The 121,896-nt window shown below is 45.6% G+C and overlaps 1 protein-coding gene across 3 annotated transcripts; it reads left to right on the top strand.

Moving 5' to 3' along the window:
- Positions 1-8,798: 8,798 nt before the first annotated feature.
- ENAH (ENAH actin regulator) lies at positions 8,799-111,037 on the top strand (the record flags this gene model as incomplete). Of its 3 annotated transcripts, none has more annotated exons than XM_081114355.1 (14): positions 8,799-8,920; positions 57,239-57,404; positions 60,618-60,795; positions 79,139-79,223; positions 90,003-90,292; positions 91,497-92,255; positions 95,301-95,602; positions 96,817-96,962; positions 97,128-97,185; positions 98,409-98,457; positions 99,809-99,875; positions 106,820-106,898; positions 108,434-108,491; positions 109,043-111,037. In XM_081114355.1, 14 exons carry the CDS (start codon positions 8,916-8,918, stop codon positions 109,078-109,080), a joined length of 2,280 nt encoding a protein of 759 aa, XP_080970481.1. In that variant the 3' UTR covers positions 109,081-111,037. The 3 variants fall into 3 exon arrangements, with proteins under 3 accessions (XP_080970481.1, XP_080970483.1, XP_080970482.1); XM_081114357.1 differs by having other exon boundaries at positions 92,145-92,255; XM_081114356.1 differs by lacking the exon at positions 8,799-8,920 and adding an exon at positions 25,002-25,045 and having other exon boundaries at positions 92,145-92,255.
- Positions 111,038-121,896: the final 10,859 nt, after the last annotated feature.

Consider the following 121,896-nt stretch of genomic DNA (forward strand, 5'->3'; position numbering starts at 1 on the left):
GAAAAGAGTTATTCTGGAACGCACCTATTGAGTCGACCTCGACATAAACTGTGAACTTAGCTAGTTACATCAACTCTCAAAATTTAAACAGACTGTCCCGTGCTGGGGATACCAAGAGAGTATGAAGAACCACAGACCAGCTTTCTTACAAATTGTTCCTTCACTTAATTTGGGCATCATTCAATAGGGAAAGAATGCCAAACCCGACTTGATATTCAACAGAGGCCTGAAGATATAAATAACTCAAAGCCCATCAGCATCACCATCTTATTAGTAACAGGAGAGAAAAGAAAGAAAAAGAAGGAAAAGACCAGACGGAAGTTTTGAAAGGAAATGTCATTCCCCGGTGAGAGACACTGAATAAAATCAAGTACAATGAGATGCTGAGTGCAGGCAACATTACAAAAGACACGCACACACAACAGGACGTATTTAAAGAGAAATTAATGATCAGATACTTAACATATAAAATGCCACCTGAGTTATACAAGAAAGTCTGGATGAGAAGCTAAGATAAGATGGTTTTATTCAGGTCTTTCCCTGAAATATTATAGTTATATGCATCGGTGAGAAAAATTTCAATGAGTACTTAAATCCTAAAATAATCTTTCACGATACCGTAAATCAAAAAGTAGATGACTCTTTTCCAAAGACTTTGGTAAGTTTCATCCTAGACCAAGACTTAATTAAAAATATTTTAAAAATCGATTTATTGATTTTAGAGAGAGAGGGAGGGAGGGGGGAAATGCGAGAGAGAAAGAGAAAGAGAGAGAGAGAGAGGAACATTGACTTATTGTTCCACTTATGCTTTCATTGGTTGAGTCTTATATATGCCCTACCACAGCGGTTCTCAACCTGTGGGTCGCGACCCCTTTGGGGGTCGAACGACCCTGTCACAGGGGTCGCCTAAGACCATCGGAAAACACATCTATAATGACATATTGTTTTTGTGACTCGTCACTCTGCTGTAATGATGTTCCATTTGTAACAATGACATTGGGGGTCACCACCACATGAGGAACGGTATGAAAGGGTCGCGGCATGAGGAAGGTTGAGAACCACTGCAGGAGATGAAACCAGCAAACCTAGTGTAGCAGGCCAATGCCCTACCAAACTGAGCTGCCTGGCCAGGGCCCTAGACGAAGACTTTTATGCTCCAAGGTTTTGCAAACAACCAAAGCTCAAGATAACGATGGAGTCACCTGGGGGTGGGACATTATCTAGTCTCTCCGATACTCCCTAGAATGTTAAGAAAGGAATGTCACACGTCTCTAGAACACCAGTTAAAAACAGGCCTGAAGTCATTTATTGAGTCCCCACACAGCACGAGGGATGTTGGCCCTGGAGATACCCATCTCTGCCTGAGGGAGGGTGTATTTATTCAGCTCTCCTGGGGCCACCTGTGCAGACTCTGGGGTTAAGTGACTTGAGAGCTTTCTGTTTATTTTGTTTCTAACTATGCTAGTTCCATTTCCCAAGTGGACCTTGAGTCTTTTACCTCTTGCTTCTTTTCTTTTCTTCTTTTCTTTTCTTTTTTCTTTTCTTTTCTTTTCTCTTTCTTTCTTTCTTTCTTTCTTTCTTTCTTTCTTTCTTTCTTTCTTTCTCTTTCTTTCTTTCTTTCTTTCTTTCTTTCTTTCTTTCTTTCTTTCTCTCTCTCTCTCTCTCTCTTTCCTTTCTTTATAAAAGCTTTTTAAAAATTGATTTTAGAGAGAGGAAGGGAGGAAAAGAAGCAGGGAGGGAGGGGAGAGAGAGAGAGAGAGAGAGAGAGAGAGAGAGAGAGATCAACCTCCCTGACTGGGAATGGGACCCACACCATTTTGGTGATGTTCCAACTAACCGAGCCACATCGGCCAGGACGTTTCTCTCTCTCTCTCTCTCTCTCTCTCTCTCTCTCTCTCTCTCTCTCTCTTTTTAACCAGAGGAAGTAAAGTGAAATAAAAGAGGCCACCTGGTGCAGAGGGTGAGTGTGACTTGTGGAACTGGTCTTGCTGCCTTTCTTGTTGATTCGCTGTGTGGCTCTGAGCAAGTGTCTGAACCTTTCTGTGCCTCACCTTCATGAGCTCCATGTACAGCAAGGGTGACTGACCACGATGGTACCCACTTCTAGAATCGTGGTGAGGATTAACAGTTAATGTAGGTATGTGCTTAGCAGGTTAGCGATATCAGTATTGGCTAGCTGGTCAGCTACATTCGTCTCTTACATCCCTGTAACTCAAAGGACACAATTTTCTCAAATGCCAAGCCTGTGTATGCCGGTTTCCATCGAAGGAGGTATGAGTATTGTACAGAGAGGAGTTGGGAATGAGATTAAATTCTGCCCTTAATTGCCTTAACTTTTGATTTTCATTTCAATTCATTTACGACTAATTAGCATATTTAGCCACTCAATATCATCATTTCTACTTCGCCATAAATTGGTCTGAATGATAAATGAGTCAAGGTTATTACAATGGAGGCCGAATGAAAGTGTTGACACATAAGGAGATTAATTTTTCTGGTAACTGCTACTTTCCCTTCAACTTTACTAAGACTTGACTAGAGATTGAATTTTGACATTAAACCCAGAGAATGAAGATTCAAAGGTACTTGTTCAAACGAGAAGTTGGTCATGTCAGCACGCTTAGCAAGAGTTTCAAAGAGAAAGATAATTGGGATGTTTAATGAGCTTTGGAATTTACCTGGAAGGTGGGGTAAAAGCGACAAAAGGTACAGTGCTGAGCAGTATGAATTAATTTCAGACAGCTTGTTCAGGATACGTCCTAGTGATAAATCTTTCTTCTCTACTGTGATTACCTGGAAAAAATTACCTTTAAAAATATTTTTATTGCCGAAACCGGTTTGGCTCAGTGGATGGAGAGTCGGCCTGCGGACTGAGGGGTCCTGGGTTGAATTCCGGTCGGGGGCCTGTGCCTGGATTGCGGGCACATCCCCGGTGGGAGGTGTGCGGGGGGCGGCTGGTCTATGTTTCTCTCCTATCGATGTTTCTGACTCTCTATCTCTCTCTCCCTTCCTCTCTGTAAAAAATCAATAAAATATAAAAAAAAATATTTTTATTGATTTCATAAGGGAAGGGGGGAGAGAGAGAGAGAGAAAGAGAAAGAGAGAAAGATCAATGATGAAAGAGAATCATTGATTGGCTGCCTCCTGCAGACCCCACACTGGGGATCAAGCCTGCAACCAGGTCCTATGCCCTGACCAGGAATTGAACCATGACCTTCTGGTTCATAGGTCGACACTCAACCACTGAGCCATACGCGCTGGGCGAAAAAATCATCTTTAACTAAAAATTAACTTTTCTCCTGACCTTCCTTGAGGAAATACTCCAAGGTCAGCTGTCACCTGAATCATAATGTCCATAAGGTAATTGACTGGTATTTTCAGTAAATGGGACCAATAAATCAATTCAATGCAAGAAAGAGTGCAACCACCAATTATGCTTCCCAGGCTACCAGCTAGATTGTATAAGAGATACGAGTTCAGCATCAGATGATGGCAATTCTTCTTTTCAATCTAATTTCTCAAGCAGCACCTGCCATATTCTTCCTATTCTCTATCTGGCAGCCCTAGCTGAGTCTTGTGCAAACAGCGCATCGCATTTTAGAGAATGCAGCCTCTATCAATTCATGTTACTCCAATCCTGTGCAAGCCTTGGGGATCTTCTGCAATATTTAAGCAGAGTAGCACGAAGACAAGGGTCTCTGGGGAAGAGGAAATGAAATTAACTGGATAAATCCTAATGTGGAAGGGAGAAAAATGACAAAGGAAAGAAAAAAGGAAATGGCAGAGAAGCAAACCGTTTCCGCTATTGTCTCTGTCTCCTGATAATATTCTAGAACAGAGATTGTAGACGGGCCGCTAACGCTGGGCGATGAAGAATAAAAATATCTTGAATCCTACTGGAATATCATGTTTGCATTTTTTTCCCCCATTCTTTTTTAAAAAAATATATTTTATTGATTTTTTACAGAGAGGAAGGGAGAGGGATAGAGAGTTAGAAACATCGATGAGAGAGAAACATCGATCAGCTGCCTCCTGCACACCCCCTACTGGGGAGGTGCCCGCAACCAAGGTACCTGCCCTTGACCGGAATCGAACCTGGGACCCTTGAGTCCGCAGGCTGATGCTCTATCCACTGAGCCAAACCGGTTAGGGCTTTTTTTCCCATTCTTGAGAGACAAAATTATACTCATGGCCAACAAAGAAAACAGACTACGGTTACATATATGTAGGACGTGTACAGTCACATTCACTCCAAACTATCTTCTCTCTCCCTCCCCCATCCTAAGGCAACTCCTACTTTTTCAAGGGGGAACCCTTTTTCTGGGTGATGGGAGACTGTGTCTACATCTACAATCCTTTGCAATGATGTTCTGGCTGCTGAGTACCATTAGTCATCCATCCTCCTCATGCCCATAAATGGAGGCCAAGCCAAGGCTGAGGCTCTCAGACGAATTTAAACAAGGCATGTTCTGAGAGAACCCTCAGAGCCAGACTGACAACACTCCTGAAGCAAAACCCTCTTCAACACAGGCATGTTTTGTTTCATCCTACGCCGGGGTGCACGCTGCTAAAGGACGTGTAGACCAATGGCTGTGTACATCTAGGGTAGCGGTTCTCAACCTGTGGGTCGCGACCCCTTTGGCGGTCGAATGACCCTTTCACAGGGGTCGCCTAAGACCATCCTGCGTATCAGGTATTTACATGACGATTCATCACAGTAGCAACATGACAGGTATGAAGTAGCAACAAAAATAATTTTATGGTTGGGTCACAACATGAGGAACTGTATTTAAAGGGCCAGAAGGTTGAGAACCACTGATCTAGGGCATGGTGCAGTCCTCCTGCTGGGATGTTAAGTTGGGTATTGTTCTATGGGGGAAAATTGAGGCCCATATACTTAAGTGTTAAGAAGAGAGTTTATTTCCTTTTTTTTAAAATGTATTTTTTTAAAATTGATTTCAGAGAGGAAGGGAGAGAGAGAGAAACATCAATGATGAGAATCATGGATCAACTGCCTCCTGCACGCCCCACACTGGGGATCGAGCCCACAACCCAGGCAGGTGCCCTGACCGGGAATCAAACTGTGACCTCCTGGTTCCTAGGTCAATACTCAACTACTAAGCCACGCTGACCTGGGTGAGAGTCTATTATTTTTAATGGATAGTTTCCTGTTCATCTTAGATTAGAGCAGTCATTCATTCACTCATGTATTTATTCATTTCTCCCCCTTTCAAACATCCGGGTGCCTACAGGAGGGCTCCAGACTGGGCCAGTTTTATGAGACGACAATTCAAATGATTTTCACCAAGCCAACACAATCCCAGCTCATTATGAAACAGGGTTTATGAGAAGAGAATCCGCTTCCATTTTTTACTGCCTTCATCCACTCTCACGTATGCCATAGGAGGGTAGTATGAATGAGGTGGCAGAAAGAGCAATGGACCAATAATTGGAAATTCTGGTTCAAGTTCCAGTTCTGCCACAGAGGCCCTGCGTGACTGTGGGTCATTTACTTAACCGCCCTGGCCCTCACTTTCCTGAACAATGAGTGGGCTGGACTTCAGGTTCCTTCCATCTCTAACATTCTTTTATTCTATATGGGTAACACATTCCACAACGTTTCGTTTGTGACCGGAATAAGTCTGTCATTTCTTTAGCCCCAGCTCCCCTCTTGACCACATTGATTGTTAAATCAAATATGAACGAGGAGCGGTAACATTTTGTCACAGGCGCACACATACTGCCCTTCTACAGAAGGCACCGTTGGAGGTCAGGCCACCCGTGGCAATATCTAAATCCAAGGGCAATGGTATGACCAACTTGTGAGCTGGCGGGCGGCCACGCAGAAGGATGGAAATGGCTGGAGGCAGCCAACATTCTTGGCCGGCACCTTTTTTAATAAACATAGAAAGGAAGAGCAGCATTTTCCACGTGGATTGCTTAATTTGGTACCCGGACTGCTGGAACATGTGCTGTTTAGGGTAAAGATGATGTGATAGATCACTTATTTAGCGCAGGATGGATTAACTTTCACAAATGAGAAGTAGGTTATGGAGTCATCTGTTAGGAATTTTTATCCTCTTGTCTCTGGCTGGAGATCGCTGGAGTCATTACAGCAAAATCTCCACCCCTTTTGGCCCCTTCTAAGACTTTTCCCTGAAACATAAGCTTTGCTGGATTCACTGTATTGCTATGAATGGACTAAGGCAAATGGGTGAGAATTCTTTGTGGTCGGCTATGTCTTCGGAATACTTTTCCAAGATGGTTCCTTATGTCTTATTATTACTTTTCTAAGAACAAAAACAACAAAAAGCCTCCGCAGCAAATGTTCTTTGGTTCATGTGGAGAAGAACATTTGAGGTGTGTGTTTTAATTATAGTGTTTATGCGAAGACAATGAACCTTATGCTAGTTACTAGAGGCCCGGTGCACGGAATTCATGCAAGAGTAGGCCTTCCTTCCCCCGGCTGCTAGCACTGGCTTCCCTCTGGCACCCGGGACCTGGGCTTCCCTGCCCTGGCTTAGTCTGGAAGGTCGTCTGGAAGGACATCCGGTCTAATCAGCATATTACGCTTTTATTATTATAGATGATGTTTCATCATGCCTTGCACTAACTCACCCAGTTCTGGACTCTATTTCCCTGCCTCTGCTTGTAAGATGGCAACAAGGGCATTTGCTTGGCAAGGGTGTTTTCTCCCCAGTGCTTGGAGCTCCTGGAATAAAAAAACACTTGGTGATGGTGAGCGGTAATTAGCTATGTGGGCGGAAATTAGCGTTCTTTAAGCACACCCTGTGTAAGCAGAGGCCACCCTGGTTCCGTGCCATGGCTCCAGGTCACGGCTTCTATGGGGCTGTTGGTTGCAGGCTGCGGGTTGGTTCCAAAAAGAGAATAACTCACCATTGAGTCTGAAAAAGCAGGAAAAGCTTTTTATAGTTAAAACTGGGCCACACGTTCTATTATAGACAAGTCAGGCAGTGACCACGTATGACTGTCACTTGCTCATTCTCCTTTTGCAAGTATTCATGATCTCATCTGTCATAACTATAATTTGACCTGTACCTACCTCCATCTTAAAATAAAGCACCGAGCCCTGACCGGTTTGGCTCAGTGGATAGATAGAGCGCCGGCCTGCGGACTGAAGGGTCCCAGGTTCGATTCCGGTCAAGGGCATGTCCCTTGGTCGCGGGCTCCTCCCCAGTGGGGAGATGTGCAGGCGGCAGCTGATCGATGTTTCTCTCTCATTGATGTTTCTAACTCTCTATCCCTCTCCCTTCCTCTCTGTAAAAATCAATACAATATATTAAAATAAATAAATAAAGCACCGAAACTTGTGCATGGATCTGCTGGAGTCCTGGTAGCTCCTCCATTTTGGATGAGATCCTCCAGGAATAGGAACCCAGCCGTTTTCCATCCTAAGTCATCTATTTTTTTTTTTTTTTTTAAATAGAAAACGCAGTCTCTTCCTTTCTCGGAATCACGAGAGAGGCCTGCCGTCCGTCCGTCCGTCCGTCCAGTGGGCATTTTAATTTGATGATTATATTTGCTTTTGGACATTGGAAACCACCCACAACGGAGCCTCCTGGCTTCCTGGACGACCCCCTCCACCCGCGCCATTGGACCTGAGATGAATTGGCTTGGCCAGCACTTGCCATCTCCTTACAGCTTTTCAAGGAGGTGATTGCAAGAGAGAATGTGAATGGCGGGGAAGGGAACACTGTCGTAGGTTCACCTCCCTCCCCGCCCCCGGCAGGAATTCCCTTTTCGCTCGTGACGAGGGAAGGGGGTTTCGCGGGCTGCGTCTCCCCCGCGCTCCCCGGCGCCGGTGCGGGGATGAAGTCATCCCTCTCCATAGCGCGCCTCCCGGCTCGTTCCCGCGGCGAGCGCAGGGATTCCTCGGGCAGAACCGCAGCGGAGCGAACAATGATGACCCCAGTTTCCATGTGCACCCCCTCCCCACCCCGGAGGAGTGGCGGGGAACCGCGGCGCGGCGGGGCTGGCCGGGATGCCCCGGCCCCCGGAGCTGGCGCCAGGGCGAGCTGAGCACCGGGCCCCGCGCGAGGGCCCCGGCCGCCCCAGCCCCGGAGTCCCCGGCCGGGTGCCCAGTCACGCATCCCGGCCCCCCACGCGGGTGCCCAGGGGTCCTGGCGCCCCGATCTCTGCGCCCCGGCCACCGGGAGGGGGGCCCGGGACCTCCCCCAGCTGAAGGGGAGCGCGAGGCGGCGGGGAGGGGGCCCACGGCCAAGGACAACCCCGGGCGAGGAACCCTCGGCGGAGGGAGGGGGGGACAGCCCCAATCCCGGGGGGCCGGGTGGGGAAGCAACAAAGAGCCTGACCGCCCGACGGGGCCCGGCCCGCTCCCGCCCCTCCCGCCCTCCGCAGCCCGCGGGGGCCCGGCCGCCGGAGGGGTGGGGGGGGAGCGCCCGGCCCCCTCCCCGCCCCCCGCGCCGCCCCCTCGCCCCGGGAAGGAGGGGGAGGGCGGCGCCTGCGTGCTCCTCCGCGCGCCCCGCCTCCCCGGGCTCCCGGCGACGGCGATCCCGACGCTCCCCCCGCGGCGGCCGCAGCTGCCGGTGCTCACGGCCTGGGCGGCGGGCGCGGGCCTGGGGAGCGGCGGCCCCGGCGGGCACCCCTGCGAGGGCGGCCGAGGAAGCTCCCGGCGGCGGCGGCGGCGGAGGAGGAGGAGGAGGAGGAGGAGGGCGCTGCGGCGGCCGCGGGACCGCGGGGCGCTCGGCCTCCCGCCCCCTCGCCGCGTCCCTCGCCCGCGCCTCCCTGCGCTCCGGCCGGCGCCGCGCTTTGTGCGCGGAGATGGTGTAGCCCCGCGGCCGCTCGGCCCCGTCTCTCCGCTGCGTCCCGCCCCTGGAGGCCGGACCCCGGGCTCGGCGTGTCCCGGCGGCTGGGGAAGCCCGGGCGCCGGCACCATGAGGTGAGGGGCGCGGGGCGCGGGCGGGGGGGCCATTGTGCCGCGGAGCCGCCGTCCTCGGACCCGCCTTCCCTCCCCTCCCCGCGCGGCTCCCGGCTCTCGGGGCTGCGCTCCCTCCTCCTTTGTCCCTTCTCGTTTCCCTTTCTCCCTCCTAACCCTCCCCAGCCCCTCATGGGGGGCGGGGGGCGGTGCGGGGAGACGGACGGACGGGAGGGTCTCTGTGCGGCGGTCCCCCTGTCCCCTCGAGGGTCCCCCCATTCCCCCTCGATGCTTCCCCGGCGCCAGGGCTCCCCAGCCTGCGTTCAGTTTGCGCCCCGCTCCCTCCCCCGCCCGGGCCGCCCCACCTGGGCGCCGGGGAGGGTCCTGGGCGCAGGGGTTCCCCCGCCGAGCTGCCCCCACCCCGCGCGCTCTCAGGACGCGACTCCGGGGTGCAATGGCAAAAGGAGGAAAAGTTGCAGGGACCTGAAATCGCTGCGGGTAGGAAGCGCTCCGAGAGCGGGAGGGGACGGCGGGCTGAGAGGGGGCATCTCCCGATGGGGAGGGGAGGGGAGGGGAGGGAGGGGGAGAATGTCTGAGGTTTAGAAGGGGGGACCGTGGAAGACCGGGAGAAGTTACTTGGTTGGGGGGGGCGTGAGTGGGGGCGGGGAGGGGTTGGTTTGCAAAAGCCCTCTCCTCTCCGGCCTCCGTGGCCGCCCTTGTTGCAATGCAGCAGCTGCGCTCCCCCCCCCCCCCCCCCCCCCCGTAATCAATACAACAGGCTCAATGTGCTCATCCCCAGACCAGGGCTGAACGCACCGTCGTAATCGACCTGTTTAATGGCTACGAGGAAACCTATGGTGTGACATTTTTCTTTTCTTTTTTTTGTTTCTCCGATTGTGTATTAGGGAATAAACCGTGGGGTGGGGTGTCATTCATTGGAGGGGCTGGCCCCCCCCCACCCCCCCGGCCATTCCTAAGCCTGGTGTGTGCCCATAACCTTCCCTTATCGGATTGGTGCTCGACTTGGTGAGCAGTGGGACTGGGTGGGTAGCCCGGAGGCCGATCCATTCTGCGTTATCATTCCTGCCCTGTAGGCCCTCCCTTGGGGCTCAACAATTGTGGATCAAGTCAGTTTCTCCATTTCTGTGTCCTGGGAGAGATAGTCTTACCAGTTCCACTTGGATTTGAGTCTCCTTTGTGTTAAAGATTCATGGCCAACAGTCGCCAAGACCTTTATAATGTAATGCAAGGAAATTTGAATGATAGACCCTACCAGTTCCTGTGCTCCGGCGAGAAAATGTCATGTCATTGGAATTCTTTCGCAAATTAAGTAGCTTCCCCGTTAACTTTAGTTTTTTGTTGTTGGTGTTTTTTTTTTTTTATCACGGTTGAACACTGTCCCATTTTTTTAAATACATTTTTTTTGTGTGTGTGATATAGCCGTGTATTTCAGTTTACTGTCGATTTGAATTAATGTTTTCCCCTGGTTCCAAGTTATAGGTCTTGATTGCATGGCCTTAAAAATGGTTAAATTCTGTGTGTCTCTAAGTGACTCCCTTCTCCTCCGGGATTCCACACGAGTTATTTTCAAATGTAATGGATCAGCTTAAAATGTGAATATGACATACAAACCAAAAAAAAAAATAAAATAAATAATAATCTTTGTAAAATGCAGCTTGGAAAACTTGAGCCATTAGTTGTTTTTTTTTAAATCAAGTGACGAATGCCATTGAAAACTCAAACTACAGTAAAACAGATGCAATGTTATGCCTTTCTCCACATTGTTCATTTCTCCTTTAAAAATATAATGCTCTCAGGGTCTTGTAGATCAGAAGCCACTGTTTTTCCCCCCCACATTTTGGGTAAACTTATCTCAACACTGAGCAGCTTGAAACAGTGAAACAGGGATATTTGTAAAGAAAATGATTGTCAAGTTTTCTGATTCAAAAAAAAAAAAAAGTCACCGTGTAGAGTGGTCCGTGAAGTGTACGATCTCTATCATATATATCCTTGTCAGTCCGTCACGGGCTAATGATGTCTTCACTTAAAAGTGCCTTTTCTCATAAAAAAGTAACTTGTACTTTTTAAGCTCTTTTTCTGCTCTCGTCCTGATGGAATGTAGAGAGGGAGGGTTCGCGCTGATGCTTGCCAGTAGCATACATGTGGCCAGAACACGGTCCCCAGGCCTGAGAAGTTGGCTCACGCAGCCCACAGTAATTCTTTGTAGGCTCATTCTGAATAATTTACAAGCAGGCGAGGGGATCGGCTTCTCACTCTGGAAGGCATTGGGTTAATCGGTAGGTGGCTGTGTGACGCGTGTACACCTTTTCTCTGGTATCTGGGAAGGTAGGCTGGTCTGATTCGGGGGTTAAAAGGCTTTGGTGCTGGTTGCCAGAAAGCTTTGGGATATTTTGGAGCCGTGGGCTTTTCGGGCGATATTAATATTTGACTTAGTCTCCAGGATGCTGTAGGACATAACTGCTATACGGTTAAATCGGGTCTATTTTAGTTATATTAAGGAGTCGTTCTGATGTTTTAAAGGCCACCCAGAAATAGGAATGCCTAGGCAGGAATTTCCACTCGGGCTGGTCAGGATTCGGAAGAGAGGAGATGATGACTGTGTTACTGTTTAAGTATTTGGGATCAGATCTCTGAGATGATTTTAATTTTAGGAATAGCATGCCTATTGCCATACAATGTCATTGATTAATCCCTGTACAGAAGGGAAGTGAATAACAAACACTCTCCGTTCCTGAAACAGTCTTCAAGGCGTTCTACACGCGTTAAAAGCAGCGCGTAGAATTACTTCTCAGTGCTTTGCTTAAAGATAGATGAGAATTTGAAAAATGAGACGGCGCATTTTGTATACAAGACGGTGAAAGGGTTGAGATCCTCCAAACTGGCATTTTTAGGGTAACATCCCACTTTTTGGTATATGCCTTTTAAATAATTGCTTTTTTTTTTTTTTACTAAGTGGTTAGTGACTCAAGTTTTTTTGTTTGCTTGTGTGTTTTTTTTTTTAAATAAAAGAGGAGCTTGTCTGATCTAACGTAGTTGTGTGTGGCTGAGAGGAGCTCAGGTGATTCTGGTTTGACGTTATTCTTGGGTCCATATTAAATAGTCTAGTCCCATAGTCGGCAAACTGCGGCTCTCGAGCCACATGCGGCTCTTTGGCCCCTTTAAGTGTGGCTCTTCCTAAGCCTTAGGAGTGCCCTCATTAAGTGAATAACAATGTACCTACCTATATAGTTTAAGTTTAAAAAAATTCGGCTCTCAAAAGAAATTTCAGTCGTCGTACTGTTGGTATTTGGCTCTGTGGACTAATGAGTTTGCCGACCACTGGTGGTATTTCACTCCCTGCTCGGTGAGGGTCTCACGTCCAAAGGCGTAGGGTTGTGAGGATTCATCCAGGCCACTTGCTTGCTGCCTGACCTTGAGCTCATCACATCATTTCACCGATTCATCGTTTAAAATATGTGAAAACGGGGATAATTCCTTACTGGGTAGCGAGAGTCAGATGGTAATATTAGAAGAGAAGGTGCTTTGGATTCTTGGGTTCTACCATTGTGTTACTCTTCTTATTTTGAGGCTGAATTATCTAAACTTTGTGGGTAGTTGGCTTCACCTTTCCGGCCTTCATGTAGTTCAAGAACGGCGGTAGGTGACATTTTGCTTCCTGACTCCAGTTGGTAGTGGCTGCCTCGTTGGCGCAGACCTCCTGGTAGACGCATTTCTGGGCTTGGTGGGGAAGCCGGCCATGATGAGTGAGTAATGTTTGATGGGACGTGGGTCCCAGGGGCACTGGAGAATGTTCCCTCGAATGCTGCTTAATTACCTGTCATCTAGTCCAGCTTTCTTATTTTATTTTATTATAGATGTATTTATTGATTTCAGAGAGGAAGGGTGAGAGAAAGAGAGAAACATCCATGATGGGAGAGAATCAGAGATCGGCTGCCTCCTGCACGCCCCCTACTGGGGATCGAGCCCGCAACTGGAGCATGTGCCCTGACCGGGAATCAACCGTGACCTCCTGGTTCCTAGGTCGACGCTCAACCACTGAGCCAGGCCGGCCGGCTCAGCCTTCTTATTTTATAGTCGAGGAAATAGATCATTACCGTTTCCTTCCTTGGGTATTTTTAGTCTTTGAGATTCTTCTTGGGATTTTGTTACCTTCGTTTATGGTGGTGACGAATGTCGTAAACACTTCAGAGAGTGGTTGGTACAAGCCAGGCCCGGAAGACCCAGGTTTCCTTATGCTGACTCGTTGCTTGAGCAAACTGGTAGACATGGAGGTGATTCTAATATTTTGCAGGATAGTTGAGTCCAGTGAGCTGGCCGGGAGAGGATGCCTGTCTTCCCGTGCGTCTTCACTTGTCCTTGTAGCTGCTGGGTGTGTGACTTGCCCACACAGGTTTATTTTAGGGACTGCAGCCCAATGGGTATTAAAATGGAGACCCTCATTGCCTTGTAGGTAGGCATTGTTTAGCATTGTAGGCCTTCAGTAAGTGAGTACATCTCGAACGCGTGTGGATTAGTGGAGAAAATGGACCGAAGGCCATTCATTATTCAAGGCTTTGGAGACCTCGTTAGTCTGTTTCAGCGGTTCTCAACCTGTGGGTCGCGGCCCCTTTGGGGGTTGAACGACCCTTTCACAGGGGTCGCCTAAGACCATCGGAAAAACACATCTATAATTACATATTGTGTTTGTGATTCATCACTATGCTTTAATGATGTTCCATTTGTAACAATGAAATTGGGGGTAACCCCAACCTGAGGAACTGTATGCAAGGGTCGCGGCATTAGGAAGGTTGAGAACCACTCTATTTGGAATTAGCAAACTCCCCAGACAGGCCCCATTTGGCTGGTATGGCTGATGGTTTTGGGTCCTTATCCTGTACCCAGCTTAAATCTGAGGGGATTGCAGAACTTGTAGGGCACCCAGTATTTATCATGAGTGTAGGAAGTATTTGGAAAAAATGTGATCTCAATTTTTATGTGGTTGTGGGGAGAGAAGTGATACTTAAATTCTTTGAAATTGACAGATGGAATGGAGTGGAAGGGAAAGTTAAGGAGAGAGAATCTGAGTTGAGGCTGTCTGTACACACTCAGTGGGTGCTTCCCCAAAGAAGGGTTTAAGAAGAATAGAAAGCAAGAAGGGAAGTCCTTGTCAGACTTCGGAAGTCACCCCTGGTTCATCTCCCTCCCAGCTATGGCTGGGTGTTCGTTCCTCTATGCTCTGTATCATATTTATTACATCGTTTTACAATTCCCTGCACCTGTCTGTCCCTCTTCATCGTAAGCTCTTGGAGGGTGCGGACTGCATTTTTAAATATTTTTTTTTTAAAATATATTTTATTGATTTTTTACAGAGAGGAAGGGAGAGACAGAGAGAGAGCTAGAAACATCGATGGGAGAGAAACATCGATCAGCCGCCTCCTGCACATCTCCCACTGGGGATGTGCCCGAAACCCAGGTACCTGCCCTTGACCGGAATCGAACCTGGGACCTTTCAGTCCGCAGGCCGACGCTCTATCCACTGAGCTAAACCGGTTTCGGCCGGACTGCATTTTTATATTCACGGTCCCAGCAAAATATTTGGCAAGTAGTGGGTGCTCACGTAAACTTTTGACGTTGACTGGCATGTTCTTTTCCAGAATCGGTCCCCCGACGATAGTAACCATCATTTCGGAGGCACCTGCAATGTCCTACAGCTCTTCTGGGTGCTATACGCCGGGGTGTAAGATCGTGTGGGGCATTTAGTGCATGCTGAAGTGACTTAGTTCAGACAGACGCACAGAACAGCCCCCGGGCCACAAGGAATAGATGCAGAGTTTGTTTCTCGCTCCAACACCAAGCTCCGGAGTGGCCAGAAAGAGTGCCATTCGGGTTTGTGTCCCTCCAAAGCCCCTGCGAGGGGATTCTATGTTTCCTTGACTTTTCTCATGAAACCCCGAAGGAATAGAAGGGCCATCGCTCTGTGTTTTTTGGTCTTTTGAATCTTGGGACTTGGAAATATTTTTGAGCAGGAAGTTTTATGTGCGTCTGTTGGTTTAGCTTATTTCTACTCCACGTCATGCCTGCTTTGTTTGGAATCTTATCAAGTCCTTCAAATATCAACCCCCCCTCCCCCCCATTTTCTTGTTTTTTTTTGCAATTATAAAGAAAGCTGCTCTGATTGTTAAATTGATTGGTGTGCGATACTCAGGAAGGGAGCTGTATGAATGAGTCAGCTTGGGGCGCATATGATAGACTGGGGGGCTTACACCACAGAAACTTAGGTTTTCAAAGGTATGGGGGCTGGAAGTCTGAGTTGACAGTGCCAGAACGATTGTGGGGGGGGGGTGGTGGGAGAGAGAGAGAGAGAGAGAGAGAGAGAGAGAGAGAGAGAGGAAACAGACACAGACTTCCTTTTCTTACAAGGTCAGCAGTCCTACCAGATTAACATCCCACCCTTATGACCTCATTTAACCTTAATTACCTCCTCAAAGCCCTATCTCCAGATGAAGTCATTTGGGGCATTTGGGGGAATAGGGCTTTAACATATGAACGAGGGTGGGGGGCACATTTCAGTCCATAGCGGAAGATACCCAGATTTTTTTGTGTGTGTGTGTGTGTCAGCGTAGACAGCTTTGCTGGAAGAAGCTAATCTGGATAATGCTTAGGTGATCTGTAGATAAATGCGGGGGCGGATCACGCTAGAGCGCTCCTGTATTTTCTAGAAAGAGCTGTAGGTTGGGACGCTTCTATTTTAGAACGGCCCTAATAGGTTTCATTAGCGTGTCGCTTTTCCAAGAGGATGTTGTCGGCGTGGAGCAGTGCGCGGAGAGCTCGGCGTAGTAGAGGCTGCGTGATGGAGGGGAAAGAGTTCAGGCTTTGAAGGCAACCTGCGTTTGAACCCTCTTCTGACATCTCCTAGTGAATTGACGTTTTGAGTAGGCTATAGTTTTTTGAGATCGGAATTTCTTCTCTAAAAATGGTTACAACTTTTGCGGTACGGAGTTGTTGGGAAAATTAAATCAGAAATTATATTCAACCCTGGCATAACACTTGGCACATAAAAATGGGATTGATAAGAATAATCCCCTATTTCTATGAAAGTCTGACATCTCTTAAAGTTTATGTTAGGAATGTAAAGAACATCGTAAATGGTACAGCAGCTTTAGAAGCAGCTTGGCAGTTCCTCAGACACGTAAGCCTATAGCCCTGGCCGGTTTGGCTCAGGGGATAAAGTGTCAGGCCTGCGGACTGAAGGGTCCCAGGTTCGATTCCTGCCAAGGGCACATGCCCAGATTGCGGCCTCTATTCCCAGTGTGAAGCGTGCAGGAGGCAGCCAGTCAATGATTCTCTCTCATCGTTGATGTTTCTATCACTCTCTCCCTCTCCCTTTCTCTCTGACATCAATAAAAATATATTAACACACACACACACACACATAGAAACGTAAACATAGTTACTACATGACTCAGCAGTCCTACTTGCAGGTATGGATCCAGAAGAAATACAAATACATGTCCACACAATCATTTGTTCACAGATGCGATGGCAGCATTACTCAGAATAGCCCCAAAGTGGCAGTGACCCCGATGTCTATTGACCCATCCATGGAGAATCAACTTGTGGTCTCTTCCGAGTAGAATACTTGTTGGACCATCAAAGGAATCAAGTACTGATTCATGCTAAGTGGAGGAAGTCAGACACAAAAGGCCCCGTGTTGTATGATTCCATTGATAGGAAATGCCTAGAATGGGCAAATTTGTCAAGACAGAAAAGTGGTTTAGTGGTTGCCAGGGGCCGGGGAGAGTGAAGGAGGGATGGGAAGTGAATGTTAGGGATACGTATGGAGTTTCTTTCTGGGGTGACAAAAATGTTCTGGAATTTCACAGTGGTGATGTTGCCCAACCTTTTGAATATACTAAAAGCCACTGAATTTTATACTTTGCAAGAGTGAATGTTATGGCCTGGGGATTATATCACAGCGCCCACTCACCCTATCCTTGGACTATTATTTTCACTTACAAACTAGACTGTAGACTAGTGGTTCTCAACCTGTGGGTTGCGACCCCTTTGGGGGTCGAACGACCCTTTCACGGGGGTCGCCTAAGACCCTCGGAAAACACATATATAATTACAAATTGTTTTTGTGATCAGTCACTATGCTTTAATGATGTTCAATTTTTAACAATGAAATTGGGGGTCACCACAACACGAGGATCTATATTAAAGGGTCGTGGCATTAGGAAGGTTGAGAACCACTGCTGTAGAGGATCAGAAGAGGGTGTCATATGCTTTGCATGGTTTCTGACGTTTTTCTTACTTTGGATTCACATTTGAAATGAACATCTTCACGTTTCCTAAAGAAGAGAGACGGAAGGCAGAAGCACTGGGGTGTTCTGTGGGGGGAGCCAGGCAGGGGGGAGTGAGTGTGGCGTGGAGACCTTGGTCCTACTGCCCTTGAGACGCCTGAACATTTGGAGCCTTATCTTCATGTGAAGGTGGCAGACGTCTCTCTCTCTCTGGGAGGCCCTGTTCTGAGTAAAAGATGCCTAAAGTCACGGATAAACGTCCACGAGGCGCATCCGGCAGAATCTTCTGGAGACTTGAGTCTGGGCGGCGAGAGCCAGTCATCTCAAACACCAAGGAAGTTTTGTCTTTGGGGAGTGAAGTCTCCTATGGGGAGGGAAGCAGGCCATTTGCACATGGTCTGAGCCACGTGCTCCGTGGTTCAGGGCCTTCTGGAACGTTCCGTCTGGGCAAATAGCACATCTGATGAGATGAAGGCAACCTCTCACTGAGCTTCCCAGGCCCTCAGCCTCCTCCTGCCTTTTTTGGTATCTGCATTTTTTTTGTGTCAACCTGGTAGGGCACCGGCTTCATAAAGAAGCCCGGGACACAAGGGACATAAAATGAATGGCTCTTTAGGTCAAATCTCCACGGAGTCCAGGTTGCTTGTTTTGCGGCGGAGGGATCTTTCGGAGCAGGTTTTTAAATAAGGATGAACTGTGGGTTGCCTTTGAGAGTCTCCTTTATTCTGCAATCCTGAGCTGTCCCTTTCTCTCTGTTCCCAAAGCCTCGCCTCCTGTGAGCCTAGAATGGCAAGCAAGCACTGTCCAGTTTTCAGTAATTGAAGATCTATGAATTCCAGGTTGCCACTTAACACTCGAAGTTATGTGTATTTCTTTGTGGTCTCTTTCATCGTTGTATTTGCAGTATTTTGAGAAAACCAATTACTGTTGTCCAAGTGTCTGATAAGTGTTGTTTTGATTTTATTGTTTTATTTTTCCCTTCCACTATACAGCAGTACAGGTTTTGCATAGATTTTAGAAAGTATGGAAAGTATAAAGATCTTAAATCAAACCATCTAGAATTTTGATGTTTTGATGTGTAGCTTTCTACATTTTTATAATGCTTCTATGCAGCCATAAAAGTGCTTGTATGGGTGTATGAGTGTGTTTTCAATAAAACTGAGATCATACTATGTAAAGGTGAAATTTTACTATATTATATTGTCACTGGCCCCTTTCCTTGCAGATCTTACCACTACGTACAGATCTGCAGAGTATTTACTATAAGTAACTGCACAGTATTTTCACCATGCTTTGGGTATTGTAGCCATAGACTTGGAGATTTCCCCCATTATTTTTGTTATAAAAAACACTACTATGAACATCTTTGGATACATGTCTTTGTATATATCGGACATTTTACATCTGCACACGTACTTAGTTTTAGGACCAGTTCCCAGGAGGAAAGATCAAGTAGTATTTCTGTTTTCCTTTCTCGTACTTATCTACAGATTCAGGCAGGACAGCCTCCATTTGCTTCTCGGTCTCAAGTCCAGGCCGCTGTTACTCTCACCTGACCAGTCAGTGTCTCCTCTTTGCCATTCTTGTCCTCCATCTGCCATGCGTCAGCTAGGACAGTGGTTCTCAACCTTCCTAATGCAGCAACCCTTTAATACAGTTCCTCATGTTGTGGTGACCCCCAATTTCATTGTTACAAATGGAACGTCATTAAAGCATAGTGATGAACCACAAAAACAATATGCCATTATAGATGTGTTTTCCGATGGTCTTAGGCAACCCCTGTGAAAGGGTCGTTCGTCCCCAAAGGGGCCGCGACCCACAGGTTGAGAACCGCTGAGCTAGGATGCCCTTCAGGCGGAAATCAGATATAGTTACTCCCTTGCGAAAGCCTTCAATGGCATTGAGGTGCTCTTCGAATAAAGCCCCAAATAACATCAAACCAAAATGATTGAGGTCCTGCCTGCTCGGGCTGAATTCCTAGTTCCCAGCACAGGCCCCGGTGAGTCCATAATAAGTAGCTGAGTGACTAATAAGGGACACGACCAGACCGAAGCGAATTCTATCCGTTTTCGATACACATTACCGAATTAGCAGCAAGAGGTGAGAGGGCGCCAGCGCCCCCACATTCTGCCCAGCCCAGGGCACGATCATCAGCCTTTTTAATCTTTGCCAATCTGATAGCCCCAAGGTGTTATCTCCTTGCTTTAATTGGCATTTCTTTGGTTACGAGTGGAGTCGAACGTTTCTTCACGTTGTTATTGGCCATCGCTGTTTGCGTGTCCATCACCTGTTCCCGTGTTTGGCCTGTTTTCTCACTCTGGGATGTTAGTTTTTCTTGTCATGATTTTTAATCTATTTAAGGAGGGAATGCAGATCTGCTGTCTCAGTTATCCATTGTGGTCTGACAAACCACCTCAAAGCCTAGTTAACACATGTATGAGTTGGTTGGGCAGTTCTTCTGCTGGTCTTACCTGGACTCACATATTTTTATTCCTTGGGTGGGTACATGTGGTATGTCTGTCTGTCTGTCTGTCACGTAGTGATAGCAGCCTACCATGATGAGATCATGTCCCACTGCAGAAGCTCTTATCAAGCCTCTGTCTGCGCCCTGTCCCTTGAAAGCGAGTCACATGGTCAGTGTGGGGAGGAGACCACACAAGGACGTATCAAGAGGTGTGATTCATTGGGGGCATGATGTAAAATCTGCCACCTTCCCTTCTAAATGTGTCACTTGTTTTTGGGCTGTTTGTTTTGGCATAGAAATTAAAAAATTTCCTATCAGATCTGTCCGTCTTTATCTGTCTTTGTCATGCTTTTTCCAACCTAAAATTATATATGTGTTCACTTACATTTTCTTCTGTTACTTTTATGGTCTCATTGATGTTTATTTAAACTTAAGCCATTTGACATTTATCTATAATAATAAAAGCGTAATATGCTAATTAGGCCGGACAGCTGAACGACCTTCCGGACATCCTTCTGGTCGACCTTCTGTATGAAGCCGAGGCTGCGAGGGCCAAGCTCCTTGCAATAATTTTGTGCATCGGGCCTCTAGTTTTAATATAAGATGGGAGGTTAGTATTTAAATGTTCAATGGTCACGTGTCGGCATTATTTGTTCAGTAATCCATCCCTTCCCATTGACCGGAAATGCAACATTCACTGTATCCTGAATTCCCACACTTAGTTCTGGTACTGGACTCATCCGTTATCTAATTCTATGCTAGGACCTCACTCTTTTAATTACTCTTTGTCATTTTTTTAAAATATCTAGTAAGGGAAATGACTGTTGGTAACTTTTTTCCCCAAAACTTTATTTGCTGTTTCATTTAGTATATTCTTTTTAAAAAAAATATACTTTATTGATTTTTTACAGAGAGGAAGGGAGAAGGTTAGAGAGTTAGAAACATCGATGAGAGAGAAACATTGATCAGCTGCCTCCTGCACACCCCCTACTGGGGATGTGCCCGCAACCAAGGTACATGCCCTTGACCGGAATCGAACCTGGGACCCTTCAGTCCGCAGGCCGACGCTCTATCCACTGAGCCAAACCGGTTAGGGCTCATTTAGTATATTCTTTTAGGTTAGTTTTAGAGTCATTTTTATAAGTTAAAACAAAAAAGATGAAAGAAAAAAGAAATTACATTCCCAACCTGTTGGAGTTTTAATTAGAATTGTGTTAAAGTAATGGATTAACATGGGGAAAAAGAATTAACCCTATTATAATACGGAGTTTTCCATTATTTTTTCTCACTAATATTCATATTTTTTTATTTCCTCTTTAGTAAAGTGCAGTAACATGTCAGGTTCTATGTTCGATAGGGCACTTTTTAAAAAGTTCTTATAGCTTTAGAAATTAAAGTTTTTCATTCATTTTTATTGTAAGTTCATCTGTTCTCACTTTTCTGTGTGTTAATTTTACTTGTGCTTGTGTTTTTAAAAGATTTTCCTTCATTAATTAACTTAATTCCAACATTGGCATTTATATTCCTCAGTTTTTGTAGATTTTGAAATATAATAGGTAAATATAATAAGTATTGAATACTTATTGCCTAAAGTACTTCACATATTAACCATTTATTTTTTAAAAAATATATTTATTGGTTTTTTACAGAGAGGAAGGGAGAGGGATAGAGAGTTAGAAACATTGATTAGGGAGAAACATCAATCAGCTGCCTCCTGCACGCCCCCTACTGGGGGTGTGCCTGCAACCAAGGTACATGCCCTTGACCGGAATTGAACCCGGGACCTTCAGTCCGCAGGCCGGTGCTCTATCCACTGAGCGACACCGGCTCTGGCCCTGAGCCCATGCTTTTAACCAGTAGGCTCCAGGGCCTCTCTAATGGTTAACTGTTAGGAACTGAGGTGTGTATTTGGATTTTCTCAACGTGGATGTATGAGCAAATGATTTATTTTTCTTTATGATTTCACCTAGAAAGTTTCTTTATTTTCTTAAAATAATTAGTTTCCAGAACAAAGCCCGTGTAGAATGAACTGACCTAGAATAGGAGCAACATTTCAAAGATAGCAGGGGCAAGGAGAAAAGGCTTTATTTGGGGGGAAAAAAATGGTTTAATCTTGGAAAAAAGAAACAAAATTATGAAAACATTCATGTGAGGGTTGCAACTATGTGTTCAGTTCTTGGGATGGCAGAAGAATGAGTCAAGTGTTGGTTGCTTTTTCCCCCCAATATTTTTTTTTAAAATATATTTTATTGATTTTTTACAGAGAGGAAGGGAGAGGGATAGAGAGTTAGAAACATCGATGAGAGAGAAACATTAATCAGCTGCCTCCTGCACACCCCACTGGGGATGTGCCCGCAACCAAGGTACATGCCCCTGACTGGAATCGAACCCGGGACCCTTCAGTCCGCAAGCCAACGCTCTATCCACTGAGCCAAACCGGTTAGGGCCCAATATTTTTCTTAAAAAATTGCCAGATGGCATGAGACGATATCTCTCCTGGTGCGATGGACTTTTCCAGTATGATCCCCTAGAAAGGCATTTTTTTGCACAAAGGGTCAGGGCTTCCTTAGTAAAGCCCGGGGCCTTTATGTAGATATTCAGATTATTTTCTTTTGACTTCCTGTTATCTCCTCTTCGTTACCTTCTCCAAGTATTGACTGATTGTTATGCGTTAGGATGTTTTCAGCTGCAAGTAACAGACGTGTGTGTAAACACAAGCATATTTTCTTTCTCTTACATTTTACTGATTTTGAGGGAGAGAGAGAGAGAGAGAGAGATAAACATCGATGTGAGAAAAATTGATCGATTGCCTCCTGCATGCTCCTCAACCAGGGAGGGAACCCATATCCTGGGTATGTGTCCTGACCAGGAATCGAACCTGCCACCTTTCGGTGTATGGGACGATGTTCCAACCAGCTGAGCCATACTTGCCAGGGCAAGAACAATTTTTTCATATATATATATATATATATATATATATATATATATTTAAATATATTTTCATTGATTTCAGAGGGAGAGAGAGAGGGAAACATCAATGATGACAGAGAATCACTGATCAGCTGCCTCCTGCACGCCCCCTACTGGGGATCGAGCCTGCAACCCGGGCATGTGCCCTTGACCAGGAATCGAACCTGGGACCCTCCTGGCTAGGGCTGGTCACTTGGTTTTTGAGAAGGGTACCACGACCATTCATTCATTCAGTAGGGGGAAGGATCATATTTTTAACAAATGGTGCTGGGAGAGCTGGGTATCTCTAGTTCTTTTGAAAGAGAGTTTACAGTAGTGTATTTTTTCCCTGGGATATGAATGCCTGCCTCTACATCAGGGTTTCTCAACCTTGGCACTGTTGAAACTTGGGGCCAGGTAATTCTATATTGGGGGGTTGGTCCTGGGCCTTGTGGGATGTCTAGTATCTCTGGCCTCTGAACGCTAGATGCTAGAAGCTCACCCTTCGCCTTTTCCCCTAATAGTGATACTAGGGTGCATGGTCAGTGCATTTAAAACATTTAAATGTTTTATGTTTAAATGAAAAAAATATATAGTGCTATTTCCTGCTTTTATTACAAAAGACTTTTATACCTGTTTGTTTCCTTAGATGTTAACCTGGTAACCCAGCTGCAGTTTGTAAACAGTGTTTCAGAAAAGAAAATGTACCCTGAAAAGTCAGTTGATAAAAGCTCAGTGTTGAGTTACTTGAAGATAAAAAACAACAATTTGTGAATTTTAACATAAGTGAAATGAAAAAGAAACAACTTTAGAAGAAATTGTATTTCATTGTTTTTAAAGATATTTTCATGATGAACTTTTGTGTCCCAAAGGGCTGATCAGTTTTTCTCACTGATCCGAAGGGCCCAGTCCCCGTGAAGGGCCAACATATGCCTGGCACAGGGCACGAGTCCCTGGCTATAGATTGCAGCATCTTTGAGACTCATCTTTGAGTAACTAACCTTTGCTCACACTGGGTACATACCGAGTGGGCTAGCCAATTACATAGGACAACTTTTTTTAAATATATATATTGATTTTTTACAGAGAGGAAGGGAGAGGGATAGAGAGTTAGAAACATCCATGAGAGAGAAACATTGATCAGCCGCCTCCTGCACACCCCCTACTGGGGATGTGCCCGCAACCAAGGTACATGCCCTTGACCGGAATCGAACCTGGGACCCTTGAGTCCGCAGGCCGACGCTCTATCCACTGAGCCAAACCGGCTAGGGCTAGGACAACTTTTAATATTCTCTACTTAGGTAAATAAAGTAAGTAGGTAATTTGATAAATGATAGCGATTGCTTGTTGCTCATGTAAAGACAGGCCAGGCAAATTGCTAAGGGCTTCATGTGAGTCATTTAATTTCGTGAATTAGAACAAGCCCTGAGGGTGGGTGCCCCCATTGCTATGTTACGGCGGGGGGAGGCGATGCTTGGAATGCTTACGCGACTCGGCTGATCGCACGGTTGGTAAATGACAGCTGAGGTTCAAATCAAGTCCTGTGTCACCCCGCAGACCTTGCTCTGATGACTTTATATGGCCTCTAATTGTTCTACCTTTCAATTCCCGCTTCGCACATTTCATTTTTCGTCCTCGAGATGATATCCAATACTGTCTCGGACTTGGTACACAAAGTAATGGGAAATGCAGATTTGGGCTGGATTGTATAGGGCAGGGGTGGGCAACCTTTTTGTGAGTGCGTGCCAAAACCAGCAAAATCTCTGGCTCAAAATTCTTCTGCGTGCCAACCCTGATTGTTTGAGAACATGTGACGCCTACTTGATATCTCTTAAGGTGTACGTATGTGAGGAACTTTGAAGAAATAATAAAATCCATTCGAGCGACACAAACAGAGTATACGATGATGAAAAATACATTTATTTTTTAATGTATACATGTACACTGATGGTCCGACAGAAAACTTTATGACTCCGTTTGATACTATCAGTGGGACTTTTGCTGCCGTATCACCAGAGGTTTCACATCAGGTTTCTATTTCGTGACCTTCAGAGATATGCACGAGCTACTACTTTCATCTGTCAGGCTACTCTCCTCTTACGAGACTTAACAAAATTCATCCCTGAGAACAAAGATTCACCGTTGTAAATGGGAGATTATAAGAGAGGGTTTCGCGTGCCAGCCAAAGGTGACTGGCGTGCCATGTTTGGCACGCGTGCCAGGGGTTGCCCACCCCTGGTATCGGGCTTGGAATGACAGGTGCATGCATGAGACTTCATGTGCTACATACTTCTACACATTATTCTTCTAACCCTTACAGCTACTCTGCAGGGTAGGTATCCTCATTAATGAATGCCCTCGCTGCTGGAGAATACGAGGCTAGTGAGTGATGGAACGCGGACCTGACCCCAGCGTGGTCTCACTTGCATACCTGTAAGTGCTCTCCTGTGTCTTTCCGTCATGTGAACTTTCCTGGTGGACTCACGTCCCGTGTGTGGGCTCTGGGGTCAGCTGTGGGACTGGCTTATTCACGAGCACTCGAACCCTGATGTTCACCACCCTTTGTCTTTAATCCAAAGATGCCAGCCTTCCTATGGTTTATACGTCAAGTACATAGGGAGCTGCGGTTATGGTGACGTCCAGGTTAATTGAAAAGCCAGTAAATTCGAAGTGCACTTGAATCACATTTTCTCCGACAACGTATGTTAAAAGGAGAAATGAATGAATTTAAAGGGGCCTTCTCGCCTTCCAAAGGGTTGAGAACCACCCTTGCAAATGGATTAGTTAATCTGTTACGTAGGTGGGGCTGGGCAGCCATTTCACTGGAAGGAAGGAGGAAACCCTCAAACAATAAAAGTATTTAAAGCTATTCAAGAATCACTGCAAATGTGTGTGTGTTGTTTTTGTTGTTGTTGTTCTTTAGATGAAGTAGATGTTTATTAAAGAAAAAAAAATGTTTTGTGAAATGTTACTAGCTACCTATATAGGCAGTCCGTAAAAATAGTTCAAATAAATTTAAGTGGGAGAAGATTTTAATTGTTAGGAAATTATAGTGCTTGATTTTCAGAAAGGATCAGGTTACGTCTTTTTGAAATTAGGAAACGAAAGATGGGTTATGCTATGACGTAGGATTGTTTAAAAAAAACCCACACAACTCTTGGAGATGATGCTTTTGAAAGAAATGTGTCCAAAAATCGCATAGCAGTTTGTTGTTTGGTTTTTTTTTTTGCTAGTACATAAAAGGAACATTGAGAGGGAAGGCATCATGGATAATTCAAGTTGTAAATAGGCTGGAATTTGTGCTTTAGATTTTATAGTTTTTGGAATTTATATCATTTAGGCTTCTGAGGTCGGGAGTTGTCGATGCAAATGTGTTTTTGCATACTTTTCCAGCCTTGATGGGGTTAATTGTGGCCTGGCACATCAAGAAAAGTTGTTCTGTGCTGTTTCAGACTGCAGACTCCTGTTGCTAGGCAACCAACATTGTCAGTCAGTATAGGGTATAGTAAATTGGTATTCTCCGGCCCTTTTCACCACATGCTCATTTTGTAATCCGAGAGAAGTGGTTTCGAGCTATTTTGCAAGGTTTTATTTTAAAATAGGCATTTAAAGATTTTTTTTGTGTGTTGCTTTTTATAATTGGTTACACTTTTAAGGGCTGGGAAGCCTTTCTGTTCTGTGGTAGAAGGTACGCCAAAATGCGTGTGTTCAAAGAAAGGGTTTTATAGATCTGTTTCCAAGTTGTTTCAGGTTTAGAGCACTAATTTTATTTTGTTATCGGAAGAAGGGTACCATTGCCAACTTCCAACAAGGAAAGTTTTGTTTGGGAATTCAAGTTCATCTGAACATCAGAGCTCGACCATAGCAGCCACAAATTATTTTGAAATTTATTTGGAAAAGTGCGGACCCAGTATCCCTTAATGGATTACAATGATTTTTTTTAAAATATATTTTATTGATTTTTTTACAGAGAGGAAGGGAGAGAGATAGAGAGTTGGAAACATCGATGAGAGAGAAACATCGATCAGCTGCCTCCCGCACATCTCCCACTGGGGATGTGCCCGCAACCCAGGTACATGCCCTTGACCGGAATCGAACCTGGGACCTTTCAGTCCGCAGGCCGACGCTCTATCCGCTGAACCAAACCGGTTTCGGCGATTTTTAAAAATATATATTTTATTGATTTTTTTTACAGAGAGGAAGAGAGAGGAATAGAGAGTTAGAAACATCGATGAGAGAGAAACTTCGATCAGCTGCCTCCTGCACACCCCCTACAACCGAGGTACATGCCCTTGACTGGATTCGAACCCGGGACCCTTCAGTCCGCAGGCCGGCGCTCTATCCACTGAGCCAAACCGGTCAGGGCGATGACGATGATTTTTATAGGAATCCTAAACCTGTGTAGAGTTTTCTGTTGAAGCTGATAGTTTACTTTCTTGCAGGAGAACTTAAAATGTTCTCACAGAGAATGGGTAATGTAGAGAACATAAAACTTACCATTTTAACGTGGTTAAGTGTCCAGTTCCGTGGCCTTAAGGTCTTTAACATTGTTGTGCAACCATCGTCATCTCTGTCCATCTCCAGAACTGAAGAAGTGGCCTGTAGCAGCTAGCTAGTGATGTAGTCCAGGCCGTCTTCGAAACGCTTTAGGTAAATTAACTCCTTTCATCCTCATAACAACCCTATAAGGTAAGTGGTTATGTTCCAAGTGAGAAGAGAGGGGCGCCCATGAGAGGAACCAGAATTCTCAGCCACTGTTCCGTTGCCCTTTTTTGGAATTCGCTTTTTCTGTTTAGTGGGTAAGAATGGTTTAAACACTATATTTTTGTAGCTTTACCAAGTGAAGTGAACACGTGTAAGCTGGGTTTTGAATTTCGGATGAATTTCGTTTGGCCTGTCATAGTTTAGACATTTTTTTTTTTCCCCTAAATATTTGAAAAGGATACGGTTTGTATTTTATGTTATGGTTAATGGTGTATGAAACGATAGACATTATGGCTCATCATATAGAAGGGATTTAACTCCTCCTTTTCAAGTTTGTTTCTGGGCCATTTTCCCTGTGGGTCCTTCCATTAGAGCAGCGGTTCTCAACCTGTGGGTCGCGACCCCTTTGGCGGTCGAACGACCCTTTCACAGGAGGTCGCCTAAGACCATCCTGCAGATCAGATGTTTACATGACGATTCATCACAGTAGCAACATGACAGTGATGACGTAGCCACGAAAATAATTTTATGGTTGGGTCACCACATGAGGAACTGTATTTAAAGGGCCTGAAGGTTGAGAACCACTGCATTAGAGTGTATGGAGAAGGCGAATTATTTTCTGGTGGTTTAATAACAAATATATAGGGAGGCACGTTGCCATTAGGGAATTGCAACAGGACACCATCAGCAGTCTAAAGCCAATTGGCATTGATCGTCTGTTCCGTGTTTTCTAAATTCATGCTCTTGAGCCCTGGCCGGTGTGGCTCAGTTGGTCGGAGTGTCATTCCGTACACCAGAAGGTGGCAGGAATGACAGGGATAAAAGAACAGTATAAGGTGGCATTTGAACTTGCAGTCGATGGCTTTTTGCTAACTCTGCTTGACAGTATATCTCTATCCCCGTTTTTTAACAAAATATATTTTTATTGATTTTTCACAGAGAGGGATAGAGAGTTAGAAACATCGATGAGAGAGAAACATCGATCAGCTGCCTCCTGCACACCCCCTACTGGGGATGTGCCCACAACCCAGGTACATGCCCTTGACCGGAATCAAACCCGGGACCCTTGAGTCTGCAGGCCGACGACGCTCTATCCACTGAGCCAAACCGGTTAGGGCTCTATCCCCATTTTTAACTAAAGAACTTCCCCCAGCCCACAGTATTCTGGTAGATCTTCTACCTTGAGAACCTTGAACCTTGATCTTTCCTGAATTTATACCTTCCCATCTTGCTCAGTCAGACTAACTCTATAGTCAATTTGCTTTTCATTTCTCTTCACAGTTTGCATCGTCTTTAAAAAAATGTTTCCTTTTATTTTCATGTATTTATATATGCATTTGATGATACTCTGTGCATTTTTTGCCGTGTTCACATGATATGTTTTGCATTTTCTGTGCTTTTAAAAAACGGCTCAGAATTTTATTAGTTGCATATTTCACTGTAATTTACCTATTTTCTTTTAAATGGCTATTTACATGGTGTAAAGTGATTTTGTATAATGAGTAATGCTTTCATGAACCCAAAGGGTTTTTTTTTTCTTTTCCTCCTAATTAGAGACTAATTCCTTTAGATTTCCAGAAATAGTATTAGATCTCTGAAGAAACAGAAACAATTTTAAAAGCTCTTAAATCGCCCTAGCCGGTTTGGCTTGGTGGGTAAAGCGTCGGCCTGCGGACCGAAGGGTCCCAGGTTCGATTCCAGTCAAGGGCACATGCCCGGGTTGCGGGCTCGATCCCCAGTTGGGGGGCGTGCAGGAGGCAGCCCATCAATGATTCTCTCTCATCATTGATGTTTCTGTCTCTCTCTCTCCCTCTTCCTTCCTCTCTGAAATGAATTTTAAAAAAATAAAAATAAATAAATAAAAGCTCTTGAGTCATGTTGCCAAATGCTTTCCAAAAGTGTGGTACCCGCTTTCATGCCTGCTAGCAAATACACGGAGTATCTATTTCACTACAACCGGTAGCAGCAGAGAATGCCTTGGTGTTGACCTTCCCATCCGGGAAGAAGTGACTTACGGTCCTGCTGGACTTGTAGCCTGAATTTCACCTGGAGCAGCGGTTCTCAACCTTCCTAACGCCACGATCCTTGAATACAGTTCCTCATGTTGGGGTGACCCCCGATTTCATGGTTACAAATTGAACCTCATTAAAGCATAGTGATGAATCACAAAAACAATATGTCATTATAGATGTGTTTCCCGATGGTCTTAGGCGACCCCTGTGACAGGGTCGTTCGACCCCCAAAGGGCCCACAGGTTGAGAACCGCTGCCCTAGAGTGATGGTTGTGTTTGGGGTCGGGTTTTCTACTTCTTAAACTGCTTCTGAAGTTCCCTGTTGATGCAGTCGCTGCCCAGGTAAGGTTTCATTTCACGTATTTTGGATGCATGCTGCTGTAGGGGACAAAGTAGTATGTGTGTTAAATGCCATTCCCCTTGACCGCCAGGGCGGGAATAGGCGTGGCTCTCTCCTTCCCCCGGCTCCTGGGCTCTGTGTGTGGGTGGAGGCCACTGAGATCAGATTCCATAGCTGCCTTGTCCAGGGGCTGCTGCCTTAATGTGGTCTCAGTCATCGTTACGTCTTTACTTAGGAAATCATCAGCAGCTCTGGAGATGAAGTGTCTTTTCTCTAAAAGCTGGTTATAGAATTCAGGAGTGTCACGTTCTGATGGAATTCTGCGCCCCCCCCCCCCGCCCCCCTCCCCTCCAATGGAAGACAGGTCCAGGGAAAGCATTCCTGAAAGCTGGCCATTGGGAAGTCTTACCTGGTTGCCTCTGGCCTCATACTACCCTTCAGGGCAGTTGACCATCCTGGCCTTGAACCACTTTGAGGTGAAGTTCTCATGGTTCTTCTTATCTCATTGGCTGCATCTCTTGACCCTTTTCTCCTCCCCGACCTTATTCAGCCCTGGGTTTACCCTGCCGCTGTGTGCTACCGATTCCCAGATTTAAATTTCTGGCTAGCTTTCTCTTGTGAGCGCCAGAGAATGAGCTGACAACTTAATTGACTTGGTTTAGCGAATAGACACCTTAAATATCATGTTTCCAAACCAGGGTGTGTAATATGTTCATACAAATTTATACTTACCGATAAATAGGAATTTCAGCGAGAATGCTTCCTTGGATTTTCAACTATAAAAATAAATAAGGGTATCATGAACACTTTCCCATGTTGCTCCGTGGTCTTCATCACAGGCCGGACTTTTTCAAGAGTTGACCAGTGACCTGTTAAAACGCCCTCTTTACACACCTAACATGAGAGCACACAGAACGGTTTCACGTTGGGGGCAGAAGCCGATTTCCAGTTGCTTTTGAAGTAAGAGATTTGAAGAGGGAGATAAGGGGAGACTCCAAGCAAGCTTGAGTGTCTCCCACAGCAAATACTTCAGACTCCAGAACACTCCAGGCTCCAAGGGCTGTGAGGGTAGAGCTCGGAGAGGGAGGGCAGGCCTGTGGCGTGGAGGTAGCACGTACACTTTCAGTGCAGCTGGAGCTGTGGGCTGGGGTACATGGTCCATGAGAGGGCCTGGGTGGGACATGTGCAGTCGGTAAAGGCCCAGGTAGCACAGGAGGACAGGTTGGATTTTTGGAAGGTCCCGATGGTCGATATCTAAAATAATCTCCATGGTTCCTTAAGAGGTAGGTTCACTTATTTTTATTTTTCCATGTGCTTTTTTTCTGGCTTCATTGAGATTGTTGACATGTAAGTTTGTATGCAGTGCGATGGTCTGATAGGTGGCTCTATTGTGAGAGGACCATATAAGGTTAGGTAACACCTCCACTCCCACGTAATTATCTTTTGCGTGGGTGGTGAGAATATTTAAGATCTACCCTGCGAACTGCTTTCAAGTAGGTGAGACAATGCTGTTCATTTACTCACCATGCTGAAGGTCAGATTCCCAGAACTCATTCATCTTCACTGAACTTCGTACCCTTTGATAAACATTTCCCCATTCCCCCCCCCTCTCCAGCTCCGGGCAACCACCATGCTGTTCTCTGTTTCTATGCGTGTGGCTTTTTTTCAGATTCTGTAGTATTTGTCATTTTCTGTCTGACTTATTTCACTTAGCGTGATGCCGGGAGGTAGGTTGAGGGAGGGTTCTCCAGGCCACAGTAAGTGGGTCAGGAGAGTGATGAGTGTAATGAGAATGGTTGCTGGGACAAGTTCCAGTTATTGGTAGGAATACGAAGGAATGTTTGGGAAGATTTTGTGTGCGGGTTAACCAGTGCTGATACAGTAATGACTCCATCCCAGTCAGATGAAAGACGATGAGGTGGGAAAGGCTGCCCCAGCGTTCTGGGATCTGGGAATAGGTAGGATGATCGCTCTGTCACTCTTCAAAAGAAGATTTTAGGCAGCCTTGAAATGGGGCAAGGATTTACTGGAGAAGATTTGTTTATTTTATTATTATTATTTTTTTTAATTTTTTTATTGATTTCAGAGAGGGCGAGGGAGAGAGAGAGAAACATCAGTGATGAGAGAGAATTGTGGATCTGCTGCCTCCTACATGCCCCCTACTAGGGATCGAGCCAGCAACCTGGGCATGTGCCCTTGACCGGTAATCGAACCATGACCTCCTGGCCCATGGGTTGATGCTCAACTGCTGAACCACACTGGCTGGCGGATTTGTTTTAATTTAGGACACATTTTATTGTTCGATAGTACAAGACTTTGCAAAGCAGTGGATTTTTAGAAGATTAAAAAGGATTGTCTCCGCCATTAAGGCGCTCATGATCTGTTGGTTCGAACTGAATATGCTTTTAGGAAATTAGGGCTGATAAAAGCAATGGGCAGAGGTCGAGGCTCCAGATTTGATGGTTTCTGTGGAAACGAGAATGAACCACGCACCCCGAGTCGCATGGTAAGGAAGTAGGCTTTTGATAGAGCCTGGGACTCTGCCGGTGGTGAAGAGGAGACCCAGTGATGATCACACTGAAAAAGCATCCAGAGATTCCAGAACACGTCAGAGCTTAAGTTCAGATGGTCCCCAGTTGCTTGGTAGGAGTTTAGCACATGTCTTTTGCGTGGAAACTGTGTTCTTATGAGGGCTGAGGCCATTTCATAGATCTTTGTTTTTGAAGTATGTATTGCACTGTTAAGTTAAATTATGTGAAATACGCTGTTATTTTTAGGCAAAAAAACACACACAAACAAAAACCCATCAGATAGTGGCAATTTAGTAGGGTTCAACTCGGTACATTTAGTTGTCACTAGACATGTTTGATGCCTGTAGTTTATCTGTTTCCCTGACAAACACTGAAACTACCAAATAGATCTGATAGATGTGTCTTAAGAAAGCTTTTTTGGGGGGCCATCTGTTGACAGTTTCAAAGTGGGGCACCCAAGATGGAAGATTCCCCTGGATGATGCTCCCTCGTCCTCTTTGGGAACAGGAATCCTCCGTAGTGTCGAGGTTGTGGTGGGTCTTCTTTCTAGTAGGCGTCCTCTCTTCCTCTGGCCCCAAAATAAGGCCAAGGAGTGGGCAGGGGAGAGGGCAAAGGGGAGTGTTCTGGGGGTGATACTGTTCAAACCGTGGGTCTTTGTCAGCAATTTTTTAAAATCGGAAGGAGAGAATGGGACGTACCAGCATGCACTGCCCATGGTAATACCAAGTGTTATTCCAGGAAACTGCTTCCGGTCTCCGCGTAGGTGTCTCGCTGAGCACTGGGTTGTAGGATGTCCAGTATGGTTATCACTGCCTCAGCAATTGGACAAGGGCTGTTCTGGGAGATGAATTGATGCTGGGCATCTTAGAGATTTAAGGTGTGCCATTGTGGGGGTCGTGGGGCTTCCCTAAGCTTCTATCTTTCTCCCGAGGGCAGGGATAAATCATAGGCCTTCTCTCCTTTCACTGGTCCACCAAGCTCCTCCACGTCGACTCATTTTTTCCCATTTACCAGCTCTGTAATGAGATATAGTTTAGCACAAGGGCAGACTCCTTTGGGAGTCTTTCTCTTTTTTATTTTTTATTTATTTTTCTAAAATATGTTTATTGATTTCGGAGAGGAAGGGAGAGGGAGAGAGAGAGATAGAAATATCAATGATGAGAGAGAATCATTGATCAGTAGCCTCCTGCATGCCCCACGCTGGGGATCAAACCCACAACCCAGGCACGTGCCCTTGACCGGAATTGAACCTGGGACCCTTCAGTCTGCAGGCCGATGCTCTAGCTTTGGCTTGATCAGTGATAATTTGTCCTTTGAAGTTTTTTTTTTATATTTATTCAAAATATAAAAATAGTATGTGCTTACCATAGATCAGCGGTTCTCAACCTGTGGGTCGCGCGCGACCCCTTTGGCAGTCAAACGACCCTTTCACAGGGGTCGCCTAAGACCATCCTGCATATCAGATATTTACACGACGATTCATAACAGTAGCAACATGACAGTGATGAAGTAGCAACGAAAATAATTTTATGGTTGGGTCACAACATGAGGAACCGTATTTAAAGGGCCAGAAGATTGAGAACCACTGCTATAGAACATTGACAAAGTATGGGAAAGTACAAGGAACAAGTGAATCAGTCAACTCATATATTTATTGATTACCTTCAAAATATTTATTACTGCCAGTCCAGTTCTCCAGCTTGAGGATATGTAGAGAAGCAAGGTAAGGGTTCCTCTACTCAGGGTAGAGGAGAAAGACGGACCAGTTAATGACTCAGTTATTCTCAGGTGGTGGTGCTAAGTGCCCAGAAGATGATAAGACGTGTGGTGGGAATGGGAGGGAGAAGGTGCCCAAGGCCTGACTTGATTTGAGTGGTTAAGGAAGGTCCTTCTGGGAGGGTGACGTTGAGTTGGCCTGAAAGATGAGGAGACGGTCATGGTGACATCAGGAGAAAACATTCCAAACAGAAGACGCAGAAGGTCCAGGGTCTGGCACGCAAAGGAGCTGGATTTGTTCAAGGGCCAGGAAGCAGAGAGAAAAGAAAGTGTGTACCGTCAACCCATAATAAACCTAATTTGAGTCCTTTTTGTTGCCTGGTTTGGTTTCTGTGTATAGAATTGATATTCTGCTCGTATCACATTTGCTTCATAATACAGCCATTTCTCCATTTCATCGCGAACGCCTTTAGTAAACATTTTTAGTGTCAGCGTAATTTATTTTGTAAATATGTCATGTTTACTCAAACGCATTCTCTGGTAGTTTGCCATTTAGATTCCTTCCGTCCTTCCTTCCTTTTATGAATGTGGCAGTGAGCACTTTTGGATCTAAAGCTTTTTTTGTTTCTTAGGGTTGGTTCTCAGAAGGAGAAATATGAACTGGGGCAAAGATATGAATTATTTATTAACTATTACCAAAGTGCTTTGCATAATGGATTGTTTTTAGTTTATTTTCCAATTACCAGTGTTTGGAGAGTGCTGCTTGTCTCCTGACTTGCATTTAAGTATTACAGTATCTTTTCTGGGAAAAAACAAATTTATTGTGGGTAAAATACATATAACATAAAAGTTAAAGCGCACAATTCAGTGACATTAAGTCCATTCACCATGTTGTGTGGCTGTTACCACTGGTAGGATTCTGGGCTCAGTTGCTCAAGTCTGAACCCTATAGTTTTATGGCTTAATACCTTTATAACCTTAGGCAAGCTCTTTAAATTCTCACTTTCGTCACCTGCAAAATATAACAGAGGTGCCTACTTTGTATGATTATTACAAGAATTCAGCCCTAACTGGTTTGGCTCAGTGGATAGAGCGTCGGCCTGCAGATTGAAGGGTCCCAGGTTCGATTCCGGTCAAGGGCATGTACCTTGGTTGCGGGCACATCCCCAGTAGGGAGTGTACAGGAGGCGGCTGATCGATGTTTCTCTCTCATCGATGTTTCTCTCTATCCTTCTCCCTTCCTCTCTGTAAAAAATCAATAAAATATATTTTAAAAATAAAGAATTCAGTGAGACAGTGGTCCTAAAGCTGCTATCCAGTGTACATCACATAGCAAGTACCCTAGAAGCTTATCTTTCAGTGATGATAAGATCAGTTAATAGCTGTGGGAGTAGAATCTTTGATTCAGTGTCCTTGGTTTTGTCTTTTTTTTTTTTGGCATTCCTAATCTTTTCACTAGAAGTCTTCTAAGCACTTAATAGTAAGTATTCATTTTAAATAGTCTTTATTATTTTTCATTTTAAGACAGAGTGTAGGTTTCCAGCAAATCGTCATTAGTGTTGAAACAAATTCGTGAATACATCTCTTTAGTTGGTTTTGCTTTTCTAAAATTATGTGATAACTGGAGGCCCGGTGCACGAAATTTGTGCACTTGGCGGAGGGGCGTGTCTCTCAGCCCTTGTGGGATGTCCAGCTGATGGTTTAGGCCCGCTCCCTTAGCACTGCTACGGAAGTGGGAGAGGCTCCTGCCACTGCCGCTGCACTTGCCAGCCGTGAGCCCCGCTTGTGGCCGAGCGGCGTTCTCCCTGTGGGAGCGCACTGACCACCAGGGGGCAGCTCTTGCATTGAGCGTCTGCCCCCTGGTGGTCAGTGCATGTCATAGCGACCGGTCGTTCCGCCGTTTGGTCGATTTGCATATTAGCCTTTTATTAGATAGGATAGTGTAAAATCGGTACGGGCCAGAACACACCGTATTTAAGAGGGACTCCTGTTGTGAATCACCCTGGTTACTGTAGGGGTCAGTAGCTGACTCAGGTTTAGGATGGTGCTCAAGTTTTACTGGTTATGTTACAACACAAACACACATGCACACCCTTTATGTGTCTGGATTATTGGGAGAGTGAAGGCATGCGCAGCCCAAGAATCATTGGACCTATCGGCTAATTTTCACTGCGAAGGCTAAGGACATCGGTGATTTTTTTCTTTTTTCTTTTTTTCATTACACTTCAAAAGCTAGAGCATTGCCATCGTTAGCAGTACTTTTTGGGGGTATAGCTGGGCTGGATTAAAGGGCAGCTGCCTCACTTTGTTTGACATGTTTCAAGCTTCGTTTGTAATGCACTTAATTGTCTTTTAGAAAGAGTGCTACGCTCTTTACAAGTTGTGGTTTCTTGTATTTCGATTTGGACTTTTCCTGTTTTCATTTCCGAGACAAACCAGCAACGTGCTTGTCCTGGGTGCATGCTTGTGGAATTGTTTTCTGTTTTGTCGTGCCGATTTCCTTTCATAAGCCCCGTGAGAAATCCACGCTGTATGCTGACATCATCCCTGTTGTCCGTAAACGGTTTAACTCTTTGCAACCCCGCTGGGATGTCTGATTTGTGTTGACCGAAGGATGCTTGCAGCCGTCTTGTCATCTTTCCTCTTAGAGCTTAACCAATTGGAATTATGCTTATTTTCAGGTCTTGTTTTTTTCTCCCCATTTACAAATATTTGTTGCTTTTTGTGTGTCATATGTAGCTGAATTAAAAATAAAGCACCGTGGCTTTCTAATGTTTGGCCTTTTAAATACTGTCATTAATCTATCCCAGTGTTTCATGTTAACACATAATTTTAAAATATTGGTATTTATTTCTAGTGGATAAGCCCCTCAGTATGTACCCCTCCTTTGTTTAAGAGTCATTTAATGCATAGTTTTTCCACTTACCCCTTTTAGATTTAAGTCCTTATTTCCCTCTTTAGCTCAGTTTGTCCATTCTCTCGTAAGTTACTGGCATTATCCAAAGAAAAGAGAAAGGGCAGTAATAATGTTCACTGGCCCAAAGGGTGAAAGTTCCTGCATGGAATGCCCCTAAGAGATTGTTGTTGTTTTTTCCCAAAAGGAAAGAGATAAGGGATTCCTGTTTTTATACCTCCCCCTACAAACGACCTGTTTTTAAGTTGCTCAGTTTGTTTAGTCGAATAACAGTGTTATTATTGCACTCAATTGCATTGTTCCTCGAGCTATTTTGGCATCGACACAAGTATTTGCTTATTAGAAGTTTCTAGCAGGAATAAACAGCCCTCGTGAAAAGCTTTCCATCGTTTTGTAGTTGAATAAGTACCATTTACGTAGACTAGGAAAGACCCCCTTAACACTGCGTGGAACTCCCCATGTGTTGTGTTTGAAAATAAACGTGACTCATGGAACTTCGGTAGCCAGCGCGTGTCCGTCATGAACGTGGAAGAATAAGCATAGCAACTCCTTTCCTTTTTGAAACGGAAGCTTGATACCAGAGTTAGAGTTAAGCTGCAGTTCTGGAGAAAGAAAAGCAAGGTGATATTGGAAGGTACGCTTTTCTGAATTTTCTCTGATTGAGAGGATTCATATATCACTGAAAATAATTTGATGGACGCTGCAGATTACCATCTCTTAAATAGTTTCAGGGGTTATTCTTTTCATAGTATATAAGCTAGCTTTCCAACATCTACCTTGAGCAGTAATAAAGAACTATATGTGTAGTTCAAAAAAAAGAAATGCCCTAGCCAGTTGGCTGTGTCCTCCTGGGGACGGAAGGGTCCCAGGTTTGATTCCGGTCAAGGGCATGTACCTCGGTGGCAGGCTCCTCCCCAGCCTGGGCCCTGGTCAGGGCTCGTGCAGGAGGCAACCAATCGATGTGTTTCTCTCACATCAATGTTTCTCTCTGTCTTTCCTTCTCTCTTCCACTCTCTTTAAAAAAAAACAACCCCCCACCAAAAACCCAAACATATTTAACTACACATACAGTTTAGGTTTCAACATGTTCCCCATATAATTTTATTTTATCTTATTCATTTTTTAGGGGTTTATATTTTTTATTTTTCTTTTCTTTATTGATTAAGGTATTATCCCCATGTAATTTTAAACGTTGGCTAAATTGCTTCGTTATTTTTTACTTGGGGAAAATGACTTCTCTGGTGGGGTCCTCATTTGGGATGATCAAGAGCCATGAGTACAGGCCCCCACACGCGGGAAGGATGCCCGGTGTGTGGCTTGGAGAGCCATTATTGTCCTTTTCCAGCATGTGGGGGGACAGAGGGAAGAGACAGGGGGACTTAATCCGGTCCCGGGGCCCAGACCTCTGATCAGAATGGTGGAAATCATGCCACGAACAGCTGTGGCCACTTGTTGGGCTTTTATCCACCATTTCTATCTCACTGGTCAGATGTTTCGTTTCCCTTTTCCTTTGAACGAGTGGAGAAGGATGGAGGGCTTAAGGTGGCAGCTGTGCTCGGAGACCAGCCCACCCAAAGGCAAGAGACGCAGCCTTTTTTAACCCTTGGCTGCCCGAGTCGCATCTCTATCACCCGATGATGTTGCTGTTAATTTCGTGGCTTTTGAAATGAAATGGCGAACCTGGGAGACCCAGTTTTCAACCGTGTATGCCTCGCTCAAATAAGTACACGTTTCCAGAAACTTCTGCAACGGATGCGCAGCAGTCTGCGTAAGCTAAATAACTGTCTTTTTGGTGTATAACGTCAGTGCTGTTTGATGAGTAGAAATAGTGGAAAGTTTTTGAAGGAGGACTTTTTAAAGCCGATTCTCACCCGACACCCAGCCTTATTGATCTGAAGCTGTGTGGCTTCCTCTAGCCCAGCGGTTCTCAACCTGTGGGTCGCGACCCCTCTGGCGATCGAACGACCCTTTCACAGGGGTCGCCTAAGACCATCCTGCAGATCAGATATTTCCATGACGATTCATCACAGTAGCAACATGACAGCGATGACGTAGCCACGAAAATAATTTTATGGTTGGGGCTCACCACATGAGGAACAGTATTGAAAGGGCCAGAAGGTTGAGAACCACTGCTCTAGCCTGTCTAGTTTTGTATGCCCCTGGTTTAGGTAATTTCAGGAGCCCTCTTATTTGAGCGATTAGGAAATTGAAGACCCAAAAGGGCTGGGCTCAACTTCAATTCTCCAGATTCTTTGCTGATCAAGTTCCAAGTTTTACTGATGGATCAGCCAGCTGGGTCTGCTGTTGGACTTCACCTAAGTAGAATATATAAATCCGTATTGTGATTGTCACCAAAGGGAGAACGGTGTCTGGAAACTGGGTTTTTCTTTTCTTTTTATTTATTTTTTTGTTAATCCTCATCCAAGGATATTTTTTTCCATTGGTTTTCAGGGAGAGTGGAAGAGAGAGGGAAAGACAGAGAGAAACATATCGCTGTGAGAGAAACGCATCCATTGGTTTCTGGGACAGTGTATTGAAAGGTAGCAGGAGCCTTTTGTAGCTACGTGGCTTATGAGGCCAGTCAAGGAAAGACAACTACGCGTCAGCCCCTTCAGAAAAATCTTTCTTAATTAAAGCGGTGGGAGGGCGTCGAGCTATATGTCACGGCCTTGAGAAAAACTATAGCTTCTAAATTTTTAGCCAAAAAGAATACCCTCGTTAGCAGCAGGGAAATGACAATAAAAAGAATACTTTACGTACAGTTGCAGGCATTACATATCTCGAGGAAAAGAAAGGACCCTCCTAAAATTATAATGCAGCCCATAAACATGGTTATTTTTTATGAATTGCGTTACTCATCGTTTTGAATGTCGCCTTCTGCTCAATTGCTTCTTTAGCATGAATTGAGTGTGTTTTGTTCAGTCATATTCCTTTTCACTGGTAGATGGAATTCACTTAATGTGTTGAACCCTATATTTTTAGATGTGCTATTAAAATTACGCAGCTGTTGCTGGGAGATGTATGTGAATTGCTTTGAGAAATAGGATCGTGATTGAGGTCTCTGCCAGCTGATAGCCAGCTGCCATGCAAAGAAGAGATTTAAGGCAACACATGAGCATATGGGTATACACATCATACTTGAGAATGTTCTGTAGTCCTGCCTTATTTTAGGTATTTCTTTTCTTTTAAAATATATTTTTTATTGATTTCAGAGAGGAAGGGTGGAGAGAGAGAGAGAAGCATCCATGATGAGAGAGAACCACGGATCGGCTGCCTCCTGCACACCCCACACTGGGGATCGAGCCGGCAACCTGGGCATGTGCCCTTGACCAGAACCGAACCCGGGACCCTTCAGTCCACAGGCCGATGCTCTATCCACTGAGCCAAACCGGCCAGGGCAGGTATTTCTTGGTTATGACAAGTACATTTCATGACTAGGAGACTGGCTTTAAGTTTTCTGTTGGAAAGCAGGTAGGCAGGAATTAGGGTGAGTGTGACCACCTACTTGTGTCAAGATACATTTCATTAAGTCAGCTTTAATTTTGGACTTCATCTGATTAAAATTAATTGACTAGTAGAAATGTTTAGTTTGAGCCTTTGTGCCACGATTAATTTCGTAGTTTTAAGACTGAATTGTTCCCAACCTTCAGTTAAGTAGGTCTGACACTGTATGCGTTGAGTTTTGTACATGCCCCTTTTCCCTCAGTTATGTCAGATCTGTGCATACAGAATTCCTAACCTTCACTGATTATGCTTTTAGCAAAGCTGTCTATTACAGTATTTTATGCTTTTAGCAAAGATATCTATAAAGTAAGAGCAATTTTTCCATTGATTTCAAATGCAAAATTGCATATTATTTCTGTGGGAGGTGATCTCTCTCTCTCTCTCTCAATTCTCATCCAAGGATATGCTTTTATTGACTTTAGAGGGACAGCAAGCGGGGAAAGAAGGCAGGAAGGAGAGAGGAAGAGAGAGAGAAAGAGAGGAGAGAGAGAAAGAGAGAGAGAGAGAGAGACATCAATGCGAGAAACTGATTGGTTGACTCCTGTACGAGCACCAACCAGGAACCTAGGTATGTGGCCTGACCAGGAATCGAACCTGCAACCTTTTCAGTGTACGGGACGATGCTCCCATCAACTGAGCCACCTGGCCAGGGTGGGAGGTGATCAGTTAAAAAAAAAAAAAATTAAAAAAGATCAAATTGTGGTTGTCCACAGTTCGTGCTGGGCATTGTAATCCATTTGCTCACTTGACGTTCAGCAAATGCTTGAGTACGCCTCAAGTATTAACACTTGAGGTGATACAGCTCCTCTACGTTAGTGTGTGCTCTGCTAGGAAACACCTTGTTATACAGGGAGAACCACCCTGGCCTAGGGCAGCGGTTCTCAACCTGTGGGTCGCGACCCCTTTGGGGGTCGAACGACCCTCTCACAGGGGTCGCCTAAGACCATCGGAAAACACATATATAATTACACATTGTTTTTGTGATGAATCACTATGCTTTAATGATGTTCTATTTGTAACAATGAAAATACATCCTGCATATCAGATATTTACATGACGATTCATAACAGGAAGGGAGGGAGGGAGGGAGAGAGAGAGAGAGACAGAGAGACAGACGGACGGACGGACAGGCAGACAGATATTGGGAGCAATTGGTTGCCTCTCGTACGTGCCCTCGATTCCAGGGCCAGCGCTCTACCCATTGAGCAACACAAGCCAGGGCTCACCTCAACTTTTATTGCATGCACACTCATTTCAGCTTCTTTCTTCCCCCTCCCCAAGTTGGACATTTTATTTTACTTTATTTTCAGCTGTTTCATCAGCTTCTTCTTAAGGCAGGTTGAAAAGAAAATTTTTACAGCCGATACCATGTGCGAACAATAGGTGTGCTCTGAGGGCCCATGCGTCTGGCTTCTTCTAAAGCAGGTCCCAGCAAACCAGTCCTCTCTGCAAGCAGCCATTGATGGCTAATGACTCCACCTTGCTGATAATATTAAAAAAAATAAATCACAGCACAAAGTCCCTCTAGTCAAGCAGCTTTAAAAAGAAAAAAGGAAAAAAGGTAATAATTACCATTATACCTCGTCTGAACATTTGGTAGAAGTACAAGAACTCCCAAAATTTCGTGAATACGTTGAGGTTTGTATTTGGCTGAGGACAAATAATAAAAGCGGGCCGCTGTTTTTTATTTTTTTTCAGACGACGGCCAGTGATTCTCCCTGATTATGCGGTGCTATAATTACTTTCTCAACACACTGCCAGAGTGTGTGAACAAAACATCGTATGGTCGTGATTCCTAAACCACTCTTAGCTCTCATCCTGTTTATTCCCTTGTCAGGGACAATCTCATGACTACCGACTTCCCGCTGTACATACGAATTCTTCCACCTCTGGGTGCCTGGCTAAGGTGTGGGTGTCCCCTTTGCAATTCAGGGTTCCCTTGTAGCTTCATAGCACTCTTTGGTTCTTTCCTCTTCTCATACTGCTGGGGTACCCGCTGACCCCCTCAGGGACATGCTGCACACACGTGTGCTTGTATGGAGACCATGAGACAAACATGGCATATTCTGCCTGGATCATCCATGTTCCTGACAATTTTTTTTGGGGGGGGGGGGGCGGGAGGGAGACCATCATATTAAAACAGGCTGCATGATGGAGTTCATTGCCAGTATTCATTAAAAATTTTTAAAAGTATATTTTTATTGACTTCAAAGAGGAAGGGAGAGGGAGGGAGAGATGGAAACATCAGTGATGAGAGAGAACCATTGATCGGCTGCCTCCTGCACGCCCCCTACTGGGGATCGAGCCTGCAACCCAGACTTGTGTCCTGACTGGGATTCGAACCCGGGACCCTTCCGTCCACAGGTTGACATTCTAGCCCAGGGGTGGGCAAACTTTTTGACTCGAGGGCCACAATGGGTTCTTAAACTGGACCGGAGGGCCGGAACAAAAGCATGGATGGAGTGTTTATGTGAACTAATATAAATTCAAAGTAAACATCATTACATAAAAGGGTACGGTCTTTTTTTTTTTTTAGTTTTATTCATTTCAAACGGGCTGGATCCGGCCCGCGGGCCGTAGTTTGCCCATGGCTGATCTAACTACTGAGCCAAACCAGCTAGGGCCTCATTAAATTTTAATGTAAAACCTGTAACTTCTAAGAAATGTGTTTGTTGTAGGCTCATCAGAGCGCCCTGATGACTTTAGGGTTTGTGTATTCAAGGTCTGCTCTGTGCCATTTCCTAGAATCTTCAGATACTTTCCCGGAAACTTGTGTTTTATGGTCGTCATCACGGCCTAGGCCTCAGAGCTTGAAGTAGGTGGACCTTACATGATTTCGCTGGTTTGTGCCGGGGGTGGGGGGGGGGGGGGTCTGGTATGTCATATTTAGGGGCCGGATTCCTGGTCCGGTTGGAAGAACTATATATGGAAAAAAGAGCAGAGAACTCTGCTGTCCCAGTGGTCACGGACAGTCTGTTTTGCAGGGACAGAATTTCACAACTTTATAAAGTCGTCTTGAGCAGGAGTTGGCAGCTGTCGAATGTTGACTGTAGTTGCCAAACGATATAAATAAGCTGGTCAGGAACCGTTGGATGTCCAAGAAATACTCTCGGAAAATTAAGGGTTTCCTTAGGATAATGGGAAAACCATGCTCTCTCCCTCAAGTGGATATTTTTAAGCCTGAGTTGCAGCATCAGTTGGTAATAAACTTAGTCCGACTCGGTACCCCATGTACCCGACTATCACATCCGTATGTGTCTTAACTTTAAATCGACCTTTCATCTCAAATATCAAGAAGGAGCAAATTGAACAAAAATTAAGTCCCCTGCGGTAGCAGTTACCTTGAGCCAAGAAGTGAGAAGCTAAGGGACAGGGAGTTAGAAGCCGCACAACAGCCGTGTGCATCAGTGACCTTATGGCATTGCAAGGTTATGATGCGTTCCCAGAGCCATAAATAGCCGCCTGGCCTGTCATCGCGGCCAGATAAGAGGAGGAACCAGGGGTGAGGGGAAATGAAGGAAGCCCATTGGCGTGCAGGTGAGAGGAAGGGGACCAAGCTCGCGCTCAGGCGCCAGGCTGGTGGGATGGGAGGTTCTGATTCTTGGGCTGGTCAGAGGGTGAATTCCGTGCAGGCCATGATGGCTCTGTAGGTGGGTTGGTGAACACGTCAGACGTGAAGGGTGCACCTGTGATTCCGGAACCCCGTGTATTTGCTCGTCCCCATGTACCGACACGCTGTTGCTGCCGATGCTGGTAATGGCTGACACCATGCAGTGCCCATTGGGTGCCTGATACTCGAAGTGCTTGACGTCTGTGGTTTTATTCTCACGGCAGTTCTGCGAGAGGCAGGTACTATTATTATTCTACTTAGAAGTGAGGAAGCGGAGGCTTAAGGAGACCGGAGACCGGAGAGCAACTTGTTCAAGGTCACATGGGGATGGATGTGTGAGAAAAACCACAGAGCTGACGTCGAAATCCACTCCCATCTTAACTCCAGATTCTCTGCCCTGAACGCCCATGCTCCCAGAATCTGGTACTGATGTTAATTAAGATCTCAGCAATGGGAAGCCGTGTCGAAGTCCAGGCTGTGTGTGTGTGTGGGGGGAATAATACAGCCCACGTATCAGTGATTTGGATAATACCACCAGTTCTGCAGTGAAATCTCAGACCATCATTCTCCTGGGGTCTTAATGACAGACGTGATGTGGTCATGTGGACAAACGTGTCTTTATCAGTTTACGTGAAAATGGTATCAGTGAAGCCAGCAGAAATGTAAGTCTGTTTTGTACCAGGTCCTGATTAAAATACTCTTAGCGTCTCCTGTGCAGAGCCAGTGGGACGTTGCATTTTTAGGTAATATTAAGCCAACATCCGTGGTCAGGAAATGCTGAAGAGAGGGCTACTTTAGGGATCCCAATATTAGTAATTCAGGAAGGAAATGATGTGTTTATGCAGTGACAGTGGGACAGACTGGAGGGGGGGGTAGTTATAGAACAGGGGTGGGGAACGTCCGGCCCGCGGGCCACGTAAGGCCCGAGAAGTCCCTTGGTCTGGCCCTGCCAAGGCGTTCGGGGTGAGTTAATGAAATGTTTGACCAACGATAGCAGGCTCCTTTTTAAGTTGATCATGTCGTATGGCCCGCGGAGGGTGTTCTCCGTATCCAGATGGCCCTTGGCAGACAGAAAAAAGGTCCCCCACCCCTGTTGGGAAGACGTGGGGGTGGAATCGTCAGGGCGCGGGGACTGATGGGGGTGACTGCAGAGGAGCCGGGGGGGAGGGGTGAAAGGGGGAGATAGGTTGCGTCTTGAGGTCGGTTGGTGATCTTGGGTTAGAAATGCGTGCTAGGCAGCTGTCTAGGTGTGTTTGGAGCGTAGGAGACCAGTATGGGCTTTAAGGAAATTTTTGGAACTTTTTTTGAGCAGGTTTTAGTTGCACACTGTGAGTTGGACTGTTCATCTCAGCTGTTGTGGTGGTGGGTGGGTGTGTTTTTGAGCCGGTTGGGGGAAGGGATCCGCCACTACCCCACTTACAAGCGGGTTATTTTCAGCTACACATGGTTTCTCGACCCGTTCCATTGAAGATCTGTGGAGTTCTGGATGGGAATGAATGCGGAGAAATAAAACGTGCCCGTCTTTTGTCTTTTTATTAATGAAGCTATAAAAATGGATTACGTTACCTAATTTATATTACGGGTATGAAGTCAGTGAATAATTAGCTCCTTTGTAGAGAGAAGGCTGTGCGGGAGTTTACCTCCCCATCCTACTCCCAACAGTTTATTATGAAAAATTTGAAACTAAAGAACAGTGGGAAGATTTATTCATTAAAAATCTGTATATCCACAATCTCGATTCTATACTAACATTTTACGATTCTTGCTTTATCACATATCTAACTGCATATATATATATATATATAATTTATTTTGATGCATTTAAAGAAATAAGTATAGTCACCGGCGCACGATGTCCTAAGTACTTCAGTATGTGTATCGTTGACAAGGGCTCAGTGTCCCATTTTTATTCCTTTTGCGGTAAAAGATACACAGTGACATGCACAGATCCCTGGCTGAGTTTTGACAGATGCATATATCGGTTTGACAGAACATTCCGGGGTGATGGCAAAGTCCCCTGAAGCAATGCCATCTCGCTTTCAACCCCCTCCCCCATTTGCCAATCGCTGCGATTGATTTCCACTATTGACTAGCATTTCCTGTTTCCAAACTTCATCTAGGAGTCGTCAGATACATACCTTTGTATTGCTTCCTAATGTTTTTGCTGTTCATGTATGTGCTGGCGTGTATCAGCTTTCCTTCCATTCTGTTTGCGATAGTTGTCATATGTATATTGTCGACATAGTTTGAAATGCCATAAAGTAATGTTACCATTTTTTTTCTTGGCACAGTCATAATCTAATTTATAATTACCCTATACTTAACCATTTTCGATGCTTTTTATGTCATACTGAGTATTCGACTTTCCATCTAGTACCATTTCTTTCCAGCTTTCAGGATGACCTTGTCTTAAAAAAAAAAGAACTTTTTGTAAAAATCGGGAAATGTCTTTATTTACCTTCATTTTTAAAGGATATTTCCCACCCGGCCGATGTGCTCAAGTGGTTGAGTGTCCACCTAGGAACCAGGAGGTCAGGGTTCAATTCCAGGCCAGGGCACAGGCCCGGGTTGTGGGCTCCATTCCCAGAGTGGGGCGTGCAGGAGGCAGCCGACCCATGATTCTCTCTCATCATGGATGCTTCTCTCTCCCTCTCCTTCTCCCTTCCTCTCTGCAGTAAATTTTAAAAAGAATATTTTCCTTGAATATAGAATTCTGGACTGGTAGTTTGGTATTTTCGCACTTTAAAGACACTTTTGTGCATACCGTTAAGTGATACTCTGAAACACAGGCTCTGAAAATACTTATTTGTAGGTAATTATCGAGTGTAGTTTCCTGAACCAGTTGATTTTAATTCTTTAAAAAAAAAGATACTTGCTTGAGTTTTGTTAGCTCTGTAGGAGATAACAGGTCTTCCGTGTCCCAGGAGAGGCAGGCGGGCTTGAATCTATCTGCTCTTTAGCCGCAAGCATGAGGCAGGTCGCCAACCCAAGATATTTTCATTCTCTCCAGTTTCTTAATATCCCTTTTTACTTCCTGCCCAGGATGCTTTCATTTTCTTTTGCCTCCACCAAGTCTTGTCCATCCCACCCTCGTCGCCTCTTCTCTCTTGTGGTTCTGTGAACGTTGAAATGGTGCGTTTTCATTTTCTTTATTTCCCCAGGAATATTGTTGGCAGCGGCCGGTCCTTGTTGTTGGGCCAGGTGACCTTTATAGAACCGGCATATTCTATGCTTATTCGAGCAAGAGGTATTCATAATGCAAGTCAAACAGTACTGCAAAACTGTATAAAAAAAGATTCCTCTTTGCCCTAGGTGCTTTGGCTCAGCCAATAGAGCATGGGCCTGCGGACGGGAGGGTCCTAGTTGGGGTCCTAAGCCCGGGTTGTGGGCTCGATCCCCAGTGAGGGGCATGCAGGAGGCAGTCCATCCATCCTTCTCTCTCATCATTGATGTTTCTCTCTCTGTCTCCCTTCCTCTCTCAAATGAATAAAAACATATTTTAAAGAAAGATTCCTCTCCTTACCTCTAAACACATGACTGCATGTAGTCAGCACCGCTTTAGGGAACTTTTTTGACTTATTCCTTAGCCTGACGCTATCAGCGATTTTTTTTTTTTTCTCATTCTACAGGATAATCCAGCGGAGTTGTTTTCTGAAAACGTGCGATCCTTCCTAAGATGTACTTATTAGTGTTTTCCTTGGTGACTGTGATCAGTGACTGTACTAGATTGCATTTGTACTTGGCACATGAATATCGATGTTGTGGGATGAAGAGTTTAGTAGTGACAGATCCTTCTACCTCTTTTTTTTTTTTTTTTTTTTTTAAGCCTTTTAGTATTTCATAGACACTTGAGTGATACATCACTGTGTGGTCTCGGTGGGAAATTTTGCCTTCCTACATATTTGGAGCTGCTGCCTCCTGGATGGTTTCCTTGCCTTGAGGACAACAAGTGTGTATGTCGCCATTATTTGTGTCTGCTGTTTGTCAGTGACATTCACAGTGTTTTTCCTGTGCCCCTCAATCCGCGAGCCGTGACAACACCTCATTGTTACCAGCAAGCAGCTTTCCCCTTCCTTCTTATTAACAAGTGTTTGTTTTTTTTTTAATGAAATATAAAAGAAGACAAGCTATTTAGTATTATCATGAATGTACCCTATAGTAGAAGCCCTGGTATATATCTACTGTGACCTGTCCTGGTCATAGTGGTTGGTTAATTGAACGAGATAAAGTTTGGTGCCCTTAGAAATGACATATGCCTTCACCAGTGTTAGCCAGCTTTATAACATACGTGTTCATTCTAAAGCTTTTTGTGTTAGCCTAGGGCAGTGGTCGGCAAACGCATTAGTCAAGAGAGCCAAATATCAGCCGTACAACGATTGAAATTTCTTTTGAGAGCCAAACTTTTTAAACTTAAACTATATAGGTAGGTACATTGTTATTAACTTAATTAGCGTACTCCTAAGCTGGCCTTTGCTAAAAACGTCCTCAATCTGAGGGGTCGACCTCAACGAATGTACCCCCACTTCTTCAAAATAGACTCGCCCAGGCCGAAAACCCCAACTTCTGCGCATGGGCCACGAAGTTTCAATCACACTGTCCGTGCGCGCCCACACGTGGTATTTTGTGGAAGAGCCACACTCAAGGGGCCAAAGAGCCGCCTGTGGCTCGCGAGCCGCGGTTTGCTGACCACTGGCCTCGGGGATGCGAAATCCACATTATTTTTTTCTTCCCTAAAGTCACGCCCATCTTTTGTCTCCAGAGATTCAGCTTTGGTTTCTTTAAAGCGGAGAGAGAACTTAGACCTGCAGAAAGCGCTCTGGATTTAGCGTTCCGCCGGCCTTGTATGATCTCCCCCTCTTATATGTGTCTTTCAGTTTTCTAGAGACCTGCCTTTGTAGAAACTTGCCGGGACATTTCACTTCCTTCCATAGAAGTCCTGTATGCTCACGTGGTATAACTTATAGAATATTTAAATTGCGTAATTACAGGTACAGTCTGGATGCATACATGTGGCCACAAGCACAGCTAAGGACACAGCCCTTAGAAGGGGGCAGGGTGACCACATGGCTTCCCAGCGCTGCGTGTTTTCAGGGCCAAATGGCGTGTTTTATAGACAGAAGAGAGAGGATTTGATAGATTGTCCATTTGGGCTTTGGAAGTCAGAAACAGGAGCTTTCGCTGGCGTATTTTAGGGCTTTGACGGGCGGCAGATTTTTATTATTTTACAGTTCATCTCTCTCACTGCCTTTCAAGTTACTACTTGAAGAAACCTTAATTAGGAGAAATGAAAACGACAGTACTCATCCTTTAGGGGCTTACCGCCTGATGGTGGAGAGATTGTACGCATAGTGTATCATGATGACATAGAATGGACACCCCCCCCTCCCCCGTTGGGGCCGGAGAGAGGAAGAGCTTGTAAGCTTTCAGGAGGGGGTGACACTCGGGCCTGCATTTGGGAGGACAGCTGGCATTGAAGGCGGAAGGTACTGTATTTGGGAAGAGGGAATGTGCGGTGAGTTCAGGTAGAGGGAGGGGCACGTTCAGAGCTGTGGACAAACGTGGCATTTCTGCTGCGTTGGGGTTTGGAACCGTTTTGCACGCGTGTGCCCCCAGCAGGAGGATGGTGGCATGGCGTGAGGCGCGCTTTTCATGCTCTCAGTGTCCGAGAGAAAGAATGAACGTCAAAAGACAGGCCACCCAGCCAGAGGGTACCCCGAAATGAGTCTTTGGGGTGTGCTAGCCGGAAGGGCGACACGATTAGATTTGATTTAGAAAACATGCATCGGAGTTGGGAGTAAAATTGCATCCGCAGTGCCAGTTAGGAGACTGTTGAAATCATGCAACTGAGAAACTACGGGGGCCCAGGTTAAAGCTTTTGAGCAGCGTGAGCCCCATGGGTTGGGGCTGCAGGAGTAGGCTGGACAGACCGGGGAGGGGGATGGGATGGGAGGGTTCTGGACTTGAGTCCAAGGTTCGCAGAGTCCTGAGTAGTGATCTGAGAGAAAAAGCACTCGATTTGCGACTCTTTTGGTACTTAACACAATATAGGGCAGTGATGGTGAACCTATGACACGCGTGTCAGAGGGGACACGCGAACTCATTTTTTGGGTTGATTTGTCTTTGTTAAATGGCATTTTAAATATATAAAATAAATATCAAAAATATAAGCCTTCGTTTTACTATGGTTGCAAAGATCAAAAAATGTCTATATGTGACACGGCACCAGAGTGAAGTTAGGGTTTTTCAAAATGCTGACACGCTGAGCTCAAAAGGTTCTCCATCCCTGATATAGGGCCTGGTGTGTATTGTTGGCGTTCCTGTTTGAGGAAAATGCATGCTTATTCCGATCTGACCACGTAATCCTTTATCAATGGGATGGCCCCAATTCAGTGTTCCTGTACTCTGGCAGCTGTGGGATATCGGTGGGAGCAACGTTTGTGGAATTGAAATCGAACATTGTGTTTACCCCTCTTTAATGCTTGAGGTGTGATGAAATCGCAGGCTTGACCAAAAACATTCGACATCGGAGCGTGAGATGGAAATCCGACTTTTTAAAAATTCCCCATTTTTTGTGTGTGTAATTTCTGCCTTAATATTTTATCTTCTGAGCAACTGACATGTTAGCTCTGAGAATGACTCAGCGTCGTAACAGCCAAGGTGCTAATTCTCTTTTTCAGAGTGAACTCCCTTAAGTGGTTGGTAGTATAGGAGGGGTTATTGTGCCGACCTTGACATAACGGAAACGGAGGATTTGAGGATGAATGGCACTCTGCTTCCTCAAAGATGGTGAGGATGTGCTAAGACGTGTGTGAAAATAGATGACTCGGGCCTGTGGCTTTCAGCAGGGATACACTTTTCAGCATGTCACATACTTCGGGAGTATCCGTAAAATGCAAGGTGACATCCAGAATTTTCTCCTACCTTCTGTTGTCCCCCCCTTTTTCCTCTCTCCTCTCGTCTGTGTACTAGCGAATCCTGTCCGATACACTTTCTTTTTTAAAAATATTTTTTTATTGATTTCAGAGAGGAAGGGAGAGGGAGAGAGAGAGAAACATCAATGATGAGAGAGAATCATGGATCGGCTGCCACCTGCACGCCCCCTAGCGGGGATCGAGCCCACAACCCGGGCATGTGCCCTTGACCAGAATTGAACCTGGGACCCTTCAGTCTGCAGGTCGATGCTCTATCCACAGAGCCAAACCAGCCAGGGCCCGATATGCTTGCAACATATACTCCCATATGCTTCCCTCCCATGTTTCTAGTCAGGCTCCAGTGTCTCCCTATGTGCACCTCGCACTGGTCTTCATGCTTCTGTACTTGATTTCCATGCCACTTTCCTGAACCCCTCCTCTGTCTGCGTAGCAGCTAGAGTCATCTTTTAAAAATGTACCTCCCGTTCTGCTTAAAGCAGCGGTTCTCAACCTGTGGGTCGCGACCCCTTTGGGGGTCGAATGGCCCTTTCACAGGGGTCACCTAAGACCATCGGAAAACACATCTATAATTACGTATTGTTTTTGTGATTCATCACTATGCTTTCATGATGTTCAGTTTGTAACCATGAAATTGGGGGTCACCACAACATGAGGAACTGTATGAAAGGGTCGCGGCCTTAGGAAGGTTGAGAAACACTGGCTTAAAGCCTTCGATTGGCTTCCCAGTGAACGTAACTTCTCCCTCCTATGGCTCAGGTAGGACCTCCTCAGAGAGCCTCCCTCGTGGAAACATGAATGAGGACTGTGGGAGGGAGGGTGCATTCATTCTGGCTCTGGAGACGCCAGAAAGACTTTGAAGAGAAATGGTATTGGACCCAGGTCTCAATAAATAGGATTGCATTCGATGGAATCAGGTACTGAACAGATACTTAAAGAGTGTCTGCTGTGGGCTGGGCACTGTCATTGTCATGCTGCTTTGACAAGTAGCGATTAATGAGTGACGGCTTTGAAAGGAAGTTGCTATTTTCAAAGACTTGGCTTTGTTGCAACCTCAATAAATATAGCAGAGACCAGAATAGCCAAGCCATCCTTAAGGAGCTTGAATACCAGGACGCTTTTCATTCACGAGTACCTGGGAGAAGAGAATTTGGCAACCGTCCTCTGTATACCTGTTCAGGAAATTTGACTCTATTCAGGAACCAGTTACTTGACGAAGGCACAGAATTGTGATGCCGTGTTAACGGTCTTTATATTTTTAAACAGTCAGCTCTCTCCAGCCTTCTGATGCCAGATTTTTATTTTAAAATACCCAAGTTAACACCAGGAAGAAAAACTGTATCGGCTATACGAGTATATACCCAGTGCATTTGATCATAAAATGAAATTTTTGTTTATAACGAATGTAAATGCCTGCTCTTCACAAGCTATAATTTACTGGTTTAATCTTTGATAGTAGTTCCCTTACTGACTCAGGATGCTGAAGGCTTTGAGTAGGCGCTCATTTTGAGGCTTGCTATAATGAGAGAATAGTCATATAATGACTATGAAATGTTTATCTTTTTTGCTGGGCTTGTTTCTTTTTAAAAAGAAATTTTTTTAAAAATATATTTTATTGATTTTTTACAGAGAGGAAGGGAGAGAGATAGAGAGTTAGAAACATCGATGAGAGAGAAACATCGATCGGCTGCCTCCTGCACACTCCCTCCTGCACTCTCCCTTCCTCTCTGAAATCAATAAAAATATATTTTAAAAAAATATGGAGAATTGTATAGAAAGCTAGTTATGACATTTACAGTATATTACTATAATACAGTATGTTGCCTTTATTTTGAGGTATCTTAAGTTCTGAAATACCTCCATTTATTAGGTTATGGGGATCCCGCCCCAGTCCCCAATTTCCCATCTGGCAAGTAGGCCAAAATACGATATTGTCAACCTTCTGTATGGATTCATCCGATCTGTATCGAAGGTTTGTGAATCCGTGAGATCCAAAATAGGGTGCTTCACTGGCTTATTTGGTGCCCACCTGTAATAGGAGTTGGTCTCTGGAGTGGTTTTCTTCGCACATGAGCAGCCCATTCTCCTGTTTTCCACACCAGCTGGGTGTCCAGCTGTTCAGTTCAGTTGCAACACTGTCTGGAGTTATCCCAGACCCCACAGGCTCATGGCTCAGTCCCACAAGACCGTCCCCATTTCAGATACTGGCTGCCAGTGGGGGTACGAAGGCTTACCCACTTACGCCCTGCTGACTACAGAGTCAGTTTTGATAATTCACGAGAAGGACTCCTAGAACTTAGGAAAGTACTTTACTTGTTATTGCTGGTTTAATATAAAGGACTAGAGGCCCGGTGCACGGATTCGTGCACCAATAGGGTCCCTCAGCCTGGCCTGCACCCTCTTGCAATCCAGGACTCCTTGGGGGATGTCGGAGAGCCGGTTTCAGCCCAATCCCCGCAGGCCTGGCCAAGGGACCCCCCACCGGTGCATGAATCCATGCACCGGGCCTCTAGTATGCATATAAGATCTTTGGTTAATCTCTTTCTGCCCTTCCCCCTTCCCTCTGACATTCATCAGTCTTTTCCATGTTTCCATGTCTGTGCATTGAGCATCTGCCCCCTGGTGGTCAGTGCGATAATAGCTACTGGTCCAACGGTCGCTTAGGCTTTTATATATATATAGATGCCACTCTGGAACAGCCAGATGGAAGAGATGCATAGGGCAAAGGATGGGGTGGGTGCAGAGGTTGCATGCCCACCCTGGGCATGCTACCCACCCAGCACCGCCATGCGAGCTTGTTTGGGTGTGTTTATGGAGGTTTCGTTACGTAGGCATGATTGTGAACTAGATTTCTGACTCTTCTACCCTCCCCGGGGTGGGGGGGAGGAGGAGTGGGACTGAAAATTGCAACCCTCTGATCATGGCTCAGTATTTCTGAAAACAGCTCCCTTCCTCAAGCCTACAAGTCAGCTCATTAGCATGTCAGAGGCTCTCTTCCTGTTCAGGAGTTGCCAAGGGTTTTAGGAGCTCTGTGCCAGGGACCGGGACAAAGACCAGAGATTTTTTTTTTTTAATACCACAGAATATCTGTCTCCAGCCAGGAAAGATCCTCAGATGTTGTGGAAAGGAATGGGAGGACTTGATTTGAATTTGTCTCTAAGAACCCCTGTGGGCCAGGCCGGTCCCTTCCTGGCCCGGCTTTGATGTGGGTTCTCCGAGTGCCAGATGTCCTCCAGGACTGCAGAGCTATTTGGGCCGGATCCATCCCTTCGCACCTTCCACATCCTCTCGTGGCTGTTTCTCCTCTTCCCAGAGCCCCTCAGCTCTTACCCGCAGCTTAGTTCTTCTTCTCGTTAACCCTGGCTCCTCCCTCCCGCTGCTCCTTGGCTTTGCTTAGAGTTAGATTTCTATCCTTAACCTCTCATGTTGGACATTTCATTTTCAATAGAAAATGAATCAACTAACTTTTTTTTTTTTTTTTTTTTTTTGCATGTTTGGTCTTTTGCTGGCCACTTGGATATGTTCATTGGCAGACGTCTTTGTTTCAGTGGTTGTAGCTTTTCCAGGGATGTTGAAGTGACCAGACAGTGGATGGTTGATGAAGTGGTTTGTATAATAAGCGCCAATTAAAAGCTGTTCGATGAACCGTGTGCTGCAATCTTTGGAATGTCTCCAGATACCCACTGTAGAGCAGTGGGGGAAGGAAAGGCAGAGGAAGAAGTGGGGATATTCTGCTTTTGGGTTTTTTTATTTTTATTTTTTGCAAAGCCTTTTGTCTTCTTTTTTTTTTTTTTGAGCATGAAACGACCAAATTTACAAAAAATAGGTGTTCAGTGTGGCCTAATGTACATGACCCCACTGGGACTGTCTTGAGGAGACCGTATTTCTTGAACCATGGGAATCATATTGTATGTCCCCAAATAGTAGTTTTTGAAAGCGGGGAAATAGTGTGACTTTGTTAATTTTCAGATTTGCTTCTTGGATTGCGCGCTTTGCTTTACCTTGGTTCATGTCGTCTTGCGATAGGGTTATGTAAATGTTGTCACGTAAGTGCTTCTCTTGTGAGGACCAGATTTCCACTCTTGTGCTGACAAGTGCTCTTGAATCACAGCTTAAAAAATAAATTCAAGCTCGCCTCAGTGTATAGAGCGTCGGCTTGCGGACTCAAGGGTCCCAGGTTCTATTCCGGCCAAGGGCATGTACCTGGGTTGCGGGCACATCCCCAGTAGGGGGTGTGCAGGAGGCAGCTGATCGATGTTTCTCTGTCATCAATGTTTCTAACTCTCTATCCCTCTCCCTTCCTCTCTGTAAAAAAAAAAAAAAATCAATAAAAAAAATATTAAAAAAATAATAATAGTTCAAGCTCTAGTCATCGGCTTATTTTTATTCCCAGAACTTTTTACCCCCAAAATTTCAGTGCAGCCCAGCCGGTGTGATTCAGTGGTTGAGCGTAGGCCCATGAACCAGTTTGATTCAGTCAGGTCATGTGCCCAGGTTGTGGGCTTGATCCCAACTTGGGGGCACGTAGGAGGCAGCTGATCAATGATTCTTTCTCATCACTGATGTTTTTATCTCTCTCCCCCTCTCCCTTCCTCTCTCTAAAATCAAAACTCAATTACAGTTATGTTTAAAATTTTTCAGGCATACAGTTTTAGATTATCAGTGGATTTATTTCAGTGTTCGTGCTGCGCAAATATTGTTACAAGTTTTAGTAAAATCTCGCCAGTGGAAAAATATAAACAATCGGAACCCATTGTTCTGAAGCAGTGTTATTGCTCAGTGCTGCGGCCTTTAGGTCTCCATGATCCGCTGTCATCAGATTGCCTGGCAAGTTGAGTAAAACACACACATAAAGTGTTGAGAGATGGGGCAGACATGGGGGTGAGAGAAGAGGTCGGGAAAGTGACTTTTTGCTCCTGTGGACGTTGGGGAGGAACCCATATGATTTACTTTCTTAAGCCTTTGAGGCTAAAGTGGGCTGAATGAGCAAAGCTTTTCGTTAAAGATGGGGTTGGGTGAGTTACTTGGGGGCCTCTGCATCAGTTACGGCTTAAACATCAGCTAAGTCTTCTACAGTATGTGGGGCGCTTGGGTTAAAGCATAGAGTTACTACCGTACCTGCTTTCTTCTGTTGTTCACTTTCATATTTGATTTAAAAAACAAAAACAAATTAAACTAAAATTCTAATCAACCATTTCCCCCCAGGGTGGCATTAGGGGATTTTTGAAAGATGAAATGAGTGCTTAATGTGAAATTCAGATCATCTCCCCTCATTTTATTTATTCATGTATCTCGGTCTCACTTGGTAACAGATCATTGAGATGAAGCTGAGATTTAAAGACATTATTTTGGGATTGTCCTGTTTTCGTATTTATCTGTGATGGTTAGAAGTAAAATCTAAAGGATCCTTGGGAAGCATCTCATTTTACTTTTCCATTTTTTAAATGAAGAAATTTGAAACATAGGGTGTTCTGGCCAAGGGGCGTCAGAGTGAGTCACATTGCCATCATTGATTGTTAGGGGACAACTCCATATCTTAAGGGGCAGATAGAGCGTCTCAGAATTTGTTATATAGACCATGAAGCAAGCCTGATGGCCAACGGGTTTTCAGTACAGAGGGATTCACAAACAGGTCACTGATACTAGAAACATACTAGAGGCCCGGTGCATGAAATTCATGCACTCGGAGTGGGGGTCCCTCAGCCCGGACTGCACCCTCTCACAGTCCGGGAACCCTCAGGGGATGTCCGACTGATGAGACTTGTCCTATGGGGAGCGGGGCCTAAGCCAACAGTTGGACATCCTTAGTGCTACCATGGAGGCGGGAGAGGCTCCCATGACCCCTGCTGCGCTAAGAACTCATGAGCCTGGCTTCTGGCTGAGAGGCGCTCCCCCTGTGGGAGCACACGGACCACCAGGGGACAGCTCTTGCATTGAGTATGTGCCCCCTGGTGGTCTGTGCATGTCATAGCAACCGGTCTTTCCGCTGTTCAGTTGATTTGCATATTAGCCTTTTATTATATAGGATTAAACACATAATGGGTAATTTATACTTAGAGTTGTGTTCAGTTTAATGAGCATGTTGATACTCAGATTTAGAAGAAAACATTTTTGTGTTACTTGTGTGTTCGTGGATCCTGATCCCCTCCTTATGTCCCTCATTACCCTTTACCCACAAGGGCAGGAAGCTTTTGTCTTGTTCACTGTTGTTTCTGGCACCCAGTAAAGCCCTGATTGTTGAGTGACTGCTGAGTCGGCTGGCTCTGATTTATATGGCTGTGTGGACAACTGAGCATATTTTAAATGTCTCATGTTTGCTTTTTTTTTTTTTTTTTTGCTTTTTTCCTCTTCTGCTTGTTCTCACAGTGAACAGAGTATCTGTCAGGCAAGAGCTGCTGTGATGGTTTACGATGATGCCAACAAGAAGTGGGTGCCAGCTGGTGGCTCGACTGGGTTCAGCAGAGTCCACATCTACCACCACACCGGCAACAACACCTTCAGAGTGGTGGGCAGGAAGATTCAGGACCATCAGGTACGTGTCGGATTCAGTTCTTCAAGCCGTCCTGTGTTACGGAAGGACTTGCTGTTTCACGAAAATAAAGCAGTGGTTTGGAACCGTAGTCAAAATAGTCCCGATGTGGAAAGCATAGGTCGTCCTGAAGAACAGCCCTAACAGTATCTCAGTGTCGGCCCACAAAGAAAATGCCTATCTCTATTATAAAAGCCCCGTGGCCCTAACGCCGTTAGGCATGGGTGGGTGGGGCTGCTCGATTTCGCGCGCTGGGCTTCTAGTTTAAAAATAATTCTAAAGACGTCTGCCTGCACAAGTCAGGCAATTTCCAAATGAAAACATTGAGATTTTTTTTAATCCCTAAGAAAAGTAAGCTATCCGGTGACTTTATAGTTTTTGACAAACAGAGTGTTTTTAAAATGTTTGGAAATTTAAAAACACTTCTAAATAATTCATGACACTGATATGAAAGCGTTATGGAGATTAGAAAATGTTTAGAAAGAAAGTGCTTAGACCTGAGTGACAAGAGATTATATATAGAAACCTGTGGGACATCTAAGCTGTCTTTAGATGGGCAACTCTTAATGGCATAATGAGCTTAAGAAGGAAGCAGAAGGAAATACTAAAAATAAATAGAACTTGTTAACACAAAAGCTGCCCTACTGAATAGAAAAATTGGCAGAATCAAGCAGAAAAAAAAGTTATATTAGGATTGGAAAAGAGATGTAGCTATAGATATACTACGAAAATAAGTTACTGTAAGATATTTTGAACAGCTTTATGCCGGTAAGTGGGCCATTTTGTAGGAAAGTATTACTGACCAAAACTGGCAGAAAAGTAGAAAAATTTAATAGATCTGCCATCATAAAATATATCAATAGTGAATAATTTACCTAAAATGTTATAAAAAGTCCTCAGGAAGATATTAGCAGACCAAATTCAGCAGTAATGTAAGGATAATTTAACATTCAATAACTAATAATGTAACATACCGGGAGAACACCTATTAGAAACGAGATTCAGGAAAAGCATGTGATAAAATTAAAACCCAAAGGTAATATTTCTCAGCACGTTTGGCATAAAAATGAATTTTCTTAAGCTGATGAGGATGACTAACGCAAACATACAGCAAACATCTCACGGGACAGTACATTTTTAGGATTTCCACTAAACTCAGGAATAAGTTGAGGATTTCAACTTTCATCGCTTTCATTCATTTAGCTTTGCAGAGGAGGTAACCTGGTGCTCTAAAGATGAAGAAATTGAAGCCAGAAGGAGTGTAAAGGAAGTCGTAGAGCTGATTTTATTTACTGATGATATAATTCTCTACATGAAAAATCCCAATATCTACAGAGATAAAATACTACAACTAATATGACTGTTCAGCAAGGTTGCCCCTATTATTAAGATACAAGATCAGTATATAAAAGAAAATAACATTTTATAAAAATATTTAAAGCAACATAATGATGTGTACCTATGCATATAGCTAATGAAAATTGGTTTTCTCTCATTCCAGGATACCTTTGTTACATGGGGCCGGTAGAGCAAACATGGGAAGTCAGGCCCTGCGAATGAGGGAGGGTGTGTGGGTAGTCTCACAGGCCATGGTTTGGGACCCAGAAGTCCCTCCCATATGTAGGGAAGAAGAAGTTTGACTCAGAAGTAGACTGGCCCTCATAGCACAGCCTCTATCATTTCAGTTACTATTGGATTAAGGTGACTTAAGACTGTTAGTTTCCCTAGCTGTTTGCCAGAAGCCAATGTACATTTTTCCTGGGGGGAAAAAAAATATATATATATATAACATCATCGTAGGCATCAACATGTCCTTAAAATTGTCCATATGCAGTGTCTGGCACTCAATCAGAATACCCAGGCATACGAGGAGACAGGGGAAAGAAACAGCAGTAGGACAGACCCCTGGGAATCCAGTTAATGGAGCTATCAGGAAGTGACTTTAAAATAACTATGCTTAATACATTCAAGGAAATATAAGACAGGTTGAGAATTTCAGCAGAGAACTGGATGCTTGAAAAAAGAACAAAATGGAAATTTAAGGCCTGGGACTGGGGGCGGGGGTGGGGGGACGACGAGGGGGCGGGGAGGAGTGCAGGGGTGGGTTAGAAGGGGTCCAGGGGGAACGAAGGGGACATGTAATACTTTCAACAATAAAGATTTTTTTTTAAAAAGAATCGAAACATGAAATAACTGCTGTTAACAACTCAGAGATGGTTTTGTTTTGTTTTTATAACCAATTAGAAATAGCTAAAAAGAATTAGTAAACTGAAATAGAGGTAGGAAAAAGAAATTCAGACTGAAGCTAAGATAATCAGAGAGAAATAGGTAATACACAAAGCGCTTAGGGGAGACATAAGGGAATACAGTGAGAAAAGTGTGCAGAGTATGTGTAATCACAGGGGAGACTGGGGCAGAATAATAACTGAAGAGAAAGTAAACAAGAATTTTCAAAAGGGATGAAATCAGTACCAAGAAAGCCCTATAGAAACCCATTGTGTTAAAATCACTGTAAACTAAATACAAGGTGAAACGCTTGAGCAGTCCTTGAAAATCAGATACCGTTAAAGCAGCAACAATAAACTGTCAGCTGACTTCTCAGCAGAATCAAGAGCTGGGAGGCCGTGAACTTCAAATGACTGTAGGGAAGTGAGTGACCACGTAACATTCCGTACCTAATACAAATATTCTTCAAAAAAATGAAGGTGAAATAAAGATATTTTCTGGCAGACAAAAATGGAGAGACTTCCTCGCCAGATCTCACTGGGAAGACATTCTTCAAGATCAAAAATGGTCCCAACAGAAGCTTGAAGAGGGCAGAGGACTAAAAAGCCTAGGTGTTGATCTTAGTCGATCATTGACTATATAAAACTAAAAATAGTGTTTTATGGGGGTTAACATATATGGAGAATGAAAATCCTATATAATAAAAGGCTAATATGCAAATCAACCGAATGGCAAAACCGCTGGTTGCTATGATGCGCCCTGACCACCAGGGGGTAGATGCTCAATGCAGGAGCTGCCCCCTGGTGGTCAGTGTGCTCCCACAGGGGGAGCGCCACTCAGCCAGAAGCCTGCCTCATGGCTGGCGAGTGCAGTGGCGGTGGTGGAGGGCTAAGGATGAACGAATTAATACCTTTTCAATCAGGATTTGTTGACTTTGTCGATTTTGCCATTTATTTGCTTGACTTTATAAAAAGAATTACTGTCTTTTAGGTGGTGATAAATTGTGCCATTCCTAAAGGGTTGAAGTACAATCAAGCTACACAGACCTTCCACCAATGGCGAGACGCTAGACAGGTGTATGGTCTCAACTTTGGCAGCAAAGAAGATGCCAATGTCTTTGCAAGTGCCATGATGCATGCCTTAGAAGTGTTGAATTCACAGGAAACAGGTAAGGAGCCTGCGGTTGGCTTGTTTTCTTGAACCGAAGTGCCGTCTGTCAGTTAAAACAGACCTTTTCTGACCAACTTTTAAATCATCTATGTATGTGAAATTATTCTTGAATTTCTGTTATTCTTTGCAGAACTGTGAATTTTTTATTGGCTGATGTGAATGTGAGTTCTGGAAGGATAGTCCTATGAGATTGGTTCATTAGTCATTTTTAAATGCTTTTATTGGAAGCTACCTCGTTCTGTTCCTCCTGCTGTAGAACCTCAACTTTCCTTGCAAGGACAGGAGGCCCAGAGAACATGCAGTAGATCAAAATGATGCACGTTAATCTTCATCTCAGATTTTAGGAAGACACACGTGGTTTCCGAAGCATGTTTTTTAAGCCACTCCTGAGGCCTTGAACCTCAAGTAGGACTAGGTCTCCTGCATCCTGGTCTTTAAACGTTTGATTCTAAAAGTTGTTTCACAGTTTTAGGAGTGCCCTCAGGTGGTTTTAGCTGTGAACTGCATCTCCCCTGACTGCTTGGTGGTTAGATAGCTATGTAGAAATAATTAACTGAAACATACACACACACACACACACACACACATGCACACATACAAACCCTCTAGGATTTAATACTGTATATGTGTCAGAGATGAGCTCTATTTTTGTTTAAAGAACAGAAAAAGAAATTCACCAGTGTATTTGTTGTCTTTGGGGAGATAGCTTTTATGATCAGCAAACAAATGCTATACATAAAACAACATGAATGTGATTACTCTTGCCTGCACTGTGTATTTCATAGTGACCCAGATGATGTAAATATTCTATGAACCACCTTTATGTATTTTAAAGGAGTGATTTCGATAGTCAGATTAAGATTTGCTATTTTGTTGAAAGGTAGAGAATTTTGAAACCTATTATAGACACATTAAATTTGACTTACTCCTTCCCTCATTGTAAAAAGGATCGAAACTTCTAGCCCATTTGTTAGTTTACTTCCAATGTGAATTTCGGTGCAAGGAGACATTTTTGGAATCTTGCTGGAAGTCACGTTTTAATGCCTATAGATGATTTATTTTAGATCTCCTTTGAGGAAATTAATATCTCTATAAATAAGTTGTACACAGCTCTCATATGTTATCTATTTTGAGAAAATAAATGACTGGTTTGTCTCTAAGTCCAGAAAATAGTATAGAAAAGTCTGCATTTGTGCAGTGTTGTGTGTAGATGATCGGAAGTCACTGTACTTACCTTGTAGGCATCAATATTGTATCAGCCTTCTGTTGTAGAATTGCTTTTCTGTCGCCATAGTTTTATCAAAGGAAAGAAATTAGAATTGTGGTTCTTAATATCTTAACTGCATAGTAAAATAATTAAAGGATCAAAGTTTAGGCAGTGTATGTATGACAGTCATATCTGGCTTCCCCATGTTTGGAACAAACTAGCATTTTAATTTCTAAACCTTCAAAAAGAGTATTTACACTATTAGGAGCTAAACGTTGCTAATTTAAAGTAGTTAAAATTGTTGTTTAGTCATCGGGTTTGGTTTTTTTTTTATTTTTTTTGAACCAAATGGGAAGAATTGTTTTTATCAGTATGTAGTCATACAGTTTGCTTTCAAAATGCAAGCGCTAATTAATGTTTTTTTCTTCTGCTCTTGATATTTTGAAATTAATGAGTCTTCATGGGGAGCGACTCAATTACATTCTCTGTAATTTCCGCATTATAGAGCGTTTGGCAAATGGGAAAATCACCCATCATGTTACTGGCTACACAAGCATTTTGAAAAGGCAAAAAATGTACTAGGTTCTTCTTAGATTATTTTGAGCCACTATTATCTGCTCTGTCACCACCTTAACCTGTCATACTGTGAACTGAGGAAAGAGGGAGAAAAAGGTGGAAGAAGCTGGCCCATCCTGGCATCTCCTTGCATCATGGCACAAGTTATTGGCAAAGAGGCTTTTGTATTTATAGCTTTTTCATCAGAGAAAACAGTGCATATGGTGGGTGCTTGTCATAGTCTGATCTATTTAGAAAATGACGTTTCATAAATTACTGTAGATAAACACTACTTTCTGATTTCTTAAAAAAAATACTTGTATTGATTTCAGTGAGGAAGGGAGAGGGAGAGAGAGATAGAAACATCAATGATGAGAGAGAATCATTGGTTGGCTGCCTCTTCCAAGCCCCCTACAGGGGATCAAGCCCACAGCCCTGGCATGGGCCCTTGATCGGAATCGAACCCGGGACCCTTCAGTCTGCAGGCTGACGCTCTATCCACTGAGCCAAACCCGCTAGGGCTAATTTCTGATTTTTGATGCCATTAATGGGTTTGGAAGGGAAGGCATGGGAGGAGATAGATGCAAAGAATCAGAAATGTCCTTGGGAAAGGCCTTACTTTTTTTCTGTAAATCTCTGTAAAAGTAGGATAGGTCTGTTCCCTACCCCAGGTTTGTTTTGCAGGCCCCCTCCCATCCACCTAAACAAACATACCAGCGCTGTCGCCTCTCATCTTGTCCATCTTTTCCTTCCACAGCTGCTTGCTCTGGGTTGGCAGCCAGTTCCTTGCTAAAGCCACCCATTGTCTTTCTGCCAAAACCAAGTTGAAAAAGGTTAACCTCCATGCCTACTCCCTAAACAAATACTAGACCCAATAAGTCCGTGATCAGAAGCAAAAGAAACATTTATGCATCACGATAAAGCGACTACAGATATTAGTCTTTCCTGCTTCTTAATGTTTTACCGCTTTCTAAAACCATTTTTTTTCATATTGAATGCTTCTGTTTATTGTTTTTTTTAAAATATATACATATTTTATTGGTTTCTTACGGAGAGGAAGGGAGAGGGATAGAGAGTCAGAAACATTGATGAGAGAGAAACATAAATCAGCTGCCTCCTGCACACTCCCCACTGGGGATGTGCCCGCGACCAAGGTACATGCCCCTGACCGGAATCGAACCTGGGACCCTTGAGTCCGCAGGCCGACGCTCTATCCACTGAGCCAAACCGGTTAGGGCCTGTTTATTGTTTTATTGGGTGTTAATGTCCATATTACCCATTGTACGTTGGTTAGTCTTTCTTAGTGATGTTCAGACTTTTTTTTAAAGTCACAGACATTTTTGTTCAAATAACGTTTTCAGAAGTTTGGTGCATAAACAGACAAGAAACAAAAGGGGGAGCTTCTCTAGTTAATGTGGGGGGTTGGGAGTCCATGGCCGCTGAGGCACGTGTGTGGTCCCCAGAGCAGGATTTGAACGCCACTAACCTATCTTTTTTTTACCAAAACCAATAATTACGCAATTCTCTCTTCCTCGCTCCCTTGCTCCCTAAATCCTTTAAATCCGCAAACACATTCTTTAAATTAATTAAGAAAAGTAGCTTCCTTTGGGGCTCGTCACGCTGACCTTTGCAAGGTGTTCTATACGTGTTTACTATGTCTGTTTCTCAGGAAAAGGGTGGGTGGCAGGCATGTTTTCCTTGACTTTTGTTTTTTTAACTTGGTGTGCAATTATTTAATATATGGGGAAGTACAGGAGGTACTCAGTACAGTGAGTTATATTTGGGATTTAAGAAACAAAAATCACATGTTGTACCCTTTTTGTTTTTTTAAAGAGTTGAAGTAGTGTTCTTCCTTTTCTACCAAATGCTACAGTTTATCTGTTTCCGTTGCCTAATGGGTGGATGGGCTAGATTTTAAACAAGTGCATTCAAAACGCTTTATTCAGACATATTTGGGATTGCTATATTATTTAGCAAGTGCATGTATAGCAGTTTCGCAGCTAACAGTTATGGGTTATATAGAATATAAAGCCAGTCCTTGCGATGATTGGTAGAGGTCAGTTTGCACAATGTTCCATTTTGGAAAAGGTGGCAGTCATTTGAAAACAGGAAATGATTTTTTTTTTTAATTCATTTTTTAAAAGAAAAATCACGCCTCGCCAGTACGTTTATCCTGCTGTGTTCTACTCAACCAAGCTTAAGCATACCTTTGTAAGAAGGACATCTTAATATTTTGCCCGTGGTAACACTGCTTCTGCTAGAATTTTTAAAAAAAACCCACAAATCTGCTGAAACCGGTTTGGCTCAGTGGATAGAGCGTCAGCCTGCGGACTGAAAGGTCCCAGGTTCGATTCCGGTCAAGGGCATATACCTGGGTTGCGGGCACATCCCCAGTGGGAGATGTGCAGGAGGCAGCTGATCGATGTTTCTCTCTCATCTGTGTTTCTAACTCTCTATCTCTCTACCTTCCTCTCTGTAAAAAAATCAATAAAATATATTTAAAAAAAAAACAAACCCACAAATCTACCGAAAATGAGAACATACTCACAGATACCCGCGTGTTCGAAATTTTCCTTAGGTTTTATGAATACACATAAATACGGAGATTCCGCTATGTTGGCAGGGACACTTCTGTTTTCCAGAGTGCCATGGGTCATGAGAGCCGTATGAAGGTTATAGCACAAAAACCATCACACATGTTTTGAGCATAGATACCGCCCCGTGGCGCTGGGAGTCATACTGACATGCTACGGCCTCTTCCCTCCCTCCCAGGATTTCACAGTTGGGCGGGAGCAACATTAGACTACGTTTTGTGAGGTGCTGGGAAGGGGGCAGAGAGGCCTTTGGAAATGAAGAAAGTGAGAGGGTTAAGGAGCTCTCTGAAGGGGAGATGACGCTTGAGCTGCGTCTTGAAGAATGAGTAGGCCCCCAGAACATTCCGGGTAGGCTTGCCGGCATGAGAGCGAGGAGCAGCTGGGAAGCAGCAGATGGACTGTGTAGGGCGTGGGCATGAGAATATGGATGGGCGGCCGGGGTGGGGGGGACCCTAAGAGGCAAGGCTGGAAAGTTTGGGAAGGACCTTGTGTTCTTGCTGAGGAGCGCGCATGTTACGTGGTCGGTGGGACGGTCATGTGATGTGATTCATCCGGCTGGTGCCTCAGACCAGATGTAACGGGTTGGTATGTGGTTACAAGCACGGAGACCAGATTAGGACGCCGGGGTGGTAATCTCGGTGAGAAAGATGAGGCCTGAAGTGACGTCGTCCGAAGAGGAGAGGAACCGAGAGAAGAGGGTATGACAGCCTTTTGTTTAGTGCCTCTCTGCCTGCCCAGCCAGAGTTCTGGGCCTTCGACCTGTGTTCACCTTTAGTCACGAAAGCAGCTGTGAGGCAGGAATGACCTGTTTCCGGGTGCCCGCTGTGTGTGTGCCAGGTCCTGATTGGGCACCTAGATGACTGGTCATCTTTAATACAAGGTTGGTGGTGGTGTCTTTGTCGTAGAGATGTGATTCAGGGCTTACGGAAGGTCCGGGCTTGCCCCAAGGCCCACCGCTAGACAGGGCCATAACTGGCATCTGTGCCCAGATCTGGTTTTACCATTCATCCTCTCTCCATATTTCAGTGAGATGTAGTGGACAGGCCACGAAGGGGAGAAATGCGTCTACTGGCCAGAGATGGAGAGGAAGAGGATGGGACTCCTGGGAAGACATAACAGATTTGATTCTAGACCAGTGATGGCGAACCTATGACACATGTGTCAGAGGTGACACGCGAACTCATTTTTTTGGTTGATTTTTCTTTGTTAATTGGCATTTAAATATATAAAATAAATATCAAAAATAGAAGTCTTTGTTTTACTATGGTTGCAAATATCAAAATATTTCTATATGTGACATGGCACCAGAGTTAAGTTAGGGTTTTTCAAAATGCTGACATGCTGAGCTCAAAAGGTTTGCCATCACTGTTCTAGACATAGCACATTTGGGGTGCTTCATTAATACTTTTTATACAGAAATTATATCTATAATAATAAAAGCGTAATATGCAAATCGACCCAACAGCAGAATGACTGTCCGGACGACCATGCTATGACACGCACTGGCGCCAGACCAGCTAAGGTGGGTGCGCTGTGATTGGTTGGGGGCCCGGACATCGCCCCATGATCGCCCTGCAGAGGGAGGCCCAGGCCACCAACCAACGGGCTGTGGCAGGTGGGCAGGGCCTCCCTCTGCAGGGTGCGATTGATCGCGGAGCCCTGGTCGGGTGGGCAGGGTCTGCCTCTTTGGGGCGATCCATTTGTGGGGCTCCCAGACTGTGAGAGGGCGCAGGCCAGGCTCAGGGACATCCTCCCCCACCAAGTGCATGAATTTTGTGCACCGGGCCTCTAATCTAATAATAAAATCATGTGACCTTGGATCCCAAAAAGATCCCAAAGATAACCTTGGATCGTGTCTTTCACCTTGAGCTTTCCTAAATCAACAAATCTTACTGGGTAAGTAACATTTTTGAAACAGATTTTTGGGGGATGTGGGACAGTTTTTTTGTGGTTGCTTCACTCTCATACTTGCCTCTTCCAGAGCCTTCCTCATTTATAAATTCCTGGGATAGGATTGTACTTACTAACGCAAATATTAAGCTTCTGTGTTTGGGACTAAAACTTAACGAGCTCTTGGTAGAGAGAAACTCATCGAAAGTCATTCAGAAGTTCTAATTAGCAGTGCTGACATTTTAGGGAATTTTGGATCCTGTGATTGTGCCAAGATACTGATAAGAAAGTTTAAGTAGTCCCCGTACCTGACATGAACATGAGTATTTAGATGTCCTTGATTATTTGAGAAGGAACAGCTCTGAATGATAAGTCTAGTTTCTTTGGACCGGCTCACTCTTACTATTGAGTCCAAGGGGGTTAGTTAAGAGAATAGAATAAAAGGGTTTCTGACTCTGATTCTTGTTTCTCTGCTTCTCTGGCAGTTGAGCATCTTATAATGTACTAGGGGCCCAGCACACGAAATTCTTGCACGGGTACGGTCCCTAGGCCTGGCCTGCGATCAGGGCCATTTTCCCCAGCTGCTGGCAGCTGGCCACTCCCACCTGCCGCCACCCACCCAAGTTCCCCATTCATCATCGGGCAATCGGAGCCCGCCGGCCAGGGGAAGGAACCGAGAGGTTGGCTGGCAGGCCCCCATCGGGCAATCAGGGCCTGCAGGCTGGGGACAGTTCCTGCGTTGAGCGTCTGCCCCCTGATGGTCATTGCGCATCATAGCGACCGGTTGTCCCGCAGTTCGGTCAATTTGCGTATTACCTTTTTATTATATAGGATTGTCTGATAGTCTTGCCTGGTGACTTCAGTTCTCGTCAGGCTTATATCATACAGCAAGCTTGCAATTGAATTAAGGGTGCTGCATTGAGCTGAGGATGTCACCCACGATTACTTCCATGTTTTTCTGCATGAGAATAATAATTTGTATATAACTACTTGTATCCCTGAATCTTAATCATATTTGTTGCCCATAAATTAGAGAAGCATTCATTTGCTGGATGTTAAACAGTTAAAATTTCAGATAACTTTTTTTAGAAAAATAAATATTTTTATTATTTCAGAGAGGAAGGGAGAGGGAGAGATAGAAACATCAATGATAAGAGAGAATCATTGATCGGCTGCCTTCTGCACATGCCCTACTGGGGATCAAGCCCGTAACCCGGGCATGTGCCCTTGACCGGAATCGAACCCGGAACCCTTCAGTCCCCAGGCCTACGTTCTATCCACTGAGCAAGGGCAGAAGAAATGTCACAAAGTAAATGTGGGCATCGTCGTTTCAGACAGAAGCTGCTTCTGGGTTTGGCCGATGACGTGCATGAGCTCCCGTGCAGTGAGAGGGAGAAGGGCCAGGCGCCAGGGTTCCCCTGGAGAGGCGGCCGCTGTCCTGGTTTAACCGGGACAGCGCTGGTTTTCCCCAAACCGCCCTGAATGGACGCGCATTCAGAGCCCTGGCCTCCGCAGCGCCTCTGGTTCTCATTCCTGCAGAAACGCGCTCCGGCCTTTGGAAGGGCGCCAGGTCCCGGCTCTGCCGTCCCCGCGGGCGCTCGGTCACGGTCACGTCGGTATGCTCAGCGGAGCCGCTTCCTGCGTTGTTCACATTCAGTTCTCTCGTCGGAAACTGGAGCCCGGCAGAGCCCCGCCTGGCCAGAGCTCCAGCTCCCAGCGCAGCGTTTTCTTCTCCGAGGGAAAGGAAGCTTGGTTTTCCTGGCGGTGCTGATCCTAAAAATGGAAGCAGGGCAGAAAGGCAGAAAGGGAGAGGAACACCGCCTCGAGTCCCGCCACCAGAGTCTGTTCCTTTTAAGATTCTCTGGAATGGGACAGTGAAGGGCATGGAGATACCTTTCAACTTGGTGTTGTAATAATCACTTCTCAGAGGAAGCACACAACACTTTTCTTTTTTTTTAATTGAGCTTTTCTGCACGTGCCATGCAGTTCACCCACTCAGGGTACAACTCGGTGGCTTTCAGTATCTCACAGGGGTGCGCAGGTAGCTGCTAACACTTTCTGAACATTTTCATCAGGCCTGTGCCCTTAAGCCATTATCACCACCCCACACCCTTACCCTCTCGCAATTCCTCCATACTTCTCAGCTCCTGGCAACCGCTAATTTACTTTCTATCTCTGCCAGAGAGTTTATATAAGGACTGAGGATATACATACGTACATAAATATATGTGTGTGTGTGTGTGTGTGTGTATATATATATATATATATATATATATACACCCGTATATACACACACACATATCTATATGTATGTAAATATAAATAGATATATAATATATATGGTATATTTATACGTAATACAGTATACATGGTATCCCCCCCCAAATGCTTACACACTTAACAGCTGATAACTCAATTTTTTAAAAAAAATTGATTTCAGAGAGGGAGAGAGAGATGGAAACATCAGTGATGCGAGAGAATCATTGATTAGCTGCCTCCTGCATGTCCCCCACTGGGGATGGAGCCCGCAACCTGGGCACGTACCCCGACCAGGAATCAAACCCTGACCTCCTGGTGAATGGGTTGACGCTCAGCCTCTGAGCCACACCAGGTAGGCCAGCTAGCCCCATTTTAAAAATGAAACGTATATTAATAAACACGGCCTTTATAATGATTCAAAAAGTGTTCATACCTTTTTGGGGGGGGGGCACACTATATATTCTCAGTCCTTGTATGTATATGTATATATACGTGTATATCCATATATATTCTCAGTCCTTGTATATATATATGTGTGTGTGTATATATACACACACACACACACACATGTCTGGTATGTATATCTTCATCCATCTGTTGATGGGCACTTAGGGTGTTTCCATACCTTGACTGTTGTGAATACCACGGGAGCGCGGATATCTCTGAGATTCTTTTTTTCTTTCCTTTGGATATACAGCCGGAAGTAAGACTGCCAGATCATATGGTCGTTTTCATATTTTTGAGGATCCTCAATACTGTTTTTCTCAGTGACTGTGCCACTTTCCATGTCGATAGTCCCTGACTTTTTTTTTTAAATGGAGGCAGCCATACCAGTGCAGTGTCTCCCTCCAGGCAACTCTAGACACCTTAAAACAGTGCTTCTCAACCTTCCTAATGCCGCTACCCTTTAATACAGTTCCTCATGTTGTGGTGACCCCCAATGTCATTGTGACAAATTGAACATCATTAAAGCATAGTGATTCATCACAAAAACAATATGTCATTATATATGTGTTTTCCGATGGTCTTAGGCGACCCCTGTGAAAGGGGTCGCGACCCACAGGTTGAGAACCGCTGCTTAGAACCAACACCAACACTTTTGCTTCCATTCCCTCTCAAAAGTGCATCTCCTAGGACTTTGCAACCGTGAAGGTCATACCCGGGGCCTTCCTAGCAGTCAGAAGTGCGGACGCTGCTAATTTGGATGCTGCTTTTGTGCACGAGCAGGCCAGCTTTCCCGAGTGCAGATGGGATGAGAGCCAGCTTTGAGCCAACGCTGCCTCACTTAATCCTCGGAAAAGACGCTGAGATGGCTCCTCTCCCCGCCACGAATTGCCTGGGGACTGACCGCGAACAGTGGAACCCTCTGGTGGTTTGAAACATGAATGCTGAGGGTCTAATGTGGTGATGATAGGTAGCGAGAGAATAGAGTGATGCTGGTCACGTCGCAACAGCCTGTCACTTCCTGCTACTCGTATGTCACCCAGGTTTCTGCATGTCCCTGCTCATGCAAAACACGTGATGGTAAAGAATGTTAAAAGGCAGGGGGAGCTGTAACCGGTTTGGCTCAGTGGATAGAGCATCAGCCTGCAGACTGAAGGGTCCCAGGTTCGATTCCGGTCAAGGGCATGTACCTTGGTTGCGGGCACGTCCCCAGTAGGGGGTGTGCAGGAGGCAGCTGATCGATGTTTCTCTCTCATCGATGTTTCTAACTCTCTATCCCTCTCCCCTCCTCTCTGTAAAAAATCAATAAAATATATTAAAAAAGAAAAGAAATAAGTGAACCACCAGCACATGGCTATTGTAAGGGGAGCGTAGCTGGTGGCGATGGCCATTTTTCTTCTCCTGACGTCTGAATACATAACAAACGTTGCTTTTTGGGTACACGGTCCTCAGTTCGTGTTTTTCTTGAGGGCCCATCCTAATTTATCTCGCCCTGAAGCCTATTTTAATAGGGCTCACGTAAAGGGGAAAAATGCCCTTTCTAGGCGAAATGTGAGATCGATGGAATATCGATGCTGAAACGAATTCCGCTGTATCGTCACGCTGCCGAATTTACTTGTCTGGACAGGGAATGTTCCTTCCCATAGTCCACCCTCCTCCCTGGCTGAGCCCGAGAAGAGCTAGTAGCATCAATATGAAGCAGGAAATGCTGTGAGCGGCACGCATATGATGCAATGAATAATTTAGTATCTCTGGGAAATGCAAGCTGCAGTAGGATTCAAGCAGCCGAATCAGAGTGGAGATCAGTAATTTTCTGACGCGATGGTAAGAAGTGAAAGTCAGTGGGAAGACGGTCCTTAGAGATGGTGCATAATAGTTTGACCAGTGACAAGATTGGGAGTTTTGGGTTTAAAATGTTTTGTCTCGTGCAGTAACAATGCATTGTGACACTGGGCAGATGACTTTTTTTGCCAAAATGATCGGTGATGGACCGCGGTCATTTCTCTGCTGTCAGAGACGAGATAATGTCTCAGGTTTTCCTTGTAAGTTTTTCTATTTGCCTTCTGTTCCCCACTCCCCATTAAATGTGAATTCAAGGGACCGGAGGGGTGAACCTTGAAGGCTAGGCATGTTTATTTCATCAAGGCTTCGTAGGAGTAGCCACTTACAAACATGGGTAAGGCAGAGTGTTTCAAGGTTTACATTTAAAATGTAATTATTGAAAAATGTCTAAATTGTTCATCTCCTTTGGGATGATCGCATTAGCGTGGTAGCCGTTTTATATGTATGCCTGTGGTCTTTTTTGGTTATGACTGTAAATATTGTGCATGTGACTTTAATAATAGATTGGGTGGTTGGAACGACCTAGCAAAGGGGACATGTATCAATCTTTGTGTTTGAGAGTATCTGCTGAAAAATAGTTTTAAAACAAGGTTTATACTTAATTGGACTATATTAAATTTAATTTTTCAATGTGATTAAAGCATCTTGAATTTTAAGATGTATTACCATTTTCAGCTGTGCATTCTTTAAATATAAACTGGTTTGATCCTGATTCTGTGCAGACTTTAGTTAGTATAAATCATATTATTTGAAGAATACAGTTTTAGAGGAAATCTAAAATACTTGTCTTGTTTGCCTTTATGTAGACTTTTTAAAGTCGATCTGTTTCTACCCGGTTTATTGTTTCTGGTTAATAACAATGGAAAAAAATCTTTCCCATGCCGAAAAGAATTTCTATAGGATTTTATCGAATGTCGCTAATTCTAATACTAAAAAAAAAAAAAAAAAAATCTGATCTTGTTTTTTTTCCACCTCAGTTTTGAATGTCACCTTGATTTTATATAAGCCCTTCCCCTTTTCATAAATGATCACCTCCTCTCATTGAGTTTTGTCTCATAAAGAGAATTTACTTCATTAATGCTTAAGGAAAATTTTAATGTAGATAGCCTAAATATTAAAAGGCTATTTGATGTGGCCACACAATTTAATGGTACATTGTCAAATATGTGTACATATATACTATTGAGGGGGGAAAAGGAACAATAGGATGTGGCTTGGCAAAACAATGAATAGTTTTGATGTGTTCCAAAGTGGAAAGCAAATGAGGATATTCTTATTTTATATCTGCGTATAGAGAACACTTTACTTGCTGTAGGCTGTTTAAAAATGGCTTTGGTCTTTTTTCCACTAGTAGATAGACATGAGTATTTCTTGTGTTAAGTTTAAGCATTTCCCCTAAAAAAAAATTTTTTTTTTTCAGCTGCAAATTCTCCTACATGAGCAAGACTAAAAGAGAGGGTAGATATCATGACATTCACTCCAATGGCCAGAGATCTTGACTTCCGGTAGCGCAGCTGTGTTTACTTTTAAAAACATTATTGTCCTGCATAAATCGATTGCACTCTCTGATTGTATAACTCGGGGAAATAATGAAGCTGTAAGTGCCTCATTCCAACTGTGGCTTCCAGGCTTTCCCCCCAAATAAGATTACCCACCACTTTTTTAGAAAGCGAATGTTCGAGAGGTTAACGTTGATGACATGATAGTGCTTCCAGGAGGAGGGTCTTGACAGGAAGTATGTTATGAAAAACATGTTGAACCTTTCCAAGCGCCTTCTAGTGTATGTCAAGTTCTTCAGATGGCCCCGTGGTCCGTTGGAGCTTCTAACACCCAGCTGTCTGTTGCAGCCCCGAGCAAGGTTGCTGCTACCCAGGACAGCACTAATTTGCGATGTATTTTCTGTGGTAAGCAACGTTACTTACGTTTACATTCCTTTTTCAAGCTGTGCTACATGCTGATTGCACATTGCCATCCCTTTCGTTCCCTTAGGGCCATGGTCTGGTTTTGTGGTATTTGGGATAAGGCAGCTTAGCTCCTGATTTATTATTTTTTTATGTTGTGATATTCGTTGTGGTTCACGTAGGCGATTTGAGTTTCTGAGTTTGGCATCCTTGAATGAGGATTTATTTAGAATTAGCATCTTAAAACTTGACTTCCGGTTCCCTTCTTTCACTACAAATAAGAGTGGGGTGTTATTTTTGTTTGTTCATTTTCATTTTTAACTATTTTGTTTGAGAGCAATCTTTTAATTTGGAATTTAGGGGGGAAATTAGGTCCATGTTCCTATGATTTGGGGGATGTGCCCTATTGGGAGGGAGCTTTTGCTGAACTTGGGTTTGTAGGTGTGCACGTCACCAGGCAGATGTAAGCTCTTCCTTGCTTTCGTAGGTTGATTTCTGACCCAACAGCCTCCTTCTATTCCGTGGTGTAGGTATTTGTGGCTCAGGCGTGAATTTAGGCTTTATGGAGTGTTTTCTTTCACTCTCCTATTCACAAGTGTGTACATATATGTATTGTTTGTATAGACAAACCAGATATGTCACTTACCCCAAATTCCAGTTAATCAGACATACGCATATCCTTATCCTTACACAGGCTGTATCTACACACACACACACACACACACACACATCTGATTTCTTTTTATCTTCATTTGATTCTAAAACTTTCTGTTTTGAAAACCCAAGTTCAGAAAGTAACTTTCAAATCAGAGCTTTTTTTTTTTTTTTTTTTTAACTCATGTATACTTTTCTTTTTTTTTTTTGACTCCCATATACCTGGCCAGATTTTTAAATGAGAGATAAAATGATAAAATGATCTACTGCTAGAATTTTATATAAACAGTTTAACGTACTTTATGCATGTGACTCAAAGCTTTTGATGTGATTCTTCAGTATTCCTGGCCTTGCTTCTTTTACCTATGAAGATAATTATTTTAAAATTTACACATTTGCTGGTTTTTAGGCAAAGAAACGTGTGTGTTCTACATTTCCACAAATGAAAATTCTAGTGTGTTTCTTGGTATATTTCGTGACTGCTCCAGGTGACCCAGTTACAGCAGTGAGCCCCTAGTTTGGCTCTTTATAAATCCCCCCACTTCTCCCCAGAATCCACACTTAATTGCAGATTAAGCGTTTCATCAGTAACTTTTAATTCTGAATTTTCTGCCTCCTCTTGGGGTTTCTTCCAGGCCCTCTTTTGAACTAGCCATGGATGATGATTCGTATTTGTGTTCTTGGGACTCTAGTCTTTTTTGAAAACCTACTTGATGTTCTATGTGTGCTCCTGAATATGTTGAGTTCCACCTGCAGAACAATTGCACGGTTTACCCAGTTGCAGAGAAAAGGCTTGATCGAGCCTTAATAGACGTGAATTCTTGAAGTTGCAAAATTATGTGTTAAAAAGCAGATTCCCCCCCCCCTTGTTATCTTGAATTGTGCGAACAATGTAATTACCACATGGCTAAGCTTACACTTGGTTGTATTGTTTATAATGACACCTATTTGTCTTCTGGTCCTGTGTTTTTAAGTAATCTGTGGCTAAGTGTGGAATTATATTTGTGAAAATTAAAATGTTGTAGGAATGAAATGTTGCTTTAGCCAAAACTCAGTATTGAAGTCAAGATGGAGTTGCCATTCATTCCTGGCTCAGAGAGAAATTCTACCCTGACTTCCATCATTCATAGAATATCATTTCAGTGACATGGATGCATTTTCTTTATTAGAAATTATAATTCATGCGCTTTGCTGTATGAATTCTAGCCAGGAAAAAATGAAGATCAACCATTGGTTATGACGGTGGTAATAAAAGAGAGGAAACTAACCTTCAAATAGCTATTCTTTTATGATAATATAGTAGGGACAAGCAATGACCTGCTTCTTTTTTTCCCCCAAAAGAGAACTGTTAAGCCATACATGATGCTCATAAAATATTGTCATTTGCCCACTGGTTAGGGAAGGACCTTATCTGCAGTCTGTGGGGACACAGGCACTCCTGTAGGAATATTGTGAAGTAAGCGATAGTTATGTTCCAGAAAATACAGTGCCAGCAGACAAGCCTTGCCCCATCCTAGTCGCTGCTTCCTGTTGAGTGTTGGTGCCTTTGGTGGGACTTAGGAATTATCTAACCCAGCAGAAGGCTTGACAAGAAGGCAGAATGCAATCGTGCACATGAAGTTCGTCATTTACCTGGAACTCCTTTATTTAATGCTGATGATATATTGATATCATTTTTACATGCACACCACTTTCAATGTGCTCGCGATTGTGACTTGACAATATTGATGAAGAAGAAGCAAACACAATCCCCGATTAAATATAGAATGCTCCCCCTCCCTGGCCCCCAGTTAAAGACTGTCTATGGAAAGACAGAAAGAGCCACATAGGGAGAATTTTCGGTTGTTCTTGGATCGAACTCCCCCACCTAAAAAGGATCTCCTCAGCCAAAGCCGGTTTGGCTCAGCGGATAGAGCGTCGGCCTGCGGACTGAAGGGTCCCGGGTTCGATTCCGGTCAAGGGCATGTTCCTGGGTTGCGGGCACTTCCCCAGTGGGGGATGTGCAGGAGGCAGCTGATCGATGTTTCTCTCTCATCGATGTTTCTGACTCTCTGTCTCTCTCCCTTCCTCTCTGTAAAAAATCAATAAAATATATTTAAAAAAGGGATCTCCTCAGCTGCATGAATAAACTGTCGTAAATTGTTTTTATCATGAGTGATATCAGCCAGGAGAGGAACTTCTTTTAAAACGAATTTGCTGCATAAACTTTTCACTCAAAACAGAGTCCAAGTCTGTGAATTGCTAAAAAATACAAAAAATCTTTTTGTCCTTCAGAGTCTTTTGTGAGTTATGTTAACTTTTGTTAATTTGTTAGTTTATTTATTTATTTACTCACTTGGGGATTTATTTATTTATTTTTTTTAAGAGGAGATGTCAGAGGCCCATCTGTCTGGCATGTTATCGTGGCCCTCTTTTTAAAAAAATGTATCTTATTGCCCTTGACCGGAATCGAACCTGGTACCCTTCAGTCCGCAGGCTGACACTCTATCCACTGAGCGAAACCGGTTAGGGCCTGAGGATATTTTTCATTGATTTTTAGCGAGAGTAGAAGGGGGGGCGGGTGAGAGACAGAGAGAAATTTCGATGTGAGAGAGACACATCAGCTGGTTGCTCCCGCCCGGGGCCGAGCTTTGAGCCTGCAGAGGAGGCGCCTGCCCTTGATCAGAATCCAACCCTTGACCCCTCAGTCCATGGGCCGACGCTCTAACCACTGAGCAACCGGCCAGGGCTGTTCATTTTTTGTTGTTTTTTTTTTAAACCTGTTTAATAAAACCAATGGAATTGAGTTGAAAGTTTCACGTATCTTCTTGAATTTGTATATTTGAGTTAAGATTTACATGGATAGCTTTTAATAGATTATTAGTGTTATCGTTGTGACATATGCCTGCCCTAGCTGTAGTAATCTTTGCATTCTTCTTGTAACCTTCTGACGTCCAGCTGTTTAATTATTCGAGCAGCCTGAGGTTTTCACTTAAATACACAAACAGTATTTTATAAAACTAGTTAAACCACAGTAGCCTTGTGCGTTGCCCATGTAGCATTTTTGGATAAATATAACTTCAGATCTATATAAAATTCTTCCCCCAAATTACTTATATTTTCTCAAAGTTGCCCTCCCACCTTCTTCTGCCCCAAAAAGACAAGACGTCTTTGTCCTGTAAAGTGTTAAACATTAGCGTATGGCTTACTATGGCAGGATTTTTATGTTATTATGTTAATTTTCTAAAGAAGGAAAGAATTCCAAGCTGTTCGCCAGCCAAGTTCTATATTCTCATTTATGCAAACAGTTAAGTGTCTATTTTATTTTAACTTAAAATGCTTTTTTTATTTTGTTGTTCTTACTGATGACATGGGATTAATATATTTTTATATTTCCTTCATGTGGTTATCAAAATAGCCGAGTCTTAGGAAACCTAATGAAATATATCACTGCACTTGCCATCTAGTTTGTCTTTAGAGGACAAATTAAATGATGAATGTAAAAAAAATGTGTAAAGAGATGAGGAAAAAATTAGTAGGTAAGTTCAGATCGAATTATTGTATTTTTGTTTTTTTTACACGGGATAAACCAGTTCTGTATGATTTTGAATGAGCCTTATTCTTCTGGTGGTGGCATTTACTCCAGTAGTATAAAATACTCTGTGCTGTGACTTCGTAGATGATAAGAATTTACTTTAGAAGCGTTTATTAACTGTTTGTTTTTTTTATACTAGTGGTTTATGAAACACTTTTAAAATATCTGCTAAGAGGCACTTGCTGGCACACTGGAATTCATAGACATGTACAGCATGTCACTACTCATATATTTCTCTCCAAGAGTGGAAGATAGCTACTTCTTTATTTTTTTTATTTAATGGATTAGATTTCAAAACTGGTCTTTTGTAATTGTCGGTTCGTTAGGTCCAGCATTTATCTCATTTTATCACACATTTAGTTTTTCTATCCAGAGACATTAAAATGTCCCATCATTTAGTGGCATTCTTCACCAGATGCTAAAAATAGTCTGCCTTGTACATGACACATAAGAATGGATGGTCATTAAGGTTTCTCATGGCGGAACCATGCAAATTTGAATGCAGGGTCTGTCTTTTTTTTTTTTTTTTTTTTTTAATACCCCAGATGAAAAGTAACATTACCTCTGTTACCTTAAAAATTCAGACAAATAGGTTAATTATATATTAAGCTTAGCCAATGTTTTGTTTTTATTTTATTTTATTTTTTACCAGTGCTCAATGCCAGGCCATTAAAATAAGGGAAGCTTTAATTGAGCAAATTGGATAAATGCTCTAGCACAGTGGTTCTCAACCTTCTGGCCCTTTCAATACAGTTCCTCATGTTGTGACCCAGCCATAAAATTATTTTCATTGTTACTTCATGACTGTCATGTTGCTACTGTTATGAATCATCATGGAAATATCTGATAGGCAGGATGGTCTTAGGTGACCCCTGTGAAAGGGTCGTTCGACCGCCAAAGGGGGCGTGAACCACAGGTTGAGAACCGCTGCACTAGCATATATCAGTCTCAGAAGAAGGTTCTCATGCTCTCTCTCTCCTGTTTTTCATTTCCAGTGTTCTATTTAGGTGAGTTTTGAATTCCGATTTTTTATTTTTTATTTTTTTTAAAGTTCTCCACTTCATAAGCCAGTCCTCTTGGGAGAATGTCTCATTGTCTTAGAAATGTCAAGCTTAGGCGCCTCCCCAGCTGCTCATTGAATACTTGTTTGCCTCCAGCTCTTCACATATAAATGTTCATTTTCCCTTCATTGTGGATGTTTTCCATTTGTTTCAAGTAAGCCTTCGGATATGATGGCAGTGTTACGTTTGCGGTCTCTCATTTGCTGTTGTGTTACGGAAAGCTTACGTTTTATTTTGCTAAGCAAAACGAAGATACATTTGTAGCTCTGTGATGGTTTTTATGTTATGCTCGTGGTCTTATCTCTAGCCAGCTAAATATCCAGATAATGTTTACCTATAATGTTCTTCCTCCCTTTTTAGGGCCAGCATTACCTAGACAAAATTCACAACTTCCTGCCCAAGTTCAGAATGGCCCGTCACAAGAAGAATTGGAAATTCAGAGGAGGTAAATTTATCAGTTCTTGTTTATACTTTTTCATTCTGCTGTGGGAGATCAAACTCCAAACATCCTCATATGAAAACAGATAATATCTCATTAGTCACTTGAAGGGCAAAAATGTTATTGTTACACCATTAAGTTTTGTAATCACCAATAATGAACGAAAAGATCCTTGCTATGCTGGACAACATATGTTAAGAGAGTTATAATTTCCTATCTGCTTAATCGAAAAAAATCGTATTTGTGTAGGTGTAGATATTTTAAACAGCATGGACATGTCTTTGTACCTCCGAGAGTCTTATTTTTAAAGTAGTTATAAACTAACCTGCGATCGTTGCGGCTTTCACGGGACCAACGTAACTAGAACGTTGAAATAGTGCTGGCCATTTGCAGAAGGCGTTGAACTTGAGGGACTACCATTGGGTGTAGCAGTGGAAGACAACACCGTTCTGTTGATGACGAAACGGCTGGTGGAGTGAGATCAGTAACACTATCTTCATTATTTCAATGCAGTTTATAAAGATGCTAGGAATCATGAGCAGAACCTCGGAATGGGAAGCTGCTTTGTAACCAAATAGTTTTCTAGAGTTCAGGTATGGTCGGTAACTTAAAATTGAGCTAGTCGAGCCATGTCTCATTTTATTTTTAATTTTTTTATTTTTAAATATATTTTACTGATTTTTTACAGAGAGGAAGGGAGAGAGAGAGAAACATCGATGAGAGAGAAACATCGATCAGCCGCCTCCTGCACATCTCCCACTGGGGATGTGCCCGCAACCCAGGTACATGCCCTTGACCGGAATCAAACCTGGGACCTTTCATTCCGCAGGCCGACGCTCTATCCACTGAGCCACACCGGCTTCGGCGAGCCATGTCTCATTTTAAACAAGTGAAGACCTGTTAGAGTTGTTTGAGACCGGTCACTGGGGGGTCACCCTGTTCTGGGGAGTTGAGAATCGTTGTGTGGACGGGTTTTACCAACTGAACAGCATTTGTTCCAGGACAAGCCAGCATTTCTTCTCGTGACCTTTGATTTGGCTCTTAGATGTGAAACATTCCTCGTATTCTCCGTGTTGTCTTCATACGTGTTTCCCTGACAAACAGAGGAATCTCTTGCCATGTTACGTGTCTGCTGTGTTTTTGTAAAACTACTTATCTCTGAGGAAGGCTCTCTAGAATCTCCCAGAATGGGTTTTTTTGGGTTTTTTTGCCAAAGCCTTATTATTCAGGTAGATTACTCCTGAAATAGCCTCCAAATTTGGTGAAAATCTTATCTAACTCTTTGGAGTGGTGCTACCATGAACAGATTTTATAAATAGAATTAAGTTTCTATAGAAATAGGAAAGCTCAAAAGATATAATCATTTCAGTTCCGTATTGAGAGTTTTAAAGATTGTCTTTTGAAAATATTTTTTTTTCTTTCAGAGAGGAAGGGAGAGGGAGAGAGAGTTGGAAACATCAATGATGAGAGAGAATCATTGATCGGCTGCCTCCTGCACCCCCGTTACTGGGGATCGAGCCTGCAACCAGGGCTCGTGTCCTTGATCAGAATCGAACCCGAGACCCTTCAGTCAGCAGGCCGACGCTCTATCCACGGAGCCAAACCTGCTAGGCCCCATATTGAGAGTTTTAAACATGCCTGAATAATTCCAAGAGTTAGGTCACCTGACATGGTTGACCATGCTGAGAGCGTTTACAGTTCGGATGGAGGATTTGGGGTGACATCGGGATAGAGATATAGTAAAAGAAGCAGTTGTAAAAAAAAAAATGACTAATTTTTAACACCAGATTAAGAAAACATTGTTCTGCCCTGACCGGTTTGGCTCAGTGGATAGAGCGTCGGCCTGCAGACTGAAGGGTCCCAGGTTCGATTCCGGCCAAGGGCATGTACCTTGGTTGTGGGCACATCCCCAGTAGGAGGTGTGCAGGAGGCAGCTGATCGATGTTTCTCTCTCATCAATGTTTCTAACTCTCTATCCCTCTCTCTTCCTCTCTGTGAAAAATCAATAAAATATATATTTTTTTAAAAACTACACACACACACACACACCACCAGGAAAGTAATGAATAAAAAATGATTATAGTCTTATTGGGACTTAGCCACGTGTAGAAAACTAGGAAGAGCCAGGAGAAAACCCAAAACATAAAATCCATAATTTCGGTGAATACGCAGTGGGCAAGCAAGTAATCCGAGACCGTGGCTCCGGGCCAGGGCAGTGCGGGATAGAAACAGACACCATCCGGGGACACGGCTGGCTCTGCGGGTCACAGGTGGGTGATCCCGGGCACAGAGGGTTGCCAAGAACCTGCGGCGTGCGAGGGTAGCTGGCAGCGAGCATCGGTGCGTTTTCAGTTGTTATGCAAACTCCGTGCCTCTTCGATGTCTTCTCTCCAGACGAAGTGCCAGCCCTAGCAGTGCTCATCTGGACTTGGGGTTTTTCTGTCTGTGTGTAAGTGGATCCCTGAGGGTTTGAACATGGGAGATGTTGTTTAGGTTGCCTGCTTCTTGCGTTGAAGACGAGCGTGGTCCTTTTGAAGGGTGAAATCCCCATTTCTGAAAAATTGGTATGGGTTTTTCTTTAAGTTATTTCCTGTCCACAGCCATGCCCAGACTCTTCCCCCTTTTAGGTAACCCTTCGGAACCAATTTCTTTCCCTCTCCGTATTAATTGCATCTCGATTCCTTCCCTCTCCACCCATTTCCTTTTTAATCTCAACGAAATTTGCTTTGTGTCTCCCACAAACCTACTGCGCATTGCTGCTTCACTTCCAGGTTAAATTTCCTACCTTCCTTTCAGTGATACGATGGTGTCTCTCTTTTTTGCTAATTCTTCTCCCTTTCTGTTCTTTTCTGTGCCTCTTTTTTTTTTCTTTTACCTTGTACAAGATTTTAATTTCATTTTTGTACCTCTTTTTTTTATAGATAGATATGAGGCGTTGTACTCGGCGCTCCCTTTTCTTTCTGTACACAGTATACCCTTTGAAAAATTAATGATTTGCTTGGACGTTGTAGTTTTCTCGTAACCCCTGTAGGCTGATGGCTTCCAGAGCTGCAGCTCCCACTGTGGTCATGCACATGAGGTCCAGACCCAGGTTCCCAGCTAAATGCGGTCAGTAGTCGTGGATCCTTTTGAGAATTTGGTGAAAGCAGTAGAGTGCTGCCCTCTTCTGTCCGGACCCCAACCCTTCCCGTGTGTGTGTGTGTGTGTGTGTGTGTGTGTGTGTGTGTGCGCGCGCGCGCGCGCGCGCGCGCGCACGCGCATTTACATGCAAACTTGCATACGGTTTCAGACGGTCACAGACCCCCTGACTTCCAACAGCGAGAAGTCCTACATTTGGGTCTCCTACTGACACCTCCGTTTAACCCTTATGATTCCGTTCTTTTTTATTTTTTTAAATACTTTATTGATTTTTTACAGAGAGGAAGGGAGAGGGATAGAGAGTTGGAAACATCGATGAGAGAGAAACATCGATCAGCTGCCTCCCACACACCTCCTACTGGGGATGTGCCCGCAACCAAGGTACATGCCCTTGACCGGAATCGAACCTGGGACTTTACAGTCCGCAGGCCGACGCTCTATCCACTGAGCCAAACCGGTTAGGGCATGATTTCGTTCTTAATGCAGATTTCTCCTCTTTCATGTTTCAGCTTAAAAAGTCTGTTACTATCCTCATTCACAATCTCTCTCTATACCTTGTTATTTTTTCTGCTGAAAAGCCATTGCGATTCTCATTACTAATAGTTTTCCCCCGTATTTATTTTCTTATGTACTACAATAGTTTCTAGGTGATTTTTCTGTCTTTCACCAGGATCCCTTTCCGTTACTCCAGTGGTCAGCAAACTGCGGCTCGCGAGCCACATGCGGCTCTTTGGCACCTTGAGTGTGGCTCTTCCACAAAATACCGACTTCTGCGCATGGGCCACAAAGTTTCAGTCGCACTGTACGTGCGCGCCCGCATGTGGTATTTTGTGGAAGAGCCACACTCAAGGGGCCAAAGAGCCGCATGTGGCTCGCGAGCCGCAGTTTGCCGGCCACTGCATTAGTCCTACTTTACTACTGTGAGGTTAATTTAAAAATAATTTTTTTTTTTTTTTCACACAACAAAGAAAATCTCACCCAGTATAGGAGGGTCTAAAACAGGGCCGGGTACTCTGCCACATGGCTGGGCTCCTGTCCTCATGTTAATCCCCAGAATGAATGAATCCCTTTGAAGCATTTTTACTTTTCGTGATTTCCTAATGACACTAAGTACCTATGCTTATGTTTTTCTATTTCTTTATTGATCAGCTTATAGATAGTAGCTGTTAACTCTCCACAGTGAAAAAATGAAGATTTCTTCCCTTCCCTTGCCAGTGATTAGTTCCGTTGTTGGTTTCTTTTTCAAATCGAATCTGCCTTGGTCTCTCTAACTCTCCACTTTTTAAGAGGAATACAGTTGTTTTGCACACTTTCCTGCCTCTTTTCTTCCATTCTGCCACCTGGATTTGGCAGATGAATCGCTTCTCTATTTTCAGGGTTGTACATTGGCATTTGCAGTCTTTCTAGAAAGGTCATTAAACTGAAAATTTTTTTAAATTAAAAATTTTAGATGACAGTTTAATACTCAATATTATTTTTTTACTCGTTTCCGTTGTATAGCATAGTGGTTAGCCAAACATATTCTTTACAAAGTGTTCTCCCTAATACTTCCATTTCCCACGGGGCACCATACATCGCTATTACAATATTAATGACGATATTTCCTGTGCGGTACTTTAAAAACTGGCATCAATCTTTGCCTTTCTGTTTGTAGGTGACCTTACCCCTGCCCTTGAATTCTTTTAAACCTTCGTATGAACCATTGGTAGTCTGTTTTCATAAAAGATATATGACTAGGTATGATTTTTAGTGTTTTGGATTTTTATCCCATTTTATTTAGCTCAATTCTTAGTAAACCTTTTCCAAGACTTACCCAAAACTCTTAGATTTTTTTTTTAATTTATTTCCTTAACCATTTCATTCTCTCTGATTTCTCTGGTCTTTGTGGGGGGCGGGACTTGTACTGGTCAGATGCTGGATCTCCTGTGCTTTTCCCAATGATACTTTTCTCTTTTGTGCCTTTTTTTGTGCCTGTATTCTTGGTGATATTTTTAACTATATATTTTAGAGCAGTACCATCCAATAGAAATATAATATGAGCCACATATGAAATTTAAAGTTTTCCCATAGTCATATTAGCCACGGTTAAAAGAAATCGGTGAAGTTAATTTTAACAACATATTTTATTTAACCCAGCCTATACAAAATATTATCATTTCAGCCTGAAGTAAGTATACAGATTGTTAAGATCTTTTACATTCTGTTTTTCATAGAGAGTCTTCAAAATGTAATACGTGTTACACTTACAGGACGTTTCTATTGAGACTAGCCCTGTTACAAGTGCTGAGGAGCCAGTCTTCTCCACGCATGGCTCCCGAATTGGACAGCACCGTAGCACATCTATTGAAACTTTAATTTTAATCTCTAACAGCCTTTTTGGGGTAATTATCCCTTTTTCATCATAGCTTATTCTGAATTCGTAATTGTATGACGAGCCTCTCTTGTTTGTCTTCCTTTGCCTGAATTATCTCCTTATGGGGCTGTATTTATCGTTTTACTGAAATATCTGGTAATCTTCAGTGGTCCATTTATTTAAAAAAAAAAAAAGTTAGTTTGAACGCTGTGACTCCTTGCTTTGGGTTTCCTCGTCTGTCGGTAGCATTCTTCCCTGACAGAGGGAGGCCTGGAAGTGGGCAGTGGGGCCCGGAGGCCTGGGGGCTTCTGATAGGGGTGTTTCCGGGGGAAGGAAAAACAAAATAAGCAAACAGAACATAGGTCGCATGATATGGTTGACCATGCTGAGGGCGTTTACAGTTCGGATGGAGGGTTTAGGGTGACATCAGGATAGAGATATAGTAAAAGAAGCAGATGTAAAAAAAAAAAAAAAAAAATGAGTAATTTTTAGCACCAGAGTAAAAAATCATTGTTCTGCCCTGACCGGTTTGGCTCAGCGGATAGAGCGTCGGCCTGCGGACTCAAGGGTCGCAGGTTCGATTCCAGCCAAGGGCATGTACCTTGGTTGCGGGCACATCCCCAGTAGGAGGTGTGCAGGAGGCAGCTGATGGATGTTTCTCTCTCAACGATGTTTCTAATTCTCTATCCCTCTCTCTTCCTCTCTGTGAAAAATCAATAAAATAGATTTAAAAAAAGAAAGAAAGAAAGAAAACATTGTTCTACAGGGCCTGTGTGGTCAGCCGCGAGTCATGTAAGTGGATCTTGCGGATGTACTCAAAGTGGTGTTAGGACTCAATGGGGAGAGTGAGGAGGGAACGGTGGGGGGGTTTCATGGCCGTAGGAATTAAACCGTTTGTGCAGGAGAAAGTCAGTACATAGCACCTAAGTCTGAAAAACGAAGAAGTATTAGTTGTTAAACAAGTTACTGGACTTAGAAGCATGAGGTGAATACCAGTCAGTGTTGAAAGCAGTTGCTTCCGGGGCCAAAATCCGAAGCGAAGGTGGGGGACAGGATTCCTGTTTTGTTATAGTATGATTTGGCTTTTTAAGCTGTGTGTGCATTTTATAACTTTAATTTCTTTTTATTTTGAATAAGCCTGACACTGAGTTTGACCAAGTGAATGTTTACTGTAGATGGTAAATCTTACTAGTTCAATAAATACCTTTATCATCGTAACACGACGATCGTGTACTTTAGTTTTCTATTCCTAAGCGTATGATTTCGAACAGGGGTGGGCAACCTTTTTGTGAGTGCGTGCCAAAACCAGCGAAATCTCTGACTCGAAATTCTTCTGCGTGCCAACCCTAATTGTTTGAGAACATGTTACGCCTACTTGATATCTCTTAAGGTGTACGTATGTGAGGAACCTTGAAGAAATAATAAAATCCATTCGAGCGACAAAAACACAGTATACGATGATGAAAAATACATTTGTTTTTTAATGTATACATGTACACTGACAGTCCGACAGAAAACTTTATGACTCCGTTTAATATTATCAGTGGGACTTTGGCTGCTGCATCCCTGATGACAGAGGTTTCACATCAGGTTTCTATTTCGTGACCTTCAGAGATACGCACGAGCCACTACTTTCATCTGTCAGGCCACTCCTATTACAAGACTTAACAAAATTCATCCCTGAGAACAAAGATTCACCGTTGTAAATGGGAGATTATAAGAGAGGGTTTCGCGTGCCAGCAAAAGTGACTGGCGTGCCAGGGGTTGCCCGCCCCTGATTTCGAATATCCGTTTTTGATTCCTGCTCATTAATATTTGGCGTCCTCGGCTGGCTGTGATGAAAAGACATATTCTGAGAAACGTGAGTCAGTCCTATGTCGGTCTCCACGTAGAACTTCATTGAGTTCATGCCTATAAATAGCTCCCCAGTCACCCCGACTCTCTGAACGTTATAAAAGGGGGAGCAGGGAGCAGACGCAGGGAGTCGGAGCCATGAAAGTGTACAGGTCCCAGTTCAGCCTCCAGAGGCAGGATGGACCGAAAGTTGACCGCCTTCTCTTGTGAGTATGGTCCCTGGTCCCTTGTCTCGGCAGCTTTCTGATACCAAAACGTGACTGTCTTGTTTATATTGATCCTTTTTCGTTTGTATACGAATAGAGATGTGAAAGGCCCGCATTATGTATGGAAAGAAAACCATGTTTATTCGCTTTTATTTTCTGACAAATGTCAGTAATATCGGAGCGTTACTGGATGTTATCAACCCAGAACATTCTTCCTCGTCTGCCCTCCTGCTTCATTATGTCAAAATGTAAAGCGCTCTGTATTTCCCGAACACTCTTCGTGACAGGGAAGGCTGAAGGAAATGTAGTTTTAAATGTTGGTATTTATGTTTTGCTCGCTTTAAAAAAAAAAAATCAGTCTTGGAGTCAACATACACAAAGTAGGTGTTTGAATACATGCAAAGGCTACTAATCTCATTGGCCAGTGCTCCGTACATGTCTTTCCATGTGTGGACGCCTCTTTGGGGACTATTATGACATAGGGACCAATCTTCTCAAGTTAGGGCACCCTTAATGTAAATACCATCATTCAATAGTTCTTGGAGATTCACTTCTCTCCTACCTGGCCTTCAGCTCTTGGTGTTAAAAGCAGTGTATTGCTTAGAGAAGTAACCCTTCATGTATAGTAAGACATGAGCTGTCGTCTTAGAATGCTCTGTGGTTCCAACTGTGATCAGTGACCACATTATCATACATGCGAATAACACTGGGTATTGATTTAATCAGCAGAAATCAGTATTTTCCCCTCTCCTCTGTATTGGGAGAGAGGCTTGTATGTGGTGAGGGAATTGGAGAAGGTGTTTTCTTATTAGAAAGCCAGTAGATCAGAGGTTCTCAACCTGTGGGTCGCAACCCCTTTGGGGGGTCCAACGACCCTTTCACAGGGGTCGCCTAAGACCATCAGAAAACATATATATTTACATACTGTTTTTGTGATGAATCACTGTGCTTTAATGATGTTCAGTTTGTAACAATGAAAATACATCCTGCCTATTAGGTATTTATATGACGATTCATAACAGTAGCAACATGACAGTTATGAAATAGCAACGAAAATAATTTTATGGTTGGGTCACCACATGAGGAACTGTATTAAAGGGTCGCGGCGTCAGGAAGGTTGAGAACCACTGCATTAGATAGTATCTAAAGTTAAAACGTAAGAAACGTCCGAAGAGCTGACAGTCACTGTCTCCGACGGGTGGGAAACGGGTGGGAAGGCGGGATCCCAGGATGCTGTGAAATAAATATAACGTGTATAAGATGAAGCTGATTTTTTATTTTGGGGGGAGTTACCTTTTATAAGCAGGAATGTCGTTGAGGTCCAGGTGGGGACTTGGGGACATTTGATTTGCTCTTTGACATACGTGTGTGGGAGGTAAGCAGCAAGCCGTGTGTTCTAGGGCCACACCCAGTAGGCCTCTGTAGGTTTTTAATAGAAGAAGAGTAGTAAGGATGGATGCACTCTACTAGTTACTAAAGAAGGTATATATCAGACACCAAAGCATCAAGATCCTGGTACCCACACTAGACAAACACACCTATGGACCAAAACACGCTGAAAGTTCAGAAATAGTCAACATGGAAAGGTGGCGTCTTAAATCGGGGCTCGCCACGGTTCAGTAAGTGCTGTATGGGGTAGAGCCCCACTTCACATCTCAAACCCAAGATGAATTTCAGATGAACTAAGGGCTTCATTGTGCAAGTATTAAAAGAAAGTGCCCAAGAAGGGTCCCAGGGCAGGTCACGGAAAGGCATAATACGACTGGATTTTCTCCGTGAAAATTAAAAGCCCTATGACAAAACGAAGCTTGTATCTTTTCACCTAGCTAATGCGTGTCAGTAGTGATGCTTAAGATGCAGGTAGAAAAGGCCTCAAAGATGAATGATGATAAAAACCTTTATTGCAGTGGGTAGTAACCGTATCAGGCTAACCCAGTGGTCGGCAAACTCATGAGTCAACAGAGCCAAATATCAACAGGACAACGATTGAAATTTCTTTTGAGAGCCAAATTTTTTAAACTGAAACGATATATAGGTAGGTACATTGTTCTTAACTTAATTAGGGTCCTCCTAAGGCTTAGGAAGAGCCACACTCAAGGGGCCAAAGAGCCGCATGTGGCTCGCGAGCCGCAGTTTGCCGACCACGGGGCTAACCTGTCCTATTATAGGCTGCTTAAATTGTGGTCAGGTAAACAGTGGGATGGTACACAGGCACGAAAAATACAGATGCAAAACTATACTTAGTGCCTTAGGATACCTTTCACAATATATCAAAGGGGAGAGAGGAAAGCATTTCAGAATGGTAGGTCAGTATTCCATTTTATTTGCTTTTTTAACGTTTATCGTTTTATATAAGGAAGAGTCTGGAAGGATGAGTGCCAAAATGTTATTTATAGTTCCCTCTGCATCTGAGACTTCAGATAACTTAAACTTTATTTCTTCTTACTTAACTATGGGGCTTCCCTCTCCTCTTTTTTTTTTTTTTTTTTTCCCCACTTAGGAAACTTTCATCGAGCTATCCTTAAGACCGGCCATTGCATTTTCTGAAATTTTGTTTTACTTGTGCAGTGACGATTTTGCGTCATGCTTTAGGGAAGGACATTAAAATCCAGAATTTTTTTTTTCCTCTTTGAGGGATTAAAATAACTCCTTGGTGATGAAAGTGGATGCGTTATTTGGAAAATCCACTGATCTGCAACACTTTCTTCATGACAAGTACAGAATAAAGTGAGATATTAGCGTAACGTGCTGAAGCGGTCAGCCAGAAGTGATCCTACCAAGAGAAATTATTTATTATTTTCATTTATATGAGACTGATAGGTCACCTCTATCCAAAGGGGCCCCTATCAGGTGTGTGTGTGTGTGGGGGGGGTGATGTTGATTGCACGCGCTCCATCACTTTGTATTTGAATCAGAAATGAGGTGCACACAGGTTCATGGCAAAAGAAACAGGTTTTGTTTGTTTTTTTTTAAATATATTTTATTGATTTTTTTTTTACAGAGAGGAAGGGAGAGGGATAGAGAGTTAGAAACATCGGATCAGCTGCTTCCTGCACACTCCCTACTGGGGATGCGCCCGCAACCCAGGCACATGCCCTTGACCGGAATCGAACCTGGGACCCTTCAGTCCGCAGGCCGACGCTCTATCCACTGAGCCACACCGGTCAGGGCAAGAAACACGTTTTTCATGAGTCGCCGTTGCTGCCTGTTACAAACTTTTTTTTTTCATTTCAGGCAACTTCAAGAGCAGCAGCGGCAGAAGGAGCTGGAGAGAGAAAGGATGGAGAGAGAACGGATGGAGAGGGAGAGGCTGGAGAGGGAGCGGTCCGAGAGGGAGAGGCTGGAGAGAGAGCGCCAGGAGCAGGAGCAGCTGGAGAGAGAGAGACAGGACCGCCTGGAGCGGGAGAGGCAAGAGCGGGAGAGACTGGAGAGACTGGACCGCGAGAGACAAGAGCGGGAGCGCCAGGAGCAGCTGGAGCGGGAGCAGCTGGAATGGGAGCGCGAGCGGAGGATACCCGCCGCTGGTAAGACGCGGGCACGCCCCTCCCTCCGTGGTCTGGGTATCTGAGCTTGGACGATGGGAGACCTTTGGTGCCAAGGGAGCGTTTGACGCTGGAGAGGCCCGGGATGAAGCAGTAGGATGGGGAATTAGGAAACGCACGTGGTGGCTACTTGCACATTTCCTTTTTATTCCTCTCTGTTGCTTTTTTGCTTGGAGACGTACAGAACACTCTTGGGAATTTGTAGTCTGGCATTCTCCTTCTTCCAACTCCCTATACGTCGGCTCTAAAGTCGAAGTGTTTTTTATGAACTTTTTTTATAGTGGAGGGACTTGGGCTGGTAATTCCCTCTCGAGGTTGCTTTAAATGGTCTCGGACGCCTTAGGACCCTGGTGCCGCTCGGCAAGAGTGTATTCCTGAGGCTCTGGAGGAGGAATTTAAAAGCGGGAGGCGAAAAAACAGTCCTCTCTCACACGGACTAGTTATTTCAGAATTTTTTTTTTTTTTAATGCTGTGGAAATGACTCAATGATGGCATTCATTGCAAGACCCACCGGTGAAGATAGGACTGAAAGGTTGAGGCCTGGTTCCGTTCATTAAAATGAACACTTATTGTAGGATTTAATAATTCGTTTTTATTCCGCATGGCCTCTAGGGGAAGTCTCAGGGTGGGTCGGATAAAATACGGGTTTGTTGTCTGAGTGAATTATCTGCCTTCACCTGCCCAGTTATTTTCTGGGGTGATAGCCGATGGAACAAAACTTGCCCATAAATAAGCATTGATTAGGGGGGGTTTCCAGCCCTTTACAATAAACATTGGCCAGTTTGGCTGTTTGGTGTTTAAAGAGGAAAACAAACAAACAGTTGAACGTATTGATCTGTTTATGGTCCTTCATCGTATAATCTTAATGTGCTTCCGGAGGACCCAGGAAGGACAATTAAGAAGGCAGGTGCTGTGTTTCCCTTGTAAAGGGTGGGCTTGCCCAGTTCATCCGTCTCCTCATTCGGTGGAAGGAACACGTGATTCATCCTCCTCTGGGTGTCAGGATGCGCGCCCAAGCGCAAGCATTCTGGGGCGGGAGTCGCACGCGGCCCCCCGATGCGCTGTACTAACTGTAGTCGACTTTGATACACTGTGTCTGAGTGCTGGTGTTGTGGCTTTACTACCTCCCTTTTTCTCTCTCCTTTTTTTATCCTGTCTTTCGCCGCTGCTTTCCACCTCTGTCCAGCGCCACCTCCCGCCGGGGCCAGTGGCCAGCCTCCTCCGGCACCGCCTCCATCCCACGCCACAGGCATCTCAGCTCCAGTGCCAGAGGCCACTCCTGATTACGCTGGAGTGACCGCCCTGCCACCCGCCCCCACCCCCCCGACGCCCCCCCTGCGGCACCCCGCCACCCGTTTCGCCACCTCCCTGGGGTCCGCCTTCCACCCGGTCCTCCCCCATCACGCCACCGCGCCTCGGCCCCCCAGCAAAAACTCTCGGCCTTCTTCCCCCGTGAACGCCCCCCCTTCCCAGCCCCCCGCTGCGAAGCCCGGTGCCTGGTCGGCTGCCAGCTTCTCGCCCCTGCCCCCGTCCCCTCCGATCATGATCAGCAGCCCTCCCGGCAAAGCGACGGGGCCCCGGCCTGTCCTCCCTGCTGCTTGCGTGTCCTCTCCTGTGCCCCCGAGGCCTCCCTCCCCGGCAGCGCCCAGTGGGCTGCTGGACGCGGTCACCCGCCCCCCCGTGTCTCCACCGCCTACCTCAGGGCCAGCGCCGCCGCCGCCACCCCCCCTCGCACCCCTGGCACACTGTGGCCCGCCAGCTTCGCCTCCTCCGGGCACCCCTGTTGCCTCAACTCCCTCCTCCAAGCCTAGTGTTCTCCCTTCTCCCTCTGCAGCTGCCCCTGCCTCTGTGGAGACTCCTCTAAACTCTGTGCTGGGAGACTCCTCTGCTTCTGAGCCAGGCTTGCAGGCAGCCCCTCAGCCGGCCGAGACGCCAGCCCCACCGGGTAAGGCTCCCCGCGTACCCCCACCCTCTCTGCCCCCCCGCGATCACTGCCAACAGCTGGAACCGGGGAGGCGGTGTGGATCCCTTAGGCCAGAGCACCATCGCCTTCCTAACGTGGGGAACGTTAAAGGGGTGTTGTTTCCCGTCGGGTGAATTGCATGGGGAGGATCCCGGGGAGGAATGTCCTCGTGGAGCTAGAGGTTGGCATCTGCAGCGGGATCATCATTGTCCAGTGATGAAGGGCCGCCTCGGTGCATTCCTTCTCAATTGCACCGAGAAAGCGTTCCAGGCCGCACGCGAGGTGCATAGTAACCATGTGATCAGCCCGGTCTTCCTTTCGTGTCTGGAAAATTTACAGGGAGATGCTTAATGTTTAGCGCCCGGCTGTGGTCGTTATATGACATCCTAGGGCAGTGATGGCGAACCTTTTGAGCTCGGCGTGTCGGCATTTTGAAAAACCCTAACTGAACTCTGGTGCCGTGTCACATATAGAAATGTTTTGATATTTGTAACCATAGTAAAACAAAGACATATTTTTGATATTTATTTTATATATTTAAATGCCACTGAACGAAGAAAAATCAACCAAAAAAATGAGTTCGCGTGTCACCTCTGAAACGTGTGTCATCGGTTCTTCGCCATCACTGGCCTAGGGCCTCCTCTGCAGCAGTTCCGGCCTTGGACCCTGTTTCACCTCAGCCTTCCTTTCCTGAGTTGGGGTTCCCATACTGGACTTCCAGGGGTGGTGCTCCCCTAACCCCCGTGGAGCAGCCTGGCTTTGCAGGAGGGGTGGAGAGCATGGCGGGCTTGCTGTCTGCCCCAGAGAGTTCCATGGTCCAGAATTACAAGAAGTGGCCGGCTACAGGGGTAGTTGAGAGAGAATAGCATCTGCCACAGTTATCCCTCCCCCATCCCACCCTATGCCTGACCGTTGCTGGCATGGTAACAGGGAAGGGAGGATGTAATCTTCAAAGTATGGGTATGGGTTCGTGTTCGTTCTCTCTCTCTCTCTCTCTCTCTCTCTCTCTCTCTCTCTCTCTCTCTCTCTCGTTAATCCTTGCCAGTGGATATCTTTTCCATTGCTTTTCAGAGAGAGTGGGAGGGAGGGAGAGAAGAGAGAGAGAGAGAGAAACATTGATGTGAGAGAGACACATCAACTGGTTGCCTACTGGTTGCCTTCCACATGTACCCCAACCCGGGGTGGGGAGCGAACCCGTAACCCGGGTATGTGCCCTTGACTAGGAATCGAACCTCTGACCCTTTGGTGCATGGGTCAATGCTCTAACCACCGAGCAGCACCAGCCAGGGCTAAGTATGGATTATTTCTATCTAGAGGAAGACCTGGCTCTGTAAGTAAATAAGAAGGTGTTTAGCAAACCTCCTGCCCCTTTAAAAATAGGATTTAGCAAGAATTACAGAAAGGAGTAGGACGACAAATTGGTGCTTACCAACAGTGTTATAAGTCTGGATTTAAACACACCGTTTTTGTGTTTTTTTTAAATCTTCGTTCTCAAGATAAAGTAATAAGTCTTATTATTGCTGCATACATATTTTTTCTTGTGGACTTCTCGGATTTGCATAAACATGTTAAGCCAAAATTCTAGTTAAGTATCACTGTGACAGTAATGCCGGACAGAGAGGCACAATTATAGCTCGATGGTCAGACAGCCTACCTGCAGCAGCCTTAGCAGTAACCCCTGGGAGAGTGACAGCCCCTGGGAGAGTGACAGCCCCCGGGAGAGTGACAGCTCCCGGGAGAGTGACAGCCCCCGGGAGATTGACAGCCCCTGGGAGAGTGACAGCTCCTGGGAGAGTGACAGCCCCTGGGAGAGTGACAGCCCCTGGGAGATTGACAGCTCCCGGGAGAGTGACAGCCCTCGGGAGAGTGACAGCCCCCGGGAGAGTGACAGCTCCCGGGAGAGTGACAGCCCCTGGGAGAGTGACAGCCCCCGGGAGAGTGACAGCCCCCGGGAGATTGACAGCCCCCGGGAGAGTGACAGCCCCCGGGAGAGTGACAGCCCCCGGGAGATTGACAGCTCCCGGGAGATTGACAGCCCCCGGGAAAGTGACAGCTCCCGGGAGATTGACAGCCCCTGGGAGATTGACAGCTCCTGGGAGAGTGAGAGCCCAATGGACTCTCCTTGAAACACTTTATGTTTTCAGCTTGTGTAACTGCCCAAAGGCAGCAGTTTCAGAAGATGTACCTCCCAGTGTGCAAATAGCATTTTATTTCCCCCAAACACCCCTTTGAAGCCTGAAGGGAAGGGGTACCCACCAGTGCAGTTTTCTGATATTAAGATCTTGTTCGCTCTCTTTGGGATTTGAGGAGAGTTGGACATTTTTCTCTTACCCCCCATCTTCTAGGCTAAAAAAAAAAAACCACCTCTGTACTTTGTCTATATCACTGAATGATTTCTGGTAGTGATTTGGCGCTTTTACTTGGTCCTAGTCGAGTCCTTAACTTCAGTGGTTCTCTGTATTCTCGCTACACATTGGAATGCGGTGGGGAATAATTGAAAATGTTGATGCCTGGGACCCACCGACCTTTCTGCTCTCAGGCTAGCCACTTCGGCTGTCTATGTACAAGTCAATATATGTCTTTGCTCTTGTAGAATTTATTGAATTTACGATTTACACAGATTTTTGGGGGTCTGGTATTTCAAATAGTACCTACTGCCATCATATACATTGCCCCCGCCTCCCCCTCCCCCCGGGGTGCTGCCTCCCTTCCAGATTTTATAAGCATTTATTTTGTTTACTCAATCCCCACGAACAAAAAATAAACTCTAATTAGGTGCTCTGTGGCATAGATCTATCAGTAAAGCCCTACTACTACAGCCAGTAGTTATGCACTGTGGCTTCACATGTTGGTATCGTTTTAATACTGACCCAGGCTCTCAACGTGATGGGAAATGGAACTCGCCAATAAGGTAGCAGCAGTCCGAGTCGCCTGTTGGTTTGGCATGACGCTCTGCCCACGGGCCCACGTGGGTGCTGTCGTCGTCGTCTGCTGTTGCCGGTCTCATTGTGCGTTTCTTTCTCTCAGGCATTGTCTTGGGACCACCTGCGCCTCCACCCCCTCCTCCGCTCCCACCAGGCCCTGCCCAGGCTCCAGGGGCGCCCCCTCCTCCCCCAGGACCCCCCCCTCCTCCTCCACTTCCAGCCTCAGGGCCTCCGCCTCCCCCTCCTCCACCCCCTCTTCCGAACCAGGTGCCCCCTCCGCCCCCGCCTCCCGCTCCTCCTCTCCCTGCCTCTGGATTTTTTATGGGATCCGTGTCCGAAGATAATCGCCCCCTAACTGGACTGGCGGCTGCAATTGCTGGAGCAAAACTTAGGAAGGTGTCACGGGTAAACGCGATTTCCAAATTATTGTATTTTTTTATGTCTATCTCGTTCTCTCTCGATGTCTGTCTTGTTCTTTCTCAATGTCTGTCTCCTTGTTTCTCAGTGTTTGAAAGACTGACTTGCTTGTGCTCTAATTTTATGAATCCTAGGTTAATAACTTCATTCATTTAAAAAAAAATGGAAAGAATTTAAGTTTACAGAAAAGTTGCAAGAATAATACAGCTTCTGAAAACCCGCCACCCAGACTCGCCAGTTAACGTCTGACTCTTCTTTTATTCTTTTTTTCCTCCGAGTATGTTTCTTTTACATACACATGTGTGCGCGCACACCCGCGCGCATTCCTTCTTGTCTGAATTGCGAGGAAGTCAGGGATACCAGGCCCCTCTTTCCCTAAACGCCTCACTGAGCTAGGACATTCACCTGCATGACGACAGTGCAATTATCCAAATCAGGACCTGTTGTCGCTGGAATGCTACCACCTACAGATCTATTATCTGTTGTCCAGTAATGTCTTCTACGACAGTTTTTTTCTAGCCCAAGACCACCACCCATTCTGTGTAGTTCTTGTGTCTCTTTACTTTGCATTAATTTGTAGCAATTCCTCAAACTTTCATGATATTGACTTTTTAAAAATATATATTGTTATTGATTTCAGAGAGGAAGGGAGAGGGGGAGAGAGAGATAGAAACATCAGTGATGAGAATCATGGATCGGCTGCCTCCTGCACGCCCCACACTGGGGATCGAGCCCACAACCCAGGCATGTGCCCTGACCGGGAATCGAACCATGGCCTCCTGGTTCAGAGGTCGACCCTCAACCCCTGAGCCACGCCAGCCGGGCGATACTGGCATTTTGACAGCTAGAAAACCATTATTTTGTAGCTCATCCTTCAGTTTGATTCATCTGATGTTTTCTCAAGACTAGATTCAGGTTATGTGTTCTGGGGCAATTATTTTTTCACCCCCAATATGTCCTTTTCCGTGTGTCCCACACAGAGACATGTGATAGATTCTCCCCACGTTTACGGATGCGAACTTGGAGAAAACTTCCCTTGCTCTTCCCTTGCTCAAGAACCCCCATTGGTTCTTGAGGAGGTTGCAAAATAGATGCCTTATAGAAATGGCTGCTGCTGTATCATTCTGGTTTGAGTGTCATGTAACGGTAAAGCGCGGTATTGCTTAACCTCGGAGCTTACCATCTATGTGTGTTTCGTTAAGATGGAGGACGCCTCTTTCCCAAGCGGGGGCAGTACCGTTGGCGTGAATTCGGCCTCGTCCAAAGCCGACACGGGTCGTGGGAACGGACCCCTTCCTCTAGGGGGCAGTGGTTTGATGGAAGAAATGAGTGCCCTGCTGGCCAGGAGGTAAGCGGGCAATCGTGTGGGCGTGTCCAGAACTGGGAGCGTTTCCTTCATTTCCTCTCAAATATAATTTATCTGGATGCAGTTCTTCCCTCGTGGAGTCGTTTTTATACGAAGAGATGATTTTTTTTTTTTAAAGAAAAGAATCCAATTTACCTTCCGTTTTAGGAGGAGAATTGCCGAAAAGGGGTCCACAATAGAAGCAGAACAAAAAGAGGACAAAAGTGTAAGTTACTAAAGACCCGGGAGTGTGAGGCTCAAGCACAGGTCATTCAGGAAATTCTGGCAAAGATGGGTGCGAACTGCACGTGAACTTAAGATTGCTTATTTTTTTATTCTTCAGGCGGTAAGATAGCTGGTGATGAGCAGTGCTTATGCGTTTTTGATGACATTCCTAGTCAGATGGGTTGACTACCCGGGGTGGAGGGGGAAGCCCTAGGTTCAAGTCCGTAGCGTTTAATTCTGTACCTAAGTTTATCATTAAAGGAGCAGGAGCGGGCTCAGTCCGATAACCTTACGGAGCCTCTCCCGCCACCTCTGCCGCCTCGCCAGCCGTGAGCCCCGCTTCTGGCTGAGCGGCGCTCCCCCTGTGGGAGCGCACTGACCACCAAGGGGTAGCTCCTGCATGGAGCATCTGCCCCCTGGTGGTCAGTGCGCATCATAGCGACCGGTCGTTCCGGCATTCGGTCAATTTGCATATTGGGCTTTTATTATATAGGATGAGCGAATGACCTTCTACTAGATCAGCGGTTCTCAACCTGTGGGTCACGACCCCTTTGGCAGTCGGAACGACCCTTTCACAGGGGTCGCCTAAGACCATCCTGCAGATCAGATATTTACAAGACGATTCATAAGAGTAGCAACATGACAGTGATGAAGTAGCAACGAAAATAATTTTATGGCTGGGTCACCACATGAGGAGCTGTATGTAAAGGGCCAGAAGGTTGAGAACCGCTGGACTAGATGGTGGTGGTGGTTTGGTTTTGGTTTTGTTTTTCCCTCTTAGGGTGCCCGTTTCCTTGCATTTAAAATGAAGGAATAATAAGACTACAGCAGCAGCGTTTCCGTAGATGTTTGCCCTGGGAGCTGCAGTTGGTTATTAGCTGGGCTCCCCTCCCAGTTCAGCCGGGCGAACTCTGCTGTATCTGTTCCGTGGATTGGTGTTGAACACAGAATAGAATGGTTTTTCCCGGTACACTGGGCCTGCTGGGCTGCCACCCCCCGTCTGGCGGGACAGCGTTGGCTAGTGCAGGTCTCAGTGAGAGCGCGAGGGAAGGCGTTCCGGGGGCACCGGAGGGCACGCTGCCAGGAAAGGGAGAAAAGGGAGAGGGGAGAAGATGGACGAAGGGAGAAGTGGCAAGTGGCGGGAGGAATATTGGGAACGGAAGGGCTAGTCCCGACTCTGTCCGCAGGTGTGGATGCTATTAACACGTATTTCTGTGTGTTTAGGAGGACGCGGAGCCCGTCGTTTCTAAGGCCTCTTCCACAAGTACCCCTGGTAAGGGCACGAGACCTGGCTCACACCCTCTCCCAGTGTCCTCTCTCTGGTCACACGCTCCGTTTCCCCAGGGTTGGGTCAGGTGACCGCGGGGTCTCTAAAACGTGAGAATTTCTGTTCACCCTTGAGATCGCGGCCTGTTTTTTCCCTCCGCCCTCTGCGATGATGCCAGAAGCAGCTGTTAATTTCTTTTTGCTGTTGGGGGGACCTGTTGAGACCCCACGTTTTGTGGGTTTCCTTGGTAACGACTCAAGGTTATTCACTAAAACAAAGAAAATGCATTCGTAGATGAAAGGGAAGTGTTTTTGAATAATTAGTTCTTTTTTAAAAAAAATATATTTTTATTGATTTCAGAGAGGAAGGAAGAGAGGGCGAGAGAGAGAGAAACATCAGTAATGAGAGAGAATCATTGATCGGCTGCCTCCTGCACACCCTCCACAAGGGATCGAGCCCGCAACCCAGGCATGTGCCCCTGACTGGAATCGAACCCGCGACCCTTCAGTCCGCAGGCCGATGCTCTATCCGCCAAGCCAAACCGGCCAGGGCTAATAATTGGTTCTTATAGATTGAGCATGTTAACCAGCATTAAGTCTTATTTCCAAACATTCTCAAAATGGGAAGGTTGTCATTTTAACCATTCATTTGGCTCATGGTGATAATCGAGGAAATAAAGCTTCTAATTTGTAAGGGGGGGGTGGTGTAAAAACCTTTTGGAAACATTCTTGAATTCAGTGAAATTTTTAAAAGTATATTTTTATTGATTTCAGAGAGGAAGGGAGAGGGAGAGAGAGATGGAAACATCAGTGATGAGAGAGAATCTTTGATTGGCTGCCTCCTGCACGCCCCATATTGGGCATCAAGCCCGCAACCCAGGCTTGTGCCCTTGACTGGGAATCGAACCCGGGACCTTTCAGTCTGCAGGCTGACGCTCTGTCCACTGAGCCAAACCAGCTAGGGCCTTACACTCTTTCTTAATTTAAAATACTTTACACTACTTCTTTCTAACGACTTAAAAATATCCTGCTCTTACTCTGATGATCCTGTCTTCATCAGAGAAACTTCTTTCCACCCAGTGCATAGAATTAATAGCATTTTAGATGTAACCATCTAAGCATATCCCCGAGAAACGCGTCATCCTTGCTCATTCTCCTCATTTTAAGGTCTGAAACTGTGCCAATCGGAACCCTTACCGATTTTAACTACAGTTCAGAACTGAAATTAAAAAAGTTTCTTACTTAACCGAGATTACTGCCCTCCCCTGTGTAATGGGGTTTCGTGTTTTATGACTTGCTTTACAGTAACTCCGGGAGCGTGCCGGGTATTGAATAATTTCCCCTCTTTATTTTTAAAGAACCAACAAGAAAACCATGGGAAAGAACCAACACCATGAATGGCAGCAAGTCTCCTGTGATATCCAGGTATGTTTCTAGCGTGTTTCTAGTGCATTTTTATCTGGGAAGAAGTTGACGTCTGCACCTTGACCGCAGAAAGAAGATGGGATGGTAGGTTGGACGCTGTACGGTGGAGCCGTGTGTCCTGTGGCTGCTGGACAGGCACTGTGCCCCTTTGAATGTCACCGGTGATTTGTTTAAATTGTCTAAATTCTGCCCGCTGCTTGCTCCCGGCCAGGCTGCCTGACCTGTAAGAGAGCTTTCATTCCTCCCAGTTATTTTTTATTTTGAAAGATTCAAAACGACAGAAAAGCTGAAAGAACAGTACAGTGAACCCCCATATACCCATCGCCTAAATATGCCAATTATTATTATCAACATGTTGCCACGTGTGCTTGAGCTCATATCTGCCTGCTCAGCCACCCAATTTTCCCTCTGAATAGTTAGAAGGCAGTTTGCAAACCTTTGCTGCTTTCCCCTGAATACTTCTGCATTTTTCCTGAGCACCAGAACATCCTTCGACGTAGCCCCGATCGTGTTAACCGCTCTCAAGAAATTTAGCGCTGAACCATAATTTACAGAATAATACATTCACCTTTTCCCGCTAGCCCCGGTGGCATCCTGTATTTTGTAAATGACGTTTTTGAACGAAGCTTATGTTTTTAACACTGAAAAGCGGCTGGAGAGAAAAAACCGTGATGTTTATGAGAGAGCAAAATGAAGCCTAAAATTTTGAATGTGTAAAGTAGGAAGACTTAGGGTTCTCTCCGTGGAAACTTCTCATTATAGTCAAGTTAGAAAAGAGAGTGCCCGGGCCCAAGACGGATTAGTTCATGTTCCTACAGGTGGCCATGTGTGTGTGTGTGGTCAAGGGAAGTCGCTATTCCTTAGCGAGGCGTGCTTTATTATAACTGAGTTCATATCTCAGGTCTCAAACAGAGACGAAACTTTTTGTTTGTTTGTTTTGTTTGTGAGATAATTTAAAGGGCTCCCAGGAACAAAAGCTATTTTCCTCGAGACGAAAGAGTTTTGCATTTGTGTGGTTTTATTTTTGCCTTTTCTTTTTGAGCCAGTTGCCTTGTTTCTGCCTCAGAAAAGGCAAAATTGACTCTACTCCCAGACATCTAATAAAGAAAAACACAAGGGTGGGCCTCAGAGTGTCACAGATCTGTTCTGGGTTAGCCTGAGTCTGAATTCCCATCTGTGTTCCCAGCAGCCCTTCCGGATGGCAGAGCAGGTTAGCAGGGGACGCGATGCTCTAAGCACCGCAAAGGAAAACGGGGATTTTTGAACAGAAAGATGCTTTGAGTTTCCGAAGGGACCGAGAGAGGAATCTGTTTGATTTTAGAGGAAGATGCGCAGCTTGCTTTGGGTGGGCCTGTTTTCTCGGGAGAGTGGGGAAATGGCCCGTTAAGTTCCCAGGTGCCTAGTGATGGAGGCTTTGAATGCATGTCCGGTAGCTGGTACCCCCTTTTCTTCAGTAGCGCAGTAGGAAGCCGGCTGTGTCACGTACACATCAGAGAGCAGAACTGTGATGTGCCCTTTGTCCTTTGAGGGTGTGGATCAAGCGTGTCAAACTCGCGGTCGGTAAGTAAGCCAGGCGTGTGGCCCGCCGGCTGCGAGTTTGACATGCTTGGCGCGGGGAGCCATCCTTTCTCCTCTTTGCCGCTCTTTATCCCTATCTCGTCGGTAGGAATCCCATGGCGGGCTTGCCTGCAGCTACCCCTGAATTCACGCAGAAGTATCTCAGAGGGGACACGGAAGAGGGCCTCCCCAGGGAATATGTTTCTCAATGTGGTTGGGGGTTCGTTTAGCGCAGGAGTGGGGGCTGTCCGGCTGGCCGGCCGCACGAGGCCCGCGAAGGCATGTGGTCTGGCCCTGCCAAGGCCGGAGGGGTGAGTTCATGAGACGTCTGACCGGATGGAGCGGACTCATTCTCAAGCTGGTAATTCGGTGTGGCCCGTGGATGATGTGATCCATGTCCAAGTGGCCCTTGGCAGAAAGAACGGGTTGCCCACCCCTGATTTAGTGAATGAAAAGTTACTTCTGGGAAGATTTTTTCCGACGTCTAAAAGGCATTTTAGTGTGTCCTGAAGGCCACCATTGGAAAAGCATCTTCACGTAGATGAGTGGAATATTGGCTCTTTCTATCCAGGACCCCGGTAGGTGGTGTTCCGTTCCGGTTCTGAACTAGGAATTCCGAAAGGCCCGGCTACTCCCTGACCAGTCGTACACCTTTCCATAGAGTCGGTCCAGCCTCTGATGTGCGTGGTGGAGATCTTCACGTCCCACCGCGGACCCTGTTAAACCAGAAGCCGTTTTTAAAACAGGCTGAAGAGACGAAGAACAGTATTGCTTTTCTTCCGAAGTGATCTCCCCTGTTCCTTCTGAAAAGCAGGTCCCTCCGCCGTTTTAGGTTTTTATGGGAGTGCGCCTCATCCTCGCACGGTAGCGAGGATCCCCATTTCTCTTGTGGATACCCAGGTCGTCATTCTGTGCACGGCAAAATGGGTTCATATCCTCTGTTAACCGTTCATTTAGAGGGTTAATGGAATACTGCATGATGCTGTGTTTGTTAAGATGTCAGGTAGTGGCGTCAAAGCAAAAATGGCGTTGTCACAATGCTCTGGACGCTGCCTGGAATATCACGTGGGAAAGTGTGTGTTTTCTTTAAGAGCTTTAACAGGTTCTCATCAAGCAAGAGCTTACAGATCTTGTATTCAGGACGGGGAAAAGGACCTTTGCCTGCCTCCCGATCAGAGTTTGTTCTGTATCCTTCAAGCCACAGTGGTTTTGACTGTGCTTTTATTTGAGGCTGGATAGCTTTATGTTCACTCCAATAGAAATGTCTTCTGTGTTTTGATACTTGCTGAATCTCTGTGTTGCAGATTTCCCCGTGTCTGCCGTCTGTAAACAGAACGATTTTTTTTTTTTAATTTCTGATTAAGTAAACAGTAGCCTCACATAATTAGAATCAGTTTCCAAAGATCTACTTTTTCGGTTGGAAACCTCATTTTAAGGTTAATGGACTCCTTTAGTTCTGATTTTGCTAAGTTCTTATTTTAGTTCTTGGAGTTTGCTAAGACTTAAAAAAAAAAAAAAAGGCTATAAAACCGCATGATGAGAATTACTTTTTAAAGTTCTATTGTCTACCTACCCCTTTAAACGGTTTTTCCCCTCCATAGACGGGATTCTTCAAGGAAAAATCAGATTGTTTTTGACAGCAGGTCCTGTGATTCGTTACACAGGTATCACCGTGATGCGGCTATGATTTGAGGCGTTGAAATGACGTGTTCAGGGCAGGGCTGAGCTTTTTCTACCTGGATCGGTAATCACCACGAGGGAGATGTTTGGGAAGATGGAATCTTTCAGGTTTAGCTTTATTTATAGAACACTTTTTTTAAAAAAAAAATCTAAGAGAATTTAAATTACTAAAGTTAATAGTGTTCATTTCTTTGTCATCACTGTATCATTATGTCAGTATCAGTATAAAGGGTAAACACATCAGAAATTCTAGAATGGGAATCTGAGGCCGCATAGTATATCTAGGCTGTTTGTAGCTTTTTCATTTTCTTTTAAAGATTTTTCTCTTTTTAAATATGGGACGAGGGCTTTTAGAAAGTTCGATACTGGGACCCAGGACAGTAGTAGAACCACAATTGTGGATAAGTTATTCTTGGAGGAAAATCTCTAGATACATGGTTGGGAATTGAGTGTCTTTAATAACCTACCGTCTCACATCCTGAACGGATTATTTGTTTTCCAGGATGAGTCCTAGGATCCCTTTTTTAAATTAAGAAAACTTAAGATGTGATTCGTGTATTTCTTTCTTCATTAAAAAAAAACAACAACAGGCAGTTTGAAAAAATCCTCAAATGCATAAGCTATATTGAGACTTCATTTGGCAGAACAGGGACTTAAATATTGTAGAGGCAGCACTCTCATTATAAAGTAACAAAAACCGCTGAGAAACCCTCAGATTTTGTTACCAGAAAACTCATAGACTAGAAATAACAGATCTACCTATTATATGTATCTATGTTTAAAAATGCATGCCCAGCTGCCTAGGATGTGAGCTGAGTAGGGTAAGGAGGCGCGTTTATAGCATGAGTGAGGAGTTCTGTAACCAGACCCTATTTGGCCACATTGTTATGTTTATATGACCATAGTAAGATGGTTTTTTCTGCCTTTTTTTTTTTTTTTTTTTGAGGTCATGTAATTTTTAAGACCAAAAGACTCATTCAGGAAATTTGCTGGTAGATAGAAAAATAGCACATAACAACGAGATGTTCTGTTGTCAAGTCAGGATTCTCAGCTAACTTGCTGCCTTTACACGTAGTGCCTGCTGGGACACGGCTGTTTTTAAACCTGTTTTTTTAAAAAGTGGTGATTACTTCATTCCTTCCGTATGAAAAGTTCCCCCCCTTAGCTCATTATCACGGTGGTGGTGGTGGTGGTGGTGGTGATGGTGATGGTGGTGGTGGTGGTGATGGTGATGGTGATGATGGTGGTGGTGGTGGTGATGGTGATGGTGATGGTGATGGTGGAGGGTTGCATGTTAGCATGAACTCCGTTTTTTTTAAAAATTGCATGTTCCCACGAGTGTTTATTACATAACAACAATAATTGATTGCACCGTTTAGTCAGTATGGGGATATTGACAGCGTACTGCTCGGTTCCGTAGCAGACTGCGGCCAGTCACAGGCCCTGGAAGGTAGGCATGGTATAACATGGACAAAGTGTTTAGGCAGTTGTACCATGAACTGTGAAAAGTTAGAGAGAAGCAGGGCTGATAAGGATTTAACGCTGGAGGGCGGGAATCAGTGGACGTGGGTAAGGGAAATGGGCAGGCTCGACCTTGACGAGTGTGTCATTGGGCCGGACTCTACGTGGAGCTCCGGGACTTGCATACGGGGGACCTCATGCATCGCAGGTGACTGTGCCACTAACTGGTCTGCGCAGCCACGTTCAGAAAGGGTCTCCTCACAAGAGGAGGGAGAACAGGTCCTAGAAATCTCCTTCCCCCCACAGTGCCTGTCCCGGTCGGTGCTCACTGGGACGTTACTTTCCTTGTTCATCCACATGTAGGAAGAGATCTAGTGAAATAAAACGGGTCGACTTGCTCACAGCAGCCTTTTAAACAGTCATGTGTTTGATGTCAAAGCAAATTAACTCAGTATTGCAGCTTCACACGCAGGTAGCATGTGCCTCTGTAAGAACTATACAGTTAAAACCTTGTAGAGGGTGTCCCAAAATTCACGCAAGCAGTAATTTTGATAGGAAACACAGGTTTATAATTAAAACTTGTAAATTTTGTATTGATCCATAAAGTATACAGTCTAGGGTTATGGATGGAATAGCACATCGGATAAACGGCCTCCACGGCTTTGCTGGCACAGACACAAAGCCGTGGTCTTCATTGGTCTTCATGGTCCCTGTTCCTGGGCCATCATTGCTACTTGGTCATGCTTATCAGATCGAAGGGATTGAAATCAAAGGGCAGCAGATATTAGAATCTGATTCAATGAACCAAGTAAAATTAGGCTTTTATTTTTTGTTGTTGTTGTTAATGCTCACGCAAAATTCAAATCTGGCGTGAATTTTGGGATGCCTTATAAAAGTCATATCCATTGAGTCTTGGTTCAGATTGCTTAACATTGGTACTCTGCCAAGTTGGAAATACATGACTTGCCTGACGGTTTTACTCTGCATTGATTTGCGGCCCTTAGAGAGTGGCCGCCCACGACACGAACCCGGAAAATAGAGGAGGGCCCAGTTACCTGGCTGGCTTTTCCACGCAGGATTTTCGCTTATTGCCAGAGTTGGAGAGGAAGCTGGGGCTGACTTTGGTGATATTGAAACCTTTGCATACACTGTGCCTCATCCCCAAGACCTTATTTCTTCGTGTGAAGATTTTAATAGAAGCTAAACTTCTGAAAGTGCAGCAGTTGACCATCAGCTTTTTGTGTGGCATTTCCTTAAAAAACAAACACACACACACACACACACACACACACCATAATATAACTGTACGGAAGTAGTTAGCCACACCACCACCATGCGGATGCCATCTCCATAAACACTTTATCTGGAAATAGTCATTGGCTATGACTATACGTAATAATCATTTTCACATAATCATTTCCCCAATATTTTGTATTTATTTTGGTGCTTGAAATGGAATAAAAAAAACAGACAAAGAAATCATGCTCAGTCAAATGTTTTTGCCCCCAAACCAAGGTGCAGAATTTGCTAAATTGATTCACACGAGAGTAAAACATCTGTTATTATGATTTCCCTCCCACTGGCTCGTCAGCTCTCTGGGAGGTCCCGTACACTTTCAAGAGAAGGAGAGCGGACAGGGTGGTGTCACGTGGGGCCTGGTGGGGCCGCCAGCCCCTCATCTCTCTTGATGGACACGTCACATGTCACCGGGTGACCTGCCTCGTGCCCAGAGCACCTTGACTCCTCTTCACTGCAGTCGCCTCATCTTAGCACAGTGATGGCGAACCTACGACACGCGTGTCAGAGGCGACACGCGAACTCATTTTTTTGGTTGATTTTTCTTTGTTCAGTGGCATTTAAGTATATAAAACAAATATCAAAAATATAAGTCTTTGCTTTACGATGGCGGCAAAGATCAAAAAATGTCTCTAGGTGACACGGCACCAGAGTTCAGTTAGTGTTTTTCAAAATGCTGACACGCCGAGCTCAAAAGGTTCGCCATCACTGTCTTAGCCCCTTCCCCCAACTTCTCGACAAATAACGGAGCATGCGGAGAAAAGTGCAAAAGGTGTCCTGTTTTCTGTCCTGATCGGCCCTACGGCTTTGACCATTAACGTCTTCTTAACACGATGCGTTTTAAGACGTGCCCTGAGCTCCGGCGCCGGGCCGGGCCCTGAGCAGGGATGTGTGAGCTCTGCGGCTCGCCGACGCGTGGCTGACCTGCCCTGGAACTCTCATTTGTACAGACCCAAGTCCGCGCCCTCTTCGCAGCCCAGTGCCAACGGAGTCCAGGCCGAGGGACTAGACTACGACCGGCTGAAGCAGGTGGGCCCGGCAGCCGGCGTCTCGCGGCGCTCGCTGCTTTTAATTTTTTATTTTTTAATATATTTTATTGATTTTTTACAGAGAGGAAGGGAGAGGGATAGAGAGCTAGAAACATCGATGAGAGAGAAACATCGATCAGCTGCCTCCTGCACACTCCCTACTGGGGATGTGCCCGCAACCCAGGTACATGCCCTTGACCAGAATCGAACCTGGGACCCTTCAGTCCGCAGGCCGACGCTCTATCCACTGAGCCAAACCGGTTTCGGCATCTCGCTGCTTTTTAAAAACTGTCCCGCGTGCGTGCGTGTGACAGACGGCGAATGTGCCCGAAAAGCAGGCGGGGCGCGGGTGTTCTCTGCACGTGAAACAGCGGCGTTGGCACGCTTTGCGCTTCTCAGATCCTCGTGCGTTGGTGCCGGGGGTTTGCGTGAAGAGGCCGCAGTGGTCGGGGGGTGGGCACCCCTCTGCTATGAGATGGAAAGGGAACGGGGGCCACGTACACACCTTCACGTGTGCGGTAGCCACGTTAAGTCAGTACAGAGAAACAGGACATTTCAAAGTCACATTTCACTGTGTGATCAGTATTTTAAAATGACTGCCCTCGCCGGTTTGGCTCAGTGAATAGAGCGTCGGTCTGTGGCCTGGAGGGTCCCAGGTTCGATTCGGGTCAAGGGCACATGCCTGGGTTGTGGGTTCGATCCCCAGTGGGGGGCGTGCAGGAGGCAGCCAGTCAGTGATTTTCTCTGATCATTGATGTTTCTCTCCCTCTCTCCCTCTCTCTCCCTCTCTCCCTCTCCCCCTTCCTCTCTGAAATCAATAACAATAATATTTAAAACAAATAAAATAAAACTACTAATGAGTTCCTCGACATGGTTTTCTTCGGACTACATTTCTGAAACCTAGTGTCTGTTTTACATTGAGAAAGGATCTCGTTTCAGCCCAGCCCCTTCCAGGGGCTCAGTAGCTCCGTGTGGCTGGTACCTTCGGTCTTGGACCGGGCAGGGCCAGCAGGGTCCCGTCCACCTTTGTCTCCTGTGAGGGCAGCCCCTGGGGGTCCTCCGGGGGGACCTCTGGGGGTCCTGGCCATGCAGTTGGCAGCTATGGTGATTCTTAAGCCAGCCCCATACGTCAGGCCTGATGACAGGTGTGCTAGGAGCTGGCTGTCCCCTTCACGTGTCTCCTCCTCCGCACCCCGGGGTGCCCCGCCCCGCACACCCTCCCCGGAGGCTAGACTGAAAGCTCCTGTCCTTTCTGGAGACGATCTGAGTCAGACCCGTCAGGGGATGACAGAGGGATGGATTATTTCGGTTCTAGAAAGCATTCCGTTTTGTATCTTGCGGGGAAGCAGAGAGGGTGGGGAAGGGAGACCATGGAAACCAAACGCGCCGAGGCCCGTCTCCCGGCACGGACCCCGGGACCCCGGAGACTCGAACCAGGCGTCCCGTTTCGTACGATTTTCAGGTTTTACAGGAGCAAGAATGGTTTCGGCGGTAACTTACTCTCTGCCTCCCTGGTGTGTTTCTCTGCTGTTCTAGGACATCTTAGACGAAATGAGAAAAGAACTAACCAAGCTAAAAGAGGAGCTCATTGACGGTGAGTGTGTAAACAAGTCTGGTATTCCCGCAGAGTCCTGTGTAATAAGAATAGCGAGTTTTAAGAAAATGCAAATAAAGAAACTCGCTGTTCGTTACTTGAGGGCGTAACACGATTCCTTTTCGGTCGTATCCTGCCCTTGGCTTGGCTTGTGGGCGGCGCTCTCTCCTTCTTATAACGGAGGTAAAAAAATAAGGATAAGCAAGATCCCCATGTTTCAGGTATTGAGAAGTAATGGCTGGGAAACGGGGTGATGCGTCTTCCTCTGGGTTCCCCTACTCACCCATCCCGCCCCCTTGGTTTGGAGCCCTCAGGATACGTGCCTTCACCTGGCCTCCGAAAGGGAGAGAATAAATAAATATAGGCACGTGGAAATGGGTATCGTCTTTGTAATGAGAAGGCGAAAAGACCTGTTCAATGAAGCGTGCGAGATCCGTGTGTTATTTTATTACTGGGAGGTCGAATCGAGCCCAGCCATTAATTAACATTTCTTCGTCTCTTGGTACCTGACTATTTCATTTATTTTGAATCCTTTCCTTTTTCCCACCCAGCAATCAGGCAGGAACTGAGCAAGGCCAACACCGCATAGAGAAGCAAACTGCAGAGAGAGAGGACTTAAGCCCGGAGGAGGAAAGGCACACCGACCGACAGTGATGGCGACCCTCGGGCCCTCCGTGTGTGAGCCGTGAGAAGGTGATGGAGACGGTCGGAAGGGGGGGGAGGGCCAGGGGGGAACCAACCTACTTTGAAAGCCTTCAGACACCGTGACTCCGGCGGCCAGCTATTTCTCTCCCAGTTTGCTGCTTTCCTCTGACCTTGTCAACGGGATGGAAGAGCCGTGGAACGTTCCAGAAAACGCTCCATAAGCCCGTCAGGCAGGATCGCCCGCCGCGCATTGAAATATTTTCCCGGTCAAGATCGGATCTCACATTTCCACAACCCATGGCTTAAGAATAAAGAGGAGCAAGGCTTACGGAGGTTTATTTTTTTGCAGAGAGCGCTGATGAAGATTTCAGCAGGTCATGCTATTGTATTGTACATGTTTCTCTCAGGTTCGTCTTCCTATCATACTTAGTCCATGAATATCGAGTGAGCCCCGTGTATGTTTCGATCGTCCAAGGTGGGACAAAACGGAATGGCTGTGTGCTTTTGAAGGGTGATATTTCTCAAGAAAGCGTCCCCCCCCCAAAAAAAAAACGACTTTGTCCGGCTGGAGGAGTTTCAGGATGATGGGAAGTCACTCGAGTTAGCCTTCACGCAATTTTGTAGATTTCAAACATACAATCCGTCCCGGAATTTAAGAGATTTACATGCCTTCCTAAATTGTTACAATGCTTTACCAAATCGATGACTCCGACATCACACAAAGCAGTGGTCAAATGTAAGACGATAATATTGTAGATTTTCCTGTAGGTTTTCGACCTTTTGTAGACTTCTGCATGTGGACATTTTTATAATGTAATTGACACAACCACCACAAGACGCGCTTTTTTAAATTGCCAGACAGTAATGCATGTCACCGTGACTACTAGTGGCCATTTCAAGGCCTGGTCCCAGGGGGGAAAGAAAAAAAAAACATTTTGTAGCATCGAGGGGAGTGGGAGGGAGGGAAGGAATAATTTTTTTGTTTCAAGTTCATCTCTGCACTATCTTTTTTTTCTCGATTACCTGCATGAAAAAAAACAACAACGGTGAGGACTATCTCATGACTTTCATTGGTTAATATGTACCAGAACCAAGTACACAATCCTTGCTGTCACATCTTCAGCGATTTGTCTCTGGGCTTCGGGCGTGTCAAGGGTCTGACACGCGATTCTGCAGGTACTACATGCTCCCGACCGCAGATCTGCTTTGGGGATTGTGTGTTGTTGAATGACGGGCGCTGACGATGGCGGCAGCAGTTAAGGTCGCGGAAAGCGTCGGGTGAGGGCATAATTTTCTTTTAATAAATAAAGCGAGACTCGGGTGGCGGGAACGAGGAATTAGTTCCTCTGCCTCCCAACTGTGCGTGCGCGGGTGTGTTCGTGCGGGCACACGCGTGTGGATGTAACCCACTCCCCCCCCCCCTTTTTTTTTTTTGACATTTTGTAAGATTAAAATAGGACAGAGATCCTATCTGTTGCAATGATAGATTTTTTTTTTTTTTTACATTTAGGAAATCAAAAATCCTCTAGGCTCTCCACCTTGATTCATGCTTGAGTTGTTATGTGCCATATTTGCTTTGATGTCTTTGGTTATCACTAAAATGTTACAGAAGGAATAATCCACCCGCTTTCTAGATTTTGTGCATCACACAGTCCATAAGACAGGGCCTGTCCATAGCGTCGCTGGCTGGGTGCTGCCGGTTTGCAGCGTTGTCACGGCTTGAATGAGGTTTGAATGAGGGATTTTTTTTTTTCCTTATTACAGTAGTTCTGTTTCTGTACAAACTTCCTTTTTAGGTTGATCTGTGTTAGATGAGCTACCATAGTTCAAGTGCACAGTTCTCTTATCTGTCCGCCCTTCATTGTCATACATTCGTAGTAAAGACATTCAGGATGCCACAAGCTTAGAAAGTACTCTTTTCTTAAAGGAATAGGAGGCGTTTTCATCTTTATTATTGTACCTTTTGGTTATGTAAACACTCGTGATCTGAACGCTTATGTCCCCTATAAATCTGGTCGGAAGTAACTTGGGGTTTTGTTGGTTTAAGTTCAATAGTCTACGCTAGGGTAGAGGACTGTGGGGTACGAGTGGTCCAGAGGAAGAGGAAAGATGACAATAAAATGCTAGATCTGACAAGGAAACTGGTTGATGCACGAAACGTTTTGTGCCTTGGTCTCACATTAACACGACGCCCATGTCAAGCGACAGAAAGAACCAGAGCCACCACGTCCCGCTTCCCATCCTGTCGCCTTCTCCCGGGTGGCTCCGCGTGTCCTCTCCAAGGAGCGCGATGGCCTCCCTGTCGGCTGTCACGCGTGTTAGCACGTGTGTGAGGGATGTCAGCGACGACCGCGGGAAGCAGAAGCCGGGGTTCTGCGCCTGCCCCACACGCCGTGGGAACCACGCCATCCCCGGAGGTTCTCCGTGCTCCTGTACGTTGGATGTCTTAAGCAGTTTAGGGGGTCCTTTCTCACGGCAGGAGGGGGGCCTCCTTTCCTCAACACTGTGACCTGATCCGTGCACACCTGTACTCCACGCCCTGTGGACAGCGGACACATCAGCTGCACACCCACTGAATGTACCCCCCCCTTAGCGCTGGTGCTGAACTCTCCGCACAACAGGCATCCTGGTTTCCAAGTTCGTTCTGAAAATTTCGCCAGCATCCCGCGTCCCTCGAAACTGAAGGCGACACACGAACGGATGCCGACGTCCCCCCTGCTTCCCGGTGTCCGTCCTGCCGCGCGTCCGGTTCTCCGCTGTGTTTGATCCTTGCTGTTTTCATTTACATTTTCCTACACGCTAACTTCGATTGTGCGATTGAAATAAAGTTGCAGTACATACGTGTTGCTCCGTCTGTGGCCCTTAGATCACCGAAGGGAAGGGAGCTGTCGGTTCTCAAAACACGTCTCCTCGAATGTGGAAAATCGCTTTTTATAAAGTCCGGGGCCACGTGAGGTTTTACACATCGCGTCCCTTTTCTTGAAAGAGTTCATAAGAGTCACCGATACTAAGGAATGTGTGCGGAGGGAAAGTGGGTCGTGTATCTCCTTTCTGTTTAGAATGATTAACGGTTGCCCGTTCCCGGTTTGTTCTTATTTTCTCACTGGGCCCCTTCCTCTTCCGGTCAAGAGAATGACAATGTGTAATTTTACCCCATTGTTGTCCGACCACAATAGTCAGATCTTAAACTCACTTATGCGGTTCAAATTGTTATCCACATAGTTTGCAGGGCAAAGGGCATTGTGTGGTCAAGGGCCTTAACCAAGGACTGAGTTACATACCGTGGGATCGCCCTAGCCGGTTTGACTCAGTGGGTAGAGTGTCAGCCTGCAGACTGAAGGGTCCCGGGTTTGATTCCGGTCAAGGGCACTTGCGCGGGTTGTGGGCTCGATCCCCAGGAAGGGGTGGGTGAGGAGTGTGCAGGAGGCGGCTGATCAACGAATGTCTCTCATCATGGATGTTCCTATTCTCTCTCCCTCTCCCTGCCTCTCTGAAATCAATAGAAATATATATTTTTTAAAAAATACAGGGGGATCTGTGTATGTGTAGTGTGTGATTATACCTGATGCCAATTTCTTAAAGCCCCGAAGCAGCAGTACTTTTTGACTCCTACAAAGTCCTCGTTTTGAGCTCCGTTTTAAACCCCATTGTCTTCCTTAGAAGTACAAGCACGCGGCTCTCTTCTTGCGGCAGACCGTTGCCCCTCGCCATCCTGTCCTGCCCGCGTCCCCATCCTTCAGGTCGTTGCCGCGGCGACCCAGTCCACAGTTCTAGAAATAGCAGCTGAGGGTTTTTCCTATCCTGTCCCAGGTTCTTGCTCCCTTCCTATGTAAACAAGTCAGAATGTCTGTCTGCAGGCAGAAAGTCACTTCCCATTCAGAAATGAATTCAGTGCCCTAGCCGGTGGATAAAGCATTGGCCTGAGGACTGAAGGGTCCCAGGTTCGATTCCAATCAAGGGCATGTACCTTGGTTGCAGGCGTGATCCCCAGTAGGGGGCGTGCAGGAGGCAGCTGATTGATGTTTCTCTCTCATCGATGTTTCTCTCTCCCCCTCTCCCTTCCGCTCTGTAAAAAATCAATAAAAATGTATTTTTTTAAAAAAAGGAATTAAGTAACAAATGGTAACCTTTTCCATTTGCCTCCCAACAGCGTCTCTGTCTCCTAACTGTGTATGTATTTCCGGCTCCGTTGTGAGGCCTTGGCCTTTAAATTCCAAGCAGCGTTACCCGGGCAGCGCAGGTTACACAGATGTGCTGCAGGGCCCGTAGTTGCTTCTCGGAGCCGTCACAACTTAGCCTTGACCTGTCGACGGAAAGCGTGAAGAATGACACCCTACGGGGCATGCTGTGTCCGGGCGCTCTCATTCCTCTATGGAGCGATGATACAATCCCCTTTCCTAAGGACATTTCTCTAACCTTCACTTCCAAGGGTCAAACCGGATCCGGGCGTACCGTCCTTGTTTTTAGTAGATAAGGGTGGTGTCTGGACATGTCCTAAAAGTGCTAAGGCAGCGGTTCTCAACCTGTGGGTCGCGCCCCCTTTGGCGGTCGAACGACCCTTTCACAGGGGTCGCCTAAGACCATCCTGCATATCAGATATTTACATGACGATTCATAACAGTAGCAACATGACAGTGATGACATAGCCACGAAAATAATTTTATGGTTGGGTCACCACATGAGGAACTGTATTTGAAGGGCCAGAAGGTTGAGAACCACTGCGATAAGGAGTGCGACAGGTATCCCAAGGTTAGTGATGCTCAATACCTCGGGCTTTTCGCTGAAACGCCATTGGATCATCCTATTTAGATGCGTTTGAAGTCACAGCATGAAGGGTGTGTAAGGGACCTGGGTGAGTCAGTGAACAGAATTGTGGTAGATCTGTTGGCTGCATAACGATCCAGCGGAGATCTTTGACTTTGAAGAGTCGTGTTTCTCTTGAGTGTGAGCACATTTGACGAAGAACCTAGAGCTGGGGATCCCTCGGGAAAGGCCGTTTCTGGGGGGCAGGTACACTGAGGTCGCCTGAGCCAGTTTCGTTGTTCCCAGCACCCAACAGGCTGCGATTTGGTTCTCCCCATGTTGACTCCAGATAATTTTTAAGAATTGAGATTCTTTTTTTTTTTTAATATATTTTTATTGATATCAGAGAGGAAGGGGGAGGGAGAGAGAGAAACATCAATGATGAGAGAGAATCATTGATCAGCTGCAGCCCCACAGTGGCTATCGAGCCTGCAACCCGGGCATGTGCCCGTGACCGGAACTGAACCCAGGACCCTTCAGTCCGCAGGCCGACGCTCTATCCACTGAGCCATACTGGCCAGGGCAAGAATCGAGATTCTTTTTTTTTTTTTTAAATATATTTTATTGATTTTTTACAGAGAGGAAGGGAGAGAGATAGAGAGTTAGAAACATCGATGAGAGAGAAACATCGATCAGCTGCCTCCAGCACATCTCCTACTGGAGATGTGCCCGCAACCCAGGTACATGCCCTTGACCGGAATCGAACCTGGGACCTTTCAGTCCGCAGGCCGACGCTCCATCCACTGAGCCAAACCGGCTTTGGCAAGATTCTTATATCTCTATATATAAAAGCCTAAGTGGCCAGATGACCGGCCGGTAGCTATGACATGCACTGACCACCAGGGGGCAGATGCTCAACGCAGGAGCTGCTCCCTGGTGGTCAGTGTGCTTCCACCGCTGGAGAGCCGCTCAGCTGACAGGTGGGCGCCAGATGTTGGGCTCACAGCTGGCGAGCACAGCTGCAGCGGATTGAGCCTCTCCTGCTGACACTCCCCCTGAGTGGGAGCCGCACAGCACCCAACCCCCGGCTTGGGCTCCTCCCTGGCTGCCTGCCGCTTCGCACACTGCTCCGTGCTGTGCAGGATCAACATGGACAAGCGGGCCAGAGCCCGTTGAGCTGCGGGTAAGGCCAGGCTGTGGCAGCTCCGAGGTACCCTGATCCCCGCAGGCCAAGCGGAGGGACCCCCACCTGGTGCACAAATCCATGCACCAGGCCTCTAGTATGTTAATACTACTGGGAACAGGAGACCTTCAAATTTAAAAGTCTAAAATGGATTAGAAAAGAAAAAAAATATTGCCCGGCCTGTGCAGCTCTGTGGTTGAGCTACCGACCTAGGAACCAGGAGGTCAGGGTTTGATTCCCGGTCAGGGCACAGGCCCAGGTTGCGGGCTCCATCCCTAGTGTGGGGCGTGCAGGAGGCAGCCAATCCATGATTCTCTCTCATCATTGATGTTTCTGTCTCTCCCTCTCCCTTCCTCTCTGAAATCAGAAATACATTATAAAAAAATATTAACAGGCCCTAACTGGTTTGGCTCAGTGGATAGAGCGTCGGTCTGCGGACTGAAGGGTCCCAGGTTCGATGCCGGTCAAGGGCATGTACCTTGGTTGCGGGCACATCCCCAGTGGGGAGTGTGCAGGAGGCGGCTGATCTATGTTTCTCTCTCATCGATGTTTCTAAATCTTCATCCCTGTCCCTTCCTCTGTAAAAACCAATAAAATATATTAAAAAATATATATATTAACAGTAAATTCAGGTGGTTAGGGATAATCAGTCTCGACATTCGTGGCGTTTTAGGATAACTCCTTTATAAAACGCCAGTGGTGAATTCACCGAAGAGGCAAATCGAGTCTTTTGGGTAAGAAGATAACGTTTGAGGACTGCCTGAGTATAAAGTATGTCCTTTATCTCTTCCTAAGCAGTTTTTCTCTATAAAGTAGGAATCCTTGTGAGAAGGTAAATACATGACTTGTTCATCATGATTCGGGCGTTAAAAGAATGACTGTCTCATTTAAGCATCTAAATGTAGTTATTCATTTACTCCATCAGGCCCAGAAGCTTCCATTCAGGTCTGTATAAACATTTTAAATACACACTTGTAGCCACACCAAAAATGTGCCGCAGAAGCTTTCAAAAAAAGCCTTCTTGCAGCGTCAAATGTCCCATGTCCTTCCATCCATGGGACCTCAGAGGCGTCGCCCTCACTCCCCCTTTTTTGTTTGTTTGTTTTTTAAGATTAAAGGCATTTTTAAAAAAGGTTTTTGAATTGGCTTTATTAAAATTTCAGGTGAGAAACATCAACTTGGGCTGTTCATTGTCACCACCAGGTTGAACTTGGGTCGGAACGGGGTTGGCCCAATGCTGCCCGGCCATTGGGTGTGTTGAGTGTTTCCGAGTTCCCCCGGCCCCTCGGACTGGACTCGGTGTGAGGTTCGCCTGCCCTTTCTCGCTGGGGGACTAACCCCGCCTGTCCTTCCCCGCAAACCCCATCTGACAGCCGCTCAGCGGCCGCTGGAGGTGGGCAGGTGCAAGCAACGCAGACCTCAGCTAGCTCCTGCTGGGAGGACTCGGGGTGGGGAGTGGGTTTAGAGCCTCGGAAGAAATCCATACTAAAGTCTAGATTCTTTTTTCATTCATTAGCGAGGGGGTGGGCGTTGCAGGCCTGAGCCAGGGACTTGCAGTTTGGTTTCCATGGACACCTCCTTATTTTGGGTGTCCATGGCGGAAATTGAATTGGGGGGGGGGGCGGTGGGGGGACGGTGTTTGGTTCTCGCCCAGAAGAGCCTGTTTCTGGAAACAGACCTTGTTCAACGAGGCCTGTTTGATGTGCCCTTTGCCCTTTCTAAGCCTCGGCCACCCTGTCGTCACTCCTGCTTCGCTGTCGCCATCGGTGTGTGCGGGGTTGTGGGCCGGCCGCTGGTCTGGGCCCCACTGGCCGCCCCAGGTGTCAGGCTGCAGGGCTAGGCTAGGCGGCTGTCCTCCCGGCCTCGCCTCGAACGTCCTTCTGCCTCTCACGCTTGGCTCGGGGCCCTTCCTTCAGCGCGACTACCGGTTGGTTTATTCTTTCTGGATCTGGGAGGAGGAAGAAAAGGCCCGAGTTTTGCTCTCTGATCTTAATGCTTTTAGCATCTTGGAACCCCATTCGCTGAAAAAAATATGTATGTGCACGTCACAGGAACAAGCCACGAATGACCCGAGAAGGGTGCGTGGGGTGCGGAGCTGGTAGGCCCGTCTCCTCTGCATCCCGTGGGCTCTCCCAGATGGGGTGATGGGTTCTGTGGCGTCACCCCCCCCCAATCCCCGGGTCTGTGGTCCTCAGGGACGGAGGGAAGCGTGTTTGTCCTGGGGAGGAAGGGAGGCTGCGTGTCCCCAGGCCCTCAGCCTGACCCCTCCATCCCCGAGAGGAGAAAGGGCCGAGGACCCCCCAATCTCTGCCCTCCCCTTAGGGGCGCGTGTATAAGCTGCTGCTGCTGCTGTTGGCGCCAAGACATGCCTTCCATTGTGTGTGTGCGACTTTTCTTTTTGGGGGAAAACGAACTGATTCTAAAAACAAAAGTGAATGAGCCACAACGAATTCCATCTTGGGACGTCGGTCGTCGATGCAAAATAGTCTGTGACAGTGGTTCTCAGCCTTCCTCATGCCGCGGCCCTTTCATACAGCTCCTCATGTTGTGGGGACCCCCAATGTCATGGTTACAAATTGAACATCATGAAAGCATCGTGATGAATCACAAAAACAATATGTAATTATAGATGTGTTTTCCGATGGTCTTAGGCGACCCCTGTGAAAGGGTCGTTCGACCCCCCAAAGGGGTCGTGACCCACAGGTTGAGAACCGCTGGTCTATGATATTCGATGACAGCATTTACATATTTTCATAGATATTCTCTTTTCTGTTTGCTTGCTAAGATAGGGCGGGGGGGTGGGGATGGGGAGAGCGGGGCGGGGGTGGGGGGTGGGGTGGGGGGGTGGGTCGGGTCGGCCCTGTCTGTGCTGTGAGCGGAGGGAGCCCCTGGCAAGTCCAAGTCTGAGCTTTGTTGCCTTGGCTCTGGGATGAGTTTTCCAGACCTTGGACTTGACCTGGGCAGAAACCCAGTCCGTTGGGCTCTCTGCCGACCCTCTGGGGAGTCGGCGCGAGCCTGGGAACGAGTGGCCACGGGAAGGCTTTGGCGATGTTTGTTTTTGTTTTGGGGGGTGAGGGAGTCAGCGACGAACGTTTCTGGTTAGAGAACAACATACCCAGCTTCCGCGATGAGATGAGAATGCGAAATATGTTTTCCTTCACAGACCTACCCCAGGGCTAGGCCCAAAGCATGCATAGACCTGCACGAGAGATGCAAATGCCAGGTGAACTTCTTATGGTCCAAATGTCACCTTCCTTTGCTGCAGATTGTAAAACTGGGGGTGTGCGTTCGTGTGCTTAAAAGATGACGCATCTTTTCTTTGCCAAAGATGCAAGTGTGAGGGGGAGAGATCGACCAAAGGACTTAAATGCAAGCATATAGGCCTAACCAATGGACACAGACAGCAGGGGGGTGAGGGCATGAGTGGGGGCGGGGAGGATGGGGGGTAATGTGGAGATAAGGAACTTCATAAAAAAATAATTTTAGCCGAAACCGGTTTGGCTCAGTGGATAGAGCGTTGGCCTGCGGACTGAAAGGTCCCAGGTTCGATTCCGGTCAAGGGCATGTACCTGGGTTGCGGGCACATCCCCAGTGGGAGATGTGCAGGAGGCAGCTGATCGATGTTTCTCTCTCATCGATGTTTCTAACTCTCTATTTCTCTCCCTTCCTCTCTGTAAAAAATCAATAAAATATATTAAAAAAAAAATAATTTTTTAAAAAGTTGCAAATGTGTGCAGCCTGGGAGTCCAGGGCCTTCGAACCTGGGAGTGAGCCTTTCGAAGCAACGTGGACCGAAGTCACGCTTTCAGGGTTAACGTTAAGGTTGCTGGAGTCATACCCAAGGCCCTGGGGTCACCAGGAATGATGTCATGTGCACACAGAGCCTCACGTACCTTATGGGATCCCTGAGATCTAACCCGTCGCGCCCTCTCTCTTTCTCTCTGACTCTGCAGCTTGTTTTAAAGCCACACATTGTAAACTGCGGCTTGACTCAAAGCCTCTGTCCGCCCAAAGGGAAGCGGATCCTTATTGTCAGGAAGCGTTATCTTCCAGGGTGAGGCGTGACCCTGGAATGCTCGGCAGGGTGGGTCGGGTGAGAGGCACCTGGGTTTTGCACCCCACGTTTCAAAGAGGAATAAATAGAGGACCACACGCCAGACCACGTAGGAAGGACTTGCCAGGAAGTAGCAGCCGGGGCTGCCCCATACAGTGCCTTCAAAATGATTGTCTGTGTGAATCGCGTGCAGTCTCACGTGCCCGTGAAGTGTAACCTGTGTGCGCACGGCCTGTCCAGGATGTGTGGCGTTAAGGTTCCACAGGAAAAGGGCCTCCCTCGCGCTGTGGCCTGGACCCATCGGCCAGCTCGCTGGAGTCCTTGGCCTTAAGGGGACATAGGCTTGTAGCATCGGGCCCTGTGTTTGCGTTAAGCTACCGTATATCGTTGACATCTGACCCACGGCTCCCTTTCTGTTCTGCCGGGTTTACCTGCTTCCCTCTTCTGCTACTTGGTATCCTTCCTCCTTTTGAAATAAAAAGATGAAGAAGCTTCAAGGAGACTCGTTTTTATTTTACCCATTGCTCTTAACTTACCAAAGATAGATGACATGAAAAAGTAAACAGCCCTGGCCGGTGTGGCTCAGTGGATAGAGCGTCGGCCTGCGGACTGAAGGGTCCCCGGGTCGATTCCCGATCAGGGCACATGCCCGGGTTGCAGGCTTGATCCCCAGTAGGGGGCGTGCAGGAGGCAGCCGATCAATGAGTCTCACTCATCATTGATGTTTCTATCTCTCCCTCTCTCTTCCTTTCTGAGATCCATAAAAATATATTTTTAAAAAAGTAAACAATTCATAGCTTTGAAATTGCATGCCCTTCTGAGCGTAGGCCGATGAGCTCTCTCCTGGTCCTGTGCTGTCCAGCTCCGTCCCACCCCCCCCCCCCCCCCCCCCGAGAAGAATCGTCCCTTTGCCCGGCGTATCTGCCTCCATCTCCTCACATGGGCATTCTATCGTCTCCCATCATCGCAAGAAGATGAAGAAGGTGAGTACAGGACGGTAAGATGTTCTGAGGAAGAGACTGCGTTCTCATATCTTATTACAGTATATGGCTGAAGTTCTATTTTGTTATGTTATTGTTACTCTCTTACTGATTTATAAATTAAATGTAGCATAGGTATTATGTGTACGAAAAATACACCATATTCAGGGTTTGGTACTATCTGTGGTTTCAGGCACTGACTGGGGGGTCTTGGAACCTGTCCCCTGGGTATAAGGGGGGCTACCGCACCCCACTTGTCATTCCCCAGATGCTCCAATTTATCTGTCTGGGTAGATGATGGTGTCTCTGGGGCCACGGAGCTCGGGCGACCTCTGGTGGTCACACTCGGCAGCGCACTCCATCCAACGCGGCTGTACAGTGCCCTCTGGTGGTCGATGGCCGTTGGTTTCTTTTCCCCAGCGTCTTGGCTTGGAATTGGGGTGCTATTCTGATCCTTATTTTTCAAGAAACCGAAGGCTGTCCCTTATCCCAGGTGAGCCTGGCCGGGAAGAGATCTGAATCCGGGCATTTTGACTGCACACGATGCATTCAGCCCAAGAGAGTGAATGTGACCTCCAGTTATGACAACAAAAATGTGTCCCTGGAGCCTTCCCCCGGGTGGGGCTGATCTGACCTCTCCAGGGTGCCTGGAGCCCCGGGTACCCCACTTTTGGAAGGTCATCAGCAGATTGCCAGATGTCCAGACCGAGTGGCCAGAATGGCAGACCCTGCCCTTGGGTTAGCCATCAGCCGGCCTCCCTCCTCTCCGCTGGGAAGTGAGCCTTCCTCTGAGAGCCATCTCTGAGTTGGGGCACAGGCCGCAGCTGGTGTCTGCCCACGCTTTCCTGTTACCCCAGCGGTAACGGCCAATCACACAGGCTCGGGGCACTGGGACCTCCCCTCAGGATGCCCAGCCCCTCCCCCCAGGTGTGGAGCTCCAGACCCCACCCCCTCTGCTCTCACCCCCATTTCTCGGACCCAGGGGTCCTGAGGCAGGTGCAAGGCGACACTCAAACAGGCATTCGTCTTCCTAAGACACTAACAATATAAGCCACAGCTGCTCCTGCCTTGCCCCATACAGGCCGCTACAGCAAAATGCCACGACAACAGATATTTCCTTCTCAGTTCTGGAGGCTGGAAGTTAAATCAAGGCCCAGGCAGATTTGGTCTCTGGCGAGAACCCGTTTCTTGGTTCATAGACAACTAGAAGGGGTGAAGGATCTTTCTGGGGTCTCTGTTATAAGGGCACTAATCCCCTCACGAGGGCCCCACCCTCCTGACCCAATTACCTCCCAAAGGCCCCACCTCCTAATACCATCACATCGGGGGTTAGGTTTCAGCTTCTGAATTTTGGGAGGGGGGGGGTCACAAATATTCAATCTTAGCAGCTCCCTAGAGTCCCCCCCCCCAAAAAAAAACAGTGACAAGGTTGTTGGTATGTGGGGGTGTCTTCCGATCCTTCATCCAGCCTCTGGAAGCTGTGACCTCTCAGGGTCGGCCTTTGGAGCAACCCAGACTGCTAGAAAGTAACCGCCTGGCATTGGGGTGCTGGGATGGGGGGCCCTGGGTCGGTGAGTGCAGCCTGGTGTCCTTCCCGGAGGCTCCCTGCTGCTGGCACCCCTCAACCTTACACTCTGGAAGGGTCCCTCAGGAGCAGGAAGCATGCGCCTCCCCCATAGCCAGGAAGGATTCCTGGGGCTGGAGGCTGCCCCTCCAGGGACGGGCTCTTCCATTTTAGGGGAACCCAGGGCATGAGGGTGAGAGCTGTCTGAGGTCCCCCAGCAGCAACTGCTCAGGAAT

This window comes from Myotis nattereri, assembly GCF_964212035.1.
Source record: "Myotis nattereri genome assembly, chromosome: 20".
Classification (NCBI taxonomy): Eukaryota; Metazoa; Chordata; class Mammalia; order Chiroptera; family Vespertilionidae; genus Myotis; species Myotis nattereri.